The 135,857-nt window shown below is 36.1% G+C and overlaps 14 protein-coding genes, 1 long non-coding RNA gene, 1 other non-coding gene and 1 pseudogene across 31 annotated transcripts in view; 8 read left to right on the forward strand and 9 right to left on the reverse strand.

Moving 5' to 3' along the window:
* The window catches only part of LOC127811503 (probable serine/threonine-protein kinase PBL28), a 3,757-nt gene extending 3,682 nt beyond the window's left edge, over positions 1-75 (reverse strand). For 2 of the 4 annotated variants that reach the window (XR_008025702.1, XM_052351426.1), the window contains exon 1: positions 1-73. This exon is cut by the window's left edge and continues 783 nt beyond it. The gene's annotated coding sequence lies outside the window, so the exon portion shown is untranslated. The other 2 variants (XR_008025703.1, XM_052351427.1) reach the window with 2 other exon arrangements.
* A 1,860-nt stretch (positions 76-1,935) lies between these two features.
* Positions 1,936-6,113, forward strand: LOC127811505 (uncharacterized). The gene is made up of 3 exons (XR_008025704.1): positions 1,936-2,287; positions 4,179-5,147; positions 5,458-6,113. It is a non-coding gene; the product is annotated as an uncharacterized LOC127811505 (long non-coding RNA).
* On the forward strand, positions 4,758-4,873 carry LOC127812359 (small nucleolar RNA snoR104). Its single transcript, XR_008025865.1, has one exon. It is a non-coding gene; the product is annotated as a small nucleolar RNA snoR104 (small nucleolar RNA).
* A 316-nt stretch (positions 6,114-6,429) lies between the features above and the next one.
* On the reverse strand, positions 6,430-7,070 carry LOC127811504 (monothiol glutaredoxin-S2-like). Its single transcript, XM_052351428.1, has one exon. It carries the CDS (start codon positions 6,941-6,943, stop codon positions 6,635-6,637), a length of 309 nt encoding a protein of 102 aa, XP_052207388.1. The 5' UTR covers positions 6,944-7,070; the 3' UTR covers positions 6,430-6,634.
* A 10,087-nt stretch (positions 7,071-17,157) lies between these two features.
* LOC127811230 (uncharacterized) lies at positions 17,158-18,600 on the reverse strand (annotated as a pseudogene).
* Positions 18,601-23,871: 5,271 nt separating this feature from the next.
* LOC127811541 (serine/threonine-protein kinase PBL27) lies at positions 23,872-40,324 on the forward strand. Its single transcript, XM_052351497.1, has 5 exons — positions 23,872-24,335; positions 25,084-25,295; positions 25,524-25,713; positions 38,543-38,934; positions 39,098-40,324. Exons 1-5 carry the CDS (start codon positions 24,206-24,208, stop codon positions 39,707-39,709), a joined length of 1,536 nt encoding a protein of 511 aa, XP_052207457.1. The 5' UTR covers positions 23,872-24,205; the 3' UTR covers positions 39,710-40,324.
* On the forward strand, positions 28,297-32,416 carry LOC127811542 (uncharacterized). Its single transcript, XM_052351498.1, has 2 exons — positions 28,297-30,435; positions 30,735-32,416. Exons 1-2 carry the CDS (start codon positions 29,814-29,816, stop codon positions 30,767-30,769), a joined length of 657 nt encoding a protein of 218 aa, XP_052207458.1. The 5' UTR covers positions 28,297-29,813; the 3' UTR covers positions 30,770-32,416.
* A 735-nt stretch (positions 40,325-41,059) lies between the features above and the next one.
* Positions 41,060-54,591, reverse strand: LOC127811683 (ISWI chromatin-remodeling complex ATPase CHR11-like). The gene is made up of 25 exons (XM_052351774.1): positions 54,275-54,591; positions 53,079-53,210; positions 52,873-52,979; positions 50,673-50,779; positions 49,831-49,928; positions 49,472-49,651; positions 49,143-49,364; positions 45,755-45,889; positions 45,385-45,667; positions 45,223-45,296; positions 44,805-45,025; positions 44,635-44,722; positions 44,453-44,546; positions 44,162-44,350; positions 44,034-44,065; positions 43,780-43,856; positions 43,594-43,683; positions 43,442-43,511; positions 43,276-43,330; positions 43,132-43,190; positions 42,886-43,051; positions 42,154-42,332; positions 41,838-42,053; positions 41,621-41,725; positions 41,060-41,507 (listed from the first exon to the last, which is right to left on the reverse strand). The coding sequence occupies exons 1-25, from the start codon at positions 54,497-54,499 to the stop codon at positions 41,490-41,492; spliced, it is 3,222 nt and encodes a 1,073-aa protein (XP_052207734.1). The 5' UTR covers positions 54,500-54,591; the 3' UTR covers positions 41,060-41,489.
* A 1,462-nt stretch (positions 54,592-56,053) lies between these two features.
* Positions 56,054-76,089, forward strand: LOC127810996 (lipase-like). 9 transcript variants are annotated; one of them, XM_052350652.1, is made up of 11 exons: positions 56,054-56,240; positions 56,380-56,465; positions 57,867-57,949; positions 62,155-62,220; positions 62,365-62,412; positions 62,529-62,596; positions 68,615-68,687; positions 68,829-68,990; positions 69,779-69,973; positions 70,115-70,203; positions 75,597-76,089. In XM_052350652.1, the coding sequence occupies exons 1-11, from the start codon at positions 56,221-56,223 to the stop codon at positions 75,826-75,828; spliced, it is 1,122 nt and encodes a 373-aa protein (XP_052206612.1). In that variant the 5' UTR covers positions 56,054-56,220; the 3' UTR covers positions 75,829-76,089. The 9 variants fall into 9 exon arrangements, with proteins under 9 accessions (XP_052206612.1, XP_052206613.1, XP_052206614.1 ...); XM_052350653.1 differs by having other exon boundaries at positions 56,055-56,240; positions 57,870-57,949; XM_052350654.1 differs by having other exon boundaries at positions 56,069-56,236.
* A 1,514-nt stretch (positions 76,090-77,603) lies between these two features.
* Positions 77,604-78,245, reverse strand: LOC127811000 (uncharacterized). Its single transcript, XM_052350667.1, has 2 exons — positions 77,831-78,245; positions 77,604-77,749 (listed from the first exon to the last, which is right to left on the reverse strand). The coding sequence occupies exons 1-2, from the start codon at positions 78,243-78,245 to the stop codon at positions 77,703-77,705; spliced, it is 462 nt and encodes a 153-aa protein (XP_052206627.1). The 3' UTR covers positions 77,604-77,702.
* Positions 78,246-80,537: 2,292 nt separating this feature from the next.
* Positions 80,538-90,979, reverse strand: LOC127811001 (uncharacterized). Its single transcript, XM_052350668.1, has 2 exons — positions 90,315-90,979; positions 80,538-80,980 (listed from the first exon to the last, which is right to left on the reverse strand). The coding sequence occupies exons 1-2, from the start codon at positions 90,421-90,423 to the stop codon at positions 80,649-80,651; spliced, it is 441 nt and encodes a 146-aa protein (XP_052206628.1). The 5' UTR covers positions 90,424-90,979; the 3' UTR covers positions 80,538-80,648.
* Positions 86,585-91,473, forward strand: LOC127810997 (E3 ubiquitin-protein ligase MIEL1-like). 3 transcript variants are annotated; one of them, XM_052350662.1, is made up of 12 exons: positions 86,593-86,860; positions 86,953-87,040; positions 87,168-87,224; positions 87,331-87,363; positions 87,441-87,518; positions 87,725-87,768; positions 87,878-87,918; positions 90,017-90,099; positions 90,192-90,283; positions 90,385-90,454; positions 90,725-90,766; positions 90,975-91,473. In XM_052350662.1, exons 1-12 carry the CDS (start codon positions 86,811-86,813, stop codon positions 91,098-91,100), a joined length of 804 nt encoding a protein of 267 aa, XP_052206622.1. In that variant the 5' UTR covers positions 86,593-86,810; the 3' UTR covers positions 91,101-91,473. The 3 variants fall into 3 exon arrangements, with proteins under 3 accessions (XP_052206624.1, XP_052206623.1, XP_052206622.1); XM_052350664.1 differs by lacking the exon at positions 90,975-91,473 and having other exon boundaries at positions 86,585-86,860; positions 90,634-90,768; XM_052350663.1 differs by lacking the exon at positions 87,168-87,224 and having other exon boundaries at positions 86,591-86,860.
* Positions 91,116-92,042, reverse strand: LOC127810998 (uncharacterized). 2 transcript variants are annotated; one of them, XM_052350665.1, is made up of 2 exons: positions 91,612-92,042; positions 91,116-91,262 (listed from the first exon to the last, which is right to left on the reverse strand). In XM_052350665.1, the coding sequence occupies exons 1-2, from the start codon at positions 92,011-92,013 to the stop codon at positions 91,182-91,184; spliced, it is 483 nt and encodes a 160-aa protein (XP_052206625.1). In that variant the 5' UTR covers positions 92,014-92,042; the 3' UTR covers positions 91,116-91,181. The 2 variants fall into 2 exon arrangements, with proteins under 2 accessions (XP_052206625.1, XP_052206626.1); XM_052350666.1 differs by lacking the exon at positions 91,116-91,262 and adding an exon at positions 91,357-91,447.
* An 11,122-nt stretch (positions 92,043-103,164) lies between these two features.
* On the reverse strand, positions 103,165-104,123 carry LOC127811876 (CASP-like protein 1E1). Its single transcript, XM_052352066.1, has 2 exons — positions 103,835-104,123; positions 103,165-103,695 (listed from the first exon to the last, which is right to left on the reverse strand). The coding sequence occupies exons 1-2, from the start codon at positions 104,065-104,067 to the stop codon at positions 103,356-103,358; spliced, it is 573 nt and encodes a 190-aa protein (XP_052208026.1). The 5' UTR covers positions 104,068-104,123; the 3' UTR covers positions 103,165-103,355.
* Positions 104,124-109,326: 5,203 nt separating this feature from the next.
* LOC127811050 (CASP-like protein 1) lies at positions 109,327-110,653 on the forward strand. The gene is made up of 3 exons (XM_052350763.1): positions 109,327-109,590; positions 109,962-110,088; positions 110,190-110,653. The coding sequence occupies exons 1-3, from the start codon at positions 109,373-109,375 to the stop codon at positions 110,412-110,414; spliced, it is 570 nt and encodes a 189-aa protein (XP_052206723.1). The 5' UTR covers positions 109,327-109,372; the 3' UTR covers positions 110,415-110,653.
* A 655-nt stretch (positions 110,654-111,308) lies between these two features.
* Positions 111,309-115,166, forward strand: LOC127810850 (uncharacterized). The gene is made up of 4 exons (XM_052350419.1): positions 111,309-111,524; positions 111,627-111,794; positions 113,257-113,505; positions 114,680-115,166. Exons 1-4 carry the CDS (start codon positions 111,447-111,449, stop codon positions 114,956-114,958), a joined length of 774 nt encoding a protein of 257 aa, XP_052206379.1. The 5' UTR covers positions 111,309-111,446; the 3' UTR covers positions 114,959-115,166.
* A 4,703-nt stretch (positions 115,167-119,869) lies between these two features.
* On the reverse strand, positions 119,870-126,510 carry LOC127812339 (uncharacterized). Of its 2 annotated transcripts, none has more exons than XM_052352775.1 (9): positions 126,127-126,510; positions 122,519-122,631; positions 121,940-122,112; positions 121,533-121,626; positions 121,202-121,313; positions 121,021-121,109; positions 120,820-120,905; positions 120,557-120,621; positions 119,870-120,199 (listed from the first exon to the last, which is right to left on the reverse strand). In XM_052352775.1, the coding sequence occupies exons 1-9, from the start codon at positions 126,161-126,163 to the stop codon at positions 120,090-120,092; spliced, it is 879 nt and encodes a 292-aa protein (XP_052208735.1). In that variant the 5' UTR covers positions 126,164-126,510; the 3' UTR covers positions 119,870-120,089. The 2 variants fall into 2 exon arrangements, with proteins under 2 accessions (XP_052208735.1, XP_052208734.1); XM_052352774.1 differs by having other exon boundaries at positions 122,519-122,634; positions 126,127-126,508.
* Positions 126,511-135,857: the final 9,347 nt, after the last annotated feature.

Here is a 135,857-nt window from a genome sequence, read left to right on the forward strand (position 1 = left end):
GCAACCCTTTTCAATCCACAGGCGGCGGTAGGCGTGCAGCAGGAATTTCTATCAGGTATAAGAGGTGATTACATATACACAGTTGTACTATATGTTTTACATTTTACACACAGATTACGGCAGTTGATCTAATCATATTAAGGAATCTTTGAAAAGGAATCGGTGTTCATTTTAGTTTGCTGTTACTGAACAGTAAAAATGTGTGCCTTTTAACTACGAGGACGTGGACGCAGATGAAAATGACTTCAATTGGACTGGTACTGGTAGAAATGAGTGGGAAAGAGGGTTAAAAGAGAAAGGTATACATCAATTTCAAGTTATTTCACTTTAAGTTAGGGATAATACTATTGATAGTTTATGGGTTAGACTATGAGCTACATAATATATCATAAATGATAAAAATATTCCTCACGCCTCACCATCTCGTCTCACAGTCTTGTGTTGTCTTATCATCTTGAGTGAGAAATATTTTAGTCATGAGTCTCATTATTTCATGTCGCTCACCATCTCATTTCATCACTTTAGATAAAGAATATTTTGAATATTTTAGCTAGATTGCGTAGCTTATGACGTAACTCATGATATACACAATATTTTTCTTAATTTACTCTGTATTGCCTTTTTTTTGCCTCTTTATTGTCATCTGACCTGGAAAGAAAGAGGGTGAGTCCCTATATTTACTTAAGAGAGAAAATACTCTTCCTCGTGAACAATCTATCAGGACAGCTGATCCGACAAAACATTGCCACAGCAATTGATGCAGAGCAGAGGTCCAGCTTCTATAGCTGGATGTTCCTGGTTTTCTTGCCTTGCAAAGAAGATTATTCGTTCTTTAATGGTGGGTTCCTTCTTCTTTTTCATTTTCTTGCAATTTTCCTCAACTTTTCTCACTTTTCTTATCAAGTTCCTTATTCTACGCAACTGGTCTATCTGTAATGTAGAAGGGGTAGTGTGAAAGGTTCTTGAGTTGTATGGCCCTCCTCTCTCTCTCTCATATTTATTTATTTTGTGAAAGGTCCTTGAGCTGTATGTTTTGTTTGTTTTTGGGAAAAGTGGATTTTCTCAAACAGGATGATGTTTGTTTCTAGCTGTACTGTACTCTGATCTTTGGCTGCTAGCGAGGATGTTTTTCATGGCCTGGTTACAAAGATTGTTGTTTTCTTTCAAATTCATTAGTCTCTTTCTTCTGTTTCTTGGGCTGAATTTTGAGTAATTGAAAGCACATTATATATAATTTGGTTTTTCCCTTTCTAGCCAGAGTAACTCAGGTGGTCCTGGTACCACCTACTCTCATTAAAGCCACCCATCCAGCCCCCTTCTTCTTCACCTTCAATGTTCTCAATTTGAAGAATCCTGGCTTTGTTTTGTGTCTTTTTGGCCATTGCCTCAACTTTCTAGGAAAATGGTATCTTTTTCTAGGAAACATTCACCATCTGAGAAAATTATGCAAAGATGAACGCATATTTGAACAAAAGTGGGTTTTATGGATCCCATGGATTACGTATCCTTGACTTTCACTTTATCCCATAAATAGAAACTAATGTTATCCAAGCCTACGTTATCATTAGCTCATTTTCTTATTTATTTACTTTTTATTTTATTTATAAGACCTAATAACTACTAATTTAAGTGTACAATAAGTAAACTCCCAATGAACACGCCTAATATATAACTCACAAACTTGACGCATCAAATAAATAAATAGAAATTTGTGTGTTAATTAATTTTTTTTAAAAAATTAAACTTTATTCCTAAAGAATATCATTATAAACTCTTCTGGTAAAATAATAAATAAAATTTTAAAAAAGGATTAGGCCAATTTTTTATATTATAAATTCTATTCAACATTTTACGTTTTTGTATTAATCAATATTATTTAGTGACCGAAGAAAAAAAGTGTGTAGAATTGTTTTGTTATCATCTGAAAATTTGATCCATAATATATTAAATTAAAACAAAAACATCAAAACAATTAAAATATTATAAAAATTAATTTTAATTAAATAAGATTTGAAGTGAGCTTGCGTTGTCTCAAATTTGTCAGCCGGGCTGGGCCGGCCTGGCCCGGCAATCTCTACCCGATAATCTCGCAATGGCAAACGGTAAGGTCTAGGGTTTTGAACCAGTGAGCAATGCCCCTGGTCCTAGGGTTTTTCGAGCCCAGACTCTGGCCGGAATCGACCCGAGTTCGAAGCTTGGCTTGTACGATTCGGATCAAAGACGAAGACTGCACGCGAGTCTCCGCCGGTTCATCGGAGCCGGGGCCCGTCTCGGCTCCGAAGCCTTGGTCTGTAACTTCTCTCAGTTTCTTCCCTAAGAATTGGAATGACGACATTTCTTGTCTTGCTCAATAATGGCGGATTTCCTGCTATCCGATTGCTGTAACTTGCTTGCTTTTGAAGTTAATGATTTGGCATGTCTGATCTAGTTTCCAAAGTAATTTAGCGTTGCTGTGGTACAATTATTCTCTTCCTTTTTTATGTATAAAAGGCCATGATGGTTGCAGCTACAGTATATGTACGGGGTCTTTCATGATGTTAAAACATGTCTTGTTTCACATCTTTTTAGATAAATCATAAATTATGAGCACTTTTGCCATATTGCCCCTGTATGTACAGAACAAATTGGCCCCTGACGTTGTCTAAAAATTTCGTGAAATTTGAGAAAGCTTAGCCGGGAAGGATTGCCCTTCTGCCTTTCTACCTTTACGTGATTCGTGCAGTGGGTCTTGCTGCTCAACAATCCATTGTGTCTTTCTAAGCCCTTTCTTATATTCTTTGAGAAGGTCAAGATTGTATGTCCTGTGCGAGTTTGCATTCCCCTCATATGCTGATTGAACTGTTGCTGTCTGTGGTGTTTTTACTTTCTTATTCTTATCTAGATGCGCCCTACAAATTTTGTTTGATATAATGGAATAAGTCACGTCGATACCTAGCTGCCTTCTTGCAAGTTGTTATTGTTATAGATTTCTCCTTGATGATTAAGAAGATACAATAATGGCAGAAACGGTAAGCTTCATACAAGTAATATAATGCTACTTGTTATGTAATAATAACAATAAAGTTATGTCTTGCTATATACTGCTGTTCAAACTGGTATTAGGTTTGAACAATATAAAGAAGGCATGACACCTTCATGGTTCCTTGAATTATGATGGGTTGATTTTGAGGTTTGAGCAGTATAAGGAGGGCATAGTTTGTGCTAATTGCACACGTACATAGTTCATATATGTGGTGGTTACTTTGAATATTAAACCTGTTGAACACAATCTGCACATGATAATCCTGCTGTATGCCAACACTAAATGGCCGACCCCTTGAAATTGGTTTGTATCATATGAAACTGTTGAACACAATGGTGATGGTGGAATTGCAAAATGGAATTTGAAAATCACATTCTGACTCCATTATTTCAAAAATATTGGTAAGATATACATCCATAATTGGAATGGCCAATTGTTACCATCTCCATTTGTTAGTATTTTGTAGATGATAGGATCTTAACCATCTGGTTTTTTCCATCTGAAGTACGTTTATGGAGTGTATGTGGGAAAGATAATTCCAATATAAGGGGCAATGAGTTATCACCATATATTATCTTTTCCTTTTAATGTTCCTAGCTTCCCCAGTTTTATAACGGTTTCCTCCATCTGTGATTTGTTAGGGAGTAAGAGAAGAATAGTTATTGATTCTTAAGTTATTGACGTCTGCTATTATGTATTTACATATTCCTAACTGAATTTCTATTACCAACATGCTATGGACACCTGAATTCTTCCGCAAACCAAGCCAGCATTGGACTCGTGACTTATCCACAGGTGGACTGTGTTGTTTCATTTATACTGTGTCTTCCATCATTTAGCAACGCTGTTACACCTCATTGGCCTCTTCCATCCTTTAGCAACCTTGTTACCCCTCTCAAAAGAGGGGCGGGGGGTGCATAGCAGGCTGAATGGGGTGTACTACCGGCCCCTAAGGTCACTCCTTGACAGGTTGAGTCAGGTGTCTTTACTGTTGTCAATTATTTTTGTTAATGGAGCCTGTATTTTGCCATTCATTTAGGTTGTCTGTTGGAGCTTGTAACTAAGGAAATAGTTCAAACAGTTCTAGTGTGTTAAGTAGCTTGTAACTGCTATCATCATTATAGTTGTAGCTAAGTGATTAGTTTTAGTTCTGCAGATGTGTTTCTCGCCTTTGATAAAGACATCAATGCAACATGAACAAGCAGGGACTTCGAGAACATGGATATGGGACTCGGACAGATTATAATTTGGGAGGGGTAGGAAACTGTGCTGTTTGTTCCGTAATGGTACTTTCTATTTATGTTACAGTAATCGAATTTTATTAACATTCAGTTTCTTCATTTGCTTGTGTTGTGTCCTTGCTTTGGCTGTCAACACTCTACATTATGTGATGAGCATGTCCATTGCTGCCAAAGTGGGGAGAGAAGGCAAGGGAGACTGACCTTGAAAGTTTTCTCGGCTTTCATCAAGCCCTAGAAAGAAAAGATGCTCCAGAGGGATTACCTTCTTTGTTTCAGTGTCTTGATCTCCAACGAAGAGGATTTGTCACAAACCACTGATTTTATAACACACTTTTCTGCTGAAAACTCCTTCCTCCGTGTACTACTTATGTTTTCAGAGAGAATTTTCTTTTTTGTTTCCCTGTTATCTTCCCTGCTTAAATCGGTTGCTTGAAAGAATTTCAAAATACCCTTGTTGACCAAGCAGAATGAAATTGTTGAATGGAAGAAAAGAAGGGGAGCATCCACAAATTGAGATGTTGCCTGATACAAACTTCCTACAGAAACCTCTGTAGTTTCCTGCTTGTGGTACTTGAGTAGGTTCCTCAAGTCTCAAATTACAGATACATGAACCAAAATAAAATTTTAGAAATGCAAAGCTACTTGCTCACGAACACTTTCTACAATCCCATTTCATTCCCACATTAGCTGACATAATTTTCTTCTTTTCAGATCTGGAACAGATACGGCCATCAGATGTAAACTGCGGGATTCAACTATGAACTCGTTACCCAGGTTGTAATAAATGAAGATTGGAATATGGTGAAGCCAGCTGACTTCCTGAGGGTCATCCTGGCATGCAAACAGCTTGGAACTCTTTGCCAGCATGCTGCTTATCAAAAAAGGTAATAAAAACTGTCCCCGGCGTCCGTGTACATTAATGTTGTTTCTGGACTCCCGAGAACTCAGAATCTTCAACCCCCCCCCCCCACCCAAAAAAAAAGCATCATGTTACTTGTACGCATAGAACTACAAAAAGCACTACACACGTTAAAATGACGGGAATACCCCTCTCCTCTTTGCAAATTTACTTCCCCTCACCCAGCGACCCATGGTCATCTCTTCTCTCCCCTCACCTCCCCTTTCCATGGCCACCTCCAACAACCATCCATTGCTACCTTGCCTCTCACGCACTGACCACTGCTATGGATGTAGCGACGGTTGCTCGCAAGGTGAAGGCAGCCTCGCCTCTTGCACACTGACCGCCGCTGTGGATGTAGCGACGGTTGCTCACAAGGTGAAGGCGGCGGCAGCAGCAGCAGCAGCAGCGACGGGCGGTTGCTGGAGGTGGTCATGGGAAGTGGGGAGAGAGGCAGCGACTATGGGGTCACTAGGTGAGGGGGGAGAGAGGAGAGAGAGAAAGAACAGGGAATGGGCTTTTATAATTTTGCAATTTAAGTGAGGGTATTTTTATCATTTGAGCTGTTTTTTGTAGCCCAAAGAGTACAAATAGTATTTTAAAAAAAAAAAAGAATAGCGAGATGAAGAACAACATATGCATGGAATTGATGAAAGCCTCTTCAGTGACCAAGGATCTGTGACTTGCGAACTGAGCCAGCTGCGTCAATCTTGCTTGTTAAATCTGTAAAATACTGGTAGTGGGAGTGCTAGATTGGAATTATGAGCACAAATGTTGTAGTATTTTTTAAACCATGATAGTACAGCCTGAGGCTACGATTGACAATCTTTTGAAATCCTGTACCCGATGATTAAAAATGAATAGAATGTAACTGAAGAATGGGTTCCCTCCCCTTATTTTAACATGGGTGCCCTTTGTTGCATTAATTTTATATGTGCGAGAATACAGACAAGTTACCATTCTATTGTATAATTGAGGACATACAAATTTTTGTGTGTTGCCTGATAGACATGGTTTGTTTGTGGGCTTGTTGCCTCTACTCAATGAGTTTACTAGTGCACACTCAAAGAATAGTTATTACAGGTTCTCATTGATAGTACATTAATATCCTGTGATTATTTTTTGTAAAGTTAAATCCTATGAGTAACCTACAACAAACATAAAAATCATTATATATTTTAACATAAATGTTAGGTAACGATTGGAGAGTTAAGAGTTATGTAACCAACTCTAGCTAACGGGATAGAATAAATGAATAAGACTTGTGATGATGATGATAAATTTAAGACTTATCATAAACTCAGCTTTATTAGCAAAAACTCCGATTGATTCATTACAAGAAGGCAGTAGTAATTACCCATTATTTAGCTGTGTCATTATGGCTAAGCAGCCCCAGGACGCTACTAAAAACCAAACCCCAGTAACACTTTATGCAAGTAAGACGCATTCGTTAGCAGAATCCATGGCTTGACATTAGACCCATAAAGCTCCAGCTTGCTGAAGCATGGGTTTCAAGGTTCTGTTGAGGTGAAGACTCATGACCTCATTAGCTCCTCCCACCAGCTGACCGCCGATGAACACCGTGGGAACCGGTGGCTGGCAACCGCGCCTCATCAGAGCCTGCTCAATTTCCCGGCCACGGTGCATCTGATCAAGCTCATGAACAATGGGGTTGACACCAAATTCAAATAACAGAGCCTTAATGGTGTGGCACATGCAACAAGTGCTCCTACTGAAGATCACCACTGGCTTTCCAAACACCAGTTCTTCCAATCTCGCCATTGTAGCAATCAAAAAGCAGCTAAAAAGGAGCTTTTCTAGTATTGGATTCAGATAGATGGCAGTGCCCTATATATATGCTTGTCAAGATAGAGGAATTGTATGAGAAGACTGGTTTTGATGTGCAGAATTTGAGCTCACTTCGCACCATTTATATAGGAAAGGTGAGGAAGGGGGAAAAGGCAGCAATCGGTGAGATATTCTCTTCCTGAGCAGATCATATCATTCGATGGCTACTAGGCAGCCATCGATAGCGCGATGTGTTACTTTTGCACAAAGCGATAAAATTTGCACGATAACGAATCCCTGCATATGAAAAAAGGCGGGGTTGGAGGGTACACCTTCATATTGCATGTTGAAAACAAGACATCTATCATCTAATTATGTGATTCTCTTTGTTATCAAATGATTATCCTAAGGTCTGTTTCAGTGGCCCTATTGATTCGACAAATTTAACACGTACTGTGTCAGTTTCACTACTTTGTATAAATATTCTGAAAGAATAGCATTTTCTGCTCCATACTAATCTTGTTGAAGGAAACTGAAAACCAAAACGCAAAACCCAGATTATCGTGGTAATTGCTAGGGGTATGTATGCTGTTAATTAGCCTAATGAATCAGCTGGTCCATTGGTTTGGTTGTGGGAACCTTGAGCTGTATCAATCTGTCTAGGAGGAAGCATCTGGCTGAGATGGAAAAAGAAGTTGGATATATCCAATTGGGACCTCCTTTTTTGTCCGTAGCAAAGGATGGCATCCAATTCATAGAAGAAAATTGGAAAGATGAAAACGAAAGAGAATGTGGGCAAGCTTTTTCTGGGTACTGAAAGAACACATCCTTGTACTGTTCAAGAATGTGGATTGCTGCATCTGGTTGCAGATGGGAGAGAGAGAGCTTTTTCTGGGTACTGAAAGAACACATCCTTGTACTGTTCAAGAAAGTGGATTGCTGCATCTGGTTGCAGAAGAGAGAGAGAGAGAGAGCTATAGATTCATACTTGGGTCGACATGGTCGATGTTTATAGACCCAGGCTACTCTTAATTTCAGAATGAACTTACATATCCATGAATCAACATGAAATGAACAAAACAAACACCACCACAAGTGGTTTGTTGTTCAAGCAAAGGCATACAAGCCCAAAACAAGAACTCAATCCCACAACTCAAATGGGGCATATCACCAACTCCAACCCAATCTAATGAACTTTCAATCTCCCTGCTTTTCACATTTGTAGAGGAAATAATTTATGAAACGGTGATAGTATGATGATAAGATTAAAACAAGAAGAAGCACAAGTTGAATCCCACAAGGTGGAGAGATCATAGAATAAGATTAATATAATAATGTTTTGTATTGGATGGAAGGAAAGAAAATGAAGGAAAAATGGAAGCAAATAAAAAAAAAAGTATGCTTTCGGAACAGATTTTGAAGATTAAAACATGCAGCCAGTTGATTCCTGATTAGAGTGTAAAATAATTCCTGACATTGCTGATAAATTTCAATCCACCAACAATATGAAGCCTTCCTCTTTCTTCTACATAACAAAAACAGCTCTTTGTTAATTGTCCATTCAATATCTCAGCATAAAGAGTTTTGGTGGTGAAATAAAAACGTACATGAGAAAATCAAAATCAAGAGAGCTTGCTAGATGACTTCACATACATGCTGCAACAAACAAAACCTAAAGAGGTATACTTTGGCAAAAAAGAAAAAGACGAAGCAGCAATGAAGGCATCGGTGAGAGGAGGTCAAAACCTAATGAAGGTTTGTAATGCCAACCTGACACAAAAGGCAAAAAAAAGAAAGATATATTTATATATGTATGCATGCATGTATTTACATAACCTAGCTAAAATAAAGAAATGGAGAAACGAGGAATTTGAGCCAAATAAAGTGCATAAAAGACGAAAAACAAAAAATATTGGTAAATAGTGGGCATTCAAAGAGAGATGGAGAGATAATTTCTCAAAGTTATTCAATGAACATATAGAAATGAATATCATATTGAAACATCTTAGCAAAGCAAATTACATGTTCTACATACATCTTTGTCCAAACAAAGTAAAGCAAGCTGCGAAAATGATGAAAAATGAAAACGTAGCTAAACCAAACAAAAGCATGAAAATGCATGGGATGAGGGTGCTTTATGATTAACAAAACTGGTAAACATGATCCTTAAATAAAAGAATATGTTTGGAAAAAGTAAAGAAAAAAAAAGTTTGGAAAGTGAAGAAAAAGCAACAATGCTATGATTCCTATGAAACTTTAAGAGAGACGATTAGGCAAAGGTTAAGCAGAGAAACTATAATCTCTAAAAATTATTTTGATTTCATGCCCAGTAAGTAGGAAAAAAATAAGTTACAGAAAAAAAAAAAAAAAGTAGGTCAATAATAGAAGCTATTTACTTACTAAGGCATTTAATTCAAAGGTCTAGGGAAAAACCAAAGGATTTGAGTATAGTATTCATTAACATTAGAAGGAATATATATATATATATATAATAGAGTGCTTAAAGAAGTCTTGTGGATGGTTTTGGGGAAAAAAAGAGTCTGGATTGCTTATTATGTATCATCAAGTAGAAATGTGAGTTAAGACTCTGCAAAAAATAATGTCTTCTCAATTCCATATCAAGAATTTTTACCAAGGTTTTACCTCTTTGCCCTTGATAGATGAATTCACAAAGTTTATCCAAGAAAATATGCCTTAAAGTCCAATATAATATTATACTGTCTTAGTGGATGAAATAAAAAATCTGTGGATGCTAAACTTGAATTCTGGAAACCCACTTCAAAATTCAAAGATTTTCAATTGAGCAAGTTAAAACCAAATATATGAAATATAAGTTTAGTAAAAAAAAGAAATGTGGATGAGGTTGCAGAGAGATTTAAATCAAGTCAAACTTAGAAAGGTTGAGCTTAGATGTCCCAAACCAATTGTTCAAATTTGATTTTTTGGTGATAATGCATTGGCCACTTGTACTAGTTAGTTACTGCTATGATAGTTATACCCCTTCGATTATGCTGTCAGCTGAAGGGAAGAGCCTATATAAGGCTTCAATGTATGAGGATGGGGATTCATGTTTTGAGTAATAACAGAATTCTTTCCCTCCTAATTCTCTTTCCCTCTCACATTTCCCCTCCCATCTTTCAAACTCTCCCCCCAAAACTCTCTTCTCCTCTTCTGCTACTCTATAATTCCAGAATTGTTCAAGTCTCACATTCGAGGCTTGACAGTCACTCAGAAATCAAGGTATGATAGTTAAACTGGGGAAGTGTATCCAACATTTTATGTGATCATAAATTCTCTTTAAAGCTAAAATGAAAGTTTTATCATACAAACTATAAGAACATCTTTGTAACATAAAGAGCAGTTAAGCACCAATACATGCAAAATATGAAAATACAGTGTAATCGAAATAAGAATGTTACCATAAATTTGTAGGCAATACAAGAAAAGACAAAATCAGAAACAAAACTATGCATGATAAGGTTGGAGTGAAGTCTATTAAAGATAAAATGAAGGAGACACAATTAAAATAGTTTGGACATGTTAAAAAAAAAAAAAAAAAAGATCAATGGACACACTTAAAAGACAAATGGATGACATGAAACAAGTTTCTAGTAAAACAGATAGAGAAAGACAAAAAAGGGTAGAAAATCCTTAAACATGGATAGGACATAATGCTCAAGGATATTTGGTTGAAAAGTTAGAATTCATATGCCAACCCCACCTAATAGGAATTAAGGTTTATGATTGTTGCTATTGTTATATTATCGTACCATTTTCAGCATCTATTCCTATGTTGGCTTACTGATTGACCAACCAAAGAAGGCAAAATTACAAGAGGGTTACTAATTGACCAACTAAAGAAGGCAAAATTACAAGAGATTTACTAATTGACCAACCAAAAAGGGGTAGAAAATCCTTAAACATGGGATAGAACATAATGGTTAGAATTCATATGGCCACCCCACCTAGTAGGGATTAAGGTTTATGGTCGTTGTTATTGCTGTTGTATCTTACCATTTTCAGCATCTATTCCTGTGTTGTCTTACTGATTGACCAACCAAAGAAGGCAAAATTACAAGAGGCTTACTAATTGACCAACCAAAAAAGGGTAGAAAATCCTTAAACATGGCATAGGATATAATGGTTAGAATTCATTTGGCTGCCCCACCTAGCAGGGATTACGGTTTATGATTGTTGTTATTGTTGTAGTATCTTACCATTTTCAGCATCTATTCCTATGTTGGCTTTCTGATTGACCAACCAAAGAAGGCAGAATTACTATAGTGTCATGGAAACAGGATTGAGCATTGAACTTGGCAGGAAAGTTAGTTAGGCAGTTGCAGCCTGTTTTCAAATTTATGTACTGTTTGAATTTTGGCAGCCAATTGGCATTTTTTTTTTCCAAGCTTGGATCAGTAAAAATAGTAACTGATCCCGCTCCAATTGATCATTCTGGAATATATTGATCTCGATTCTCTCTCTCTCATTTCTCTGTTACTCTCCCTCCATCTTCCTCAATTCTCCATGCCATAAAGGAGAATTTCCCATTATTAGACCCAACTTTGACAATTTTGGTATCAGAGCACAATCTCAGGTGAGGGAATTCAACACTCAATACGATGGCCGATGATACTCGCATGAAACAGATAGAAGTGCAACTGCAACAAGTAACTGCAGCGGTTGCAAATATGCAAGTAAGGATTGGAGGACTGGAATCAACAATGGAATCCGTGGTAGAAAGGAGGATTGATGGGGCGATAGAGAGGTGGCGTGAAGAGAGTTGTGAACAGAAAAATCAATTGAGGGATCAAATGCAACAGTTCATGCAGATGTTCACGAGACATAACCAGGTAAGACTCTCCCTTGAATTTCTTCCCAGGGAGAGATCAGACCTGATCTTACCAGGGCATGGTATGACCCACTGGATGGAAGGATCCTCGGAATTCGAGGCTGATCCGGTAGTTGTAGGGGAGAATGTAATGGAGAGGAGGCAAGGAACTCAAGCTATTAATAATTAGCCTAGCTTTCCAATGTCGAAGTTGGAAATTCCATTATTCGATGGATTGAATCCACGGTGGTGGGTGCGCTGGTGCGAGTGGATGTTTAACATATACTACATATCGAAACAACAGAGGGTTACCCTTGCTGCTGTTTATCTCAATGATGCCAGAGATGGGTGGTTCCAAGGATGGATCGAAGATGGAGAATTGTCGTTGGTTTGAATTTGTGAAGGATCTATTCGAACGGTTTGGGGATCGGAATATGATGGATGTCATGGAAGAGTTCAATATAGGAGGGGACAGTCCAATCCTATCAATTAAGGTTTGAGGAACTTAAGTCACTCATGTTGATATTGAATCCACACTTAACGGAGGGGTACTTCATCTCTAGCTTCGTGAGTGGCTTGAGCGAAGAACTGAGACTCACCATGAAGATGCTACAACCTAAGACTATAAAACAAGCGGTCAAATAGGCAAGATTGCATGAGTTGTCGGTGGAGGCCTTGATGAGAAAACAAAGATGGCAGATGAAGGGAATGAATTATGGGGCCACTCAATCGAGCAACAAAGGATTCAACAGGGAGGGTGGAAAGAATACCTTGGGCACGAAAAGAATAAACAACTTGACCGCTATCATCCCTACACCAATATAATGGGAGAATCATGGAGCAAAGGAGGTAGGAAGGCCTGCGCTTTAGATGTGGGGGCAAATATGCTCTGGGACATCAATGCCGGAGACAACTTCTGTTATTGGAAGGAGAAGAAGCAAAAGCAATGGATGAAGGAGCTATATATTGTTCCAGTAGAATTGGAAGGGGATGAGAATGTGGAGATTTCATTCCATGCTCCGAGGGGACTAGCCAATAACAAGATCATTAAAGTAGAGGGAAAGGCACAAGATTGTAGACTGATGGTATTAATCGACAGTGGGAGTACTCATAACTTCCTAGATGAAGTCACTGCTAAGAAGCTAAACTGTGAGTTAACTAGAACTCAACGACTATCAGTTACAATAGCAAATGGCCACAAGGTGATATGTAAATTGGCATGTGTGGGTTTTGTTGGGAAATGCATGGGGAAGCCTTCAAAGCTGACTTAAGATTACTCAAACTTGGAGGATGTGATATTGTGCTAGGGGTGGACTGGATGAAAGGGGTGAGTCCCATCAATTTTACCTTTAACAAGATGGAAGTAACTTTCGAAAAAGAAGGAAGGAGGATGACACTTACCGGTAGCATAGAAACTGGAGTGTGTAAGATGATTTCAAGAAAGAGGCTACAAAAGATATTCAAGAGCAAGTGGGCACAGGTGGCCCAACTATTCTCAATCCACGCAATGGAACAAAAGGAAGAGGATCAGGGGCAGGAAGGGGAATTGAGGCTAACTATTGGCAGCCAACCTCAAATTCAATGGAAGGTACACCAACTTGATTCCTTAAATAAACTGTTGGATACAAGGACTTATTTGTGGAACCTAATTGCCTTCCTCCCAATAGACCCCTTGATCACTCAATCACCCTTAAACCCAACACTGAACCTAGTCAACATAAGGGCTTACCATTATCCTCCTAAACAAAAGGCATAAATTGAAAAGATGACTAAGGACATGCTTCAAAAGTCCATCATTAGACCTAGCCAAAGCCCCTATGCCTCTCCAATCCTACTTGTTAGGAAAAAAGATGGTAGTTGGCATTTTTGTATCGACTACCGACAGCTCAATACCCTTACGGTTAAAAACAAATTTCCCATCCCAATCATAGAAGACCTCCTAGATGAACTGAAACATGTCGTTGTCTTCACCAAATTGGACCTACGATCGAGCTATCATCAAATTCGCATGAACCCTAATGACATCCCTAAGATCGCCTTCACCACTCACATGGGCATTATGAATTTTTTGCGATACCTTTGGGGCTCACCAATGCTCCAGCTACATTTCAAGCCCTCATGAACCAAATATTCGAGCCCTATCTAAGGAAATTTATCTTGGTCTTCTTTGATGATATTCTAGTATACAGTCATTCATTCCAGCAACACCTAGAGCACCTGAGGACTGCATTAAGAGTCCTTAGATTCAACCAATTGTTTATTAAGAAATTAAAGTGTGCCTTTGCACAATAGTAAGTGGAGTACTTGGGGCATGTGATATCAAGTGCTGGTGTGAGCACTGATTCGAAAAAGGTGGCTGCCATGACAGCATGGCCAAGACCAATGAATGTGAAGCATTAAGGGGGTTCCTGGGATTGACAGGATACTATCGAAGATTTGTGCAGGACTATGAAGTGATTAGTAAGCCCCTTACGGATCTACTAAGAATGATGGATTTCATTGGAGTGATAAGGCAAATGAGGCCTTTGAAAGGCTTAAAAAAGCAATGAGTGAAGTGCTTACCCTTGGCTTGCCCGATTTCACTAAACCCTTCGTGTTAGAGACTAGTGCAAGTAGCCCAGGAGTAAGGGCAATGCTCACACAAGAAGGGAGACCCATAGCATTTATCAACCAAGCCTTAGCTCCTAGACATCAAGGCTTAAGTGTTTATGATAAGGAATTACTAGCGGTTCTAATTGCAGTGGACAAGTGGAGACATTATCTGCAATGGGATCAGTTCATCATTAAAACTAACCGCGAAAGCTTAAAATTTCTACTACAACAAATGTTGCATACCTAACTACAAAAGAAGGGAATGACAAAGCTTATGGGACTGGATTATGTGATACAATATAGAAAGGGGAAGGAAAACACGATTGTTGATGCGCTATCCAAGTGTGTAAAAGAAGGGACGATGGCCTCAATTACTTCAGTTGTTCCTAAATTGTGTCAAGACATTACAACCAACTATGGGAAAGATGGTTGGTCAAAAGAACTACTAGAACAGCTCATCCTAGACCCTAATAGTAGGGAGGATATATTCTAAGTAATGGGATAATCAAGTACCAAGGAAGATTGGTGATTGGAGACAATGAACAGCTCAAGGATAAAATCCTCCAAGCCCTGCATGGGTCCCCCTTAGGTGGCCACTTAGGTATCCAAAATACCTACCACCTAATTAAGCAACTCTTTTATTAGCCAAGGCTAAAGAAATGGGTAATGGAGTATGTTATGAAATGTGATACATGCAAGAGATGTAAGCATGAGATCATGGCCACTCCTGGGTTATTACAACCCCTGACCACTCGAGAGCAAGCATGGAGTAGTATGTCTATGGATTTTATAGAAGGACTGCTCAGGTCAGAAGGAAGGGACTGTGTATTTGTAATAGTAGATAGTCTTACTAAGTTTGCCCACTTCATTAGGCTATCTCATCCGTTTACAACATAGGAGTTGTCTCAAATCTTTCTGGATCAAGTAGTTAAGCTCCATGGGGTCCCTAAATCCATCATATATGATCGAGACAAGGTGTTTACCAACCTATTTTGGACAGAGTTGTTGAGATGTTTGGGGACCAAATTGCATATGTTGTCAGCCTACCATTTGGAGATAAATGGCCAAACCGAGAGAGTTAATCAATGCCTTGAGACATATTTGAGATGCCTCTGTTTCTTACAACCCAAAGTATGGCACAAGTGGTTGTCTTTAGCTCAATGGTGGTACAACTCTTGCCACTATAGTTCCATCAAGATGACTCTATTTGAAGCTCTTTACGGGTATAAACCACCCTTACTACCACCCATTCCATCAAGATGACTCCATTTAAAGCTCTTTATGGGTATAAACCACCCTTACTACCACCCATTCCAGAGCCTACTACAGTGGCAGTGGTGGATTCCTACCTACAACAGAGGCAAAATATATCGAAATTGCTACAAAAGAAGTTGGTCAGTGCTAAGAATAGCGCTAAGCAATTTGCCAATTGAAAGAGGAGTGATAGAGAATTTTTAGTGGGAGACAACGTCTATTTGAAGCTGAGACATTCCCATTTTAAGTCTCCAGCACAAGGCAAAATCACCAAGCTCAATCCAAAATACTATCGCCCCTATCCAATTGTGGCAAGGGTGGGAAAGGTCGCCTATAAGCTCCAATTACCTAAAGATTCTCATATTCATCTGGTGTTCCACATTTCCCTCCTCAAGAGGTCAACCAGAACAAGCACAATGAGTACAACTTTACCCATCGTGCTCACCGAAGCCCATGAGGAGTCAAAACCCTTGGCCATCCTAGATAAGAGGGTTATCTACAGATATGGAGCGTCGTTAACACAAGTGCTGGTGCGTTGGTCCAACCTACATCCCGAAAACAACACATGGGAGTATCTTCTAGACCACCTCTCCCAATTTCCCAAGGTTGTGGGGCTGCTCTGAATTTCTCAAGGACAAGAAATGTCCTAAGGGGGAGGGAATTGTCATGGAAACGGGATTGATCATTGAACTCGGCGGGAAAGTTAGTTAGGCAGTTGCAGCCTGTTTTCAAATTTATGTACTGTTTGAATTTTGGCAACCAATTGGCACTTTTTTTCTGAGCTTGGATCAGTATAAATAGTAACTGATCCTGCTCCAATTGATCATTCTGGAATATATTGATCTCGATTCTCCCACCTACTTCTCTCTCTCTCTCTCTCTCTCTCTCTCTCTCTCTTTTCCCCCTCATTTCTTTGTTACTATCCCTCTATCTTCCTCAATTCTCCCTGTTACAAAGGAGAATTTCCCATTGTCAGATCCAACTCTGACAAAGAGGTTCTCACAGTCTTGTGTCATCAGTGAACTATTCAAATATAGATTGCAATCAGCATATGTTCATTTTTGCAAGAAAATATCATAAGCTTGTGGCAATACTTTCTTACCCAAATACCATGTGAGAGGGCATCTAAGTCACTTGTATCCCTCAACTGGGGTCAGGTGTACCACTAGACCTCATCCAGGTCTCCCTGCCAAGCAAGAATAGCACAAGAATACAGTGCTACTATTTTTTTTAATGCCCACACCGAGACTGCATCCAAATGAGTTGCATTTCTTAGCCCTAAAAGTATGAAATAAATAGAAGGAAAAAAGAAAATCTATTTAAGGAAAAGAATAGGCTATAAAACTGAAATCATTAAACATAAGTTGAAGATGACATCAAGAAATGCAACCACAGTTTATAATATCAAATTGTAAGGCTGTGGCTAACAAACTAAAACTTGATTTTCTCCGCAACCTTGCAATTGCACAAAAATAATGGTAGTGTCGTGTAAAAAAAGACAAAGAATCTACACTCCATTTGCTGAACATACAAATGAATTAGGCAAAAATGCATGAGCTGTTAGAATGAAAATATATTTCAACATCATTAGCAAAAAACTGAACTACTACATACCTGTAAGTTAGAAAATCAATGTAGCCAAAAACTTAGATCATTCTAAGTAGAAAAGTTAACGAGTGATTAGAAAATAAAGAAAGAGACAGCGACCACTATATTGAGATGACAGAGAAATAAATGCACCACCTTGTGTAGCTTCAACTCCCATTTGTGAGATTGAAAATAGATGACTCCGGTTAGCTTTCTAAAATGACAAATTTGGATACATTTCTTGGTTATATTGGCAATAACAAGGCTCCATACCCTAGAAAGAAAAGCTATGGAAACAAAAAAAAAAATAGTATGGTTACTTTGCAAGATCGAGCTTTTCTTTATAAAAGTTCAATAGCTGCGGAGCTTCTCTCGCATGAGGCTTCACAAGTCTATGTAGAAATGTTCTGTCAGAAATCCACAGCAGTGTTGTCAAGCTAATATCTCGGTTTCTGATTAAACCTTTCGACACCAAAAATTGGTACACGACACACCTTGGAATAATCCTCTTCATGATACTAAAGTTAATAAGCATGGGCCTTTCTACAGTCAAAGAGGATTTGCATCCCATTTTGTTCACAAAAAAAAATCCATCATTCTCGTGATTTTATCCTCTGATGCCATCATACACTGCGAATTCTTTCAAAAAGCCACAAGAACCTCATTATCAGACCAACCCCACTTCTTATAAACCTCAACCTTCTTCGTCCACGTAGATTTACTCATTGCCCTCAATGCATGAACTGCTAACGTGAAATTGAATTCCGTAGGATAAAACCCATTTTCTTTACCTCATCTACAACCTGTCAAAACCAATCGGTGTTTGATACCAAAACTCTAGGTTGGTTGCTCATAATTTTCTTATTAAGCACACAGCATGTTGTAAATCTCAATATTGGGTTGAAAATGATTTCGGAAAACTAAAATAAGAAGCTTACCAGAACGTTTAATGGCAGTTATAACTTTATCTTCAGATCCCAGACAACTGGTAAAGAAACCGAAATATAGGATTATTTTTTACTCTCCAAACTTCTTTTCAAAATATAGGGGCGTTCTACGCAATATTTTAGCAACATCTGTCTGTGACATGCCTTTAGACTTGAGAAATTCAAATTTGGGCAGAAGGGTCTCGTCGGGATTGCACAAGAGGACTTGAGGGCACTTCTCAATGCAGGTCGTGATGTGGGTTTTGGTTAATCCGTAGTTCTCCAAGAATGCCAGAACAGAACCTGGATTGGTCGGGGACCGCCGGTGAAGAACTTTGTAAAAATAGTACTCTTAATTTTTTTTTTTTTGCAAAACTAAGACTTTTGAGAGTTGAATGGACTAAAATGTCCCCGATTTAAATAAGATTACGATCCCCTTCATCTTCTTCCTCTCGCACGCACATCCCCAATCGCCCCGCCGATCAGAACATCTCTCTCGCTCGTCCTCTGTTCTAAGCATCTAAGGTTGCTGCTTTTTCGTCGATTTTCGCCTTCAAAGCCATTGCAAGTAATTTAAGAATATCTTATATTTGTTAAAAATATCTGTTAAGGATATCGGTTAACAGATACCGATATCGATATCTGTTAACCGATATCCATTACCGATATCTATTAACTGATATCTGTTAAGGATATCCTTAACAGATATTGGTTACCGATATCGATATCTATTACCGATATCCTTAACAGATATCTTTAACAAATATCAGATATTCTTAACACTTATCTGTTAAAGATATCTGTTATGACCACGACAAAAAACTAAAACAGTCGCAGTGAATATATCAGTCGCGACCGCAATCAACGATGCCATGGCCCTACTGCAATCGTTTTTCTGATTTTCTTGTACATGGCCGCCATTTGTCTCTTTTCCTCTCCCATCAACGCAAATACACACAGTATATGTATAATATATGATACATAATGGAGAGAGAATGAGAGAGACCCACATCTCTTAAATCATAAACAATATATACACATATATTTAGGTTACAAAGAATGGTAAAAGAACAAAAAAAATGATAGATATATATATATGTACCTTATATATAGAGTAATAGAGAGAGAAGGAAAAAGATCTATTGAAAAAGAAGAAAACGAAGGGGGTCGTAGGCTGATTTAAATCGAGGGTATTTTAGTCAATTCAACTCTCAAAAGTCCTAGTTTTGCAAAAAAAAAAATTAAGAGTCCTATTTTTGAAAAGTTCTTCATCGGCCGTCCTATTTTTGCAAATTTTCCCTTCAAATTTGACATGCTTCGAAGCTGGGATAGCCCGTTTCGGATCCAACCCACGTGTTAACGAGGTAATTAGGGGGTGTTTGGCTTGCTTTTTTTTTTTATTGCTTTTAAATTAAAAATTAAGTAGTATTTAAGTTAATAATGTGTTTGAATAAATATGTTTTTAAGTTATCAATTAATAATTATGTGTTTGATTTGAAAAAATTAATAATCTATCAAAAATTGATAAAAAGACTAAAATAGACATAATATTAAATTATGTAAAATTTTATCATTAAATATTAATAAATTATACATAATTATTAAAAATATATTAATATAATGTTATTATATATAACAATAATATATATTATTATGTATTATATATACATATAATTGTTGTTTTATATATATATATATACATACATACACGCAGCGGGCGATGGGGGCACAAACAAAGGAGATGAGGATACGGACAATAGCAAGCAGCTACGAATGGGGCGATGGATGGCTTGTGATGGAGGAGAAATTAAAGCAGATAGGGGGCAGCGGGCCATGGGGGTGATGGCCAATGAGGGCAGCAACTAGTAAGGGCAATGACTAATAGGAAGCGGCTTGTGGGGTCGACGGTGATAGCTGACGATGGCGACTAGAAGAGCTAGGGCTACAGGCCGCGAAAAAGCATAGGTTGAAGAATAATGGCATGGCTAGAGATTATAAAAAATGATGAGGGTAAAATGATAAATTTATCAATCAATGCAACTTATGTAAGTAGTGTTTAAGCTACCAAACTTAAACAATGATGAGGTGCTCCAATTTTTTCTTAATATCTTATAAGTTTTTTCTTAATAGCTTTTTCAACAGTTTATAAGCGATCAAATTGATAAGCCAAACATCCTCTTAATTGTGAATGAGGGATGGATAACAAAGAAGAGGGGCAAATTTCAATAAATAGAAGAATCTGGGATGGATACCTTAAGAGGCACAGGATAGCGGTCTAAGACGAGCACAAGAGATTTTTTGTCCTCACATTTGCGGTGTGTTCGTGTTCGACTCTTGGGCTCTACGAACTCCCTGATTTACCTCATCTACCATCCCTTGGAGTTGGACGATAGGGACACTCGCAAGATTATAACAATGATTGATATTTCTATATTACTATAGATTAATATCATCTAATAAGTTGTTAATATTTTACTTTTAATATACACTACTAGCTTGAGGGATCATTGTAAAATATTATTGGAATTAATGATAATTATTTACTTTTAAAATTTTATAATATTGATGTTGTCATGATTAACATTTTGGCCGTTGGTTAATTTTTAAAATTTATTCATGTGAATAATATTTTATTAATATTTCATATTATTAATTTTATAATATTATTTATTATTAGTACATTTAATGGTCCAGGCCCGGTGCAATACCTTTATTTCAAACTTAAAATTTAGTAAGTAATTATGTTATATGATATGTTCTGGCCCTCGTTTTTATAAAATAAAATTATGAATTTAAATTATATAATACGTTGAATCGAGGATTGTAATATTAGCAATATTTCTTCAGTTATCTAATAATTAAAAATCACCATATATAAAAACTTAAAATCTCGACGCATGTCATCATTTAAAGTTAATTTTTTTTCTCAATAATTCATCATAACAAAACAAAATCTAAAATCTTGATTGATATCATCATTTTGGGGGCGTTTGGTATGGGAAAAGTTTTTAAATTTCTGGAATTCATAATTTTTGAAAATGTTCTTAGAAATCTTTGATTCTCATAATTTATGTAATTCTATCTTTGGTTAGATTTAAGTATTCTTAGAAATGTTAAGTATTATTTTATTGGAATCTTACATGTTCGGTTTAAATATAACAATTTGAAAATTCATGTTCTTTTTAAAAAATCACCCTTATTTGATTTTTTATTTAAAAATAATAAATTCCTTCTATTATGTAAAATATTAGGACCCATAATATCTTTAGGAAGTAAAAAAAAAATGTCATTTTTTTATACATTATGTATATATATACATGTGTATATATAATATTTTATAATAAATAATATAAATATATTATAATATATATTTATATTTTATATATAATATATTTGTATGGGGTTATAAAAGGATAAAGGGTGTTTTAGTCATTTTTTTTATTAAAAATATTCTCAAATTCATGAAAAATTTGAATTCACAGCCCCTACTAATTTTTTTTGGAAAAATTATCTAAAAATTATTTTCAAAAATTCTATTTTTTAGAATTTTTTTTATAAAAAAATTATACCAAATATAGAAATATAAATTCTCAACTTAACATCTTCAAAAATTTTAAAATTTCTCTAATATGAAATGCCTGTTTATAGTCATCTTTTTTGGCAATGGTTCGTAATAGCAAAACATTTTTATCAGAATCTGACGGTCCAGATTCACAATAACAAAAAATCTAGAAATGTGGACCATCTATCATCATCAATTCCCCAAATTTTTTATTTTTTATTAAAAATTATTTATTTGTTATTAAATTTTTAGAACATGTGTTAAGAGTGCCCTCGCTTTTGTGGGAGTAGGACCCATTCTCCAACAGCGACTGATGATGAGTCTAATCAAAATAATAATTTGGTTGTATTTTAGAGGCTAAAAGGTTTGGGAATTCCCAAAATACAGTAGCATTATGTAGATTCCAAGAAGGGTGCGTTGCGTTTGATTAGGTGAGTGAAATTTGAGTGAAAAGACAATTAATTTTAAGAAATTAATTTTTTAAAAATTAAAATTTTAAGTTATTTGATTGGTATAAATTTTTACTTGAAAAATAATGTTATTTTCCATGTAATATTTTTCACATAATTTGATCATTTTCCTGATATTTAAGGTGTGTTTGATATCATTTAGGTGAAAAGAAAAATATTTTTTAACTTACGTAGAAAATAAAAATCATCTCCCCTAATAGAATTTTTCATAAAAATAGTTAAAAACATATTTTAATAATTGTATCATGGAATTGAATTCCATATAAAATATAGTGTGTTAAACATCAAATATGAAATTTAATTTATTGGATGAGATATTTTTCATATATTTTTTATGCTATCAAACACATTCTAAGATTACGCAAGCTAATTCACCTAATCAGCTTTTACCAAAAACTCTTATCGTTATTTCACTTTTAGCCCTAAAAATTATCTATATTCCCATTCAGATACTAATTAATCAGTGCCTCTATTTAGAAAATAGCATAAGTTCTATTTAATCAATTGATTGAACTTATCACTTTGGTTTGGTTATTTTATTGCAATAATTCGATTTTGTTATATTTTATATAAAATTTAATTTTTGATTTTTTGTTTCACTTTTTTTTTTGTTGGAATAACCAAATTATAAAATAACATCATTTTAATGTTTATAAAAATAATGATATATTTTGACCAATTGCTTATAATTGAAAAAGAAAATACTCATATCAAAATAAAGGGAAATTGAGACTCCAAAATAAAAAGAGACCCACAAACCCTAAATTGAAATTAAAACCTTACTACTAATCTCTTTGATATCAGTCATCAACTAATTATTATTATTTGATCTTCTTTTGCTCGTCGTTTTTGAGTTTTTGCTTTTTGATCGCACTTTTATATTTTTTGTTATTTTTTCCTTGTTCATTTTTTTCGACGACTAATTGTTGTCTTTGTCTCATCAATTGTTGTGCCCTTCATTGTTAGTTGTCGATTGACAACCATTCCTTATTTATTTCATTTCATTTTGGCGTTCCTTATTTATCATTTTCTTATGCTTCCACAACCAGCCCACACTGACGATCGACAAATGTTAGTTTCGAAATGTTTATCATTAGTTCAATTTTTTGTGTTAGTTTAATTTTTGGTTCGATTTCTATGATTTACTTTTACTTTTTAATTTGATTAATATGGTTTATTTTTTATTTTTCAATTATCAGTTAATTTGGTTATTTGGGGTTAATCGGTTAGTAGGGTTCAATTTTGTCACTTAGTTTGGTTAATTTCATTAGTAATTTTCAGTTGGTTCGATAATCAAATCGATTATTTACTCACTCCTACCTCTTTTAATTTCTAATCAATTTGTAATATCGTATTAAGCCAAGTTGTATCAAATTTTTTAAACTTAACTTAAATTCGATAAATTAATCAAGTTAAGATAATTTTTAATCATAATTATTTAATAAAATATTTACTTATCTCCAATATAAAAATATTTAAATTAAGCAAATATAAATTGAATGCTAAATAAAATGCGATACAATTATTATTTACTATAAGTCTACAACTTCAATAATAATAATAAATAAAAACTTCAATAAAAATAAAAAAAAATGGTAAAATTCGTAAAGAGGCCAAAAACTTTACCGTGCCGGTTGGGTTGTGTGTGCTGTGCGTGTGTGGATATTTATTTATTGTTCATATTATATTCGTAATTTTATTTTCCTTGTTTCTTTGCGTTCTCTTCTCTCTTCAACCATTAGTTTCTTCGATTTGGTGATCTGCTTTTTCACACAAAGGAGAGTTGATCTTTGTTCTAGAGGGAATTGGGGGTCACTATTAAGCGGCTAATGGCTGAAAATTTTTGCGAGAGGATTCTAGAGAGAGATAGTGGAGAGAGAAAGGAGTGATTGATTGGATTTTCTGGAGGCGGGTTTGTGAGGCGATGGCGATGGCGATGGCGATGATGAAAGGCGACTATTGAAGGATTGAAGTGTATGTTTGTGTAGATATAAATATTCAGGGCCAAGGGTTTTTCTTGATTTGGGGGGATTTGATATGGGTGGGTGTTTTCCATGCTTTGGATCATCAAACAAGGACAGTAATGGCGTGAAAGAAGTGGCGAAGAAGGACTCTGTGAAGGAACCTTCAACTGCTCCGTCTCATCATGTCACTAGAGTTAGCTCAGGTGAAGCGTTTTCCCAAAAATGCTCCATTGGGAATGTTTACTTGACAGTATTAGTTGTGTCCCGTGTTTTTGTGCTTTAAGTTTGTTGAATTTTGTGATGTTTTGAGTTCATTTGATTGTTATAATTGCGGGCGGATGATAGAATTTTCTGTTAGTTTTGATCCGATTCATCCGCAAGAGTACGTTTGATTTCGGTGCTTGCAAATAGGGTTTTTGAGATTGCTTTGCGTGACATTTCATTGACGCGTTATTAATTTGTGGATTTGTTCATCGTTTATGCTGTTTGAGTTCGCCCTAGTACTGCTCAAGGGAAGGGTTTCCGCGATCTGCTTTTCTACTCTTAATTCTTGGGATTCCGAAAATTTTGGTTTCAAATGTTTTTCTTTTTTTTTTCATTTTATCTGTTGATTGTTTACACCAAAAATAGGGGCGTATCAATGCCTACCAGTTGGACAATCGGGATCTAGTGCCTTTTCCATCAACTACTCTGTGCAGCAATTGTAATTTGGCACGTGGCTATGTTTAAATGTAGACAAATGCAAAATTGTACCTAAAAATATAAAGTTCTAGTAACTTTTCATGAAATGACCATCCAGCATAGTAGACTATGTGTTCTAAGTACGAATCACGTACCTTATACTAAATTAAGCTATGACCCGAAACTTGTGCTAGCATCTAGTACGGTCATATTTTATTATCTTTTTTTGTCCCCCCTGTATGTTGTAATCTAATTTTCATATTCTTCTAGACAAATCCAAGTCCCGTGGAGGTTCTGATTCTAAGAAGGATCCAAGAAAAGATTTATCAGTTCGGAAAGATGGAACAACAGCACATATCGCTGCACAGACCTTTACATTTCGTGAGCTTGCTACTGCAACAAAGAACTTTAAGCCGGAGTGTCTTCTAGGTGAAGGTGGGTTTGGACGTGTTTACAAGGGGCTGTTGGAAAGCACAGGACAGGTCAGTTTTGATCGGTCAAACATTAATTTCATAACCACTAAAAGTGATCATATTTAGTTGCATGGTTTGGTTTTGCCATAAATGTTATAGGATTTCTATTCAAAGATTCAAGGAGCTACCACACTTTTGTAGATTTTGCTTTGAACTTTTTCATTTGTGAAATATATGCACATTGCCGAACACCTGCACTTAATGACATCTCTTTGGTTGAGACAATATATTTTGCAGGTAGTTGCAGTGAAACAGCTCGATCGCAATGGCTTACAAGGAAATAGAGAATTTTTGGTTGAGGTTCTCATGCTAAGTCTCTTGCACCATCCGAACCTTGTCAATTTGATAGGTTATTGTGCAGATGGAGATCAACGGCTCCTGGTTTATGAGTTTATGCCATTGGGATCTTTAGAGGACCATTTACACGGTTAGATTGCATGCATTCATAAGTTACTCATTTTCCTTTATGCATGTTGCTTACTTGTGCTAACATATTATTTACACGAAACTGAAAGTGCATACATAGGAAAGCTTGTTTTTAGGTTTCTATTATCCTTGTCATTTTCTTTTTTACGCTATGACATGAGCCCATCACTAGTTAGTTAAATAACTTAAATTAATGTTTTAGGACTTCAATATCCTATATATTAAACTTGGTTTTGAGTTCTTCTTCTTTATATGAATGACACCATCATTTATGTAAATGACGGTAAAACTATTAAATTAAGTGAAGCCTTTAAGGTTGTAAGGATGCATTATTTGGTTAATGTACTTGCTTCCAGGACTCATCATTTACTTAAACAATTGAGTCATAGAGTTCTAGAAGTCCAAGTGAGTGTGCATCATAAAATTGTGATGCAGTCTAATGTCTATAATTTTATCTTGCTAAGTTCTTTTTCTTTTGAAATGTGTTTCCTTGTTTCTCAGTATGTGTCATTTTCAAGCTACATCACCCATGATCGTTGGTGTAATTAAATGCAACTCTAAAGGGGCGCAGCTTCCTCTCATAAGCCATCGTTTATTGTTGTATTATAGGAAAGACTTGGCTGATTGGAATCTTACATTGTTGTTTTTTGATTAAATTTTAGAGACACATCCATCTAAGCTTTACACATCTGTTCAAAATTCTGATTATCTTTTGTTTGTAGCTGACAAATCTGTAAAATGATAAGCAAAAAAAAAAACATTTCTACTTCCCTCTCGGGGCTTTCTAAAGTTCTTTTTAATATTTGCATTTCCAAGCTACATTTTCTCATTGATTGTTGGCGATATCAATTGTAAACCTGAAGGGCTTGATGTTTGAGGTTACTTGATTGCCTAGGAATGCACGAACCACATAATGAGCTTAGATCACTGAATGCATTAACTAGATTGGGATTAAGGATGGCAATTTAACCTGAGAGTGGATTTTCAATTGGATTTCAACCGTAATAGGGTTGGTATTTGAATGTATATTACATAAAAGTTAGATGAATTGATGCTCAATGCCATGAATAATCTCTTAAGTTTCACCTGAATCCTAAACCTCCAACACACCCACCTTCTTTTTGGACTAGAGGTCAAATGCAAGATGGTTTGGACAAGTGAGAAGAAAACTGATAGAAACACCTGTGAGGTGAGTGGATGCAATGGAGGAGAGGTTTGTAGCAAAAGAAAGAGAGGAAGATTAAAGAAAATTCAGTGGGAAATCCTTAGATGTGATATATAGGATATGGTAGCTTTATAAAGGTTGTGACCATCGATAGAGATGGACGGAGGTTTATAATTCATGTAACGAGTCACATTTAGTGGGATTGAAGCTTGTGATTGTTGCTGTAATTAGGACTAGAGGTCTAACATGAACTAAGCTAATCGAGTTTGACTTATATTTGGCTCATTAAAATCTCATTCAAGCTCATCTTGCTATCTTGAACTCATTTTTTAGCTCATTAATTTTCTGGACTCTTCTCGAACTTGGTGTAATAATGCTTAAATATATAAACAACCAAACTACCCAAGCGCAGCTTCTGATTGGTCTGGTTAAATCTGTTTATAGATCAGCTTGTAGAGTAAACAAATTAAGCTTAAACACATTTTTAAAGCTTGTTTGTTGAAACCTCCCCACCTTAGTGAGGTTAAGGCTTGTGTTGCTGTTGTATGTAAGTGTTGAAACTTGAAGCCCACTGCCTGACTCATTTTGCAGCCCGAGTTAGGAACAAGAGTGATTATCTTAATTTTGTTTTTATGCTTATTGATAATAATGCTAAATTTCTTTTCTTCCAATATTTTTTATTCATCTACTATATTGGAGTTCTTTTTTTTTTGTGTGATTCTTATTGACTGCTGTCTTTTGTTATGAAAATATCCTTTTTGATTATGATAATGTTTACATGGTACATTATACTTCCTGGTTGGGCCAAAATTTCATTTCCTTTTATATAGCCTTTAGCTCATTCTAATTAGCTTCTCTACTTACATGGCCTTCTAATTTATCCAAGGGAATCACACTCTTGATTTTCTTAAACTATTTCAGTAGTATATTTACGTTTTTAGAGCCAACAGATTTGGAAGTGTTGATTAAAGTATTTAGTGACAAGATTAGATTTATTATATGGTATAGAATGTTAGGCAGTTAAGCACTAACGTGTGAAAAATATTATTAACTAAGATAAGGGAGCTATACTAAATATGTGGCCATATAAGAAAAGACAGAACTAGAAACGTGATTATTTGTAATAAGGTTGTGAAGCCTATGTAGGATAAAATGTGCAAGATGCAACTAAAATAATTTGGGGGTGTGAAAAGAAGATGAATAGACACAGTTGTGACGAGAGTGGATGGAATGAAAAAGTTTGTAACAAAAAGAGGTATAAGAAGACCAAAGAAAATTTAGCGGGAAACTCTTAGCCAAGACGTGGGGTAATGTGTTAGTATTACAGTATGGATAGAATTAATTGGTAGGCTATAATTCATGTATCTAGCCCCCCTCCCCCCCCCCTTCCCCTCAAACACACACACAAACCCACCCACTCACACACACACAAACCCACCCACTCACACACACACCCACACCCACCTAGTGGGATTAAGACTTGCTACTTTATTTGTTGATAAATTAGTAGTTGATTATATTGGGGCAATAATTATTTCATACTAGATGAGATGTTATACTGTAAAAAGAACTTGAATGATTTAGTTTTAGTTGAGCCAGACTATGTCTTGTCATCTTTTAGGTTTTAAGGAACAAGATGATATTGTCCTATTGTACATGAGTCTACCTTTCCATATGGATTCAAACTAATGCCTCCTAAATATCTCTATTGCATTTTGTTGTTGGGCTCTCCATCATGTAAATCTTTTGGGATGACATGTGGATCACTTATACACTCCCACATTTTGGTTTCTCCCCTCATGTTTTTGTCTCTGTAGAAAATCAGGTGATTATAATTTTGTATTTAGGTGTACAATTATTTTTTTATCTCTAGGTGACAACTTTTCTTTCCTTAACTTAATCAGTTTTTCCCTTAACCGACTCTATATGGGCGATTTCTCCCTTGTATTTTCTATATATATGTATGTCCTATCTATCACGACCCTAGGCTAGGAGATGGGTAATTGTGTATGTTGGACGAGAAAAAGTTTCCAAGTGGAAGGAGAAGTCTAAGTTAAAGAGGAGTGTGGAAGCTTTGCAAAGAGATTAAATCAGATTATCTTAAGTTATTTAAATTATGTTTTTAGTTGTTGTAAATTTGTATTTTATATTTGTTTTATCTCCTAAACTTTAGGAGAAAGTTATTCCTAGTTTTTAGTAGATTACTAAAATCCTTTCCTACTTTATAGGAAAGAGATTAAGTTGTAACTTGTATATATTTTCAAAGCCATCTCAATATCAATCTAAGCAAGCATTCTCGATTTCCTAAGACTTGTTTGATGGTATCAGAGCTGCTGGTTCGATCAGAAGTAGCAGTGATTTTCTTTTAGTTTCGATCATGGCCGAAACAAACCCAAATCCAACCCTAATCGAAGCCTCGGCCACTAGTTCTCCGAGAACCTTTCCCCCACTTCCGTCTTCATCAAATTTTTTTACAACACCTATTGATAACTAACCCAAATCCAACCTTAACTGAAGCCTCAGCCACTAGTTCTCCGAGAACCTTTCCCCTACTTCCATCTTCATCAAATTTCTCTACAACACCTATTGATAACTACCCTCTACAAATTACTCAGCACAAGCTAAATGAGAGCAATTTTAGAGAGTGATCTCAATCGATAATGCTAGTGATCAAGGGCAAGGGCAAATCCGGTTATCTAATCGAATCTATCCTCACTCCACCATCAACGGCAGCCACCTATGGTCTTTGGGAGGCAAAGAATTCCACTATCATGGCTTGGTTGATCAACTCTATGGAGTTTAAAATTGGGAGAAGATACCTATTCTACAAAACAACAAAAGAGATTTGGGAATCAATCCAAGAGATATACTCGGACTTGGAGAATTCCTCTTAATGATTTGAAATCCAATCTGCCATTAGGACAACCAAACAAGGTATGAGCAATGTTATTGAATATTTTAATGTTTTGGTGGAATTGTGGCATGAAATGGATATGTTTTATACCATCAGTTGGGAATCTCCAACTGATAGCAACAAATACAATAAGATGATAGAAAAAGATCGAATTTTTGACTTCCTACATGGCCTTAATCCCGACTTGGATGAACTTCGAGGGAGAATCTTGGGCACAAAGCCCTTACCATCTCTTAAGGAAGTATTTGCAGAAGTACGAAGGGAGGAAAGCAGACATAAGGTGATGCTTCAACACCAAATTGACCCTGTTTTGCCACACCAAAACTCGGCCCTTGCCTCTATCAAACAGGGAGATCTTCTTCCCAAGACTCAAGGAAGAGAAAAAATATGGCGTGATCATTGCAAGAAACCCTATCACACTAAGGCGACATGCTGGAAGATCCATGGCAAACTAGCAAATTGGAAGCCACGACCCAGGAAGGAGAGCTCCAGATTTGCATATAATGTAGAAGTTTCAGCAGAAACTAAACCTAGTTTGAACCTTTTCGAAGATCAGATACAAGCCTTGTACAGACTCCTCAATCAAGGTACAATCCAATCAAGCTCTAATAATCCACAGTCCACTGCATCAATGGCCTTGCAAGGTGATTCCCAACGCTACTCCTTAGCTTCTAAAAGGTTTTCTAAGAACATATGGGTAGTTAATACTGGTGCATTAGATCATATGAAAAATTATACCCTATGTAACTCCTCCCTCAATATATCTATGGCTGATGGAACCACCTCACCTGGTGTGGGAATTGGAACAGTATGTATATATAAACTAAGGCTCAATTCTGTACTACATGTTCCTGATTTGCAACATAACTTACTATCAGTTAGTCGAATCACCAAGGTTATGAATTGCAATGTAATCTTCTACCCTTCCTATTGTGTGTTTCAGGACCAAGTATCGGTGAGAATGATTGGCAATGCTAAGGCGTTGGACGGCCTTTACTGTCTTGCAGGAGATTTCCCTAATTCTTCTTCAAATAAAGTTGTCCTAAGTGTGACCACCAATGCAAAAGTCTTGTTATGGCATAAACACTTAGGACATCCTAGCTTCCCTTATCTCAAATCTTTGTATCCCAATATTTTCAGCAATAAAGAGCAGATTCTTTTATGTGAACAATGCACTCTTGTTAAACAGCCTAGATCACATCATCCTATTCAATTGTATAAGCCTTCTAAACATTTCCATTTGATCCATAGTGATATTTGGGGTCCCTCTAAATGTCCGAATATCACTGGTTCTAGGTGGTTTATTATCTTCATCGATGATCATTCTAGGGCTTGTTGAGTGTATTTAATGAGGGAAAAATTAGAAGCTAGTAATATATTCAAAATATTTCATAAGTTTATTATGAATATATTCCAAACCTCTATTAAAATCCTTCGAATCGACAATAGCCGAGAGTATTTTTTCAATGATTTCACAAACTACTTGGCCAAGCATGGTATCTTTCACCAAAGCTCGTGTCCATATACACCCCAACAAAATGGGGTAGTTGAAAGAAAAAATTAGTATCTCCTAGAGGTGGTTAGAGCTATGATGTTTACCACTAATGTCCCTCACTCCTATTGGGGAGAAGCTGTCCTCACAACCGCTTATTTAATCAACCATTTACCTTTCAAAACTTTGCAATTCCAAACCCCCCCTTAGCATTCATTGCACTCTGTATCCGAATGCCTCTATCATTTTTTCCATTGATCCTAAAGTCTTTGGTTGCATTGTGTATGTTCATAACAATGCTCTATCTCAAACCAAATTGGACCCGAAAGCTCACAAATACATGATGCATCTTTATTGGGTATTCATCTTCTCAAAAGGGATACAAGTGCTAGTCTTATCAATCACAGATTTTTTGTGTCTACCGATGTTACCTTCTACGAGGATATTCCCTTTTATCCCATCACAGGTACAAAACCAGTCCCTACTGACCCTCTTCCCTCTTTTTTCCCCATTGATCCAATCCTACTTGTGTGTTCTCAAGGGGGAGCATCCTCAGCACCTTGTGATAACACACTGGCAGAACCAGTTGTTTCCCCTATTGAGCCTGCACATGTTGTTCCCTCCTTTACAGTTACAAACCCCCTCTCTACCTGCCACTCTAGAATCTACATCAGTAGCTGCAGTTGACTTACATTAACAGCAATGACAAGAAATTCTACAGGTGCTGTGCAAGGAATTAGCAACTGCTCGAAACAGAATGAAACAGTTTGCTGACAGAAAAAGAAATGAATGGAGCACAATCATGGCTAAATACTATGGGCAATTTATGATTGTGGCTAAGTTTGGGACTGTGGCTTATAAGCTCCAGCTGCCTCCTACTACTCAGATTCACACGTTTCAATGCTTAAGAAATCAGTGGGAGCACAGTCGGTTAGTTCTTCCGTGTGTACTTTTAATTGTGATACTTCACCTCCAGTGGAACTGGCTCTTATTTTGGATAGGAGGGTCATCTATAAGCATGGAGCCCCTTTGACACAAGTGCTGGTGCAGTGGATGCGCCTCCATCCGAATAACGATATGTGGGAATGCCTACCTGACTTGCTGAATCATTTCTTGCAGGCTGCTGTCCATTTCTTGAGGACAAGAAATTCTAAGGGGGGGGGGGGGGGGGGGGTTGATTGTTAGGAACCTTAATGTTCTATAAAGGGACTCATCCTCCTCTTTCCTTTTTTTTTTTTCTTTATATGGCAGTAGTGGGTGATTGCACTTTTAGGTAGCTGTTTGGGTTGTACTCTGTAAATTGGCTTGGCGCCAACCAAACACTGCCTTAGGACTTATATATAAGCAACTAACTGTCACGAACCTAGGGTTCATAACGGGCTGAAATTGACAATCGGAAGGATCCGATTGAATTAAGGTCAAGAACATAATGTATAGAGGGAAAATTGAAGAAGAATGGGGAAGAAATTAGAGAGAATTGAGGGAGACCAGAAGAGAGAAATGAGAGGGAGATTTGAGATAATTGTGGAGAGAGAGAATCAGATTTTCTTTCATTCATTCAAGCATATTCATCTCCTCCTACAATGGGCCTTTTTATAGGCATAAGTAGCTCCTTAACTAATTTCTAATAGTACCCATGTGCTCTTAATAAACAACCAAATATCTCCTAACAAACTAATATAAGCCTATTACAATATTACTTCTATATTATATCCCTATCCAATATTATCCTTCTAATTCTCCTAGGGACATGACACTAACAGCCTAATGAGAAGTATCGAGAATTTCTTTCCAATTTTTTATCTCTCTCTCTCTCTCTCACACACACACACTTTCTCTCCCTCCCAAACCTTCTTTCTCTCTCACTCTCTCCATTCTTCTCTCATTTATCACCCAAATTCTGTTATGATTCTCATCAATAGAAGAGAATTGGTTTGTCAGGTTCAAGACCCAGACACTCTCGTCTTAATGGCACTTCACCTTTCTCCCCTTTCTCCAAGCCCAACTACTAGGCATCCACTATGATGAGATTAAGAGTTTCATTTAGCTTAGAACTTTAATTAATGCTTTATTTACTAGAACTTTAGAGGATTAAGATTCTTAGATTTTATTTTCATGTATTTTAGTTCTATTAAGACTTAAAATATATTTTATGGTATAATTTAAGTGGTACTAGTTATCAAATAAGTTACAATTAGTTTTGAAGAGTTCTAGGTGTTTTTGGAGTTCTACTAATGACCTATTGATGTAATTAGGAATGATGACTTTTTGGCTATAAAGAATGGGCACTTCCTAGGGGTTGTCATACTGGTGTTGTTGGCATGTCAAAACACTTCTACACTCCAACATGCCTTTGACACGTATTGGACATGGGTGTGTTTGCATTTTGTTAAAAATTTTTGAAAGGATATGGGAGGGGACACGCTTAGGATGCGTGTCCCCTATGAGGACACTTGTAGGACATGCATGTCTCCTATGCGGACAATTAAAGACTAAAAAGTAAGGGTTTTCTTTTTTACTATTATGTTTTATAACTTGGTTATTGCATGATTATTTTATTTTTCATGTTTGATTGTATGACTGTTCAGTTTTCATACTTTTCACGCTTCTATTCTCTATCTTTTTAAACATCGACTGGATTATGAGCGACGAATATGACTAGATTGTGAGTTGATTGCTAATTAGATTAGAGTTATTTATTTGGAATTTTAGCTTATGAATTTTAAATGAATATTTATGAATTTGGAATGTAGTTTCGAATCTTTTGATATTTTATTATGCTTTAAACATAAAATAATTTTTAAAATATAAAAAAAATAATTTATTAATTAAGGTATCTGGATCGTGTCATGTCCTACTTTTTTATCACGTCCCCATGTCTGTGTTTGTGCTTCGAAGCTTTTTGGGAAATAACAAAAGTTGAATGTTTTAAGCATTTGGAGCTCTCTCTCTCTCTCAGCACCCCCTCCCCCTTTCTTTCTTGCCCCTTTGCTGTTCTTTTTGTTGTGACCACTATTGCAAATCCGTCTTTTGCATTTGCTCTTCTCCTTGTCCTTCGGTATTTGCTTCTTCTCTCTGAAATCCGCATTAAATTTGATATTAAAGCATTTTTATTCCCATCTTACTGGCTGTGTTTTATAGTTAGCCAGCAACAACTAGTAGACAGCCTTGCAACAAGCTAAAAACATTTCCGTCCTCCGCACCTACTTTTTGCTGGCTAAAAACATTCAACTTTTGTTATTTCCGTCCTACTTTTTTATCACGTCCCCGTGTCTGTGTTTGTGCTTCGTAGCTTTTTGGGAAATAACAAAAGTTGAATGTTTTAAGCATTTGGAGCTCTCTCTCTCTCTCAGCACCCCCTCCCCCTTTCTTTCTTGCCCCTTTGCTGTTCTTTTTGTTGTGACCACTATTGCAAATCCATCTTTTGCATTTGCTCTTCTCCTTGTCCTTCGGTATTTGCTTCTTCTCTCTGAAATCTGCATTAAATTTGATATTAAAGCATTTTTATTCCCATCTTACTGGCTGTGTTTTATAGTTAGCCAGCAACAACTAGTAGACAGCCTTGCAACAAGCTAAAAACATTTCCGTCCTCCGCACCTACCCTTAAATGGTGTATTCATTGCAATCCTTATCCGGCATCAGTTATTTTGCCTCTAGATTTTGTACCGTCAACAACCACTACTCAAGGACCAAGTTCGGTTGTATTTGAGAAAGCTTGAATCTTGCATTTTAGATGATCTATTTGTTTTAGCTACGTGCATTCGTGTTTTTCATTTTCCTTCTGTTAAAGCAAAATGCGTGCTTTCTTCCCAATCTGATGTCATACTACAGAATGGTGGTGGTGTGAAGAACAGAGTGCACAACAATATTGAAATGCCATTGTTTGTCTGTTACTTTTTGCCTCTCCATTGACGAGATTGGGTTGCACATTAGGGGAGGGTTAAAAGGTTCTTTACGCCTAAACTTGGGAATAATTGGTTGCCTAGCATGGCCATCTGACCTGTGATGCCATAGTATTGCAGCTTTTGGACAATTGGGGATCTATCAGCTTATAACATGTGAATTTGTTTGAGCAAATCTGCTTTGAAATAATTGTTTGGGTAACATGGCATTTAACCTCCATTAAATAGTATCTTAGCTTTTTGCATGATTGAATTATTAGTTTTATGCCATATGAGCCCATTTAAGCAAAGCCTTCACTGTATTCATTGCTTAAAAAAAAACACGATAAAGATGTTTTTGAAAATCTGTCATTGCGGTGAGGTCTTGGAACTACCTGAATTCCTAGGTGGAAGTGGAAATATGATCAAGTGTTCTTGAAAAATGTTGGAAGACGACAACTTTTTTTCCAACTTGGGATAGTGGAGGCAAACCCCTTGAGATTTGTTCTCAGTTTCATATCTCGCTTTCTTCTACCAACAACATATCCAGTCTTTATCCCACTAGTTGGGGTTGACTGCATGAATTCTAGACTTTCATATATTTCTGTCTTTTGTCATATCTTCATTTAGGCCCATACACTTTATATCAAACTTTAATGTCTCTCCCAAAGTTTTATTGGATCTGCCTCTACCTCTTTTTTTGACTAATTGTTCCATTTCATCAACTCTCCTCACATGAGCGTCTCCTGGTCTTCTTCTCACATAACCAAATCATCTTAGTCTAGTCTCTCATTTTCTTCTCGATTGGCACTACTCCTACCTTATTACGAATAATCTCATTTCTAATTTTAACTTTTCTTGTATGGCTGCACATCCATCTTAGCATCCTCATCTCCGCTACGCTCGTCTTTTGCTCATGTTGATATTTGACTGCCCAACATTTTGAGGCATACAACAAAACTGGTCTTATAGAATTTTTTTTTTAGTTTTAATGGGATTTTACCATCACATAACACCCCCAATGCATTTCTCTATTTTAGCTGACCTGCCTTAATTCTATGCGTGACATCATTGTGAATTTCTCCATGTTTTTGAATCACTGATCCCAAATATCGAAAATGGTCTTTTCTTTGTATGATTTGGTCTTCTAATTTTATTATAACATCATTCGCTGTTGCATTCTTACTAAATTTACATTCCATATATTTTGTTTTCCTTTTACTTAATTTAAATCTCTTAGATTCTAAATTGTTTCTCCATAATTCAAACTTAGTGTTCACTCCCTCTTTTGTTTCATCCATCAATTCTCTGTCATCTGCAATCAGCATACACCATGGCACCTCTGTCTAAATGTGTTTAGTGAGCTCATCCATTACTAGAGCAAATAAGTATGAACTTAGTGCAGAATCTTGATGCAATCCCATTATAATTTTAAACAGTTAAGTATCCCCTCCGCATGTTTTGACCCTAGTTTATGCACCGTGATACATGTCCTTAAGGGTTTGTATATAGGCTATTCAGACTCCTTTCTTCTCTAAAACCCTCCATAATACTTCTCTAGGGACCCTATCATAGGCCTTTTCTAGATCTATAAACACCATATGTAGGTCATTCTGATGATCCCGATACCTTTCTTTTAGGCGCCCCAACAGGTGTATAGCTTCCATTGTTGACCTATTAGGCATAAAACCAAACTGATTTTTCGAGACGTCTGTTTCTTTTTTGAACCTCTGCTCTATTATTCTCTCCCAGAGTTTCATGGTTTGGCTCATTAACTTAATTCCTCTATAATTTTCACAGTTTTGAACATCTCCTTTGTTCTTGTATATAGGAACCAAAGTACTCTTCTTTCACTCATCTAACATCTTTTTTGATTTAAGGATCGCATTAAATAATTTCGTTAGCTAGGAGATGTCCTCTTCTCCTATGCAATTCCATGCTTCTATTGGTATATTATCCGGTCCCATTGCCTTATGATTTTTCATCTTTTTTAATGCTTGCTTTAGGTATGACTTTCTTCTACCAAGTATGACTTTTTCCCCCCCCTCCCTGCTTCAGGTATCATAATCATCTTGTGACCTAAAAGATAGCAAATTGAGATCCCCCCCCCCCCCCCTCCCCTTCTGACAACTTTTGTTCCTTCACAGTTTTGAAAAGAGAATGACAACTGATTGTTAGAGCCCATAGAAACAACATATCAAGCCTTACCTCTAAGTGGGGGGGTTAGAGAGCCCATATCATTCCAAAATATAGCAAGAATATATCTGGTTTTTACTTACCTTCTGGGAATTGGGATGAGAGAATCCTTGATCTGGATGGCTGGGTTCCATCAAGTTGCTTGCTGATGGTACAATCTCAAAAGTCAATAACGTGTTTGTTGCATCCATAATTGTTCAAACATTATCAAAAGCAGTTGATTTATGTTCTTTGCTTGTCTTACAGTTCTAGTGACGCAAGGAAGTACCCTATAGATCCTTGGAACTTTTCAACCACTGACCATCTGCTGAAAGCAATTTCATTCAGTTCCTATGTCCCTAGAGTTGACGAAACCTTGGAAGATAAACATGATATCAGGAAGAACTATTCAGTTTGAACGTGTGTTTGGGTGTTTGTTTAGGAAGGCGTGGCAGGAAAAAATTAAACTTACTCTGTAGATTCTATGCACTCTTGGCAAATCATCCGATGATGTGTGTCAGTTTTGTTACCAATTTTTTAGGACCATGCTATTTGTACATCAAGGGCTACACCTTGGGCTACACATACGCGCACAAATGACTAAAATACCCCTCCCGCCTCACGTCACTGCTTTGGATGAAGGGTATTTTAGTCACGTGCTTCACTGCCTTGAATGAGGGATATTTTTGTCATTTTAATTGCATTGTGTAGCCCAAGAAGTATAAATAGCATTTTCCAATTTTTTAAATGGAATGTTTGTCGTGTCAATTGGAATGCACATCTTTTGAAATTTCTACATCACAAGAAAGTGAAAGTGGACTTGACTCGTAATCTTTCTTTAGGAGATAATTATGCAAGAATTTGATTGCTTTGTGAAAATAATGAAATGTTGATACTTAACATGGTTCACCCGTCTAATGTAGTTCTTTTGTTCAATATACTTGTTTTTAGGTGCATTTGTTTATTTATAAAAAAAAGAAAAGATTAAACCGTACAATGTATTTTTTCTGACAAACTTGAGCATAAAGAAGTAGACATTAATCTAGTCTATCCAATAAATGACTGAAGTAAAATGTTGGATACTACCAATATTTTATGTATCTCAGTGGTATTAATTTTAAAAAGATTTTGGAACTTGGTGACGGATAGTTTCACAAATAGCTTCTGTGGACCTACCTTATTACTTCATTTCATGCTTTCCAGATCTTCCGCCTGATAAAGAGCCTTTGGACTGGAACACAAGGATGAAGATTGCAGCAGGTGCAGCAAAGGGCCTGGAGTATTTGCATGACAAGGCAAACCCTCCAGTCATATACAGAGACTTAAAATCATCAAACATCCTTTTGGATGAGGGTTATCATCCCAAGTTATCAGATTTTGGGCTTGCAAAACTTGGTCCTGTTGGTGATAAAACACATGTTTCCACCCGGGTTATGGGAACATATGGTTACTGTGCTCCTGAATATGCTATGACTGGCCAGCTCACACTCAAGTCTGATGTTTATAGTTTTGGAGTTGTCTTTCTTGAGATCATTACAGGACGCAAGGCTATTGACAACACCAGGGCAACAGGGGAGCATAATCTTGTTGCATGGGTAAGTGATTCTCTTTATTTTCTTTTGTATCAGTTCTGTTTCAGGTGATCACTTTAGCAATTAACAGAGTCTAATCATTACAGGACGCAGCTGATTTCTGTCTTTTTTTCTTTTTTTTTCTTTTCTGCTTTTCATTGTTGTTGGGCATGGATTTGATTTGTAGGCAAGACCACTTTTCAAGGATCGAAGGAAGTTCCCCAAAATGGCTGATCCACTGTTACAAGGTCGTTACCCAATGCGAGGACTTTACCAAGCACTTGCTGTTGCAGCCATGTGTCTGCAAGAACAAGCTGCTACAAGGCCTTTAATAGGGGATGTAGTAACTGCCTTAACATATTTAGCGTCCCAAACTTATGATCCTAATGGACCAACTGCTCAAAGTAATAGAGTTGGTCCATCTACTCCTAGGCACAAGGATGAGAGAAGGGGCATGGGTGATGGGCTAGATAGTCCAGGCCATCATGGCTCGCCTTCCACCCATAGGAATTCTCCTGATTTCAGGAAGAGAGAGTCTGCAAGGGAATTGAGTACGGGTTCAGAGTTGAGAAGGATTGAAACTGGGGGTGGCTCTGGGAGGAAATGGGCCGTGGATGAACTGGAACGCCAGGAATCTCAAAGAAGCAGCCCTGCTAGTGTTGGAAGGGCTAGAGAAACACCAAGGAATCGAGATCTAGATAGAGAACGTGCAGTGGCTGAGGCAAAAGTATGGGGTGAGAATTGGAGAGAGAAGAAAAGAGCAAATGCAGTGGGCAGTTTTGATGGTACAAATGATTAAATTGCATCGGATTTGGAGCCCTGGACATGTTACTCCAGTCTCGAGAAGAAAAGAAGTTGATTGTACGATTCTGAGGATCATCCCGAGAATATGCAGAGCTGTCATCATCCTTTACTGCCATGGTGTCCATATTTGGCACGGGAATAACGATTATGTCCAACTTTTCGACTGTTGTTGGTTGTCCTGTTATCGTTATTGTAGTTCAGTACGGAAACTGAATGCTCCAATTATGTGGTAAAGGGTAGGAGACGCAGTTAAGAAAAGGAGGAAATTAATGGGGGTTGGTGTTTGTAATTTTGGGCATATTTACTGGTAAGACCACTGCAGAACGTTATATGCTACGAGTTAATTTATGTATTTAGGGTTTTTCTTTTTCTTTTCCTTTAGTTTTTTGGGTTCAAGTTCATGATGAAACGGGAGAGAAGCTTGGGAGATGTTTTCGTTTTGACAGGTATATTGTATGTAGTGGTTGTGTGGGAATTTAGTGGGTTTGTCTTGGGTGTCTCAAATGTTTCGTTCCGATACCATTTGTTTACTCTACATCTGTAGAAACGTTGAGATGATCATGTTTTTGGGTTTTTATATACGAAGATGGTCCATCGCCATGCCATTCTTCATCGATTTCTCATGTGCTCCGCAAAGAATCTCAAAATTTCATTCAAAACTACCCTTTATGTGGTGTGATTCCTTTCGTTAGTACGCTTTTGGGTGCTGACAACGAAAAATTGCACCCTAGGCTTTTTACCGAAACAAGCGTAATAGTTGATAAATTTAACATCGAGGAAGGAAAAAAAAAAAATTATAAATTCATTCAAGAAATGTTTATCTTAGTCGTAAAAGGCACCCACTATAGGTCCTAGTCCTGGAGAAGCTTTTAGATGTGATCTTAACCAACGAGGGTAGGCTTGTTTCAAACTAATCTTGTACGGAATTTCTACTGTGGTATCTCACCATCGGTGCCAATCCGAAGTAGGTTTTCCACTTGCTTGGCCGTATTGTATGCCGGTTAAAAGATGTTTTTCAAGTAAAAAAATTACTTCTTTATATCACAATTTGCTCGGAGGCCTTTTTGCAAAAACTTATTGTCCTACCAGCAGAATATTTCACGACACCGACGAGGCAATCCTCTAGTACCATGCCGAAGCACATGGGCGTCCCAGTCACATTACTAACATTAATAAATGCCGGGAAACATTGGGCGAGTTATAGCGCTAATTTTACAATACAACGAAACGGCTTGCAATATTAGCTCAAGTTTCGTAGTTGATGGATTCGTATGTCCAATTTAGGTCAATGATAGAGGCACAACGAACAAAAGACAATTAACAGACGCAGTTCAGATTCGGAGCCTGAAGGTCCAGGGAGGATAAGAGTACCAAACAAATTGGTTTCACTTTCACGCTTCTGTTCTCAAGAAGAAACAAGATTAGCACAACTCCATTTTGAAGGTTAGGCCACTGCATAATTAATTCCTCAATGTTCTCATCTCAAGAACTAAATAGAGACGAGTCAAAGCAGAATATTCACCAAAAACGGCCCGCCAGGCCATCCATGTCCCCGAAGACGGTTTCCCAAAAGTCCTACTCATTTATACAACTTCCCCAAAAATCTATACCCACATTGTAATAATCTACATACATATTTCCTTTTCTGCAATAAAAGCAAAAAACCAACTGGCATTAGCATATTACCCCAACATCGTACCAAACAAAGATCAAATCCTTGCCCATAACAATTCTTGATCAACCACAACCAGCACGTTAGCTTTTATATTTCCACATCATTTCTTCCTTTTCCCCTACAAAAAGACCACCATCAGAGATCAGCTTTCTAATTTGGCGAGGCAAACAAACAACCATGTTAAAGAAATGATAGATCTTCAACAGTTTCAGGGGTCAACAAAGTACGTACTGAGCTGACGTAATCATCCATCAACAACTGTTTCTTCTTCTTTAATGTTGGAGGTGGGCTCTCCGCTGCCTGCCTTGCTAGCGCCCGCTTCGACGGAGTCATGTTCTGGGATGGAAAAGAAATAGCTCAGCTCATAACATTCAAGTTACACTGATGGATCAAGTAAAGGCAACAAATTTACAACTAAGGTGGGACAGGAGAAGAGGCAAAATTGAACCTTTGCAAGCTTCTTCTCTTTACGGGCCTGTCTCTCTCTTTCATCATATTCTTGGTTTTCCCTCTCCACCAATCGAATGAGGGTGTCACATCTCCTTGCAAGCTCTTGAGTTGTTCGAGACTTCACAAACCAATCAAAACGGAACAAAGGTGATGTTCGGAATGCAGCCTTCAGCTCATCCCAGTTCCCATAGCCAAGCTTATGAACCATGCAAATCTATATGGTGTTACATAACCGTGCTAATTAGTATCATATAACCATGGAAAACATAATGAAACCTATCTCAAGGGGATTCGAGTTCTTTAGAAGACCTCACCATGAACCGATCACATTCTTCATTATATAGCTTCCCTTTGTTCTGACCATACTGTATCTTCAATTCAAGCCATGGGTTCTTGTATCTATCCAATTTCTTCCCAATTGCTTTCATGATCTCATCCTTGCGAGAAATTCTAGCCTCCCCTCTTTCAATGTTCTTGATGATCCTGTCATAATCTGGATGCACCATGTTTGTATTTATAAAAACTAAAATTCAAGGTTTCAAGTGAAGATGAGACGAGAATTTTCACCTTATATAAAAAATAGGGCACACAGAACAGTAGTAGAGCACCAAAAAATTAGCTAATCTTTTTTTTCCTTTTTTTTTTCTTTGCTTGGTAGCTAAACTTTAATTTTTGTTTGTACAAAACCAACCATACGAGGGGCAAGCCTTCATAGCAAGGGTAAGGCTTCTTCTTTGTGACTGGAGGATTATGGGTAGGTTGGAAACAGCTTCTTTGCAAAGTAAAGACAAGGCTGTGTACCCTCACAAAGTGCAGAGCCTCATGCACTGCAAATGCTCTTTTTATCAGAAAACCATAGAAGGGGTAGAAAGTGACATATTTTCAATGGCAAAGATAATTTCATAACCTTGGTATCACAGAAATGCTAAAATGGGGCAAGTTTTTTTTTCCCAAGCATGATTGGAGAGATCAAAATTCATCTTATAACTGTAGTGGAATGGATTTTACAGCAAACTGCATTTTGCATGGGATAAAATTTCACTCACCGTTTAACTCTTTGTATCTTTCTTTGAAAACTTTGGCATATCTTTCGACTTCCTCCTCTGTTTTACCTTCCATTTCAGAAGCTATACTTTTTACATCACTACGACCGTATTTCTCACAGGCCCTAATGAAAGTATTAAAATCTCTTCTAGTCCATGAAGAGAATCCCTGCAACAAATAAAATATCAACTTTAGGTAAAGGACAGAACAGATAATAAAAACCTATATCACCATAGCCTACCACTCACCTCTTCTAACAACTGCTCCTTTTCGTCCTGCTCTTCTGCAGTTAATGGGTCTCCCAACTCTAGAGAGTAAAACTTGATCATAAGTAGGTTCAGTTGAGAAATGCTGTTTGGAAAATCAATCATCAAGAAGAAAATAAAACATACCTTCTGGCTCATCCACATCTATGGTATCCTTTAACTGGTTCTTCTGATGTGTTTGCTGAAAATTGTAAAAAATAAAAAGCAAATAACAAAGACTCCAAGAACATCAGATATGGCAGTGAATCAATGCAGAAACAGAAGAACTGGAATCATGGAAAACATTACCCACCATGAGAAAGCGTACTTCTTTTTCATAAAGTTCATTTAGCCTCTGTGTATTGAAAAACTGGAAATCATGCCTGAAAAAGGAGGGCAGAATATGCAAATCAGTTTCGGACCCAAACTCCAGACTAAGAAAGAATTAAGTTCAGAGATCCGTACAACTGGGGCATGCGTGGAATTCGAGGCTCTCTTGGTCTGGCTGGACCACTTTGGCGCATTGTTTGCTTGAAGTATTCAGATTCTGAGTAACTAAAAAAAGGGAAAAGAGGTATAATGTATCAACAAATGATAGAACTTAAGAGAGGGATAAAGACACTCAGGAAAGAGATGAAAAATCATGATTACTTGCGCTTCCTCTCTCTTTTTGGTGGTTCAATCCAATTCTCACTGACAATTTTCTTGAAGTCTAACTTGTTCTCATCCTGCATAAAATTAAGGACAGAAAATTTGAAAGAATAAAAAAACAAATAAACAAGAAAAACATAGTACTAATGGTCAAGCAAATTAATCCCAAAAAAAAAGCAATAGATCACAAAGCAATCCAGGGAACCAGTTGAACATATTAGTTCCCTGTTGAACATATTAGAGATGGATTATACCTTTTCATCATCAAAATCATACAGATCAGCAGCTGCATAAACCCAAATAAGTTGCAAGTTACATTAGCCACAAAAAGCATGTGGTAAGGACATGTTTGAGAAATAACTCTTCATAAAAATGAGCTTACTGTCATCCATTTTGAATTTGATTGCATCTTCTGTGAATTTCTTCATCTTAGCATCAAGCTCAGCTGTTGCCTCTTCTCCTTTGGCAATAATCCGATCTATATCCTCATCAGTAATTGTGCTATCCTTGGAACTGAAAACCATTTCAGCACCAAATCTCACCATTTGAAGGAGCTCATCTTTGTTAACAGCTGGAAAAGAAAAATACAATTAATTATCAAAGTGTTTCACTTGCATTAATTTAAAGGTTCATGTGTGCAACAGTAAAAAGCATGTACACAAAAACCACTTACTCTTCTGCTCTGCTAATCGCCCTTGTTGGATCACCAAAGCATCAAGAGCAAGCTTTTTATAAGCTCTCTCAATCACTTTTTCCTCAATTGTGTACTGGTTGACAATTAGAGAAGCAATATATTAATTATTAATTATTTCAAACAGATTATAAGGTGATAGTTTATGAATAAAAAGAATAAACCTCAGTACAAAAACGGAACACTTGAACTTCTTTCTTTTGCCCAATCCTATGAGCACGATCCTGAGCCTGCAAATCAACTTGTGGATTCCTAAAATGAAGAGTAGGGATCCATCAGATCAAGAGATTATAGTGCAATAGGCGTAACACATCAAGACACAGCAGGTTCTGACCAATCACTGTCATAAAGAATGACAATATCCGCAGTAGCAAGATTGATCCCAAGACCTCCAGCCCTGGTCGATAATAAGAAGACAAATTTCTCACTTCCTGGCTTATTGAAGGCATCAATTGAAGCATCACGATCTTCTCCACCAGTATTGCCATCAATCCGACAGTACTGGTACCCACAAAACATTAAATAATCTTCCAGGATGTCTAGCAGCCTTGTCATCTGAGTACAACCAACATGAGTCCACATCCATAATACTAACATTGAATACAGAAAGAATTATACATAGAAAGACCCATTTATTGAATCTACTCAATTGATATTTGCAAGGATGCAACAAAGAATATATAGCATCTTAATGACCTGAGCCAATAATAACCATTCGAAAATGCACAGTGGTTAAAGAGGTGAAAAGAAACCTGTGAGAATATTAGCACCCTTGAGTCACGCTCTTTGAGTTTCCGGAGCAACTTATCAAGAAGAACCATTTTTCCTGCAATCAATTTATTAGAAAAAAACATGCATGAGTACTAAAAAAGGTCAACTCAAAAACTGATCTTGATAGAAAAGGATAATCTTACCTGAATTAGTAATGAGATGCTCTCCAGTAGTATATGGAGGACCAGGTTCAGCACCTTGAAAAAGATATGGGTGATTACAACATTTACGCAGCTGCATTGCTATGTTCAGAAGACGCTTGCGCTCACCACCAGCATTTATAACCTCAAGATCTTTTTGCAATAATGCCTTATAATACTGTTTCTGCATTTGGGACATACCAACTTTAAGTATTGTTTCCTTCTTGGGAGGCAAACCTTTCTCAACATCTGATTTCAACCTTCGGAGAAGGAATGGTCGGAGAACCTTATATAGGAATAAAGACAGAAATCAACACCATTAGATAGAACACAACAAATTAGCACTCAAAATCTGTAGGGCTTGTCAGCTCACCTTATGAAGTTGTTGAACAACCTCCTGCTGGTCATTATCACCAGATATTTGGAACCATTGATCAAAAGTCTCAGATGAGCTGAATATCTCTGGCAGAAGAAAATTGAGAAGAGACCATAGTTCATGAAGATTATTCTGCACATAGAAGAGATGCAAAAAATATTAACCTGCAATGTAACTAGAACAAGAGACTGGACAAACTAAAATTTTTGAACAAAAACAACAAACTTCAGAATTAAAAAGCCAATGAACAGCCCGAATTGGCAGTGATACTGGAGAAAGATTTCAAGAAAATGATTAATTTGCTCATAGACCTTTGGCACAACCCATTTCCTAAACTTTTCCAGCTCAAAAGAAAAAACGAAGTAGCTATGGCCAAGTAAGTATTCTCATGGGGATGCCATAACTGTTTCTGCAGTAAAGGGATAATCTATATTGGCTGTGAAATTAACTTCTTGACTTGATTCTTCCTTGCTCCAACACCGAGGAAATTCGCAGAACTAAAAACCAATGAACAGCCCAAATTGGGAGTGATACTAGAGATAGATTTCAAGAATATGGTTAATTTGCTCAAAAACCTTTGCACAATGTGTTTCCTAAGCTTTTCCAGCTCAAAAGAAACAAAGAAATAGCTATGGGCAAGTATTCTCATTCTATTGGGATGCCATAACTGGTTCTGCAGTAAAGGAATAATCTATATGGCTGTGAAATTAACATCTTGACTTGATTCTTCCTTGATCCAACACTGAGGAGATTCAATTAGCCATTCATACAGAGATGATCATTACTATCCTCATCTTATGGTGCCCCTTTCAACAAAGGGGAAGTTTCCCCCTTTCAAGGGCAACATGGAGATCTAGATAGCCTCCTAGGTCAGCGTGCTCGGTTTAGCCTGCTTCTCATGAATACCTCATAAGAATTCGCATGGGGAGCAACCAAGAAACATAAAACATTTCACATTAGGTGCCATACCTAGAACTGTTAAAAGCATGCTTGAGTGAGCTTAAACACCAATAAAGCCCAATGGCAGTTCTAGTGTTTTTTCTTGTCAAAGCAAAGTGCAAATGAGCAAGCCTAACTTAAGCACTAGAAACGTGTGCTTTTTTGTTAAGCTCAAGGAATGCTTAATTTTTTACCGTTCTATAGGAAAAAAAGAGTTGTAGTATGTACCTTATATAAATATCTATTATATATATCTTGGAGTGTTGTAGAAGATAATATTTCAATATTTAGTCGTGATTTTTGATATGAGGTGTTGTTGCTAATATAGCCAGAGTTGAAGAGTTTAGTTTAATATTGGAAGCCAAGGAGGCAATGCAACAACTAGAACACCAGCTTCAACTTCTAGTTCACAGCCAGTTTTGGTTGAAAAAGTCAATTAGAAGGCATTATTGAGGAAGATAATGAAAAATATAACTCCAATGATGAAGAGTACTTTCTTAATCTAGACTAAATCACTGAAAATGAATTAAAAGACCTTTTGCTCTCTTTTAGCATGAATTTTTATCTTGAGTACTATCTAGAAATTCAGTTGCAGTTATTATTTTATCTCTTTATTTTCCTTAACATTTGGGCTTTGCTCCAATTGGGCGCATGCTTGCACTTTGCACTTCATGCTTAAGCTCCAGAAGGCTACTTGAGTGTGCTTAGAGCCTTTAAAAATTGTGTCATACCAATGTCCAACATTTATTGGACATGGATGCTAGGACACTGAGACATAAGTTGTACAAGCCGAATGGTCTGTCCTAATTTTGATACACCAGTAAGGTTGCTCCAACATTTATCTTTTTAATTTTTTTTCTTGAATTAATGAGGGGAGCCCTGGTAACAATGATAATGCCACTCTTTTGTTACAAGAAGGTCACATGTTTGATTAAGGTTACTCCAAATATGATAATTTTGGGGTAAAGAATAAAAAACATTACAAGTACTCACAACTTTGAAAAAAATAGTTGACTCTCTTTTGGCATGTTGATGGAAGTGTATTGTTATTATTGTAAAATTTATGCAATCTTTTACATTCAATTGGTGGCATCTTTTCAATGTTTTTAGTTATTATCATTATTATGGATTAATGTTATCTTTGTATTAGAGTAGTGGTATTATTCAGTATTTTCTGTGCTTCTTTCTTCTATTATAATGTACAGGAACACTAATAATAAAAAATATTATTTTTTGCTATATCCCACTATATTGTATCCTGTTTTACTTTTCCAATTATCGTCTCTGTGTGTGTGTAAAAAGATGCACTAGATTATAACCCTCTTGACTAGTCAATTAAACTTCTTATAGACATAACCAAAAATTCGTATAAAAATATACATAATGTAAAATTCTTGTGTTTTATCATCACCATATCCATATCTTCAATTCTTCAACTTGTTTTATCTGGTAACACATCCATGTTCCCAACTCTTACAAAGACATTGGTGCCTCAATAGGAAAAGTAGCACCATCCACGTTGTGGGCAATGCTAGGGAAATGGAACCAAAATTGACATGAATAGATATAATAAAAAAATCGATCTGATACATTCTAGTCTAAATAAAACTAGGCCCATGTGGGCAAGCAAGTAGTTGAGGAAAGGGATTATTTAAGCAGGCAAGTTAGTTTGGAAATAAGGCATTATATTCTTTCCTACAAGGATTCATCAATTGCAGGGTTGAGGGAGGATGCTCGCAAGGTTTTTAATTTCCTAGACACTACATTTTCTAAATGAGGTCTACCTATCTCTAGATGTATAGGCTCTTTTGCTTACTCCTATAATGTTTGTGTGTTTTGGAATTTTTGCTCTGGTATTTTTACTTGTAAATGAAAAAATCCTAGAATCACTCTCCCTTCCCAAAATGCCAAAAGACAGATAACTAAGTGCCTATATGGCATTGCTGCAAAATTTTTGCGGGAGAATCAGATTTGTTAAAAACGGTTTTGCATGAATCACTTTCAAGAAGAACCAATTTAGCACTTGGATAGATCATTTAATGAATGCTTTTAGTATTGTTATTCGTCTGGTCAGTGATGGAAAAAATGTTTTTAACAATCAAATTACCATAAAGGGCATTATAAAAATGTTATTTTTGCAGTTAGTAGTATCGGGATGTAATGCTTTCAACATTTTATTTTTTATTTTTGTAAATAATATTAGAGATCACCAAAAAAATTCAAGTAATAAATGGTCTTAAATCAATAAAAATATCCTAATCAAAATTATAATGAAATGAACATTTTTTTACTTCAATTAGTAAATTCATAACATTATGTCCAGATAAGTTATGGAACACCTGATTGTCACTAGTAAGTTACTGTCATAATGCCAATATAGAGGGAAAAATAAAACAGCTAGTCTACAATTCTACACACCAATAAGAAAATCAAATGTGGTAGGTACCTGCAGCGGAGTACCCGTAATAAGGAGGCGATAATTAGTCTTGTATAGTCTCATTGTCTTTGAAAGAAGTGAATTCTCATTCTTGATTCGATGAGCTTCATCAATTATAATATAGCGCCAACTAAACTGGCGCAGGGCAGATTTCTCTTTAATTGCCATTTCAAAACTGGTGACACAAACATCAAACTTTCCAGCAACCAGCAGATTTTCCCGTATATGCTTCTGCAAAATTACATCATTGGCAGAATTATTAATTTTATGATCCAACAACTAAAATACAAAGACATAGAATCTAATAATTGTATTAGAAAAAGGATGTGACAATTAACCCTTTCATCAGGATTTCCAAGAAACTTTATGGCTCGCAGAACTGGACAAAAACGTTTTATTTCATTCATCCAGTTGCCAAGTGTAGATTTTGGAGCAACAACCATGTGAGGACCAGTTATTCCTCTGAATTCATGCAGGTAGCCCAACAAAGAGATAGTTTGCAATGTTTTACCAAGACCCTACACATCACAACACAAAAACATGTAAAATAACCCAATTAACAGAAAATGAACTGCTTCATTATAACTCATCCATTAAAATGAATATGAACCATATATCTAATACAATGACATTCAAAATCAGGGGAGGGAGAATACGATGACCCAATTAGATGCCATTCACCAGGCAACAACTTTACCATTTCATCTGCAAGAATTCCATTTATGCCATTTTCGTACAATCGGATGAGCCAGTTTAATCCAGCAAGTTGGTAATCCCTCATCTTTCCTTGAATACCTAGAGTCAAAAGTATGTAAAGAACAAACTCATCAATTTGATACTAGAACTTGTTCCAAACTAGAAAAAAGTTTATTAGCTTCAAAGCTTTTTTGACAAGAAAGGCACAAGATAAACCATGACATTTCAATTCAAGGCAGGTTTTCAGCCAGTAAACCAGGCCGCATGCTGCCCAACATTTAGAAATTATTAATGGATGAAGAGCTAAATGGTGCCTTCAGCTATTATCAGATCTGGACAACATGACACATAAGAATGCTAAAAGAACGTAAAATCCAAGTAATGCAATATGGACAAGTCAAAGGCTTTTCAAGTTGCAACTTTAATTCACTGAAATAATTCTACATGTAACGATCATTGATAAGATATTAATTTGGAGAACACAATGAATAGCAAAGGCAAAGCAAGGACGTGCTGCTATTCAATCTATTTAATTACAAAAAAGTACACAAGTCCCCAGTATGTATTGTCATGTTTTATGGGCTATAGTCAGATAAGGAAAATATAATGTACACAAGCTGAGATACTAATAGGCAACAAAGAAAAATCTTGGATCAACATAAAAAAATAACAAAGCTCATAGAGCAGGCCCAACAAGTATGCTCAAAATTTCCAAAACGACGCTTCATTTATCTGCATGAGATTCCTACTGAACAAACAATCTTGAGTTAAAGAAGCTTAAAATACATCGCTAAGCCTTACTGGTCCTGTTACATGTACATAAATATGTAGAGAGAGTCATACAAGAGGGTTGAGCCACCAGCCGTGTGTTTCCAGAGAGACCATCTTCTTCCTCCTTGAGATATTCTTCATCTTCTTCCTCTTCAGTAATCTTTGAAGCATGACGGCCCCTAAATTATCAGTAGCAACACAGAAATTGTCATGCCCATGATAAGATATTGAAATGCGTACCATATTGGAGCTGCATCTAGAAGAACTATGCCAATAGCCCTAACTGCAGAAACAAGACCTTGTAAAAACATTCCCACCATAGAACAAACAAACACAAAAGAAAGCACAGCCAACATCACAGTTCAACAAATTTTTTCTCTTTTCCAATAGAAATTCCCAACTACTTCAAAAAAAAAAAAATCTCAACTATATTGGGCACTTCAAAATACTTGTGATAAAGAGACTATAACAAATCTGCTATGTTTGAAAACAGCAAACAAACAATTTAGGGCCTGTTTGAAAATGTTATCGTTTTGAAAGTTCCCATTCCATTTTTAACAGTGTTCGATTTTATGTTTCCATTTCAGAATTTTGGCAATAGATTTTGAAAATAAATGGAAATTAAGGCAAGGGTTTAAAACCCTTTTTACTTCCAACATTTCCTTTTCATTTCAGCAACTTAGAGCCCCAACGTCCTTATCTTCTCTAACAGACCTCCCCTTTCACTCCTTGCAACATAGACAGTGTCAGGCAACTCAGACCCCTGTATGTCCAGCGATCCTATGCGAAAGGTGAGCCACAATATCCGACAAATGGCAGCAATTGCATACCACAACATCCAGCAAACCACCAGACCAGGCAATCCCCCGGCTTCTGGAGAGATCAAACAACCAAAACCATTGACCCCAGCTTCCAGCAAGGTTGAACCACCAAATCCAACAACCCCCCAGCTTCTGATGGTGGAAAACCATCAGATCCAGCGAACCACCAGCTTCCAGCAAGATCAGACCACCAGATCTGGCCATCCCCCCAACTTCCAGAGAGGTCAAACCACCAGATGTAGAGAACCCCCAGCTTTCGACAAGGCTGAACCACCACATCCGGTGACCTCCCATCTTCCAGCAAGGTTGAACCACTATATCAGTAAACCCCCAGCATCCGCCGAACGACAAGGTTGAATTCCTACGCCCAGCAAATCCAGAAGGTGTCGAGCCCCAACCATTCACTTAGGTAATTTTTGCTCATCTAAGTGAATTATTTTAGGTCTACCAATAATTCTTTTACCCCCTGCATTTTATTTGACAATCTAATGTAGAAAACAGATTCAGAAAATCAAACACCATTTTCAGATTTCATTTCCATTTTCTTCACAGCTCACAACAAAATCAAACAACATTTTCAGTTTCCATTTTCCTCAGCTGAAATGGGAATTAACGAGCTGGAATGGGACGGACAGGATGAAACATAATAGAAATTTTGGACACCGTTTTCAAACAGCCCCTTAATCATATTTCAAATGTGCAAACGCTCTCACAACATAACTTCAACCTCTATCACCATGTCTATCTGATTGAACTTTCTCTCTTTTTCAAAACATTAGAATTGGTTTGCTATAGATTGCAAATGTTGTGTTACCAAATATTTAGCATCTTCCAAATTTCTATCCAAGAAATTGGTGACTCCAATAAATAGGCAATGACATTTTTTATCTCCAATTCTATGACAAGTTGACAACAAGAATAGAAAAGGTGGGACAAAAAAACCTGCTAAGTGATAATAAATGTTATGATATTATTCTTCAATACCCAAAAATAAAATAAAAAATTCACCATTGTTTCAGAAGACTATTTAAAAAGAAATGCCAACTTCTTTTAGACTTCCAAGAAAAGTATATCCTAGAAAGGAACTAAAAACACCAAACATTTTTTTCTTCCAGTAAAACATTGAAATCAAATTACAAAGATGAGAATTTTCACTATCATTAAAATGATGTTACATCTAGAAGTGGCATAAGCATGCCACTTTAACTGCCAATAAGCAACATAAACTTCACCACATAGCAGGGAAAGGCATTGAATACTGCTCACAAGGAACTCTATTTTGCCTGCAAGCCAGCAAGCAGCAACTTTCTTCTAAATGCTAGATATACTAAATTTGAAATTATATGAATAGGAAGTGTTTGTTTACTTCATATGGCCAGAGAAACAGAAAAAGAAATAATATAAATGAAAGAAAAGGGGATAATTAAATAGTCAGAGCACATTAATAATACCTCCCCTTGGTCTTATTCTTAGATGCAGACTGGTCACCCTTAGCAAAATGAGCAAATATCTCTGTCTGCTGCAGGAGATACTTCAGCCGCCCCTTTCCCTTGTTGTTCTGCCATGAAAAGAGAGATCATAGTCTCAGCCAGCACATTACCAGAACACTCAAAATAGATATAGTCTAGAGAAAATATGATGTTCCTGGATATCACACCATATCAGCATCAATGGCAGCATTTTGAGCTTCAAGAATTTCTTGAATCTTCTGTTTCTTTAACCTCTGCATTTCTTTTAGTCTAGCCTTCTCACGCTTTCCAATTTCACTACTAATCACCACCTTCTCATCCTGAAAGTAAACCATTCAGGAAAAGAAAAGCCAAAAAAGAGAAATAGACAAACAAATTACTATGTGTTCAAAACGACGATTTAGAGAAGGTGAGTTGATTGCATAAATATGAAAGGAAATTGTCACCATATAATTTTTATAGTAATTGGAAAAACGTGCTTGATTGCTTGTATAACTTTAGAAATACTTTTTATCTAAATTATTTAATCATTGTCCACTTGTTCAATTAAAGCATTGAATTCGGCTAGGCTAAATCATCACCTAACTCCACACGAGAAAAGCTTGGAAAAATCAAGGATGTTAATAAGTGGTCAAGAGCCTAGATGAAAGCGTGTACGCTACAATTTATCTTTTTTTTTTACATTCAGGTAAAATTTCCTGTCAACTAAGTCCAAAACAATAACAGATAGAATTCCATTTTTTTTCCTCTTTCAGTCCAAAACAGCCCATGAGACGGACTAAATCATTCCCATCATATTTCCACCAACCAATTATAAAAGCCTCAAACTTCATAACTAACAAAAGCATCAATGCACGCATGAATCGCTCAGGGTAGTGCTGTAGTTGGAACTAGGATCCAATAAGGGTAATGAAAATAAGAGGAAAGTGACGATTTATACCTGAGCATTTTTACACAAACATATATCTTTTACAAAACATGCATTCATTCCCTTCTCAATTTCTAATCCAACAGAGAGATAAGCTTCCATCCTCATTTTCTTCTCCCATCTATGTCTTTTACTTTCTATTCCCTCCAAGACTCCTAGTTCCAAGACATTGTTTAAATTACCATAAGGAATACTTCAAACTTTAAACATTAGCCGAACATCAACACATCCAACATTAGCGCCAACTGGATCCACACTATAAATCAATTACTACAGAATTCTTAAGCCCGAAACTCTTTACCAGTAAATGAAAATAACGCATAACCTAGTATCTCAACAGTCCACACACTTCAACGATGGAAGTTTTACTTAAACTACGAAAACCCTAACGCAAACAAAACCCTAACAAGTACACCAGTACAAGAACCGAGCAACTAAAATCCAAACCGAACTTGCCTCGTCGTCTTCTTCTTCCTCCTGGTCGTCGTCTCCGTCGGCGTCGTCATCGGCGTCCTCGTCGTTGTCCACGTCTTCGGCCGTCGTCCTGGCCACAGCCTCGATCTCCTCCTCGTCGTCGTCCTCTGCGTTGAACTGGCCGTTGATTTGCTCTTCCTCGGACGAATTTGAGCCGTTGGACAGAGATTCCTCCGTCGATTCCTCATATTTCGAGGACTTAGCCATGGATTCCAACTTCGAGGGTCTGGCTCCAGACAGAAATGCGGTAAATGTTCTGTTGAGAGCGAAAAGAAACTACCCTACTCGAGGTCGTATTTATATTATTGCGTTGCCCCCTTTTGTTTCATGGAAAGGGCGAGTTTTGAGTTTATATATAATTTTGGGCCTTTTGGGTAAAACCCTAAAAGCGAAAATTTCCCGCCAGTTCTGGGACCCAAATGCAATCTCCCACAAACTTCGATCCCCAGCAGGAAATAAACAATTATTTCCTTATATTATATGATAATGACAATTACATAATATGCAGCAAAATTTACTTAATTTTTATAAATATGTTATATAAAAATCATGTATACCTAAGTGTAACCATTGGATAATTATATCTAATGGGCTATTTTTCCTTTTCTATAATTATTAAATTAATTAATTATTGACTCATATTTGTATTTTAAGAATAATAATAACTATGATATAGAAAATATTAAAGACATCTAATGTATTTAATACTCAAATTAGTAAATTAACTTGCATTATATATAGTTGCAAATAGAAAAGTAATTAAAGAATTAATCTATTTTGCTTGACAGATACATAGAGAGACTTACCGAAAGAAGTTAAAAAGATCAAAATGCCCTCACTCAAAATACAAATTTATAAAAGATGCCACGGTTGGCGAGATGATGACAGCAAGGCGACGATGGTGAAGCGACAAGGCGAAATAGCAACGAACGGCAACGAGACGACCATGGGAATGGAGAGAGGAGAGAGCAGTGACTAGTGGCATTTTTTGCAAATTTGTATTTTGAGTAAGGGCATTTTGATTTTTTTAATCACATTTGGTAAGCTCTTCTATAAATCTATTGAGTAAAGTAGCACGCCTCGTAATTAAAAGTTTAAGAATTTATATCATATAATTATAATATTAATTATGACAAGAGAGTTTAAATTTTTTATTATTACGTGATTTTAAAAGATATCATTCATAATTCTTAAGAATATCCAACATTATGAGAAATTTTTCATTATTAATGAGACGAGTAAAGTAGATGGACTGAACATTTCTTATAATTTTTTAAGATACTTTGAATGACTATTACTTTAATGGGATTTGTTTGGGATAAAGTTATAATGTGGTGAAAAATACTAAACAGGCTTCATTTAACAATGCACCGCGGGTAAATTACGTTAGTGGATAATTGGATGACTTGAATATACCAGAAAGGATGAGTCATTTTACTTATTTTCATTTTCACCCCCAAAATTCTTCAAATATGTCTAGAAACCCAGAAAAGTAAAAGTGTAATAGTCTAAACATAGTTTTTCTAAAACATGAAAAAGCGCAATATGTCACGTGCACGTTGCGTGCGCAGGCTGACAAAAAGCGTCAGCTCAGCAGGGGCAAGAAAACTTGAAACCCTGTACGAATTCCACGTCATCGTCATCCTCGACTCCTGACGATGTCTCAGTTTATTTACCATAACACCCCGACTGCAAGGACTAAAAGACCACAAGGAAAATACGCAACAGGACGTAAATAAAGCAAACACAAGGGTGAGTTCGTACATTGCCGCATAGTTAGTCCTTCAATTCAAGTCATCAATATCAGTCGATTCGAGAGAATTCATTGCGTTTCCTTCGAATACGCTGTCGTTTATCCTTATCCTCACGGCGGCCCAAGCGAGCACCAGTGGAGCGATCGCCGGAATATCTTGCAGTCCGGCCGGTACATGCGCTCGTTGATATGTATGTATGTGTGTATATAACAAGTACTTTCATAGAGCGGTTCATGGTCTCTGCATGATGTTCTTTGAATTGTTGTTTAAGATATGATTTTTTGGATTGTACTTACAGATTTGTTGATTTTTTTATATAATTGTTGTCTCTAGGTTTTGTTTTGTGCAGACCATGGAGGGAAGAAAGTGGCTGAAGGTTGTAATTTTGATGAGTTCGATTGTTTTATGTGGTGCTAGAGGTACTTTTTCAGTGCATTTATCAAATTGATCTCAGTTAAAAAAATTATCAGTTTGTTGATTGGTTAGTTTTACTTCAAATTTAGCTAAAAAGGGTGCAGAATTTTCCGTGTTAAATATATGGGGCTCCATCATTAGGGTTTGTTGGGAAAAGGAAGAAAGAATTTTACTCTACTAGTTGGAAGGTTAAATGCGGGTTAGGTCTGGATGTTCATACTTTTGACTTTCTAGAAGGAGGAGCAACTTGGGAGGATATGGGCTGACCAGTTCTGTAAAACATGATTCATTATATTTTGGGTGCCGGGAAGACAGGCATCCGATGCCTACATAGATTTGGCTTTTACCTATGGTCTCTTCCGATGGGAGTGCATTTGGTTGTTCTGAAAATGTTTCTAGATCTGGAAAATTCTGGAGAACTTGTTTATACAAACGTACTGGATGCTGTTTTCTCTGGGAGCCAAAATAAGATGCCTGAAGTCTTTTTCCTTGTGAAAACTATATATAGATTATGGGTCTGGTTTTGACGTGACTCTTGAGTGTGTGTTTTTGATGAGGTCCATTATTTTGAAATTGGGGAAAACATTAAGATCACATTGTTCTCATATAGCTTTCATTTTCGTACAAGACTATTGGTCAAACCAGTGACAACAAATTTGTCTTGTACTCTTAAATTGTTTTGTTTTAAAAGAAGTTTTTCTAAATGGTTTTCAGAACATTTTTTGGAACCAACAGACCCATTGTGTGTCCCAAGTCTCCATTGTCCCCTGAACACCCAAGTTGAAACAATTTCAGTTTTCTTTTTTCTTTTTTTATTTTAAAGCTTATTTAGTAATGGTTATGAGTTTTTTCTATAGCAGCCCTTTAAATGGGGGGCTTCCACATAACTCCTATTCACCACATTCCACGATGTCACTTGGAGAACCATGTTACGCATGGTTGCAGTTATCTTCATCAGTTCTTCTGGAACTTATGGTTATAACCATTACATATTATCCTAATCTTTAATAGCCATAACTGTTATATTGTCTCTCTTTGAGATGGATCCAGTGATTGTTTCACTTTCATATATGAATTGAATATCTCCCCCCCCCCCCCCAACCCCCCTGGGACCCCTGGAGGGCACAGGGAAATTAAAAAGTTTGTGCCTCTTATCCTATGAATATTTGCGTGCATCTTTTGCCGGAAAAGATTTCAAATCTCTCTCTTTTTATCTTTATCTTTAAAAAAAAAAAATATTTGTAGACTAGGTTTTCTTTTGGCCTACTGGGTTTTCTACTTTTTGTTGTCAGCTATATATATACTGTTCTCTGCATGATATGAGTGGTTATAGCAATACATATTGTTGAGCTTATCATTGTGCAAGATTATAGAACAAAATTCTTACTTATTACAGTGTTGTACAGCAGAACTCAGAGTCAAGCACAAAGATCATTTGTCCAACTACAATCACACACTCGCGACAATATTAGTGGAGTATGCTTCTGCAGTAAGTATCTTACTGCATAACAAGGATATGGACTTGATGTGTTAATGGCATGCATATATTTCACTCAATTAATCTATTTAAATGATCTGAAATGAATGATCCCAGATAAAATTCTTCTCACTCAATTAATCTGTTTGACCACTTTCAAGTTTCAATTTTGACAAATGATAAAAAAAAACCTTTGTTTTTGTTCTTTACAATGCCATTATAACACTCCTCTTTGCAATGATCTCATTATATTGTTTATAAGAAGAGGTTGGATTTTGAGTGATTGGGGGACTAGGACCCTCTGGAAGTTGATAGTGTGCACCATGATGAAATGAATACCATTAGAGACGAAGATGGATAGAGCAAGAGAAAGCTTTGCGGTATAAACACTAGGACCCTCTGGGAGTTGATAGTGTGCACCATGATGAAATGAATACCATTAGAGACGAAGATGGATAGAGCAAGAGAAAGCTTTGTGGTATAAAGCCCTTGATAGAGGATGGTTGAAATGAATTAGTCTGTCCCTCCAATGGCAACATGCTTTTTGTTAGTGCAGTTAGGCCTTGAGAGCCAAATTTAGAATGAACATTGCCCAAATCTATGGTAGTTATGTGTATATCTAACTTGTCCTTTAGACATTGCAAGTGGAAGGTCTCTGTTTGTCTTTTTTGATTTTGTGTTGGGTCTCTCTTTATTTCTCTTACTAGAAAAGTGTAATACGTGAAAATTTTTATGGGCTTAAGTGAAATTTTTATGGGGGTAAAAGTGTAAATTTTCAAAGTTATGGGGTTAAAGTATAATTTTTGGAAACTCAAGGACTTGAGGGCAAGGAGCCAAAGTGAAAGAAGGAAGAACTAGAGGGACCAAATAGCAAAAATGTAGTGTGAACATTGCAACAGCCGGCGACTGCACTGTGGCCACCTGCCATCAGCATCAAATTGTCGTTTCAGGTAGAGTTTAGGGCCATCATAATGATGTGAACCCCACGAAGGAAGGTGAGACCCGACGATAAAAAATGGTTCATTTGCCAATGATTGTTCTAAAACAGATTCGTGATAAACAAAAACAAAGTACCTTGACCTGTTATCTATAAAGAGATAAAAACCAAAGGTATAAGAAGGTTAGGGTTGACGCCACACTCAAGATAGACAAGAAGAGTTGTGAGTGATAAGTCAAGGATGAACGCCACAAGATGAAATCTTGATAAGTTCAAAGTAGTTCATTGAAGAACCAAAGAGAAAACTCTCACTAATAATATTGTCCAAAAACTAAATTCCTCTCGGGTTACATTGGCTTATATAACCGAACACCAATCCTAAACTAGAAGGAAATAAATCAAATCCTAGGCATAGTAGGAATTGATTACAAGAAAGAAATAACATAATCTGATAATAAAGAAACAAGAATTATCTAAAATAGAAAAGATTTAAAAACAAAGTAGGAAATAAGGGAAGTGGTCAAATATTCAACCATTCCTTTTTATGCGCCTGGATCTTATTAATCAATCATCCCCAAATCTTGCAAATTTTGTCAATCAATCAACCCCAAATCTTGCAATCTTGCAAATCTTCTCAATCAATCATTCATTCTATCAACCCCAAATCTTGTAATCTTGAAAATCTTATCAATTAGTTACTCATTCAATCTATCAATCCCAAATCTTGTAATCTTGCAAATCTTGTTATTGGACCTCCATGAATGCTCAACAGATCTTGTGAGACTTTAGCAACCTGATTCACATCAATCATGGTCTAGGGTATGATCACCGGTGCAGGGAAGTGCCCTGATTGGCCAAAGGAACAGCCGGAAAAAGGCTATAAATAGCCAGATTTTGGCCGAGGGTTTCATCAAAATTTCAGTTGAAAATCTGAGCATTTGGGAAGAAATTTAGGGAAATGGATAGAGGGCTTTTGTTCTCTAAGTGAGGGAGAAAATTTCTGGAGAGTTTTGAGGGATTTTGGTGTGGTTTTGAAGCTTCATTGGAAAATTGGGTATCGCCGGAGTCGAGGATTAATCAGCCAAATCGAGGGAGTTTTGGCCGAATTTTCGAGTTAAGGGTTGGTCCATCGTGTTCAGAAGGAAGAATAGAGCAAGATAGAGGAAGAAAAACAAAGAAAACAAGCAAAACCAGTAGCTGACGGTAAGAGGATCATTAGAGAAGACAACTGGAGAAGGCGCGTGGGTGCGGGTGTGTGATGTAAGAGAAAAATAGGAAAAAAATATAAAAAAAGGGAAAAACAGTGAAAAAATGGAAAAAAAAAAAAGGGGAAAAAATATGGAAACGTTCTGAAAAATTAGGGAATTTAATTTCATTATTTTTTTTGAAATTTGGTTAGGAAAAATATCAAGGCACGAGTTTCGAGAAAGCTTAAACAATTAGATCAAAGTGAGTGGTTTATCTCGAGAATTTACACGTGAAATGGTTTACCTAAATTGAGCGTGATATTCACGAGGGTTGCTAAAATATTTGCGATTTATGTGCTTCTTGTGATATCTGTGCATGTTATATTGCCTCGGTAATTGTGATATTGTATTTGACATGATATTATTTGTGTCATCCATGTTAACCATGACGGGGTAGGATGTTGCCCTAGTTGTTTGACCTGCATTTCCTCAAGTGTGGTTGACGGTATGACCATAGGGATATCCTGTGCCGTGTGTGCTTGCCAGGATGATTGCCTAGGGTTTCGTGCTGGGACTAGAATGCTAACGAAAGCTACTCAAGGGTGTCGGTTGATTCATGTCTATGCATAATTTATTCATGAAAATTATTTTAACCCTCACTTAGAAGATTTATCTTCTAATTTGGACTTTATCTCTGGAATATTCAACATTCCAAGTAGGTCGAGCAGTAGAAAGAGAAAGGAGATTGTCGAGACATGATTTCAATTGTATTTTTGTCCTATATTCATAGTAGGACGAGTTGTGGGATTTTTGATGATATTAGGCATATTATATTATAGGTTGTTTTTCTGTCAGATATTGTAATTTTTATGGTTATTGAGAACAATATTATATGGTTTGAATTCATTTGCAATTACAATATTCCTGTAGGTTTTGATTTTGCATTCGCAAATATTTAATTTACCATTCCTTAGCTTATTATTTGGAATGCTAAATATATATGTTTAGGAATTTTTAAATATGGTATTTTGAGAATTTTGAGATCGTATTGTGAGAAAAAATATATATTTAAAAAAAAATCCGAGAATAGTGACATGCCTTGAGGGGGCAGGTTGTTACACAAAATGTCAGGATCCTGTCCTGACTTAGGGTTTGATGAAGAACAAAGTGTAAAACGAGAGAGGGAAAGAGAAAGAAGACGGAGAAAACAGGGAGAAATTAGGGAGAATTGAAGAGAGAAAAGAATTCAGATTTCTTATTTCTCAACCACCTTCTCGAGTAGCTTTATATAGCTACTCCTTATAACAGTTTTTCTGTTAGAACAAGAATAACTACCAACTGTTATTCCCTTGAGAACTAATCTGCTACTACCACTGCTCTCTTGCGAGTATACTCCCAAGGTCTTGATACAAAGCTAAAGTTTTCTTAAAGGAGACATGGCTGAACATCTTGATACTGCTATGAAAGCTACCCACTAATGTGCTAGACTGTCATGACAAGTACCCAGGCCTCATCTCAATCTAGGTTGCAATGGGAATATCTCACCAATATAAGGGTGAGAGTGCAATGATACAAGGTCCGGCGTGGTTGATGAAAGTGAGGCCTCAAGTGGAGTCAATGTATGGGTCAAATGCTGACTTGTTCTCAAGAAGAAATGAAAACAAAGATCGAGTGCTTTGGCAAAGGCAACTTGTTCATGGTGCTTGACCAAAGATTCCTTTTGTGATCATGTGTGTTTGTCAGGGTTCTCCTTGAGCTGGTGATGGCAATAGCGGTATATGTGTCATCTTACAGTACTAACACATGGCTCAATAAAGTGTATTGGGCATTTCCATGTGGCACTCTAGGTAGTAAACACAGCAATTTGTTTTATGGCCCCCCCACCCCCCAATTGACCCTGTCCCTAAACACAACATTTCCTTTTTACTTGAACACTTAAGTGTGGTTTGATGAATTAATTCTTATTCTTCTAATCCAGCAATAGTGAATATTCTCTGGTGGTTGCTTAAGATTATTTCACATTGCTATCCTTTGCAGTCAGCCTTGAATCTAGAAATGTGGACAAGAGATCTTTCTAACAGTTACCCTTGCAGGTATACTTGTCAGATATGACAGAATTATTTACTTGGACTTGCTCAAGATGTGATGGTCTGACTAAGGTACAATATTGTCATCATGCATGCAGCTTTCAATTAATTGATCTATCTCTTTATGTAGCTAAATATAACTATTATGGTGTTTCATTTGCAGCTGCTTTTCTTTCCCGAGCGAGTATTCTGATGGTTTGTTTTTGTTGGAAGCAGGGATTTGAGGTGATAGAACTGATTGTGGATGTTCAGCACTGCTTACAGGTGCATTTCTCGCAGCATGATAGCATGTGGAAATGAAGCATTCATTTCCCTTGCATTATTGATGTTAGTCCTCTATTATTTTAACTTAGGATATTAATTATGGATATTGATAGCAGGGATTTGTTGGGGTGGCAAAGGATCTTAATGCTATTGTGATTGCATTCCGAGGAACTCAGGAACGCAGGTTAAAAGATCATCACGGTCTTGATTACTTATTATATATTTTTTAGCAGCATTATTGCTTGCAACATGTTTGATAAGATGTTAAAGGGCCTGTGTGCAACTTGAGTGGTCTGATTTAGTGAGTGATCCACCTCTGTATGTTGACCAGAGTAATAACACATTATCTGTCTTTTCTTGAGTAGTAGGAAACCCACTGACATTTGACAGTTATGGTTCTCAAATCTTAAGGGTTTTCTAGTTCAGATTGAATACATATTTTTTGAGGAGACATTAATAACCTTTCTCAGTTCTGTTATTTTTTCTTTGACAAAACTGTCAGTTGTTGTATTGAAGATATCGTAGGCAATGAAATAGAATCATGTATAGAACTGCTGTTTCAACATCATTCTTTTTATAGTTAAAATCTGAATGTATATGCATGGTCAGTATCTTTCCATGGTAGTATTATGTAGTTGGATCTTATTGTTGCTCTATTTTGAACTATGTGATTGTGTCTTCCATAGAGAAATACAGAAAAGATGTACGAACTATCAGTAGTAACTACTCCATATATGTAATTGTACATATATGTGTGTATATATATGTATTCTTTGTTGCGGTACCACCAGTATGCATGAAGATAGTACAGATTATATAAAGAATTAAAGATTACATAAATGGAATGAGTGAGAAAAGTGGTAAGTGTACTGTTGGAACAGATTAAACAATTCAGTAATCTATCTTTCAGGGTCTCCTTTTCACAATTATTATTTTCCAATTAGTATATGAGCTGATTTAGAATCTTCACAGCATACTATGTGATGTAAAAGTTGATATCCTATGTTGTCTGAAACATTATTTGGGATTTGGATAAGTCTTGTTCTATAGATACCGTATAGAAGTTACAAAATGAAGAGATAAAGTTAGTTTTATGTCACGTGGACCTCCGCTTTTCCTCAAAGCCTATGCCTCCATGTAGATGTCCGGATTCCGCAAATCATCTATTTTAGGTTATGTTCAGTTAGGATACCCAATTAGGGGATCACAGCTAGGAGGAGAATTTTCTGCTTTTAAATTGTTTCTTTTTTATTTGATTGATGATTCTTAGGATAATCACAATCTGTTAAGAGATGTGATTGAGGATCCCCTTGTGTATATAAATATATCAGTTATGTACAGCAAGTGATGGGGATAAGATTTCAATTTTTCCACATGGAATTAGAGCCATAATCATCGGTCCTTTACATCTTTGTCTTCTCCAGCCATAATGGCTGGTGGCCCATCTGTCACCTACCAAGATTGAGCAGCTGCTCAGTCGCAAAGTACCCCCTACTCCTTTGTAACGTTAGTTGCGACGTCTTCGTTGTCATCCCTTGTCGCTGTCCCTGTCGTCCATCACCAAGATCATCCTCATTTGAACCTGAGCCTTGTTCATGCCAACCTAGCCTTCGTTCACAACAGTTATGGCTATCGAGAAGGGTTCCTCATTGGTGGATGTCATCTCGAGTCATATAGGAGCCGCTGATAGCTCCTCATTCACCATCACCAACCATAAGTTGAATGGTCACAATTACCTCCAGTGGTTGCAGTCAGTCTGATCTTCATCTCCGAGAAAGGGCAAGATGAATACTGGACCGGCGAAGCTGTGCAACCCAAGGAGGATCCAAAATATCGATCATGGAAGACTGAGAACAACCTAGTTATGTCTTGGCTTCTTAACTCCATGACAAACAAAATTGGCGAAAACTTCCTCCTGTATGACATGGCTGCAGAAATCCGAATTGCTGTAAAGGAGGCCGCTTCTCACGTGGAAAACACATCAGAATTTCTCGAGATAGAGTGCATCCTCCATGATCAGCGGCAAGGAGATCTGACCGTTACTCAGTACTTTAGCACTTTGGATCGTCACTGGCAGCAGTTGGACATGTTCAAGTCACACCAGTGGAAGTGCCCAAAAGATGATCAATACTACAGGAAGATTATTGAACAGCAGTGGCTGTACAAATTCTTGATTGATTTAAACAAGAACTGGGATGATGTTCGGAGCAGAATCTTATCTACAAGATCCACTCCAAGTCTCCGAGAAGCCTTTGCTGAAGTGAGACGTGAAGAAAGTAGAAAGAATGTTATGCTGGGAACTCAGAATCCTTCTCCTGAAGCTGCTGCACTTGCTGCCTGTGGGAACCACCCCTCATCAAATCACAGAAAACAGAAGCAGGAGCGGCCAAAATGTGAGTTCTGTCACAAACTTGGTCATACCAAGGATAAATGCTGGGATTTACATGGGAAACCAGCAGACATGAAACCTCCAAACTGAATAGAAAGTAGAGGGAGCATGGTCAATTCAGAGGAACGGAATACCTCCCCTGAAATTGCACTTTAGCAAAAAACAAATGAAGTTCTTGCAGCAGATTTTGGGGCAGTCCCAAAGCAGTCCTTCCTCCTTAGTCATTGCAGCTGGCACAATAGCTCACAAAGGTAATATCCTTCATCCTTTCAGTGTTAAAATCAACCTTTCAAATGTATGGATTGTAGACTTCGGGGTCTTAGATCATATGACCGGAAACTCACGGCTATTCTCTCATATCTACCCTTGTAAAGAAATGTGGACTGTTCGGATTGCCAATGGCACTCAATCCCAAGTAGTCGGTGTGGGAATAGTGAAGTCAACTGAGACTTTTCTTCTTCGCTCCGTGTTATTTGTTCCCGATTTGGATGGCAACTTATTATCTATCAGCAAAATCACTCAGGATTATAACTGCATCACTAAGTTTTCCAAAAATCAGTGTGAATTTCAGGATTTGGATATAGGGAGGACGATTAGCAGTGCGAGGTAGTACTCGGGTTATACCTTCTCTCGAACACTTCCTCTCCTCATGACCGAAATCTGCACATTGGCAATTTAAGTTGTAGTAGTACCTCTTTTAATGTTTCTATTCCCAGCTCTAATAAACCGGCCATGCTTTGGCATTTTCAATTAGGCCATCTGAATTTCACATATCTTGAGAAGTTGTTCCCATTGTTATTTGAGAGTAAAAATTAAAGTTTACTCCAATGTGAGGTGTGTCAATTATCAAAACATACTCGTCGTTCTTTTTGACCTCAACCATATAAACCATCTCGTCCATTTGCCATGTTTGATAGTGACATATGGGGACCTTCTCGCACAAGACATGTTTTGGGATTTCGTTGGTTTGTGTCTTTAATTGATAACCACACTCGCTTAACTTGGGTATTCCTTCTAAAAGAAAAATCTGAGGTTGCTCAAGTTTTCAGAAATTTCAACACCATGATTCAAACTTAGTTTTATACCAAAATCCAAGTTTTGAGAACTAACAATGCCAAAGAGTACTTCAGCTCTGTCCTGGGTGGTTATCTTTTACAACAAGGGATTATTCGTCAAACTTCTTGTGTCGATACTCAGCACAATGCTATTGTTGAACGGGAAAATTGTCACCTCCTTGAAATTGTCGCCTATCTCTCATGTTTTCCACTAATGTTCCAGCACATTTTTGGGGGGATGCTATTCTCACAGCAATCTACCTCATTAATTAGATGCCTTCTTGGGTCCTTTTAGTTCCAAACTCCTTTCCAAGCCCTCCTCATGACCTATCCCCCACTCTCGATTTGTGTCCACCATTCCTTTTAAAGTGTTCGGATGCTTAGTCTTTGTCCATCTTCATCCACATAATCGTGGCAAGTTTGATCCCTGGGCCATCAAGTGTATTTTCTTGGGATACTCTCCTAACTAGAAAGGGTATAAGTGTTTTTCTCCTTCCATGTGAAAGTGCTATCACTCAATGGATGTCACTTTCTTTGAACATCAGCCATTTTATCCCAATCCTACCATTCAGGGGGAGAGTGACTTCACCAAGGAATGTTCTTGGGATGCTCTGAATCTTTTTGCTCCTCCTCCTTTGTTGTCTCTCAACTCTACCAATACTGCTCAATTTGAGCCTCATTCTCCATCTAATCCTACTGATGGTCACTTACCAACAAATACAGAACTTCGTGTCTACTCCAGGATAGGAAGTGCTCGAGATCAAGAAGAACATTGATCACTAACCGAACTTGATCAATCGTCCAATCCGGATTCAATGAATAAAGGTAACACTATTCTGACAATACACCTAGTGAGGCACTTGAGAATGATCTAGATTGGCCTATTGCCCTCAGGAAGGGATTAAAATCATGCCCAAAACACCCTCTTCGTAATTGCATTTCGTATAAGGGTCTCTCATCAAAATTCCGAGCATTTGTTACCAGTTTGGATACAATCCAGGTTCCCACCAGCATCCAAGAGGCCTTGGTAGATCCCTCATGGAAGGTTGCAGTTTTAGATGAGATGCGTGTCTTAGAGAAGAACCAGACATGGGAAATCACTAATCTGCCTTTAGGGAAAAATCTGGTTCGATGCAAATGGATCTTTACTTTGAAGTATAAGGAAGATGGGAGTATTGGCAGGTACAAAGGTCGCCTCGTTGCAAAAAGTTTTACCCAGTCTTATGGTGTTGATTACCAAGAAACTTTTGCATCAATTGTCAAACTCAATACCATTCGGGTTCTCCTATCTCTAGCAACAAACTTAGATTGGCCACTGCTTCAACTTCATGTGAAGAATGCGTTTCTAAATAGTGACTTAGAAGAAGAGGTATACATGAAGATTCCCTCGGGGTTTGAGACTTAGACTATGAAGAATCAGGTATGCAAGTTGAAAATATCTCTATATGGTCTTAAGTAGTCACCAAGAGCATGGTTCGATAGGTTCACAAGAGTGGTCAAGTCTCATGGTTACTCTCAATGTCAAGCTGATCATACTCTATTTTTGAAGAGGTTGTCGGAAGGTAAAATATCCATCTTGATTGTAAATGTAGATGATATCATTATCCCAAGTGATTTCATAGAGGAAATGGATGGTCTAAAGAAAATCCTTGCCAAAGAGTTTGAGATCAAAGATTTAGGAAATCTCTGATATTTCCTAGGAATGGAGGTGTTAAGATCTAGCAATGGAATCTCTATGTCTCAGAGAAAATACATTATGGACCTACTAAAGGAATGTGGGATGCTCAGGTGTAAACCTACTAATACTCCAATGGAAGCCACCGCCAAGCTCAGAAGGGGAGAGAAAGGTGCTCCAGTTGATAAGGGTTAGTATTAAAAGTTAGTTGGAAAACTCATACATCTTTCTCACACTAGACCGGATATTGGTTTCGTAGTCAATGTCGTGAGCCAATTCATGAGTGATCCAAGGGAAGAACATATGGAGGCAATCTATAGAGTCTTGAGATATTCGAAAACTAACTCTAGGGAAAGGTCTCTTCTTCAAGAAAAGTTCAAATCAAGGGGTGGAAATGTCTACCTCTAGATACTGCACCTATGTGTGAGACAACCTTGTTACTTGGAGAAACAAGAAACAATCAGTGGTCTCCAGGAGTAGTGTAGAAGCAGAATTCCATGCCATGGTTCATGGTATTTGTGAAGAGATGTGGATAAAGAGATTACTCAAAGAACTTGGAGTCAAGATCGAGGGCCCTATGAAACTCTTTTGTGACAATCAATTTGCCATCGGCATTGCCGAGAATCCTATACATCATGACATGACTAAGCATATGGAAATTGGCTGTCACTTCATCAAGGAGAAAATTGAAGGGAATGTTATCAATTTAGTCTATACTCCAACACGCTTGCAAGTTGCCGATATCCTAACTAAAGATTTGTCTCGAAAATGCTTTGAAGACTTAAGTTCCAAGCTTGGGATGATTAATATCTTCACCCTAGCTTGAGGGGGAGTGTAGATGTCAGATTCCGCAAATCATCTATTTTAGGTTATGTTTTATTAGGATACTCAATTAGGGGATCACAGCTAGGAGGATAATTTTCTGCTTTTAAGTTGTTTCCTTTTTATTTAATTGATGATTCTTAGGATAATCACAATCAGTTAGAGATTGTGTATATAAATATATCAGTTATGTACAGCAAGTGATGGGAATAAGATTTCAATTTTACACCACTCCATTAATAATAAACTATGTATCTGCAGTTTACAGAATTGGATTGAAGACCTGTACTGGAAGCAGCTCGACTTAAATTACCCTGGCATGCCTAATGCAATGGTACGTCTTGCAGTATAAGTTTCTATGTGTGTTGGTGAGAATGATGGTGTTTCTAGGAAGGCCACGTTTGGAAAAAAAAAAGGGGGGGGGGGGGTGCTTCCAAGTGGCCATTGTTTACTAATGCAGCTTGTGTTATTTTAGGTGCACCATGGATTTTATTCTTCATACCATAACACAACCATACGTCCTGGAATTGTAAATGCTGTTAAACAAGCAAAGGAAATGTATGGGGAGATTAATGTTATGGTTACAGGTCACTCAATGGGAGGGGCTATGGCTGCCTTTTGTGGATTGGATCTCATGGTAACCATAATGACCTCTTTCTTCATTTGTTTAGATCTATTTTCTGTGAACATTGTGGCTTAGGGGGATTTATCATGCACTGGTTCCGATTATAGTATAAAAAATTTATCATTTTTAAGCCATATATTTGAACAGACCATGAGCTATGTGGTGTGCTGGATTAGATAAAACATTTATAGATAATGCTACACATATTGGCCATCAGTGTTTTTGAGCCCAGTTGCTTGTTTGTGTACTCTGGAAATTGACATGTCTGGTTATGAAAGTTTAAATATAGATAGTTATGAAAGAAAGTTTATATACAAGAAGTTTTTTTTTTTTTTATATGGTTATGTACTGAAAGATTGTGCACAGATATTTGACAGACCCATCAGGTCCAAAGACCATGGTGAACTATTGGTTTCACATTTTCTGGTAGATTTAGCAAGAAGCATATCTGGCCTCAAGTCAGTGAAAGTTCTAATTTCTTCATGGCTCTTGTGGCATCCACTTATTGCAGTTTCCATCTTGGAGCATTTGCACCTATATTGGTGTTTCATGTTGGAAAGCTTGCTATACTGTCAGTTTTAGTTCTTTTTGTGCTTTCAATTACATGGTAGTGTTTATTTTATTTTATTTTATTTCCCTCATCATTAGGCAAGTATACATTAAGTTCCAACTCCATTCTTGATCAATCCTTTCTGGGTTGATTCTTTCCTTTATGACTAGCATTTGTTCTACAGGTGTTGCTTCAGTCTTAGGTGCACCATAAACATACATTTTACACTAAAGGATTTTCTTATTCCCAGGTCAACATTGAAGCCAAAAATGTTCATGTTGTGACGTTTGGACAACCTCGTATTGGTAACGCTGCTTTTGCATCTTACTATAGCCAACTTGTACCAAACACAGTTCGAGTCACAAATGACCATGATATAGTTCCTCATTTGCCACCTTATTATTCTCATTTTGCCCAAAAGACATACCATCACTTCCCAAGAGAGGTAATCTTCTGAGTACAAACTTACAAATTACGGTAGAATTTGAAGTCCTTTCATCAAATGGCATTTGCCCAATGGATGTATGAATTATATTTGTGTTGACATTAACAGCTCTCTCATGTGTGCTCCTTTTCTAAACTGCAGGTATGGCTTTATAAGATTGGATTTGGTAGTTTAGTTTATCGAGCTGAGAAGGTCTGTGATGGTTCTGGCGAAGACCCATCTTGTAGTAGGTAAGTGTTTCCTTTATATGATCTTCTATTACCATTCTTGAATGAGCATTAATGTAGGTTTTGATACAAACAATGTGAATGGATGATGAAAATATTATTACTACTCAAGGATTACATGACCAGACCCTTCTCTTATAGGGCTGGGAAATCTGTACATTTAGGACCATGCAAAAAGTAAATAGATTATACAATCAAAAATATTTACAAGAGACAATAGGATCTTTCTAAAAATGAGGATATGATTGTGGATTGAGGATATGATCAGATCCTGCAAGATATGGAAGCTTTATGGATTTAGGAAGATTTGTAGGATTGCATAGTACTTGATTATTCAACACTCCCCCTCAAGATGGCTTGTGAATATCTTTCATGCCTATCTTGGCAATAATCCCATGGAAAGTTGTGCTGGTTAGGGCTTTGGTAAAGACATCCACAAGCTGATTCTTGGATTGAACAGAAGGGATGCATAGCTGCCCTGTAGTGAGTTTCTCCTTGATGAAATGTCTATCTATATCAATTCGTTTGGTCCTATCATGTTGAACATGATTGTTGGTAGTGCTTATTGCTGCTTTGTTGTCACTATGCAGCATGATAGGCTTGTCATTGGTCAGTCCAAGTTCTTCCAGTGCTTTCCTTATCCATAAGAGTTCACACATGCTCCTAGGGCCATGGCTCTATATTCAACTTCTACACTTGATCTGGTTACTACATTCTGTTGCTTACATTTCCATGTGACTAGATTTCCTCCAATGAAGGTGCCATATCCTAATGTAAACCGCCTATTAGCAAGGGATTCGGCCCAATCAGTATTAGTAAAACCTTCAATGTTAGAAGCCCTTTATTTGAGAGCAATATGCCTTTCCCCGATGTGGTTTTCAGGTACCTTGGGATCCTATAGACTCCTTCCATGTGAATATCCTTAGATTTATGCATAAATTAGCTCAGAACTCTGACGGCATAGGCAATGTCTGGTTTGGTGTGAGATAGATAAGTTTTCTCACTAATTTGTATTATCCACCTTGATCCACTTCATCTCCTCCTCCTGTTTTCAGTCTATGATTTAACTCAATTGGAGTGTCAACAAGTTTACATCCTATGTTTCCTTTAGCAAGTCTAAGATGTACTTCCTTTGGGATAAGAAGATTCCTTTATTTGATCTTGCAACCTTTATACCAAGAAAGTATTTTAATTTCCCAAGGTCCTTAATCTCAAATTCTGTTCTTAGACATGCTTTCAACCTTTCAACGTTGTCTAGATTATTTCCAGTTACAACTATGTCATCCACATAAACAATAAGGACTGTTGCCTTACCTCCTTTGTTTTTGAGGAACATGGTGTGATCTGCATTGCTGTGATGGAAACTAAGTGTCTGCATTGCTGTGATGGAAACTAAGTGTTGTAACAACCTTGCTGAATCTCTCGAACCAGGATTTGGGAGACTGTTTGAGACCATATAAGGCATTTGGGAGTTTACATACCTTTCCTGTGGTTGGAATCCTGAAGGGATCTCCTTGTTTCTTCTTCCAAGCCTCCATTTAGGAAAACATTCTTGGCATCCAGCTAATGTAACTCCTAGTCCAAGGTAGCTGCACATGATAAAGTATTTGGATAGTGTTCATCTTTGTCACTGGGGCAAATGTTTCCTCATAATTAGTGCCGTAAGTTTGGGTAAATCCCTTTACAACCAATCTTGCCTTTAATCTTTCTACCTGCCCATCTGCATTATATTTAATAGTGAAAACCCACTTACAACTAATAGTCTTCTTTCCTTCTGGTAGAGTGGTCAACTCCCAGGTTTGGTTCTTTTCGAGAGTAGTAATCTCTTCCAGCATTGCTTGTTTCCATTGTGGATCTTCAATTGCTTGTCTCCAGCTAGATGGAACCACTGCAGAATCTATACGAGATAGGAAGGTTTTATCTGGGGTGGACATAAAATCATAGGCAACATGATTGGATATAAGATGTTGTGTGCATTTTCTAATTCCTTTCCTATAGTTTATAAGGAGATGTAAGTTAGAATCAATATTTGAAGTAGGCAACAATGAGTTACTTGTGTTGCTATCAAGATTTGTTGAAGCCAAGATGTCCTCTTGGCTAGGTAGATCGTCGAGATTGGCCTTACATTTGCCGGAGTAAGTCCTCAAGTTACTAGACTTTGTTGTTGCAGGTACTCAAGTACTCACCTCCTCAATCAGTCAAATATCTTTTGGCAATAATGAGTATCTTCTTCTGGTGGTCGAGTATCTTCTTTTGGTACCCGAGCACCAACCTCTAGTAGTTGGGTATTGCCCTCTATTAGTCAAGCATCTTCTTCTGATGATAGCCGAGTATTACTTGTAGTGCTGCCTGTAACGTTTATTTTTGTTCCAATGGAAAAAACATCTTTTAGTTTTGTCTCCCCCTCAGCTGCTTGTCTCACACAGGTATCACGAGAAGGAAAAAGGTGGAGAGCCAAAGTAAGGAGTAGTCTCATGAAAGGAAACATTGAGACTGACAAAGGTCTGGTGAGTGGGGGGCATGGTGGCATTTGTAACCCTTCTGGGTGGCAAAGTAACCAATGAAAACACACTGCAAAGCGCGAGGGTCTAATTTGGTGAGATGGGGAGAATGGTTGCGAACAAAACAAGTACAACCAAATACTTATAGGTGGAATGGGTTAGGATGAGGAACTAAGAAGAAGGTCTACAGGGGCTTTAAAATTAAGTGTCTACGGGGGCATCTTATTGATGAGATAAGCAGTTGTTATAACATCTCCCCAATAGGGATTGGGTACCAACATGGTAAATAGGAGGGAGCGAGCAACTTCTAGCATATGTCGTTTTTTCCTCTTGGCCACTCCATTCTAAGCTGGGGTATCCACACAACTAGTCTTATGAATGATGCCTTTGTCCCTTAAGAAATCTTGAAAACCTCTTTCCTTGTATTCCAACCCATTGTCACTCCTTAATACTTGGATTGTGGCATTAAACTAAGTAGACACCATGTGATAGAATGTTTGAAAATAGGTGCTGATTTCATTCTTAGATGTCATTAAGTATAGCCACGTTGTCTGACTATAGCAATCAATGAAAGTGATGAACCATCTATATCCCGAAAGAGAAGTTACCCTGCTCGGTCCCCACACATTAGAATGCACTATTGAATGGAGTGCTACTTTTATTATCTCTTCAAGGATAATTTGTTCTAATGCGTTTGGCAAATTCACAAGGTTCACAAATAAAATCCTTGCCTTGAGGCTACACACTTTAGCTAAATCGGGAAATAATCTTTCAAGAACCATAAAAGAAGGATGCCCCAACTGATGATGCCATTGAATGATTTCTCGATGGACAGTGCTAGTAAATGCTGTAGGCATGGCTTGAGCAGTTGCTTGGGGAACTTTCTCCAGCATTTATAGGCCATCTCTCAGTCTACCATAGCCAACCGTTCTCCCGATGTTCAAGTCCTGGAAAACACAGTAGGTTAGGAAGAAAATGGCTTTACAGTTAAGATCATGAGTGATAAAACCAACTGAAATTAGGTTGTTGGTAAAGTTAGGAACATGTAAAATCGAGGAAAGCTTAAGTTAAGGAGTGCAATGTATAGACCCTCTGCCAGCCATAGGAGAGAGTGTGTCATCTGCTATTTTAACTTTATCCTTAACGGAACAAGGGTAGTAGGATGTATAGAGTGAGGCTAAACCTGTCATGTGTGCAGATGCACCTGAATATATGATCTAGGTGCATTGTCCATGTTCAACAACAGTGAGTGTAGATGGGAGAGCCTTACCAGGTTTGGCAAAATGAGAGGAGTGCATGGTAGGGGTCGATGAGGCAGCAGATGGTTCCACCTTCACCTTAGACATAAGCTGTTGAAGAAAGGCCACTTCTTCATGAGTTAAAGTGGCTGCCCCTGATTCACCTTTTGAGTCAACCTCTTCAGGAACAACTTCTGATATGTGAGCCTGCGCACGTCCATCATTCCTTTTACCCTTTCCTTCAGTTGGTTTTCCATGCAGAAACCAACAGGTCTCCTTGGTATGCCTGGGTTTACTGCAATACTCACACCTCACTTGTTCCTTAGTAGAACCAGAGAATCTTTCACTGGATGATTTACAGTCATGGCTGACCTACTGTTTGTAGCAGTAGGTGCAAGCATGACATGTTTGCAGCTTTCTTCTTGCTGAATGTAGGAGTAAGACTGCTTCAAGGAAGGGAATGGATCTTTACCAAGGATTTGAACCCTTACTTGATCATATTCCACATTAAGTTCGGCCAAGAAATCAAGGACTCTCTCCTTCTCCATCAACTTCTGGATCTTTGCAGCATCACTGGGGCACTCAGCCTGGAAATCTTGGTAGTAATCAAGCTCCTACCACCGTTAATTCTCCATGTTTGATCTTGTGAATCTTCTTCTGGATTTCATAGATCTGGGCATCGTTTCCGACTTGTGAGTATGTTTGGGCTACTGCACTCCCAATTTTCCAGGCCGTGTTAATAGTAAATACCCTTTTGCTATCCTTGGCTACCTAGAGTTTAGCAGCCAAGACATGACCAGGGAATTCTCCAGTCCCCATTGTCGTCTGAATTCAAATGCACCGGGTTTTGGTTTTGTACCTTTGACTCCAGTGATATATTCCTCCAGCACTCTGGCTTTGATGAACAACTTGCAAGAGCAGGACCAAGCAAGATAGTTGCTTCCATCAAGCCTAACGGGACTAATTAACAGGGAAGGATTCAGCAGGTGTGGCAGTCTGGGTTTCGGCTCTGGCTGAGCGTTCTGTCACTCCGGATGACCTGGTTTCCTCTGTCTGCGACATCTTGCTGCTGTTTGTCTGTCGGATTCAACCTTGCTCCGATACCATGTAGGTTTTGATATGAACAATGTAAATGGAAGATGAAAATATTATTACTACTCAAGGATTACATGACCAGACCCTTGGCTAGGAAATCTGTACATTTAGGAATATGCAAAAAGTAAACAGATTATACAATCAAGAATATTTACAAGATACAATAGGATCTTTCCAAAAATGAGGATATGATTGTGGATTGAGGATATGATCAGATCCTGCAAGATATGGAAGCTTTCTGGATTTAGGAAGATTTGTAGGATTGCATTGTACTCAATTATTTAACAATTAACAATTTTGTACTTAATGGATCTGTGTGGATATAATACAGTCACATTTATTTCAACTATCATTATTCTGTAAATTAATCAACTAATATGGTTTGAGGTGACAATTAAGAACTCTGTTCTTTTATTTCATATCTATTCTTAAGTGCCATATGGAACATTGCATTGACCACGTTGGTGCAAAAGTGGCTTCAATTTGCCATCTTGAAAATTTAATACTCATCATCTAAAGTGCAAAAGTTGCTAAAGACCTTTTAATTGGAAAAATTATGCAGGTCAGTGCGTGGGAACAGCATTTCAGACCATTTAGAGTATTATGGAGTTAAACTAGGGGGCGAGTCAACTGGAACATGCAGAATTGTGACGGATCCTAGTTTTGCTGCATACAGCACGCGAGATATTGGGGGAAATTTCATCTTGTCCAGAGATCCTCCTGCTTCCTTCGTGAAAATGAAGATTGAATCAAGCAACTCAAGCAACTTCAGTTGGAATTTGTTTGATCAATAGAGGGGTTTCTCCCAGGATTAACCAGGAAGGCCATTCCTTTCCATTCTTCTTTAGAGTCCCTGTAGAACTGTGAGTGATGAGTATCCCTCATGGGCTAGCAGGGGAGGATGTGTATATATACTAAATTGTAGATATAACTTGTGTCAATATTTATATTGCATATTGAAGATCTGATTCAAAAGGAAAAAATAAATTTCATCTTTGTTTATACATATATTGCATGCTAATGATTTCATACGAAATTTATTCTAGAATATTCTTCATCTTGTTGTTCTGCCTTATCTCTTTTAAGTTGTTATGATCTTCCATATATAGACTCAACATGATTTCATGTTTTGGGTGGTAGTTGTTAATTCTGTTATTGATTGGCAAACAAGTTTTACTTGCTCCCATTAAGGGCCTGTTTGGACCTTGAGAAAAGGTTTTTTTTTTGTCATTTGATATTATGCTTGTGCATAATATTTCTTGGGGCATCAGTTAACCATGCTCTGGGTTTCTTAAGAAGCAAAATGATTCCTTGATCATGAATTATGATGCATCTGTAAAATATATTTTTGTTATGTGGCCCGATTAGTGGGATAGTGGGGGAAGTGGAAGGTGGCGGTTATCTTGATGGGAGAAACTGTCTGCAATCGCTACATTGGGCAGTTATCTGTCCTCTCTCTTCCTATAGATTGTCAGAAAGTCACAATCCATTATGAATTTTTTTTTCTAACTAAGGTCAAGAGAGGGAAACTGATAAATCAAATTCACGTTACGTTCCAAGAAGATTATGGCATTCTCATCATCGGTCAATTCGGGTACGCAATTTTATTTTGCAGTATATAATCTAGCATGAAAATGTCAATTTCATGATCCTGTTTATGCATTTAATGTTTATGAAACATACAAATTACGATTACAGCATGCTTATCCAGATTCTTATAGTTTTTTTTTTTTTCGGTTGCAATCAAAATTTATGATCACGTGGAATGATTAGCAAGCTACGTTTCCCTGTGAAATAAAATTTTCTCTCTATATATGAAGTCTCTGAGTTTTTGCCTGGACAGGCCTTTTGATGTGCTACAATTGTGGAGGAGGACATTACAACACCGGTAACATGAACTGGAGACACAATACAATATCTAATTTGTCTGTAGGTAGGCAGTGTTGACAGTCTCTATTGCTTCAATTTCTCCTTCAACTTGCTTTTGGTCCTTCCGCTGGAGAATCAGTCACCGGTTCCTGCACAAAGAAATTCATCATATTGGATTTTCTTTGGTAGCAATGGCATCTGGGAATTGAAGTTGGAGATCATTCTATTACATTGCTATGGTTTGGATCCTTTAAAAGGGTAATTGATCTATAACCCATTCGATCTGTTTCTTACTTTTATGAGAAGATTAATGTTTCTTGAGCCTTGCTATGAACTTATATATTTCATCTTATAAATTCGTTGATCACAGGTTTTGGCTGCTTCTTCTTGGTGGGCATGCAAGGGCTTGGAAATGGCAACTCAAAGGTAAACTAGTCTTAGCAGTTTGATGTGTGAAAAAATTGTACCTGCTTGGCATCTGGAGTCTTCTCTTCTTCAGTGGGGGTGGTAGCTTTTTTCTCTCCTTCAATGGTTGGAACAACTACTTCTGCTTTCTCTTCCTTGACGTCCACAGTCTCAGTGGTCGTAGTAGCTTTTTCTTCTGCTTCAATGGTTGGGACGACCGCTTCTTCTTCCTTCTCGTCCTTCAGGTCCACGGACATAGTTGTGGTGGCAGGTCTTTCCTCTGCTTCAATGGTTGGAACCACCACTTCTGCTATCTTCTCTTCTTCCTTCACGTCCACGGACTTGGTGGTGGCGGTACCTTTTTCCTCCGCCTCAATGGTTGGAACCACCGCTTCTACTTCCTTCTCATCCTTCTCTTCTCTTCCTTCACCTCCACAGACTCTGCGTATCCACAGGTCAGATCAACAAACAAACCATAGCGGTAAGATAAGAATTTAGCAAACTTGGCACAAAGTCACAAACCAGTCTTTGTCTCTGTAGTTGATTCTTCAACCGGTGCTTTCTCCTCCACTGCATTGTCCGGCTTGTCACCAGCCTGGGTCTTCCCAGGGATTCCTTCCGAAATGGCAGCCTCAGCAGTATCATCACTAATCTTCCCTTCTCCTTTAGCCTCCTCCACTACTTCCTCACCAGCCCCTTCCTTCAAGTCCACAGGCGCTTCGTTCTTTGTCTCGGGCAAGGCCACCTCCCCCACACCGGCACCACCCTGTTCCTCCACCGCCTTGGACTTGGCGTTTTGACCCTCTGTCTCCTTCACCTTCTGGGGGATGTTCTCTGCATCTCTGTTCTTGGTCGAAGCGGCCTTTGAAGCCTTGCTCTTAGATTTGGCAATGGCGCTGGCTGCGGCCACCGCCTGCTTTGATCCCCCACACCCCATCTTCCGGAGAGATACGACAAAAGGAGGAAGATGGAGGGAGGAGGAAGAGGAAGATGGGGCTTTCCTCTCCTTGTTGAAGAAGACAAAGAGAGGAGGAAAGGAAAGAGCCTTACTTTGTTATATATTGGAGGTGGGATAGGGAATAGAAAAAGCAGTTGTTTTCATTCGGTTTTGAAGGTTGCCATGTGGCTGCTTGCCTTGTTAAATAGGAGTGGATGGGGTGTATTTTTAGGCAACTGAAATGGCTCTTCTTGTTGCTGCCATATCCTATCACCGACTATTCTAAGACACTTCTCATTTCTTCCAACCTGTCTCCTCTTCCAACTGCTTTGCACGATGGTTGAAATTTTCAATCCTAAACAAAGATCTATACCTTAACAAAGAAAAAAAAAAATGAAGAGATACATGATGATGTGACAAGTGTCATTTTTCATGATGGGTTTCTTCCTTTTTTTAGTACATTTGATTACCCTCAAAACATTTTATTCAATTATAATGCATATCCTCCTATTATAAATCCTACTCGTCCCTCCTTGACTAAATCTTTATTAATAAATAAACAACACGTTAAGTTCTCCTTTCTATTTAGATAGCATTAACTTAGTTGATGAATTGAATTAAAACTAAAAAAGCTAGGTGTCGGCCTCCTTGGAGAAGAACACAAAGATGAGATTATAATAGACAAGGGTATATATATATATATATATATATACATATATATCATGTCTCTCTCAGTCTCTTGGTTTAATAAAAAGGAAGAGAAAACATTAACAAAGGACATACCATAAACCGAGATTTCGCCGGCAGCTGTGGCAGAGATGGAAGAGTCCCTTTCTTCTGCATTTGGTGATGGCTTTCTGATTGTTTTTTTTCTTGTTGTTTTCTGTTTGGTTTGAGTTTTTGGTGTGAATGGCCTCTCTCAAATCCTCTGCTATAACTTCTAAGTAAACTTCAATCTAACATTAAAAAAAAAAAAAATCACATATATGTGCTATATTACTTACACTACGCAACTTTGTGTGACGTGAGTTTGTTTTAAGATAAGTTTAAACTTTTAGTGACAGAGAATAATATTATAGACTTTTATTGTTTGATGAGTTATTAGGGATTATTAATAAAATTTCATATGACAATCACAAAAAGTAAAGAGAATGATACTTTTGCATATATATATATATATATATATTTCTTTCTTTGGGTAGGCCTAAGGATGTCAACAAAACAGTCCAAAGTAATACCAACCCAACTGTGGTATGGTTCAACCTCATGTGACAGGTCCAAGATGCCAGCCCAAGCTTGCAATTGTTCAGTTTGGCTTTCAGAAACCAAGCCAAAATTTTAAGATTTCCCCTTTTTGTCTATAGGATAACCAATTTATTATACATTAATTTGTCATATCGTATTTTAATGGGAGAATAGACAATTTATAATTAAAATTAAATTAAAAAAAACCCTAATGAAATTTTTTGAAAGATCGATCTAAAATTGAAAATTTAGATAAAGTTTAGCTTTATTTTTTTGGGGTAATAAACTCTAAATTTTGACTTTCAAGGTTAATTTGATGGTGAAAGGTTATAGTAATCCAAAAGAGGAAAAAAAAAAAATTATACTACTATTATTTACAAAATTGATATGTTGTTTGCGTCAAATAAAAATTATCTTGTTCAATACTGACGTAGCAACAACTCATTTGGGGGATGGGTGTAAGACCTCTCATAATTGAGATTCACACCCCCTAAATGATATGTTAGCACGTTAGCATCAGGTAACATGCGCAAACAATAGATCGGGGCTCATTTTATTTGTGGCTATAGGTTGAATCTCTTTATGACAAGGTTAATGTTTAATAAAAGATTAAATTAGGTTGTATTATACTTTTAAGCATGACGAGTAGCTTAATTTTGTCATAATGCTGCATGATAAATGTTCTCTTATATTTAAATTCAAAAGTTTTAATTTCTATTTGAATTCTCACTAAACTATATATCACTTTATAGTTGTTATATAATTTTTTTTGTGCGTTATGCATTGTATGTAATTTGCGTGCCATTATATTCACACTGAAAATATCGTGACAATCTTAGGGGAAAGAAAATACAATTTGTCTAGCTAGTTGTAGGAAGAGGAATAAAATATTAAAATCCATGGACATACAATGAACCTAGGTTGCACGGAAACGGAAACGGGAGACGTTTCCGATAGGAAACGGAAACGTGAAAACGGCATTTTTCTAAAAAGGTAGGAAACGGAAACGCAAGGTAAACTGTAAATTTAAAAACTATAGGAGTTTTTTTACAAATATAATTTTTAATATAAAAAAATAAAAAAAATCAAATATAAACAATAAACATACAACACTGTAATTGCATACAACACGTTAATTGGATACAAAACTCACTTAAATTAAATACATACAACTATACAAGCCAACATTGTGCAACGAAGCTGATGGCGATGAGGGTGATGAAGCAGAAGACGACACGACGGCACGACGACGAGGTCACGAAGTGAGGTGCTGGAAGCAGACGGGGAGGTGCTGGAAGCAGACGAGGAGGAGCACCGAAACGAAGCTAACGGCGAGTGCGACGAAGCTGATGGCGAGTGCGACGAACCAGACGGCGACAAGTGCGACGAACCAGACGGTGGCGAGAACGACGAACCAGACGGCGGCGAGAGTGACGAAGCAACCGGACCGGAAGCAGATGGCGGCAAGGGCGAGGGCGATCGAACTCGAACTGGAAGAAGATGAAGAAGAAGAGGAGGAAAGGAAAAAATTAGGGGGTTAGGGCTTTTTTTCAAGCCATTGGAAGCGGCTGAAAGTCTGGAAACGCGTTTCCAGCAAAACTCATTAATTGCTGAGACGGCCCAGAAGTTTATGAAAATTACACAAACGGCCCGAAAACGTTTCGGGCCGTTTTTTCCCGTTTCCAAAACGGGAAACGGTTCGGAAACACCGAAACGGCGCCTCCGAGCCGTTTCCGTGCATCATAGCAATGAACTGTCCTCTTGGACTGTCAAGCATTATCCGTCGCTGTCTACCCAACAAATAATGCTTGACAATAATTTTGGGCTTGTTAAGTGGAATGAAAATTAGGGCGAGAGCGAAGGAAAGATAAAAAGAAAGTTAATCTACTCTTAAAAAGTCACGTGTTGCTTATATATTCAAAATTTGGTTTTACATAGATTTGTTGATTCAACTTCATTCGGATCTATTGTTACGAAAAATGGGAGTAGACTTAATCTACTTTTGTGGACTCAACCAACTAAAAATTTCTTTAATCACTCGAGACTTTCATCCCAACGGGCAAACTCTATTTCTAATATTACTCTCAAGTTATTTATAAATACAAGTGAACTCCTAAAAATATCATCACACTAGAAGAAACTTACTTTACATTAGCCTATCTTCTTTTTATTGATTTGAGTGTTGGAATTCTTTTTAAAAACAAAAGCTTTGTCTTTTGTAGGTATTTAATTAAAGGCAAAATCTCGATAATTGGTCTAACATCATCACTATATATTATAACTATTGTATAAGGTGCTAACTAAAGTGATATGATAATTAATTTATTTGAGAAAATATTGTTTCAAATTCAAAAATTTCCTTAACTAGTCTTTCTCAACCATCATGGCATGCTTGATTAATTATTGATCATAGGGTTATTATGATGAGTTCAAGTGTGGATTGGCTAATTATGTTGTCCTTAACTGTTCCTTCTCAAGTATTGACATAACACAGGTGAGGAGAAAGGCTACTTGTAGTGATGGGCCTACTTGTAGGGTATTGCTTGGGCGATGCCTCAACTTTCAGACAAATAAAAGAGGTGGAATCCACCTTATTTTTAAGATAACAAACACTAATAATACTATGTATGAAACATCAAAAAGCACGCATAAAGCCAATACATGAATAATAATCTAGAAAAAAAAAAGAAACATAAATATTGCCCTTAAGTGTGAAATTAACTCTTGCATTGGAGAGTGTTCCATACCAATTAGATATCCCTCCAAAGTTTACATAAGTTGCATTAATCACTCTTGTATTTTTATGAAAGACAATGACATCTCTCCAGATTAATTACTGCATAATACATATCTCTTGTTATTAATTAATGATAATTAATTTTGTAAAAATTCTTAAAATACCTTCTCATCTCTCTTTTTTTTTTTATTTTATAAAATGACACAAAATAAAAATAAAAAAATTATAGAATAACACTTGACAATAGGCTTTGTAGAGAAAGAGAGATTACCCAATCAATAGTAGGTTCCAACCACTCAGATCACCCAAATTTCAAATCCAAAAGTTTTTGGAACCGAGCTTTGAGGTGTTCATTTCACTAAAGAAATTTAATTCACAGTAGTGTTCAAAAGGGGATGGGATCATTGATCAACACACGGCTCTATGTTCTATGTTTGATTGAACTCAAAAAAATTTGGGTTGTTCAAGGAGAGATAGAGTTATAGGTTACATCAATTTCTTCATCCTTCATAACCTTTGGTTTTGTTGCTAATCCCCTCTATTATAGCTTCATCCTTTAGTCTCGTTGATTTTTTTTTTTTTTATGACTCAAGTGTCTAACCTTGTCTTCTTAGTCTTGGTGGAGATTAGCCTTCCTCCTTGATTCGATGTTTGAATAAATCAGATGTAGTCACAAATTTATATACTTTCAAGCAAACACACGGTTAGTCTCCACTAAATAAAGCATTTATGGTTCCACTAAGAGTTGATCCCCCATTATTTTTAAAAAGACTTGAGAGTTTTATCACTTGTGCCATGCTTTAAGGGTGTCTCATTGATCTTCTTCATTCTTGAATCTCATGGTTAGTGATGTAATGGATTAAAGAGAAAAAGATAAAAAAACATTTTGAGAGAGAGACTCACTGTTCTCATTTGTTAACCTTTAATGTTGTCCCTTGTGTTATAGATTATGTAACACCCGAGAATAATTTGAGGATAAAAACGGTATTTAATGAAGGGCATAAATGGAATTTGTGAAAAAATAAGACTATATGGCACACTAATACAGCTTTAGACGACCAAATTAGTCGGAAGGAGTACCCCGGACCCTAGATAGCCAAGGAAAATGGTATAGTAACTACAAGTGATTTAAATTATAATTTTTAATGATAAAAGAAATGAGACCGGGAACAGCTTTCGGTACAGCGAAAATACAGCTGCCAATTAGGTCATATTACCGAATTGTTGTAAACGATGTCCAAAAAGTCAACAGAGAGTTTCAAGGACTAGAATTCGATGTGTAGAATAACCCTTAAGTGGTTTCAGGTTGAATCAAATGGATTTGAGATCAAATCAATCAGTCGGGCCTAAGTGTAATTTTCTAAATTTACCCGAGGGAGGTCAAAACAGTAAATTTTTGAAAGTTTCAAGGGAGAAATGAGAAGTACTAATCTTGAGGGTCTTAGTGGTGGTGCTAGAAAGATCAGGGGCTTGAGGTTAAGGGCCAAAATGCAAAAGAAAAATTTCAGGGGGCCAAACTGTAATTTTCAAAAAATTGCTCAGAGAGGCAGATTTGGCCGCGATTTGTGGCAGGAAAATCTGGCCATTTGGCAGCCTAGGACCGTCAGGGAGTGGCCTAGGGATGTCTAGGAGGCGTGGGGAAGAAGCTTTGGCCGGAAATCGGCCACGTGTGGGTCAGATTTTGGCTATAAATAGCCAAGGGCTTCGGCCGAATTTGAAGCACCAAATAGCTCGGGTTTGAGGGCAAATCGAGGGAAGCCAATAAGGGGCTTTTCATCCTTGAGGCAAGAGGAGCATTTCTGGAGAATTTGGTGAATTTTCGAGGCATTTTGAGGGTGTTTCGAGGGTGGCCGGAAAAGCCCTAGGCGGACCGCCACCGAGACCTTCAACTCGAGTTTTAAAGCACTTTTCGGCGTCCTTTCGACTTGAAATCGGTGGGGCTAGGATCGATTCTTCATGGGCTTTCAGGAGGTACCCGTTTCGTGGTGATCAGAGCAACCGCCGGCGACCGGCTAGAGGTTGAAAACGGTGGCGCGTGACTGCCACGCGCCAGTCCAAATTGTCCAGCCACTCGCCCGCGCGTGAGGGCGCGTGAGGGCTCAGGTAATTTTGAATTTTTTTTATTATTTTAAGAAAAATAAATTAGGAATTATGGTGGAAGAAAATTTTGAAAAATGTTGGAGAAAATGGACATTTTGTAAATTTCAAAGTAAATAAGGCTTATGAAAAATATGAGGAGGTATTGGAAAACCTTTAGAAAATTCTGGAAGTTAGGAAATATTTATTTATGAATTGTTATTAAGAGAAATCGAGGAAAAATCTTGAGTAAGCATTTATTAGAATTTTTGAGGAAAAATATAGAGGAAATAGGAAGAAATTATGAAAAGATTGGAAAAATAGATATTGATATGAAATTGAACAAATGTGATGTCTAGGGTATCGTTGAAGCTCGAGGTTGAATTATAAGAGCGTCGAGCACGAGAATCGAGGTCGATCGGGCACGCATTTCGAGGAATCTTAAAGGCGAGTGTTCGCCCCCAATTTTGTTTTGACTTGTGAGTGGTTCTACCTGAAAAGACTTTAAGTGACATGTGAATGGTTACTGTGAATGTTCATCCCTATAGCTTGATTTATTATGGTTGTCCAAACAGTTATTTACACATGCATTGAATTTCGTACGGTAAATTGCATACATTGAGATGTTGATTTTTATGCATGTTATGATTTTTCGGCATTGGCTTGTTTGTGTCGTCCATGTGGGACGTGGGTTGGTAACCTGTGACGTAGCCCAGAGTGACAACACTCGGGATGCGTACTTAGGATTAATGCTAGGTGACCCACTTGGGACGGGGCTGAGACGGACTTCACCCTACGGGACCCAAGTGGCGGGGCTGAGAGTAGACACCACCCCGGTTGTTGGCTCAAATGGCGGGGCTGCGAGTGGACACCACCCTAGGTTCCTTTGAGCAATAACATTAATGCCGAGGTGACGTCGATTCCGAGGATAGTGCTGATGTGACACTCTTGGGGCTAGGGTTGCGTTGGGTTTTGGAATGCTTTTGAGTAGGAGCGTAAAGCCTAACAATGACAATAGAGTGATTCCCAGGTTCATATGTCGAGGTTGTCCTTCTTAAGCAGGATTGTTTTGCCAATGAGCCGAAGTGGTCGTGTCGCCTTTAGAGAGATTGCATTTTCCCCGGTTAGGGTTAAGTGCTATGTGTGATTCTCTTAGGCTGGTGCATGTCAGGATTGATCGATTTTATATATGATTTTGCATATCTGCATGAAAATGTTTTTGAACTCTCACTTAGATGATTCAGCATCTAATTTGGACTATGTTCCTGGAATATTCAAACGTTCCAGGAGAAAGCAGTGGCACCAAGGGAAAGAATGTCATCGAGATGTAGCTGCTATGTTTAGTTTTCGTAGATTACGATGTTTAGAGGTTATGTAATATTTTGATATTTTCATGTGAAACATAGATTTGGTTATTATAAAGGAATTGTCGGTTATATATCATTGAGATTTCGATTTTACTTCCGCTGATGTGATTGTTAATACCTGTCTTAGTTTATTCATTATTAAATTTTGATATGCTAAGAAGATACGATCGGGATTGACGGGAAATGATTATGATGAAGGTATATGTATCGAGAGACTTATGTTGTGTGTTTGATGTTGAAAAAAAAAAATATTTCTGAAATCTCGAGTTAACGCTTGCTTGGAAAAAATGGGACGTTACACATTATCTTTTGTTTTTGTTACCTTAAAATTGTTACGTTATTTATATTGAATAACATAACGTTTGTTTGTTGTGGACAAAATCAGAGAATGGTGTGGGCTCCACCTCTTTTATATGCTCGTATTGGACAAACTCGAGGCAGGCATGAGAACATTTCTCTTTATTATTAATCTTTTTTATCTTTCAATTTAATAATTAAAGACTGAGGAGCTAAAGCGAAAGAGATAAAAGAAAGAAAGAAAATAATATTTTAAATATAAAAATAAAATAATCATTTGATTTGAAATGTTCACAGCAAAAAAGATATATGTTATTTTTAAAATAACAAAAATGATCAATGTAATTTAAATAAAACTCATAAATAAAGAAATTATGATATTTAATGTTGGGACTAATCGTTTGTCCATCTACCTGTTTACATACTCTTATTTAATAAGTATTCAAAATATGTCTTATATTTATATTATTATTTAAAATAAAAAAATCAAATATAATATATAACTTTAAATGATAATTAAAGATTATGTTTTTAATAAGTTTTGTCTCTATACTTTACAATATAAATTTATCACCCATTTAGAATTTAGCCATTGCCATCCCTTCACTCAAAATCCAACATTACAATTCGCCAATGGCTCGGCGCATGTCGATTTCCTCCAATTCTTCCTCATTTTCTGCCACCCGCCTTATCCCTCCCTTCCTCCCTCCGTCTCTCTGTTCCACTTGACACTTCGATTTGACGCTTTGGACACCCATCCCATCTTTCTCTCTGGCTTCTCCCTCCCTTGCATTTCGGGGCATCAACACACAAAAAAGAAAAAAAAAATCTTTCCACTTCCAAATGGAAGCCTCTGCCAACGAACGTCCTGATTTTGGCAAGATGGGCTATGGGTACGTCTCCATCTACCTCTATGTTTATTCATTCTGCTCCTCGAATTTCGTTCGATTATTCAGTCTCTCTGATTTCTGGCAATTTTTTCAAGGTGCAAACATTATAAACGAAGATGCAAGATCAGAGCTCCTTGCTGCAACGAGGTCTTCGATTGCCGCCATTGCCACAATGAAGCTACGGTATTCTCATAGATTTACGTTCCCTCTTTGTTTCTTGATCTGGGTATTTGTTCAATGATTATATATATATATATTTATATAGCTATTGATCTGCCTTTGATTTGGGTACTTTTTGATGATTCTTAAGAACTTGTTGAGCAACCACTTTGATAGACATGAGCTCGTTCGGTTTGAGGTCAAGCAAGTATGTTTGATAATGGATCTCTGTGTTTGACTTTTTTCTGATTTATTCTTCCAATTATTTTCCTTTGTTTTCATCAAATTTGTGACAAAGATGATTGATTTTTCAGGTTATTTGCTCAGTTTGTGACACGGAGCAGCCAGTATGCCCCTCTTCGATTTAGATTTGTGCTTCTCTGCTCTGTTTTGATGATTGTGACTATAACATTCTTGTAACCAGGTTGCTCGAGTCTGTACGAATTGTGGAGTCAATATGGGAGAATACTTCTGTGAAGTGTGCAAATTCTACGATGACGATGTAGGCTAATTGTTGAGACTCAACTGCAATTAGTGATTAGAATTGAAACGAGTTCCATTTATTTCGTCCATTGTGTTGATCTTTTAGCCGGTCTGCTTCCCAGCTCGGGAAGTGTGAAGATCGTACATAAACTTGTTAGTTGACTCGGGTTTTTATTGTTGCTTGTTTTCTCTTTCAAAATGCTAATGACTTAACGCGCTTTGCAGATTGACAAAGGGCAGTTTCATTGCAGTGATTGTGGCATCTGCAGGTGCAAAGTTTGTGCATTCTTTTCTGGTTCTTATCCACTGAACAATAATGAACAAGTTTTTGTCATATTTGAAATTGATCTGATCTAAATTGTGTTACATTCTGTTCAGGGTTGGTGGCCGCGAGAATTATTTTCACTGCAAGAAGTGCGGTATGCACTTGCTCCCATAATGCGTTTTCTTTTAAGAATAATTGAATGGTGGTTAATCCTCCTTTCCTCCTCGTACTTAATAAATTTCTAAGTCTTTTGAGTAATGAATGAACAAATCCCTTGAAATCAATTCCAAAACCTCACAAGTTCTTTTGTTTCTACTGGGGATGGATACCTAGACTGAATAGAATCCAAATCCTTTACGGCATGCTAAAATATGTGTGGGACTGTTTAGTGGATGCATTTAATTTGGTGGTTGTTTGTTCCTTCGTCTCCATGCTTGTTTAGGTCATCATTTAAGCTCTGGTTCTACATTGAGAGCGGCTTCTGGACCTAAAGGCACGAGCAAGGGTAGTTTTGAGTTAAGGGTAATGTTTGAAACTGGGATTTTTTATTGGGAAGGGAAATGAAAAGAAAATGAAGTCACTTATATATATAGATGCACTTTAATGTACTGAGTAGTGTTAACCATTATCTGTTTTTCCTTTTCTTTTCCTTCCACAAGCCCAAGTACCGAACATAGGATTAGTGTTTAAATTGATGGAAAATGGGTACAGCTCTTGTAATCGATGCTATGTTTGGTGGAGTTCTTTGCAGCTCACTACTATTCACTATGAACCCTATTTTGGGCTTTCTTTCTTTTTTCTTACTTCTTTCATCAAAATTCATTATAATTTGTTGTTCTTAATTTCTGGAAAAAGAGTATTGTTAATTCCTCTGGGTTGTTTCAGTTCCGTACATAAAATGGTATAAACTCAACATAAAAGGGAGGGGAAAAAAGTATGGCTCATGTGGGCTCCATGTATGTTGGATTGCAGTGCAATCCAGCCAAATAATTACTGCTGGCTGGCACAAGAATATCAAGTAAAGTACATGCTTTCTTAATAGATAGATAGCTTTGATAGGAAGGAAGGTATATATCCCTTGTGGTTCCTTTTCCTAGTAGACCTTTTAGTTATTCATTCTTCCTGTTCTATCTTCTGGAATTTTAATTCCTTTAGCACGTTCTTTTTGGGTGTTAAAGGCCGCCCTCCGTACGTAAATCGATGTTCTTAACTACCCTATTCTTTTGTTAGTCCATGATAATGCCATCTTATTAAGTAACTAAGAATATATTAAGGATTTGGCATACATTTCTCCTTGGTAGGCTTGTTAGTGTTTTGGGTCTGAGCCAAATTCTCTTGGATCTGATCAAATCCGTATTCAGGAAGGTGATGATGTATATATATCTGGATTAGATTTAACAGATCTGGGTCTAGTCTCACAGATCCAATAACAAATACCAAACCCGTCGACCCATAATCCCTTTTTTTGGTCTAACTAGACATCCTAAAAAGAAATTTTGTATAGAAATTTCATATCTTATTATCTAGATTTTTAACTTTTATTCTTTATTGCTATAGTATCATGTTCCTTAGAAATATGTCCGGGTTTTGGAGGTGGTGTTCGTAGCAGGGTATTTATATGATGGATCCAGTTTAATACCCATATCCGGTATGGGAGTTGTTGTGTCTTAGATTGGTTCTGTATGCAAATAATTAAGCCCCCCAATTTTGCAAGTCTGATATAGATCAGATCAGATTTAATCCATTGACATCCCTACTCCTTGGTACGTGTATTTGAGAAAATATTATATTTTACATTTTACTGGCTTCCCAAAGGGACAATAATGTTCAATTTGCAAGTTATTAGCAACTTAATTACAAAAACTGCGGTTGTTATCCCTGTGATCACCAAATTTTCGGGTACTTAAAACTTCCTGCTTCCATGTGCATTCAGTAGGATTTGGACATGTCAATTATATTAACTTGCAGAACTAATCACATTCAACAATCAATTGGGTTAAGAGTTGCTTACTCTTGTTCAACAGGGAATGCTAGTCTAATACGGTACTTTTTTCTTGGGGGCAACTCTTACCAATCTCATTACTTACTCTCATCTTCATTTCAAGAATTATAATTAACTTTGGATTCTTTATTTCCTGTTCTTGTTTTAATGCATTCTATTTACTACTTAGAATCCTTCATCTCTTCCCTCTTTTGTTTTGTTTTTTGTTTCCCCCTTTGTCCCTACTCCACTGATGTTGCTAAGCATACAGGTTCATGCTATGCGTTAGGTCTTCGCAATAATCACACGTGTGTAGAAAACTCCATGAGGCACCACTGCCCCATATGTTATGAGGTTGGCTTTCTGAATTGTGTGTTTGACCGTTTGGTCATTCCTCAAATGCTCCACTGTTTTTAAATTGGTAGTTTTTGTTTTTTATTTTACAGTATCTCTTCGACTCCCTGAAAGAGACGGCGGTTATGAAATGTGGGCATACAATGCATTATGAATGTTATTACGAGATGATAAAGCGTGAAAAGTAAGCAATTTTTGTCTTCACAAACTCTCACCTTTTTGTTTGCCATGGACAAGTAGCTGAAGACACATTTTCCTCTGACTTCCTTTAATTCTGGTGCCCAGATATTGCTGTCCCATATGCTCCAAGTCAGTTACTGACATGTCTAGAACCTGGAAGAGAATAGATCAGGAGGTAGGTCTTCGTATTAGATGCTTGTTGATCAGTTAGGGTCATTTTTTATATGGCCATGGATTAGGATGGCTGGAGCTATAGAATTCACGTAACTGATTTTAAGGCTTGCAATTATTGTTGCCGCTATTCTTTGTGATTCTTTTTGGTAAACAAGTTATTCTTATGTTTTCATATGCTAGAACACTCCCTCCCTTATATGCAAGTGAACATATTCGTTATGAAGAACTGGCAGCAAACTTTTGCTCACTGTATATGTTGTCTAACTGTCAGATTGAAGCAACCATCATGCCTGAAGATTACCGGCACAGAAAGGTAATTCAACTTCCTAGTTATATCTGATAATTCAGTGATGGCGGGGTTAATATTATATGTGTATGGAAGACAAGTGCAGCTTGGGGAAGATAAGATGTTTGTTCATAAACACAGATCATTAACGATCCCCAGCAGCAGTACATGTCATGCATACTCACGTTCTTTGGGTAAATCGAACAGGATATAATGTGGATGCCTGATTTTGCAGGTTTGGATCTTATGTAATGACTGCAATGACACCACCGAAGTTTTCTTCCACATAATTGGGCAGAAATGCAGTCACTGCAATTCATACAATACCAGGACGATTGCGCCTCCAGTTCTTCCCCAATGACAAAGCTTCTGATGCAATTAATGTTCCTAACCGCCGCTTCTTCAACCAGTTTCTTGTTTCCATTCTTTATACGCGAATCCATCATTTGCCAGCCATTCTGCTTCCAATTCTTTGGAGTTCATATATACCCATCTGATTGAATATGGCATGGCTGCCTGTACACTGATCATACGCCAATATCAAAGTTCGAGTTGTATATGTTTCTATTGAGCTTACTTGGAACAGTAATCTTATCAGATAATTAAGGTAGTGTTGATGCCTTGAAATTGAAAGAACATATTCAATCACCCTTTGTTCGTGATGTGTAGCAATCTATAGTCACGTGGTTCCAAATTTATGATCGTATGCTGCACTCAAAGCAGCTGGGGATAAAGTATTTTGCCTATCAGATATATCATATTAATGTGCCGTAATCCAATTACATAATGTCTCGGAGAGATAAAAAAAAAAAAAAATTATAGTGTGGTCGATAAATGAAAAATGATATTATTTATAGGTTCAGTATATCCACCTTGATCCTCTCGCCCTTGTCTGCATCGCCGCCGAGCACCGCCGTGACAGTCAACTCCAACCGCCGTTGCTGCTGCCCTTCGTCGCGGCTTGAAACCGCGGCCGCTAACACCTCGGCCTCGTGCTTCCCGAACACTCTGAGGATTTCGGACACCACACGCCGGCGAGCGGCCACCTGAATGCCGAAGAACGCCACGCTTCTTCCGCCGGAAAATGTGACGTTGACGGAGGAGCTCCGATTGGCGTAATGAGTTAACGCGGGTCTCGCTGGGCATGGTGATTGCGGCGGAGGCGAAGGCGAATTCTTCAGGCTCTCCAATCTCTCAATCTCTTTCTCAAGGCTCTTAATGTACTGAATCGTATTCGTCACGATGTTCTCCCTTGTGGCCTGCCATTTTTGCATAATCTCAGCACAACAGCCAGAGCTAATCATTGCTTAATATATACGCAGATATATATATATATATATAAAAGCAGGGCGGGGGGGGGGGGGGGTGATAATTGATATGCTGGTCCACGTGGGTGGGGTAGCAAGGGGTGATGCGCGGGCCTTATCACTCTCATAGAGTTCATGTCTATCTCTGGTCAGATAATTATTATGTTATTTGATATAAATAACATAATAATTTTTATAAAAGCAAGTAAATGATAAATTATATATATTTTTTAAACTCATCTTACATTTATTTTTGTTATCAAAATCACTTTAACTTTAATTTTTATTAAAATTAAATTTGTTAAACATTTGTATAAAATTTTATTAACAAAAACAAACCTAATATATATTAATATAAATTCTAAAATCACTTAATGTTAAAATTAATTTAAATCTCAAAATGAAATGTTTTAGAGGTTATATTAATAATCTTAATATATATCAAATCAATTTTCTTTAATAAATTAAAAGATAGACTAAATTTTAATAAATAAAAAAAAACAACATTTAGTAATTATAGCAATCAAAATTAAAATATAATGGCCAATTTATTACAAAATATAAAACTTATGAACTAATAATATAATTTTGAAAAATGAAAAATGGATGTGGTGAAAGAATTTTTGCAGAGTGAAGACATGTCACAACGATCAAGTAAAGAATAAATAATTAACTTCATAACGAATAAATAAATTACAAATAAACTATCTCCTAACATCACAAATTTAGGGGTTGCACAGATATGTTCTTAATAGTATTAATTAGCGATAAATCTTTACATAATTCTCGTGTGTTTAATGCATTAATCAATAAAATCATTCACTACGCTGCTGTGCTGACTGAATCTAGGTTGAATTTTAAAATCAGGATTAATAAGAATAATTTTCTTCGTAAAATTTTTGGAAAACTTATGATCCACAGACATGCGTATGCAGGTTCGTGCACTAGTGTGAATTGAAATGCAGCTCATTGAACATGTATGCGAAACTGCGAGCTCATTGAAGATCCCTTTACACATACATGCATTCATACATAGATGCATACGTTTTACATAATACTGATCAAAATGCAGAGGAAACATATATACATATTTCTCCAGATTGAATTGAAATGGATTGCGCAGAAGCCAATGATCGATGAAGACATGTATATTACATACACACGAATATGTAGAAATAAACTAATCATACATACATATATGTATATGTAGATGTAAGAGACGAAAATGAATTTGGAACGGAAATGACCTTGGGAAGGAGATTGGGAACGATAGTCTGGAGCACAGAGAATTTCTCCGACATTTTCTCTCTTCTGAAACGTTCCTTGTCGACGTTCACCGCCGGCATGGCCGCAACCTCGGCTGCCTTTTCTGGTCTCCCTGGTCTCTTCCGAGGGCTCGGATCTGTCTCCTCAATGGCGGCCTCCGGCGAGAACTCCAACAACGGCAGAATTACAGAGTCACTGTATCCTTCCATTCTATTGAATTGCAGTTCGCTTATTGCTCTTTCCATATCAAAGCAAACTGCATATATATATATATATATACACGCGTGCGCGCGCGCACCTACAGAGAGAGAGAGAGAGAGAGAGAGGTGCTTTGGGCGGGGGCTTGTTTCTCCAGGGGAATTTCTAGATCTTAACCGTCAAATTAGAGGACTGGCTAAGAAATCCGACGGTATTGATCTATTAACAAAGATTATACACCGTAAGGTTGGGGAAGGGCCGTACCTGATTGGAGACCCCTCAAACAACCCCCACGTGAGCAACATGAACTCAGGCTCCACCATGAACCTGGAGAATTGCATTTTCCATTTGGGAGAGATCTTAACTCTTCACGGTTTCCACATTTAATTTTTATTATTATTTTAATTACTCTTTTAAATTATGTAATTTTGAGTTAATTACAGATTTCTACGATTAGTTTAGCACGTGCAATATAAGTGTGCTAAAATATCCAAATTACCTTTCACACAACAAATTGATCACCATATCTACTATAACTTCTTCTTTTAGTGATTAGTGACGAGACAAGTGCAGGCCGTTAAGAGAATGCAAGCAAAGGCATTGATGGCACTTGAAGTTAGAAGGCAAAGAGGCAAAGTCACCTCTTCGCCTGTCATCTTCCTCGACTATTGGCGCCTTGCACTTGGAACCTTCACCTTCATCTTTGTTTGCCACCTCTCAAAATTGTATAGTTCAAAGGTGTAATTGAAATAATAAAAAGTTCGAATATTTAAACAAAAAAAATATAAAAGTATAGGGGTTAAAATATGTATTTAACCATTTTTTTTTTTAGAAGTCATTAAGAGTGTTATTATGATATATTATTATTTCTTATGCATAGTTTTATTAACAATATAATCTATAGGGGTGTGGCGATGGTCGATTTGGTTATTGAATCAATTAAAATTCAATAACTAAAAAAATCAAATCGTTGTACAAAATTAAACTGAACCAATCGAGCAAGCCCGAAAACCAAATTAACCAAAAACTGAAAAAATTGAACAAAATTTATAAAATCGAATTGACCAAACAAACCCAAAAATAATCGAACAGATTGAACTAATTTTCGGTCTTACTATTGCCACCAACAGGTGATTCCAATGATCGGAAGGCGGAAGGCAAAGTTGCCTCTTCACCTTCTATCTTCCCCAATCAATGACAATCTACACCTGTAACTTTTACTTTTAAGCCTTCGCCTGCTGTTTCTTGGCGGCCTGTACCTACCTTGTCATCAATTGTATTTTAGTTCATGTGCATTGTATGTAGATCAATTGTGGCGAGATATGTAATTGATTCGAAATTATATAGTTTAGGGGTATAATTAAAACAACAAATAATTCAACTATGTAAACAAAAAAATGTACAAATATAAGGGGTAAAATATGTATTTGACTAATTTTTCATTTTTTTTAAAAGAAGTAATTAAGCTGTTATTATGATATATTATTGTTATACATATTTTTCGTACCACTTCTTATGGGCTAGACCCAGTTCAGTAGGTTGGTCCAATCGCCTAAAGCCTAGAAGGCCCAAACGAGCTGGTCAAGGCAAGCTCATACATCCCTGAAATCCGAGCTCATACCGCGGAACCAAGCGAGCTTCAAGCAAGGTTTTCAGCGAGCTCTCAATGAAATACCCAACGAGCTCCCAACAATACTTCTAGCTCGCTGGCCTAACCGTTCAGCTCACTTGCCTAAATTCTTCAGCTTGCATAGACAACAAAGCTGCTGAACAACCGGAGGTAGGGACCCATTCACTTTATCTGAGGCAAGCCATATCCCACATAATGAGGGCAGATAACAAGGATTGCTTGTCCCCCATTATACTATCTTTATATTTTTATATCTCATGCAATTGTAAACACCTCTCATTATAAATAGGGGTCAAAAATATCATTGAAATGGGAGAAAATGGACAACAAGAATAATCACATACTGTCATTCTACTGGAATACCCAGAGTACAGTCGTAGAATAAGCATCATTCTGGCCAAACCACGTAAAAATTCCTTGTGTTCTTTATATTTTATTCTTCTTCTTTGCATTTGGGCTTATTGATTCACTGCGGGCCTACGAATCACGGTTAGTTAAATTTGAACGTCGACAATTATTATTTCTTATGCATAGTTTATATTAACAATATAATCTATAGGAGATGTGCAAACAATTACCAAACCGTGCTAAATTCAATAATAAAAAAAATTAAACCGTACAAAATTGAACCAAATTGACCAATTAAACCCAAAACTTGAACTAATAAAAAATCGAACAAAATTCATAAAAATTGATTTGACTGAACAAGCCCAAAAATAACCAAATAGATTGAACTAATTTTCGACCTTACTGTTGTCATCGGCCACCTAGCTGATCGGTGATTCCAATGATCAGAACCGATCATTGGATTCCCTAAAAAATGAGTTTGATCAAATGGTTAATTTTTTGTAGATCTCAAAATTAACTTTATTGTTAAAAGATTCAAAACTCATTTTCAAAAAAACGTCGCTGGTCACCATCCAAGGTTGATTTCGAAGATTGGAATTGACTATCCGATTAGGCTTGGCTCAATTACCTACATACCCAAAAATCAAAAGGATTTAATTGTTAGAATACTCACACCCACAAGAAGGTCGCCATAAAACTTACCTAAGTTGCCCAATCCCATATGTCATGAGTCGTTGAAGTAAACTGAGGCAATGTTTGAGGCGATGGTGGCTATCGAGGTTGTGTGGATGGGTGAGCATAATGGTGCGAAAACGTGCAATAAAGCCAATGGCTTGCAATGGGAGGAAATAGTCGGAAGGAGAGAGGTAGATGCTAGTAACGATGGCCGATGGGAACGGAGCTTGCCGTCGTCGACGTCGGAGGTAAGAAGAAGGGTTGGCGTCAGATTCAGTATTGGAGGGAGCGATGGGATAGATCGCAGACAGTAATAAAAGACAAAGAGAAACGAAAAGGGCCAAGTGCATGGGAAGGTGGAAGGATCAAAGCATCAATTCAGTCTTTCTGTCATTCTCTATGTTCTTCTTTTATGATGGGCCTAAAACGACGTCATTTTATAATTTTGGTCAATTCGATTAGTTTGATTATTTTCAACTCAAAAATCGAACTGAAATCAAAAAATCGAAAAAAAAAAAAATCAAACCAAACCAAAATTTTCACAAAAACTAACGTTGATTCAATTTGATTATTTCGATTAAGCCAAAGTTTTGCAGACCCTTAATAATCTATAAGTTTTGACATCGCATTTGCTACTTTCCAATATTAAATGGAAAATTTTTTAGAGCCAGACAGATTGATAGACAGGCTTATAGAATGGGGACTAAAAGATTAAAATGCCATCACACATATTGTATTGTACTTTTTCCAATGCAATGTAGGTGATGACATTTTAGTCTTTTAGCTTTCATTCTGTAAGCCTATCTGTCAATCTATCTGACCCTATAGAAAAACTCCTGACATATTTATCTAAAATATGATATTAATTTAATATGAGCAATTTTACACTGCCTGAATGTCTCATTCTGACGTCTTATCGAAACAAATTTGTGCAATATTTTTACGGTCAATATCGCCATTTTAATTCATTTTGGCAATGACCAGGGTTTTATCAAAAGAAGCGCCAAGCCCCCTTCTCCTTCCTCCTTGAAGCACAACTTCCAGCCTCCTTCACACAGCCTTCTTCCTCCTTCCTCCTCGTCGATAGCACAACAAGCCCCCTCTTTCCTTCTTCCTCATTTCTCCTTTCGGCCTCCTTCTTTTTTCTTTTAGTTTATATCTTGATTAAGAATCACTGCTAATTATCCAAACACATTGAGAGACGCTTCCACCTCATTCGAGAGATTGTTGGCAGAAGAGATGTTAATGTGCAGAGAGTAGATACATCAGAGAATGCAGTAGATCCACTGACTAAGACCATGAACCAGAAGCAATTAGATTCTCATCTAGACAGATGGGGTATGAGATACCATTTAGAATGGTCTTAGGGCTAGTGGGAGATTGTTAGATATAAGCCCTTAAGACCAGTTCTAGTGACACAATATGGCTTAATCTTGTAATTCTTTAAAACCTTATTTAATGGCAAGTTTTATGTTTAATTTAATTTGCAATATGATTTGAATTGAACATATAAATATCCTTTAGTATAATAAGGAGTGGATACCATTCTTAATTGTTAAGAATAATCGAGACGGATAATCCACAATACGTTATACTATAAATATGTTCCTGGCCATAGAGTTCCTAACTTGGATAATTAGTAACTCGCAAAGGCCGGCACATCATCTTCCTCCTTGTTCGGTATAAGATACCGAAAGACAAGATTGGTGGGTCTCGTACCACTTTGTATAAGATACAGAAGAAAGACGAGTAGGTGCTCGTCATAGGAACGAGTTCACTGAACGGGACTATTAATATTGAATCACATGGGTTTTATCTCACGGGTCAATGATTCAATATTAACTATGGATTGCATTAGTCCTTAGACCTGAGATGACATGGATATCTGTGTGTTAGTGGATTAGGATATCAACAATATTATATAGCTGTCCTAATCAGGGATAGTCGTACGTATATATGTGCCTAGTTCAGTGACACACGAGGTATGTGTGCATCAGACATGGAATCTATTATCTCGAGATATACGAGGAGGATATCCTATGTGATCCAATAGTTACTTGACGATAAATCCTTGGCCAAGGTAATATGATGACGGAATTTGGATTCCGTAGAGATTGTGTCATATTAGTCAAGTGTGATTATTGGATTTGGTTATACGACGAGATCGAGATATTTGACTTGCTGACAGTGATCTCATATCTCGTCGGGATATAGTATGATAGAGGGATTGTATTGCAGGGCACCATAGTGTAAGGTTCACATTCCCGCTTCATATTAAATTGGGTAATCATGACATATTGCTAGATGTTACTCGTGATTTACGAGAATTAATAATTGATTAATTCTCGTTGCCAATTTAATTGTAAACCCAGAAAGTCTCACCCAATAGAAATCGTTTTAAAAGAAAAGGGGGGCAAATTTAGTAATTATAGAATTACTAAATTATAAGTGCAATTATTTAAGAAATAAGAACAATTAAATAAGTAATATGATTATTTATTTAATTATTTTGGATTGGGCTTTTTGCTAGCACCTAAAGTCCGGCCCAATTAGCACTTAGGGTTTTAGGGTTTCTTGTCTATAAATATAACATTAAACCCAGAATCCGATCAATCAATTCGTTGGATCAAAAACGAAAATTTTAGAGAAAATTTCCATGTCCCTTTTTCTCTCAAGTCTATTGAAGTCTTAACGGTTTTGGGTGGACCAACTCGGCATCTCACACGTGGGAGATATTAGGCGGGTTATCAACTACAAAATCAGATTTCGTTTGGAGGTAACTTTTCGTTTTTGTGTCTTTGATTTAATCGTAAGATTTAAAAAACGTTATACCAATAAAATCAGATTTTATTTTTCGCTGCGTATAATCAGATCATGTTTTCTAACAGACTTTGGGATTGCGACATCATTCACCTTCCCAATGTTGTTCGGCTTGAAAATAACAACAATTTGAATGCTTAAATGGGTGGGTTAAGTAAATAAACGAGTGGTGGCACTGCTAGTGCTAGCCAGTAGCCATGGGAAAAGATGTGGTTGAGACATCTCTCCCATCTCAAAGTGGTAGGGGGCAATGCCCATTTTCTCCATGATTTGTTCGGCAGCTAAATGGAAATGTAATGTTATTAATTATGACAGCTTTGAGTGTATATGTTACACAAATATATATATATTATAATAACAACATAGTCAACGGGATTCTTCAGATTTTGCTGCTTATTCTTAGAATTTCTCTAGGTTGGAGCCTCTATTTAGTTTAAAGAATCTCTCATATCTCATGCTTATTTTTGAGATCATAAAATATTATATTCTTTTATCTAAGTTTCAGTCAGTTCTCCAAAAACATGGCCGTCTTTTTTTCTCAAAAAAAATTATCTGATAAGGGCCAATGCTGTACGTGTAGTCACAAAGCGATGAAAAATGAGCTTCATTTTACAGATGGCCGGCAACATTGAAAATGGCGATGGCATTTGGCTTTCTAATTAAACAAAAACAGAAGCTTTAAACTAGAAGGAGAAAGAGAGAGAGAGAGACAGTGGACAGAGGGAGAATGAGGAAGAACTCGCCAACAGCCTTCAATGGCAGATTTGTAATATTGTTGGGGGGTGAGGGGTAATTTTGTCAGAACAAGTTGGCTGGGTAAGGCTCCGGTACGGGATATTCCGACGGGAAATTCTATTCGCAGCAAGCTTTTTACTCTTCACAATTATTTTTTAATATACCTAAAATACCCTTAAATAAAAATTCAATTTTACCCTTATCTTCGATACTCAACCACCACTTGACATGCCGTCTTTCGCCGGTGAAATTCTGTAATTTCTTCTTGATACAGTAGCTCATATCTCAAGTAAACCTATTTTCTCCTCAAATCTCTCATCCTTTTTATTTCAGACTCACACCCATATTAATCCATTTTCTCTCAAATCTATTTTTTCTCAAATCTTTCTCGTCGACGCAGCAAGACGCTCTTGAGACGAAGAAAGCTAGCAAGATGGAGAAGCTTAACTTCTTCTACCACGTACCATACCTATAAAATAACACAAAAATATTAACAAAAATTATGAACATTACAATAAAAACAAATTATTAACATTACAATAAAAAAAATTATTAAACAAAAATTATGAAGAAGTTATCAAACCATCACGCCTCCGAACTCTAGAGTTCGGAGGCATGGGATGCCTCTGAAACCCAGGTTTCGGAGGCATGCGCTGCCTCCGAACTCTAGAGTTCGGAGGCAACCAATGCCTCCGAACCCTGGAGTTCGGAGGCAGCGCATGCCTCCGAACTCTAGAGTTCGGAGGCAACCAATGCCTCCGAACCCTGGAGTTCGGAGGCAGTGCATGCCTCCGAACTCTAGAGTTCGGAGGCGGCCAGTGCCTCCGAATCCTAAAATTCGGAGGGTTTATCTTTCTTTTTTTTTTTAATTTTATGTATTATACAAATACACACACAGACATCATCACTTACAACTTCCACAAGTGGTTCTCCTACACACCATTCCTACTGCCACATCACTTCTATTGCACTCTCCCACTAGAATTCCTGATAACTTTCAAGGAAAAGAAATACTTTTCCACCATTATTTTCTGTGATGCCATTCTTGACAATCTTTCACAAGTAATTACTTAGTCAAGAATGAATCTAAACTCCTCGACCTTAGACTCAAATATTCAAATAATGTATGGACATTGTAAGCCCAATTAAGCAGTTGATCTTGTGTACCCATCTTATTAGTTCAACTACATATTTATATATTTACATATATATTAATACTGATCGAGATCTCTTTTAAGTAAAGACTCTTTTGATAGCATTTATTTATTATAATTTAAGTATGATAAAAAATCATATAAATTTAAAACTTTATATATAGTTTTTATCTGATTAATGTCTCTTGCTATTCAAGTTCATGCCTGTGACATCACTCAATCATCATTTTTATGAATAAGCTTTTTGTAAATATATTAATTTTCTTTCATTACTTCAGAGAGTGAGGTATAAAAAAAAACTAATATACTTACTAAACAAATGGATGAAATGAATAAAATTTATAAAAACTAAAAATAAAAAGACCACAGAAAACTTAACATGAGATATGATTATCTTCAAAAGAAAACAAAATTATAAATAAAAATAATTAAAAATCTAAAATTTATATGTAATTGATTGTATGCAGTGAAACTAAAATTAATGAATGTGGTGGTAGCCATGAGAGTGACGGAAACTGGACTTGTGTATTGGTTGTTGCCACTTGAAGTTTTGAAGTTGAGGTTAAAGTTGCTGGTTGAATTATTTTAATATTGTGTTTGGATGGACTTATATAATACAGTGACCCAACCCTCCGAACTCTAGAGTTAGGAGGTGCTGGGTGCCTCCGAAACTCAGGTTTCGGAGGCACGGGCCTGTTTCCGAAACTTAGAGTTCGGAGGTGTTGGGCGTTTCCAAAACCCAAGTTTCGGAGGCACGAGCCGCTTCCGAAACCTAGAGTTCGGAAGTGCTGGGCGTCTCGAAAACCCAAGTTTCGGAAGTAGCCCAAGCCTCCGAAACCTAGGTTTCGGAGGCGTTGGGTGCCTCCGAACCCAGTTTGGAAACGCAGGCTGCCTCCCATTGCCTCCCTTCGATGGTGGTGACCGATCCGAACCCAGGGTTCGAAGGCCGTCGCCACCATATTCGAACTCAGGCGGCCATCACCTTCGCCCATCCAACCTCTCCCAAGTTAAAATCTTCTAACCAAAAAATGTAAGTAAAAATTACCTCACCAAGCACACAACAGAGAGACGCAGCTGTAGGAAAGACGACGACACCAAGTTACGATAGAGAAGGGGACGACGCAATGTATGGATATATGAGGGTAATTTTGGCATATAGGTGGCTGCAACAAATAATAATTATGAGTGTGAAGAGTAATTATTAAATTTATTTTAATTATGATTATGAAAAGTAAAAAGCTCGGTGCTAATAGAATTTCCCTATTCCGGCAGTGCAGAATTGCTCTGTTTGCCAGGAGAATGTCTTTTGATGGCCTTCTCTTTTATAGGATTTTAATAACTTTGAGACAATTCTTCAATAATTAAATTTATTATTATATATATATATATATTTTATGTTAAACTACAATAATTGAATTTGCTTATGAAAAAAACTTTGACAAACACTCAATAGGACCAAATGAGATAGGTGAATAATAACTTGCTAGATGAGGTCAAAAAGTATAAGACTCGAGGCACAAGGACACAACCCAATAATTCTGTAGAATCACGTGGGGATTTATTTCATTATGGTTTGAGTCATTATTTCGAGATTGAAACCGAACATCTCTGAATTTCTTGATTTACCGTCTACACTTTTCATTGAGACTCGGGTGTGTGAGGCGCCCACAAAAGAGCATAATCCCAAGAGAAATTTCATGGCGGGCCTCTTCCGTCAAAGATTATTAAATAAATAAATAGGCACAACTCAAACCCTAAACACCTTTGTAATAATAAGTAATTATGGTTTAAGATTCTTAACAAACGAGATAGTATTCCATACTGTACTAATTAAATTAGGGATTAGGCAAGCTAAATCACAAATAATTATATATGGTTTAATTAATGATTCTCACAACTGAGATATGATGAGAGATTAACAATTATATATATATATATATATATTTGAACCCTCAAATGGTGAAATTAAGCTTAAAGTATTCTGTCTTGTATATTTACTAGGGACAGGGAATGCCCGTGTCTATCTACAGACACGGTATAAATAGTATAAGAGTAAATAATATTAATATTAAATAAAAATTAAAATTAAAATTTCTGGAACCCCAAAAGAACTTTCCCGAAAACTCTACAAACAGTCTTCAACTACGGTTGCTAAAAAAGCACGACCCTGTTGATTGAGCAATCAGTTCACTTGTTGGCAAAGACACCACTAGATCGATCGATTAGCTCTAATTAAGTGACAAATTTCCCAAGACGCTTCAATAATAATCTTCTGAACTATAAAGTGACAAATTAAAACCAATAATTATCGTACTGGAAGTGGAAATTAAAGAACTTCCCAAATTCTGGGAAAGAATTATACAACATGTCCAACCAAATGCAAATCTGGATCTAGTTTACTACAACATTAATATTTCCTGAAACTGATAAAGACTTCATCAGAAGAACAGCTTAGGAGAAGGGGCGGGTCTGGTCTTAATTAATTAGGTCTTCTTCTCCAAGGCAGAGATCACCGGCAGCAAGAGAAACGCGACGGAGCCAAGGAGTGAAAGAACGATGCCGGCGGCGACCTGGTGGCAGAACTTTCCGAACGCGTTGCAGACCTTCTCCCACCGCACGTGCGAGTTGCCCTTGTAGCCCATGACGCCGATTGCCGCGGCGGCTCCGTTGCCGGAGAAGAGCAGGGCCACCATCACCACGTCAAGGAGCGCGATCGCCACCGCCATGATGCCCCTCCTATTTCCACCGCCCCTCCTGCCCAGTGCCACCACCAATGAGATCGCGCCGTACGCGCATGCCGCCGCGTTTACCACCACGAAGTACCTATATTTATTTAAGATATTTCCAATATTTATGAGTACACTGCATTTGAAATCTTTTAATTGGCGATAGCAAATGATTGATTGGTAATATACACGAGGGAACGGGAGAGAGAGAGAGAGAGAGAGAGAGAGAGACTAACACAAAGGCCGATAAGTAATGCCACTTAGCGGTGACGGGAACATTCAAGGGGGGCAAAGTGGAGACGACGGATACAGGAATCACCTTGGTCTGCTTGTCAACCCCAAGGACCACAGCCGCCACCAGTGTCAGCACCATTCCGGCCACCCTCAGCCCCACCTCCGACCGGCTCCGTCCTGTTCCTCCCATGGCCGCCACCTTCTCCGACGCTCCGTTGCCATTGTGGTTCTCCATCCCCAAACTAAATATTGCACTTGCCAGTTGCCACACAGGAAACCCGAGCCACCGCAACGCCCTTTTATAGAAAGACATGAAGCCATCAATGTTAGGCCTCCTGATTAATTTTGATATAATTTTGTAGATTTTATAAAATGAAATATAATATTTTGTATATAGAAAGAATGACATTCGGGGAGTTGAATTATGAGTGTGGTGGATGGCACTGACATGAATGCTACGCGGGTGGTGGGTTCAGATATGGTTGGGTAGGTGTCAGAGTTCATATATCATATTATTATTAATTAATAAAAATAATATAATAACTTTATTAATTTAGAGTATCTCAGTTGGGTTCCCATGGCCTTTCTGAAAATTGGTGCCATCTTTATCCTTTTCCCATTCGATAATGCCACTTGTCTAGAATCATTTACAAAATGATATTCTTCCTATAAATTGGGAATTTATCGTGATAAATTCACGATATTATCTTTTTTTTTTTTTTTTTTTTTAGCACTACCTCTCACAATCTTTATCTTATTATTGTCTTTGCCTCACTCTCGTTGTCGGTCACTCGACGCCTGTCACTATCTCGCCTAGCTGATGATTGACGTCTCACCTCTCATCTGACTGACTGCCACCTACTGCATCCTCGCCTCTCGCGACGATAGTCAACCAGACAAGAGGTGAGGCAGTTATCGGCCAGGTGAGAGGCCGAGGCAACGATGGGCAGCACTAAATGGGGAAGAGAGGAGAGGAATGGGGGAGAGATGAGAGAAAGGAGTAAAATGGTAATTGAGATAAAAGAGAAATGGGTAAAATAGTCTTTTTCAGGTTACCTATAAACCTACCTATAAGAGGCCTTTTGTACAAATATATTTATCTATGTTAAGATGAGTACATCTTGAATCTTACAAATTAAAAAAAAAATAACGCATGTGTCTTCTAATATATTTTAAAAAATTTAACAAAGAATTTAATAATTTTTTTAAAATATTTCATACTCTTATCTTGATTTAAAAAGTATTCTAAACTTATCTTAATATAATTTTATGTTACTTATTTTAACAAACATTGTCCTAATAAGACAGAATGTTAAACATGATTTAAGTTAACTACTTAATGAAGGATGGGTGCCACAAAATAGGGATTCAGGAAGGACGCAACTTAGAACAATCCTGTGATTGGTTGTCCCCAAAATGGCAAAAGATAGAGCTATAGTCTAAATAAGAAGCGTAGTTTGGTCTGGTCTTTGTCTTGAACCAACCAATTTATAGGGACGCAACGTAGAATTAGACTATTGCGTGTAAGCGGATTTGATTTCATTTAATAGCAAATCGTTATTGCTTTTGTATTAATTGTCTTTGCCTGGCCTATGTTTGTTGATTTTTTTTTTTTAACTCTTATTATTCAAACACAATAATAAAATTTATAATTAAAAAATTCATAAAGCGAAAATCCCTATCTGTAGTAGGCCGATCGCCCTATCTAAATCAATCATCATATCGGTCCTTTTTTTCAAGTTCACTTGGATTCTAATTAGTTGAAACTTTCAATTATTATTATGATAGAAATTTGATATTTTTCTTTTCATCTCAACAAGTGTTTTTTTTTTTTCACAAGGACTTATAATATTTTTCTATGGAATCGTATGTAGCCCATATAAATGAAGAGAAGAAAAGACAGGCCATATCGATCAAGCAGTCAAAACGTAATAATCATAGGTGGAAAATTCATATTCTCCAGTAATTGATAAACAATTTATTGGGAATCATACATGATCTATTTGTTCTTTTCTCTCTGACAAATGGTCAAAATTTCATTCGGGTTCAAATTATACTGAAAGTGCATTCATATTAGAATAAATTTTAGGATCTTAAGATAATATTGGGTATGTATGATGATTAGGAGGCGTTAGGCGTAGGATAGTTTGAGCTGAGAAGGAAGTACTGTAGAAAAGGATGAGCTGCGTCTCTTCGTCATCCACTGCTATATATTTGCTTTTTTTTTTAAATAATTAATTACACACATTTCAATTTCCAAGACCCACCCGAATATTGGGTCAGCCAACGAACTCCGATTACGAGACCCGCCCGAATTTTTGGGTCAGCCAACGAACTCGGATTACGAGGGTTGCCTCTGATTCTTTTTTTTTTTTAAATCTCCAAATCTTAAGATTTTGCATTTTCTGTATTATATTATATTCTGATTTATTACATAAAAATAATTTACTTTGTGATTCAAAATAAACAAAGGGTTTGTTGGACGTGTCCTCTCTTTTAGAGGAAAGCATTAAATTTCAGAATTTAAATAATTAAATATTGTTATCTATAACTTAATTTAATTAACCAGTTTAATTGTCAAATTTCTTCATAATTAAATACTCACTAATTGGTCACTGAGTTTTAATTTTTGGTAAAAGTATTTTTTTATTTTTATCAAATTTTAACATATAATTCAAGAATTGGATTAAATTATAAAATTTTAATATATATATATTTTTAAAACTAATAAATATATAAAATTTAAGCATAAATCTCATATTACTCAACAGAAAATTAATAAATATTTATATAAAATATCTAGTATTCTCCTAAGTATAAATTAATTTAACCTTTTCACTTTCAATAGCTTGATAGTTTAATTTTTTTTTATTAATCCTTAAGTTTTTTATTTATTTATAATGGGTTTTCAAATTGTTTTGATTTTATTTTTAAATTTCAGTTTAATAAAAATCTATCAATTCAATATTCATTTTTGATTTATTAGAACAGTTTACTTTCGATTCATTTCAAATTTTGATTCTATTATTGCGTGGATACAACAATGAATTTATTTGACTGAAAACGTTATCATCAAATCGCCTGAATCTACAAAAGTAGAAAAATAATCATAAAGCATCGATACTTAAGCCAGACATTGAGTATGATAAAAGAAACTGTATTAAAATCAATATTAGAGACATCATCATCCCTTTTTAAGAATGAGTGTTTGCTTATTTATAGAAAAATATGAAGTGATGTAAAGTATAGCAAAATTAGAATTATTGTAAACAACGCTTATCTTGATTAATTCTAATTCAACTGAGACTATAATTGTTATAGATAACATTAATCTTTTATAAATGATATTTATTTTAATTAATCTTAATCTGATCGAAACTAAGATTATTATAGATGGCGTCTATGTTTTATAGGCGACATTTATCTCAATATTCTAAAATTAATTCAGAATTAGAATTCTTTATAGATAATTGATTATTTTCTTGAAGAAATTTTTGAATGTTGAAATTATCTAATTTGCGCGTTTGTGTGACTCTTGGCGCATATGAAAAATTTATATTTTTTAGCTCAAAATATGATTTTGGGTCTTAGATTTTTAATAGACATTTACTTATGACACAACGGATACTCATTATATAGTTTAAAATTATAGATTCTCATGTATATAGTTCAAAATTGTATCAAATTGCAGGAACCAAATCGTACGATTTGATAATTTCTTATTTTACTTCAAACTAATGCAGCTAATACTTTTAGGTTTAAAATTTTGGGAATTATTGTGAATTAAATTATTTTAATAATATTTTATGTAATAGAAAGTTTGGAAGAATAATACATAGGAGTTTGTTCTTAAAATGTCGCCATCAATAGGACAAAGCAAGTGGGAACAAAGGAGGACTAGACTTTGTTGTCAAAAAGTGAGAGAGAGAGGGAGCAGGGAGACGCGCATTAGGCAGCTGCTGCTGCAATTGCCAAAGGAGAACGTCCTCACGTTTTCCCACCTATTTTCTCGGGATCCAATCACCCATTTGCCAAGGAAAATATTTATGTTTTGGTATGGTGGGAAAGCAATTCAGACCCATATTATTATATATATATTATAAAAGTAAAAGTGGACTTTTGACGAACATAACATAACGTAACATTTGTGTTGGATAAGCGATTGCTTTCACACATGACACGAGATTTTCCTTCTAACTTAAGAAATCTTGAATTTTCCCGAAGATTCCGCAATGGCTTTCTTCCTTCCTTTGCTTTCCAACGTATACTGATTTTGCAAAAATAAGAATTAAATAGGATTCTTAAAGTGTAATATTCATAATTTTCGATACTATAATATAATATAGGCTAATTTTGACTACAAATAAATTTATCTTTTCTCTTATTTTTGTAAAATTCAAATAAAAATAAATTTCAATTTTGGCCAAAATGTTTAGTCTGATCTTATCTCCCTCTCTCACACATACAAACAAAAACATGTTAAGATAACTCTTAATCAATATATAATATTTCACCAAATCTTATATTTGTCAAATTAAATAGATATTTAAATAAAATATAATTTATTTTAAATCAAACCAAACAGTACAAGTAAGTAAATGAATTATCTCTTATAAGATGCGTCGATTGAGAGTTATTATAAACTTTGACTTTTTTTTAAGATACTAATGTTAATACTTTTAAGGGAAAAATCACTCTCTTAACATGCTTTGAGGATTTGGGTCATGTGAAGTGTTAGCGCAGTTAACTCAAGAGAGTGATGGGATCGTGATGGCCGGACAGATAGGGTGGCATTTCATTCCACCATGCATGTAGTAATAGTAACCATAGAAAAAGGTCACTCTCAAGCACGTAGTAATTTGGAGGATGCGATGTGGGTTCCTGTCAACACGCCGAAGCAAATCTCTATCCCAATCAAACGACGTTTGATGACGAGAGGGAAACAGCCTGGGTTGAGGCCTACTTAGAGCCCTCTTGAATTAATAATTAATGTGACAAAACAGCTAAGATTTCAAGACACCTCCAGCCGGTCACAGTCTGTTCAAGTCGGTCATGAATTGGGCCCAAACACTCCCCCCCCCCCCCCCCCAAGACAACATTTTCACATAAAAAAATTATTCATTTTAGTTGTTAAGTATGAGGGATAAGTTTGAATTGCAAGTGACACCGATGCACATCGTATAAGTCTAAAAATTCATTAGACTTCCCAAGCATGTGAACAAAAACTACTGACGAAAAGACTTTAACCAATCATTCACTCACTCGTTAGTTTACTATTTCATCACAGGAACAAAATGGACACAATAAGCCGAGTCCACAAGCAACTTAATTTGTTGGTCTAGCATTAATGTTGTCGATTCACTAACGCCACTCGGACAAAAATTTTATCTCCGAATTTGTCTGTAATCATATCGTCCTTTCCGCGTAGAAAAATCCCTCGACTCTGCTGCTTTCACACCCCAAAAAGGCGAAATCTCTCTATTTATACCCTCCTCCCCGCCCACGACTCTCTCGTCCAGACAAAATTTTTGGTCTCCTCCATGGCTTCATCGGAAAAGTCTCTGCCGCCGCCGGAAGCCTCTTACCACAGCCGGTTGGTGGCGGCCGATCTGGCTCTCCGGCTACTGCTATTCGCGTCGGCGGTGGTGGCCGTGGTGGTGATGGTCACCAGCAAACAAACTGAGATGGTCCGTTGGCCGGTTGCTCCCTTCCCTTTGCTGCCCAGAGCTGCTAAATTCAACCATTCTCCGGCCTTAATGTGAGTATTTATTTGTTTCCACTCAATTTTCAATCTCATATATTAACATTTGGGAAATTTTCTAAACGTTTTATGTCATGTCAAACGTAGTTAAATTCCAGATTTTAAACAGTATATAGTATGAATTTTGGAGCCATACAATGGATGAACTTGCAGGGCTAGAGTGGAATAAAATGATTTTTGTTTTTTTCTTTTTGATTAATTAATGAAGGAGTAGAAATAAGTAAAGTTTGTAAGATTGTTTTATTAAAGAGGCCAATGATGCTCATTAAAGTAGGGACGATTCTTGCAACTTGGCCAATAATTGCAACGAATAATTTATAATGAAGTTGGCTGAGTGTATAATTATTAACTATGAATTTACGATGCAGATATTTGGTAGCTGCACTATCAGTTGCTGGGCTTTATAGCATCATCACTGGGCTGGTTTCCTTCTTAGCACTCTCCAAGCCGGGCGCCTCAGCAAAGATACTGGCCCATTTCGTGATCCTTGATGTGGTAAAGCTCTTGCATGTAACTTTTGATTTGATTTCATGGGACAATGGAATTAATTAAGATTTGATATAATGTTATTGTTGTTGTTGGTGGTGGTGGTGCAGCTGATGCTGGGCATCGTGTCTGCGGCGACCGGAGCTGCCGGAGGAGTGGCTTACATCGGGCTGAAAGGGAACTCTCACGTGGGCTGGAACAAGATTTGCAGCCTCTACGACAAGTTCTGCCGGCATGTCGGAGGATCCGTCGCCGTCTCCCTCTTCGCCTCCGTTGTTCTGGCGCTGCTTGTCATCCTCTCCGCTTACTCCCTCTCCAAGAAGATCCCCAAGTGAAGTCTCCGGCCACCGGAAACAACCAAAACCTTAACTAAGTAGTTGTTTGGTGCTGAATTGGAACTAGAAAATGTTGTTTCATTGTGCAGTGTTTAATTTTGAGTTGATTTTTTCTTTTTGGGTATTAATTTTCTGATGTGTAGTGTATATGTTGATGTAAAATAAGCTCTGTGATTACCAATTATGGCAATTTCAAGATTGATTCAAAATAGAAAGAAAGATGGATTGTTTTTGGCAAAGAGAGATTTAATGTGGTTGACCGTTGACCAAGCTTTCTCTTCTTGAATCCCAAGAGGATAAGAATGAATGGATGAAGTCAGAAACTGATACCATCTGCTCCCTTATTTTGCGTTTTGACCAAGTTTTCTTGTACCTCAAGTAGATAAGAATTTGCTCAAATTAATTCAATTAAAGTTTGGTTTTTTTTACATTTACATTAATTAATATTAATATAAGAAACCATATAATTAATTCATATTAATATATGAATTTTATATTGATAGTTGATTAAGAAATACAATTATCATTTTTTTTAATCTAAATTTAGGATCAATTATAAACAAAACATTGGCAAAATCAATTAAATAATTGATGATCCTGACTGACCCATATATAAAAACCTAATTTTGGGAAAAGGATAAACTTTTTTATAAAACTAAATAAGGTAGAGAAATAAGATGTAAAGGTGTGGTGATTTGGTGGTAGCAATAACTGCTTTTATAGTTATTATAAATATTATTCTATATTAATATTTTATAGTCTTATCTTATCTCACTTTAATAATTATAAAAATAGCAATAAAATTATCATTTATTATTCCCAGCGGAAGCGATAGGATTAGGGGGAGACTCCTTTAATTTGATTCCGATTACAGAACGACGTCGTTCCAGGACGTTCGACGTTAATTGACAGTTTCCCCCAATTTTCTCTCCCTTTCCCGGCGGCTTTCTTCCCCGAGAAAATGCAGTACCCAAATAGCGGAATGCTCTCGAACCTTTGCCGAAAGAAAAACTAAACAAAACAAAGAAAAGAATGAAGGCGTCCAGCTCCAAGCACATAGAAGCCTCCCTGCCGGAAGATATTGCCCTGAAAATCGTCTCATCACTTCCGGTACACGAACATTTCATTTGTGCATATTAAAATTCATGTAATTTTGTTTTTGTTACTTGAATTTGATCATTCTATTCTCGTGGAACGATTTGATCGTTCAAGGTACTCGATGTGTGTTCGTTGGGCAGTTGCTCGCGGTTTTGGCGCGAGCTTTGTGGGTCTGATTCTGTGTGGGCGTTTCTTTGCAAAGACAGATGGCCTGCTCTCAAAGATTCTTCGGCTTCTGAGATCAAAGCCCATGAGCTTCACCCACAGATTGACTCCTTGAAGGTCCTGATTGTTTCTCTCTGTTTTCGTGTTTGGCTTTAGTTTGGGGAAAAAAGAACAGAGAAAAGCTTAAAGTTTGTGCTGTGATTTGGTTTGGTTGAGTTTGTTGCTCTGATTTTGTTTCTGACTCTTGCCTTTGTAATGGGATGAAATGGCTAAGGCAACATGAAATTGGCAATTTGGATGATCTCAGTCATGAAGTTTAAATGGTTTGATGCCTTTGATTGTAGATGTTACAATTTTTTGAGGTCGATGTGAAGTCCTCCTAGTAGGCAGGACTCTTCTAGCTGTAACTGTTGTTCCATGATGTAGATGCCTGAAAATATGACAAAACAGTGATCCCAGGTTTGCCTGGGAAAAATATTCCGATTCCTAAGTTAATCCAAAGGAAAATAATATATTGAAAAGTTTCTTGAAGAAGAATGAAGGACCAAATTGTTCCATTTCATTTAAGTATGTTAAACTAGGAGCACTGATAGTCTAATTACAATCGCCAAAACTCACACAAGCAATCACTAAATACATACACAACAGAAAATGTAAAAGACATAATTGAAAAGATGAGTTAAGAAAGATCAAACTATACAAGAAACACACGGTATATCTTGGTTCAGATTGATGGAAATCGGCCCTATATCCAGCTTACTCCAATCCAGAGAGCAATCCACTAGAACAGGAAATCAGTACATAAAGAGTCCCTCTCTTCTCACACCCACGAGTACAATCCTCTCTCACGAGATTACAAAAGCTATTCTACTCACAGCCTTTCCTCTCCTTCACTGCACTTGTTCAACAACATGAGAATAGAATGATTGATGCCAAGCGACTGCCCTATGCCCTCATATTTATAGACATTTTGGGCGGACTAACCTAAGAGTACATAAGACATCATAATCTCCAATATACCCCTAATACATTAGTTACCGTTAGACAAAACCCTAATTAACTAATCTGCCACTCGTATATCATAACCGACTCCACTGATTTCTTCTAAGTCTCCAAAGCTAAAACTCGGGCAAAACCGTAACAAAGTACCTGTTCTCTTTTTACTTTTCCCATCGCAATCAGTTAGGACTAGTTATCTCTGTCACTTATTATGTAACCAACTGAAGTGATAGGATAATAAATCAATAATTGACTCATTAATTGGCTTCCATATTGCCAAATAGAACAACTGAGAATTCAACAAAATTTACCTTTTTTTTCTTCCCCACAAGAGTATAAGTTAATTTGTTATGTGAAAGAGTACAATAACTCATTTTGCAAGATTCAATTAAGTGATATGAATTGCAGCCAAATAGGCCTTTCGTGTATGTGTTTGTCCATTTCCAGTAAAGGTTATTGGATTTCAAATTTAATGGATATGAAAATTGTGTGAAAGCAGTCCCTTCATGTCCCAACTTGATGTAATGTCCCCACATTGTTGTGAGTGAAAATTAATGATTCTGTTTGTATAAAACTATAGGGATGGAAGGGGTTGTACATCAGCAAGCACAATGAGATGGCTGCTAGATCAACAATTGTGGTCAATTTTGTTAAACAATGTTCCCCCACCGAATCAATTGAGGTCGGGCACTACCTGGCAGCAATTGAAATCCTTTGGTCAATGCAGTTTGGATTCAAGGACGTGCAGATGTTCCTTCTCAAACCAAATCTCGATGTGCTTCTTAATTTGGTTGGATTGCACTACTGCATTAATTGGCTCGAAGTTCCGGTAATTATAGCTATAACCTGCCTTATTTTCTTGTTCTTATTAGGTTGGATGCATTACTGCATTAATTGGCTTGAAGTTCTGCTGAGTACTCCTATCAGTATATACTGTTCTCCATCACTATTCTCTTCTATTTTCTTCCATAGACCATGGTCTAGTAACTATAAAGCTTTGTTAAATGAAAGCAATTGAATAGGATCTCAACTTTCTTTTAGTTTCAGAATTGTGAATTGTATAGTGGGATATGCATACTGTTCTAGGGGGTTGGATAAGTGATGGATTAACAGACTGGGAAGGCTCATCGTACTGATGAGTACCCCTTAAATAGGTGAAATTTCACAATTTGTTGTGTTCGAGGCAGAGGGACAATTTCAGTTTTCTTCCCTTGAAAAGTGTGACAAAACATTTGTTAATGAATTTTGAGATAAGTGCAAAATTTGCATGTGCAGTTAGGGACACAAGCTTATGACTTAGGTGCATCTGTATTAATTTCCTACCCCACCAGGGCTACTATTTGTAGTAAAGATGGAAGGGGGCATGGTTATCACACACAGTTTTTATTTGCAGTGAGATATGGATATAGATGTTTTGATACATGTATGGACAGGTTGCTTAAACTTCAGAATTAGCTTGTCCTCACCTAGTTTTTGTTGAGTCAAGCATTACAGAAACTAGTTTGAAATATGACCTAACCAATTGAAGTATGGTGCTCTGGAGTAGTGGTCTTTTTGGCTCAGCTGTGCCCCTACTCTGAATAGTCAAACAAAGGGTGGCAAAGTGGATCATGATTATGGAAACCACCAAAACAAACAAACGAAAAACAGAAACAATTCCTGGTGCTTTTCTTGCTTACACTTATTGTCAAGTGTGTGGGAGCCTGCTTTTTTTATCCTTGTATAAGAATTGATTAGAAAACTTCTCACAATCTATAGAGTTCAATGGTATACAGAACTTTTGATATTGATGATCGTATGATTACCACTAGGGAAGGATTTTATATTTTTTTGGGGTTGGGTTTGCACTTTTGCTACCAATGCATTCACTTTGGGGTGCATTAGCTATGAGGAAGCGTGGATAATATTGGTATGTGCCTTCCACTTTTGCTTTCTGTGGACAAGCAACAACCCTGCATTTGAGCTGTTAAGAGAATGTTAAACATATATGTTTTTCCTTGCAGGCCGAATGCCTTATCGAAGCGCTCAATAGCTGCAAGATTGAAGGACGGAAAGTGCGTGTTCAATGGTGGAAGTTAGGGCGGTGGTCTTATGGCTTCCGCTTGCAGGACGAGACTCATTCCCGTAACATCTCGTTGGAAGATTTTGCCATGGCTAAAGAAGAGGAAGTTCTAGGAGTGCTTCGCCGGGGTGCGATTTACGAGGTGCGTCGTGTGCAGATTTCCGTTGCTAAACCCACACGCACTCTTTGGTCATGCCAAACCTCACAAGCTCCAACCTAAAGAGGTTGTTGTCTGTTTGACAAGACTAGTGTGGCTGATAACCTCCCTCTCTGCTGGGTTTGGCTTTTGTACATTGGTGTCTATATATAATATATTTATATATGTATGCATGTGTTTATATGGTCCATTTGCATCTGTACATCCAACTATCCAACAGATTTACCTTTTTCATCCAATTTAGTTGCTCCTCAAAAAGTTCTTAGTGCCATCCTATTTTCCTGTAGAAATGTTGGTTGTTTGGTAATGCGATTGAAACAGGTATAGGTTTTGTTATTGACAGTGGTTTTTGGTTTAATTAGGAAACCTACATCTTGGGCAAGTTTGATAACTTGTCTTTCATGACTAGTTCTAGGAAGTGGAATAAAGGGCTTCTCTTCACAGGTCGGAGGAGGAGGTTCATTTTTTGTATACAGTCTTATCCTTGTTTTACAGAACAGATAGGTTATTTCCAGTCTTAGAGCATCTCAAATAGAGCACCAAATTGGTGTCCAGCCATTTTGGTGTTAAAATGCTATCTGGTGTTGGGCACAAACTCCAATCTCCAAATTTGGTGTTGAGTGAATACTATAACACCAAATTGATGTTATATTATTCACCAACACCAAATTTCTTTTTTAATTTTATTTCTAATTTTGCCCCTTTTGCTATAATTTCAAAACAAATTATTCTTTTTATATCTTTTATTACTTTTATTATATTTGTATATTTTAATTAACAATTAGAAATGTAAATTAAATTATTATAAAAAATATATACCGATATAAATATTTTATTAAGATCTATAAAATGAGTATAATATTGAATATATTTTAATATATCTAATATATTTTATAAATATCATGTTAATATAAAATAAACTAATTTTGTTTATGCATATGAAAGTTTTTTATTTCAATAATTATTTGAGATAAAAAAAATATTCTTAATGTAAAAATTTAATAATATAATAAAAAATAATAACATTTTCATTAACTTAAATTAAAAATACAATATGAAAGTAGAAAAAAAAATTAAAATAAAAAAATAATAACGTGGCTTAAAAGTTAGGTAGTGTTATGTAGTAAAATTAGTTGTGAAATAAGTGGGGGAAAAAAATGTGGATAAAAGAAGGTGAAAAAATTAGTTGAAATTTTAAGTGAGAAAAACATTTATGGGAAAAAATAGTTTGTTTGATTTAAAATATTAGTTGAAAAAATGAGATGGATAAATAATTAGGTGGATGTTTATTAGTTTGATAAAAGTTAGGTGAAAATAATTAATTAAAAAATTAGTTAGAAAATTAATTAGGATAACATATTTTGTAAAAAATTTAAAAAAAAATGAGATTAATTATTAATTTTTTATAAAATGTGACTAATTATTTTTAATAATATTAAGCAAAATTAAATAAATTAATTAAACAATTATTTATAAAATATTCTTTAAAGATGCTTTTTACACCAATTTAGTGTTGAGAAGGTTGGAGACAACACAAAATTGATATTAAAAAATTTGGAGTAAACCACTGATTGACACTAACATAGAGTATCATCAAATTTGGTGTTAACATTAGAGATGCTGTTGATCTTCAATCACAAATGAGCAACATTACTATTGCCATCATATCAAAGCTCACAAAAAGGTAAAAAAAACGAAGAAGATCAGCTGAGTTGTTCAAGAAGAGCTATTCAACACAAAATATGAATCTTGGAATTAGGAAGTAGTCAATGGTTGGATTGTAATCTTAAAACCATAACTACGTACATAAAAAAAATGGGCATCCGAGTATTTTTGGCTCTCCTTGCATTATTGTGAGGTTAGGTTAGGGGTTCGACGTCTCTGTACAGACACTAGTCATGTCATTATTTTTGGGAAAAGAGGGGTCTCAACTCAATACTAGAAGGAAGGACCCCATAACCTTTCAATCACGATAACTACATAATAAAACTTCCAAACAAAAATCATTCATTTCCCCCAGAAGAAAATAAAATAGGTGTTATTGGCCAAACCATGCAGATCGAGATGAAAAAGATAGGAAGGAGCACATGCACTTGTTGCAGCGGCGACAGCTCCGGCTCCGGCTCCGGTTAATGGCACCTGTAGACGTAGAGTTTCCGGTACCTGGGAGTGGGTGAAGTGCAGAGCATTAGGATGACAAGAGCTAGAACAATCAGCAAGAGGATGCCCTTCACATCAAAACCTTCATCATCTTCTGTGGAGCAACACGTCTTCCCCATGGCCAAAGCTCTAATTGTCTCTGTTTAATTTCTCTGCAAACTCGGGATGATGATGATGATGGTGATATATAGAGAGAGAGAGAGAGATGTAAATTATTAAGGAGATTTGGGTTGTGGGTTGTCTTTTGCTAAGCAGTGATTGGTCTGTGGTTAATTGGGTATGTCTTGTTTTAGAGTCTAGCTGACTTATTTGTTTGGTTTCTTGCAGTAGTTGGGCATCTTCCTTTGATTTATTTCCACCATCATTATTGAAGTAATTTTCCATCGTTCGGACCTGAAAGTCTGCATCAAAATTATTGGTTCATGTATCTTGCGTTGATTTTTAATTGATTCCACACCGCCATGGTTGTTGAAGTTCTTAAAAAAGTAGATGGAATACTACTAATTCATCTCACCTTCTTCTAGCTTTTGAATGCGCTAAATTAGTGTGGGGTAGTATAGGTTGGTAAAGGTATCGATTTTGTTAAAAGCATCAATTTTGGGCTAGCTAGGGTTCAGTTTACCTTTCTCATTTGTTTTGCTACTCTAGCCTTTTGCAACAATTTCTTTGAATCTTTTTCTTCTTGGTTCCATTGTTATCGTCACACTTCATCGCACTCCTTCTCTCATCATCGTACCTTGCCACCACACTCTTTCTCTTCCTGTCGTACCCTACCATTACTCGGACCATTTCGATTCATCCAATCAAACCAACTAACTCGTGACCCAGTGACCCAATTAATAAACCAGTTTGTTGTCCGATCCAATTTTTAAAATATTGATAATAACAAAGTTAAAGTAATTTAATACAATATCTAAAACATTATTAAGAGATCTTGTTTACAAAATTTATAAAAATTTCTACGAGAAAAGTAGATGGAAGAATTTTGAGTAAAAAAAGACTAAAAAATTTGATAAAAAAACCTTTAGAAATGATATAAATTATAAAATTATACACAAACTCAAACCGAGTCTACGGTATTCATTCACACATTTCACGAGTCGTTGGCATTTTGGAAAGGTCTTTCTTTACTATTTATTTAATCTCTTGAGTTTGAGACCAGAGACCAGCTCTTGGTCTTGGTCTACGGGCACTTTTTTCCTTCTTTTTTTATTTTTTATTTGTTATCGTTTTATAAAAGAATAGTGTATAATTACTTTGTACATCTTAAGCTACATAAAGAGGTATTATAACCAAAATATTCTACGCCTCTATGCTCCTCATGATGGGCTTTTTTATCATTAATAGACCTTTATATAACTCAAGAAGTATACAAAGATATACCAATAATATTTTTCTTTATAAAATTATTCTGGGTCTGGGCTGGCCGCGCAAGAAGAAATAAAGTATAAGGTAGGGCTTCACTAATCACTGTGTTTAAGAACTTCGAATGCTGTGTTCTTATGTTATAATAATTTATATGCTTGAAAACTTATTATGCTGATTTGAAAACATAAATATTATATTGTTATATTGTTGCGTCGTGTTAAATTATTTATTTAGAGGGTATTTATTAACTAAGATATAAGATGAAAAATATCATATATAAAAAGTTTTTTGTATGTATATACTTTTTAATGTGTTTGTTAAACTTATTTAATTTTTTTTAAAAAATTCTCACGTGAGTTTTTATAGATAAATTTATTTGTCTCTCGTAAATAAATTTATATAATATTTTATAGATAAGTCTAAATTATACGTGTACCCTTTTATAGGATAATTAATGTCATTTAATATATTTTTAAATTTTAAATTTCTCTCTCTTTCTCTATATATATTTTATTATCTAATACAAATTTATTTTATTGATTTTCTAAATTATTTAATTTAATTTTATATTTAATAAGAATATTTTAATAAAAAACTTTTATCTCGATACTTATTGTATATATTTAACAAACATATAAAAAAATATATAATTCTCAATGAATTTTAAAAAATTTAACAAATAATCTGATAAAAATTTTAAAATACTTCCAATCTTATCTTAATCGTTTAATATCTTGATTCAAAAAACATTCTAACCTTATCTTGGGATTATAGCCCTTATGGTCTCCCGTCGCTCATACTCTCGATTTCGACATATAAAGTAAATTACAAGTGAAAACTTTACTTCACTAAGCAGAGCAAAGAATCGAACCCACTATCGATTGGTACGAATCGCAACTTATCATGACAAAACCACTTGCCCTATGCTCTGAAGGCAACATTCTAACTTTATCTTAATACTCCCTTATCTTGCTCATTTTAATAAATACTATCTTAGAATATACTCTTGGCAATAATGATTTTTCTATTTTTATATTTCTATAATAATTATTATTTTTGTCTAAACCAAATTATTATATTTGTGTATTTTTTTTTTTTTAATGAGCAATGTACCGAATCTTAATCTAACTACGTGAAATTATTCTATTTTTACAATATATATATATATATTATAGATTACGTATATATCCAAAATAATATTCAATAACAAAATCTAATTCTTTATTTAAAACAATATTGCTACAACGATAGTTGAATACAATTCTCATCCCAACTAGCCTTAACTTGTATAAAAAAAATTGTCACATTAATTAAGCAGCCAACAGCTTAAAAATTGACTTTTTCATCATAAATAAATTGGAATATCAAATGAATCTCACCTCATGAGATCACCACTTAAAAGTATGATGATAATGAAAAGGGTAAATTACCAACAGATTTAGAATATTTGATAAAAATTAAAATTTATTATATAATAGATATATCAGATAGATAAAATTCAAAAATAAAAAATGATAATTTATCCTAATGAAAATCCATTTGAATAACATCGATTCATGCAACCATATACATAAAAGTTAAGGATCAATCAATGTGATGAATATCATGTGAGCAGAGCCAACCAAATCTTTCCTTTGCTTCTTCCCCAATTAGATTGAAGCAGCATTTATTCAGATACTCCCAGAAACTGAGCAAAGCTTTGGTACTTTGGCTCCCATCCTAATTCCTTCTGAGTTTTTGCATTATTTAGTTTCTTACCCAAAGGACCACTTGTGCCTGCAAAATAGAAACATTTTGTTAAAAGTTTAAGAAAGAATTTTTTTCTAAAATGGTTGCAAGACAAGCTTCGTGTATGGTACTAAATGTTAGGTAGTAAAGCATCATTTATAAAATATGATCGTAATAAAGATGATAATGGAAATAAAGATGATAATGTTAAGATAGATATCCGATCATTAAAATAAAAAAAAAAAAAGTAAAGTGAATTATTTGAATAAGGTCAGAATAACTCACATTAAAGAAAAATTATACAAGAAAAACTTAACGACAAATTCTTAAATATGACACAAATTATAGTAGGTGTGATGTCAATAATTGGAAAATATTCAACTTTTTTAACTTTTAGGATCTAACCTGTAAAACCCTGGAACTTCTTGCTAAATTTTCCACTCTTGCTGACTAGGTCCATTACATCCTGCCTGAAAATGCAATTCATTTATCCTTTTATCAGATTGATTAAAAATGGCATACATTTGAAATAACTCCATATATGTACCAGTTGCGTTGCAAAGTTTATGTAAGGTCCAACATGCATTCAAATAAGAACATCAAGGGAAATGGGACCGCGCAAGGGCGATAATCCCAAAAACATTAAGGGAAACATGAAGGAAAGAAACCTGGACACAGGATGATTGTCAGTGCCCAGGAAAATCTTGTTTCTAAGTTTCTTCTTCAAGATTGTTACTGAAAGCGAAGCAGCATCCTTTCGTTGAGACCACACAAGAAAGGCAGATTGCACAGATTACCACTTAGGAACAGAATTGTAATGGCAGAAATTCATGAAAGAGTAGAAAATAAACTAAGACAAAATACCCGACCTCGTAGTGTATAAGATTGAGAATGTGATCTGGACGAGCATCGACGATCCCTTTCTCCAACCAATACATATGTGCTCCTCTGTTTGCATTGTATTGACAGTTAAGGGACATGCTTTACAATGAATCCCCAAATTTCACCTACCCTACAGTTTTAAGGGACACGTTTGTTTCACAAAGGATATGTAAAGCCCTGCTAGTCTTACGACACATCCGCCAGACTCTAGCACTGCTTTTTCGGCTTTTAAGAGGACGTCTGTTCTAGGGCTTCTCCCGATGGCTACTACTGGACTGTCCTGTTTATGGTGATGCAGAAGAAGTCGAAATTTTAGTTGCAAGAGAATGCATTTAATATCCAAAGGCTTGGCAGATCGTTAGTCCTACAACCATTCTCAGAAACAAGATTTCTCGCCAACTAGACACAGAATAGATTGATTGTTATCCAAACTAAGAGCAACTCGACTCAGACTCAAGACTCTTGGATCGTCAGATGATATGAGGTTTAATAAATATACCTCATCACAGGGTCCATTGTCAAAGCAATCGTATGGTGCAGAGCTTGAAGTAAATAGGAAACAACCATCCCCGCTCCACCGCAATGCAGCTTCCCTGGTTGTTTTACATTCCAACCAGCAATTGGGTCGAATAAATCAAATGCCTTTAATTTGCTAGAATTAAAAAGACTTGATAATTTCGGGTCGAATAAATGTGATGCAAACAGAAGGCAATTGGGCCACTGCATATAAAATCGAAACAGGTGAAATCAAACACATAAAGGCCTTATTTTTTGTCGTGATTGAATCATTAGCGTCGCTAAAGCCATGTCAAGTCAAGCAAATTAAAAATTTTAACACTAGATATCATACAGCCAACTCAAATTGTGATTTGTGAAGTTTGAGATTGGATTGATCCTCATGCATACCTGACATCACCGGGATAGTCTGGCGTACGGGATGGGGGGGCACAAAAGATCACATTTGGGAACTTATGGGTTGCTGTTGTGCCCTTCAGTGATGGGTTGATTCCCATTTTGATCAACTCATCGTGGTGATCCATAGTCACAGTCAGCCCAGAAATCCGGCACCCTGGGTGATCCTGCCCAAAACAACCACCTTAAAGTTCGATTATTTTCTCCCTAATAGAATGACAGGGAAATGAAACACACATGCACGTGCTTGCTGAACGGACGAGAGAAAGGGGGGAATCCTTTTTGAAAATTCTGTATCATATGATGAAATGATACATTCAAACTCGGAGCTATGATTTCAGTGTGGATTTGGCCGTTTCCTCCCATTCACCTACCTCATTTAACGCTAAAACAAGCGTAAAAACGAGAATATAATTGCAAGTTTTTTTTAAAAAAAAGTTCACTAAAACAATTATATAAATGGGTCAACGGGTCCCATTTACATTTACATTTCTATTCTCAGGGGAATGTATCGCATTTCCATTCAAGTGAGAGATAAACTTTATTCAGATAGTTCAAGAAACTGAACTACACCTGCTGCCATTTTTCAGCCACTAAACGCCCTAGAACGCCCGGTCCAACAATCAGCAGATCATCAGTTCCCACCATGCTAGAAGAGGAAGCATTAGACTCTTTATTCACTGCACCTTCTGCGTCCAAAATTGAAATTACTTTTCTTAGGATGAACGATAAATAAAAATTAAATAAGAAAATAATGATACTTAAAAGCTTAATGTAGTTCGATTCAATTCAATAATCTACGTTTACTATATCAGGGGATAATTCATTAGTTAAAATAAATTAACCTCACAGTTTCGGGTAATTGGTTAAATCACGTACCAAAATTAAGAGTTATTAAAGTTAGAATAACGAGACATATAATCACAAAAATCTAGATCTATCACTCCTCAATTTATTAAGAGTAATTCATCAAACACTAAATCAATGTTGCCTATTTATAAGCATCAAATCACAATCATAATCTATAATTATTCCTTAACTAAAATCATCGTTTGATAAAAATTACGTAAGAGATGTTTCTTCCGTCAAATTAATCTTATAATTTTATAAGATAACCATCCTAATCAACTAGAATATGAGTTATCCCAACGATTACTCCCACTCAAATTCCCATACATATCCACAATTGAATCCGGAACACAAATCGCATGTCAAAAACAATGCAAGTCCAAACAAGTTTGGGACACACATTCCCAAACATGCAGAGTACCAACCTCCAACCAAGGCATCCATTCATCAAGCTCTCCGACAAATATCTTTAACAACAACTCTTCAACGGATGTTTGCATCCTCCTTTCTACTACAATCTTCTCTCACAACAACGATAATCCCTGCGACAGAAGTAGCAGAACCCTTTTTTGCTTTAAGGCAGCAAGCAACAACGATCTTTAGTGGGTATCACGACACTGCCCGGCGACGGCAACACAGTAGCTTTCTCTCCTCTGGGCCTTATCCAGCAATCAGTCACAACTGACAACACAGAAGGCAAGGAACCATGACCTTCTTCTCCATCTATGGTAACAACGGATAGCTGACTGGTAATCATCTTCCAACAGTGAACCTCTCTTTAACGGTCACAGCGGCTAGCGATCCTCCTTCCTCATGAGTGGGTCGCAACAGTTGTTCGTCTTTGACAGCACAACAGTGTTACCCTCTGATGTCGCACGCTATTCTTGGTACAACCCCACACACAACAACACTTTTGGGTTTTTCTGTAATTTTCTACCTCTCAATTTTTCTCTCACAAGGGATTTTTGATAAATAAATTGTGATCTAATGACCAACTCCAACCAAGACTCCACTACTACTTGTTGGGGTTGAATTGCGCAAACTAAGAATGATAAATAAAAATACCAACAGTTAAAAAATTAACGTAATTTTATTCAATAGTCTATCTCCACTACCCCACCACAAAGAGATAATTCATTAAGATAGTGTTTATTAAAATGAAAAAGATAAGAGAATGTCAAGATAAGATTAGAATGATTTTTAGACCAAAATATAGAATGATCAAGATAAAATTGAAAAGTATTGTAAGATTTCTATTAAACTGTTTGTTAAATGTTTTAAAATTTATTGAGAATTTTATTTTTTCTTTTCATATGTTTGTTAAATACATATGATAAATACCAGGGTTTTTTAACAAAATATCTCTATTACCAAATTCATTCAAAATTGTATGTTAACATCAATAACAAATTTATGATTAAAATAATATTTTATAATTAATGTAAATTGTCAAAAAATAAAAATTAAAAATAGTATTTTATTTTCTAAATCCATATTCAAAAATAGATTCTAAAAAGACTCAGAAAATAGAAATAATTATTAGTGGAATTACAATAATTCCACTTGAATAATTAAAAATTGCTAAAACAAATTTTCATTTTAGATAATAAAATATAAAATTAAATGAAATAATTTTAAAAATTGGTTTAGGGTATCTACGACGAAGATCGAAGGTTGGAGGAGATCTGGAAGATCAGTGGCCAGACGGCGAAGCCAAGGGGGAAGACCAACAATCATCGAACGGTGAAGCAAAGGGGAAATGGAGACCAACGATGGCCGAACGATTAGGTGGCAAGAAAGATCGGTGAGCAAGGATTGCCGAATAATAGACCAAGGGGGAAAAAATAGACCAACGATCACCAAAAAGTGAAGCAAAGGGGAAAAGGAGACCAACGGTGGCCAGACAATTTAGTGGCGAGAAAGATCGATGAGTAGGGGTTGCCAAACGATTCGGTGGCAAGGAAGAAGATGAGAGCGAGGAAGACAGTGGTCGGACAGACGGTGGCGAGGAAGAAGATTAACAGGTGAGAAAAAAAATGAGTAAGGTTTTTATACAATGGGCATATGGGTAATTTATGCTTATCTATAAAATCTCAAATAAATTTATCTGTAAAAAGTCATATAAAAAGTTACGTAAATGTTTTTTTAGAGATTGTTAATAAATTTAACAAACATGTTCAAAAGCACAAAAGTCCAAAATGCTTCCAATATCTTATATTTTCCATTCCATATCTTGGTTAACAAACATTACCTAACCAAATAAACTAGCACGATTTTAGACAACTAGTCGCTCCATATACAGAGACTTTAGTTATCAAGTTATAAAATACACGAAACACACAACCATAATAATTTAGATATATCTCTATAAATTATTGGTAGTAATCTATAGAATGAATCAGGACTGTTAATTTATAAACACAAATCACGGTCATAATGAATTAGATTTTCTAAACATATCCTAAACCCTTAACTAAAATGATTGTGTGATAAAAATTATCAAATTAATCAATTGTCTGATAAAAAATATCAAATTAATCTTATCACAAATTAATCTTATCAAATAAGATAATAATTCTAATTAAATTAGAATTTAAAAAGTTATCCGACAACTTTTTTTTTCCCAAAAATTTTAGCAAAGTTGTACCAATGATAAAAAAATCTTTCATGAGACTCATAGAGACAAGTGATATTTTGGTCATAATATTCATTTGTGTAGTTCAAGATGTACAAATAGCATAGTTCGAAATTTATATGCTATGGGCAAAAGAAGAAAAGGAATATCTAAATCTCTACGTGGATCAGTTTAGCTATGAACTTTATTGAGTTGGGTGAACCAGCTTTACTAGTATCTCATTCAGTTTTTAGCTTTTCTAGTCAAAATTGCTTCTTTTTTTTAAAAAAAAAAATTTAATGTTCACCAACCTTTAGTTAATGTTTCCCGAAGTTCTTACATATAGATACAACTCTTTCATGATAAGTCGTCCGTGAACCCCTTTTTAGTTATGACCAAGAAGTAAAATATTAGGAGGACCAGACCAATGCACTAAACTCTTTCAGCTCACCAGTTCAAAGATTAGCCCTACCAACAATAAATTAATCTTTTCTTTTTGTCTTTTGGTTTATCGGTAAGTAAGAATAAATTAAACTTCTCACCAAGAAGTCAACAGCATATGAACAAACAGACCAGAAAGGAAAACGAAGAATAAGAAGAATGCTAACTGCATAAGCTGCAAACGAAAGAGCAGGATCGGAACAGAGCTCAAGCGCAATCCGGGTAGGCAATAATTATATATGCTTATTCTATTATGTGTATATGCAGAGAGAGAGACCTGTCGAGGATGCTGCGACTTGCAGAGGCGTAGCCATTGACGATGACGAGTGTTTGGCGGTGAAATTAGGGTTTCGGGAGCGGGGGAGCAGCGAAATCGAGGCTTTGGAGACAACTTCCCGGGACAGAAATGATGAAGGGAGCGTTCTGGGGTTGTTAGTGGTCGTCGTTGTGATAAAGCCAAGTGTGGAAATGAGGTGGAACCCATCACAGATATGTAATAATTTATCTACAGAGAGAGAGAGAGAGAGAGAGAGAGAGAGAGAGATTTTGATTTTGAATTTGAATTTATCGAGACGGGAGAATTTAATTGATTTGCAGAGCAGATGGAGCGGATTGCAGAGAGCCAGAGGCAGAGCTTGTGTTTGTTCGTAGGCCAATGCCCAATGGTAGATGGCCACCGCCACGCCATCAATTTATATTGGCCTATTATTATTATCAATAAATCTATTTGGATACAACTTATCTATTAATATTAAAATAATTATATTATTTATCATTTTATTTACTAACAATACCCTTTCGATCACAATTCAAAATTTTATTTTTTCTCTTCTTAATTAATTTAAAATTTAAATTTTAATCTCTCACCTTATTTAATCAATTTTTAAAATTCAAGAATCACAATAACTTTTTTCAATAAGCTATTATGTACTTCTTTTTCGTTCAAGTCAAAATTTCATTCTCTCTCTTCCTTGTTAATTTAAAAATTAAATTTTAGTTACTCACTTTATTTAATAAATTTTTAGAATATCAATATTAACAATAATCTTCTCCAAGAAGTTATTCTATGCTTTTTCTTCGTCCAACTCCAACCTATTTGCATCAAAGAAAAAAGAGTATTGTTGGGTTAAACTATGATTTTGTACAATTTTACAAAAGCATATTGTTTCTACAACAACATATAAAACAACATATTCAACATGTATCTCACTAAATATATTTTTTTAAAATTAAAAATATATTATACAAAATCATCTAAAACAGAATGAACTCATTTTGTAACTTTGAAAAATTTTGGCGAGCTTTGTCTTTCTATTTTTTTTAAAAAAAATCATTTTGTAGTTTTGTTTCAATTTTTAAGTTATGAAATGAAAATCAAATTATAAATCATAATATTATAATATTTATTTTTAATAAAAAATATATTCATATATCCATCATAATATAATTATATTTCTTTTCTTTTATCATTCATACAAAACATAAAATTGTATGTATTTTATAATTATCTTATGTATAAATAATTATATATATTTTTATGTTATTTTTTATTTATATTATGTTATTCACCAAACTTAACATAACATTTTATGTATTTTATGCTTTACTTTAAATTCATAAGCAACCAATATATATCAATTCTTACTCCTAATAAATTACATTATAGTAAGTTACATTTTAGGGGTATACTTGTCTCTAAAATGTTATTTGTTACTAGTATGCTGTTACGAAATGCTGTTATAACTTATGATTTAGTTATTAATTTGTTGTTTTAAACAATTGGGCTACTTTGAGATATATTTTTTTGAGTATTTTAAATTATTTAATTAATATTTTGATTTATTTATATATTAAAAATATAATTATATTATTTTTTGTAGTCGTAAAATAATCTATGAATTGTTCTTTATCTAGATGTATCAAGTAGTTATTACATATAATTATGTTGAATCAGAGAGGGTGTAGTATTGATTTGATCAAATTTATAGATTTTTTTGCATGATCAAGTAGTAATTATATAGAATTATGTCTAATTAACAATGATCTAGCACTTATTATATAGATTTATGTGAAATTACAAAGGAACAAGTAGTAGTATTATTGAATTTATGCATATTTGATAATTTATTCAATCTATGTGTTGTTCGTATCTAGATGATTGTTGCGGAAATATCTCTTCAAAACAGAAAATGTTAGTGTAATAGAACGAATCAAATATAGAGCAAAATAAGAACGTAAAGTAAACAAAATACAAACTCTTTGTTTTAACCGTTCAAGGTTCAGATCTGAAAGACCAGTTACCACTCTTATTAACACCAACGAATATAAACCACAAGCCATAAACGAAGCTCTCAAACTGTAAGCCCAGAAAAGCCCCAACACCTCTCGACCAAACCAGCAAAGTAAAACCCTCTCTCCCTCAAACGATCGCTGCCACACAAAGTAGATAAATCGGTCACAAAGACAGCAAGATCAATGCACAAAAGCAAGGAGAAAAGCTTACCCCAAAAAGAGAATCCAGATCTGAATAAATAAGGTGCTTCCAACGACATCAGAGGGACCGCCTTTCTCACATAAGAAAGGCGGCTAAATACATGAAAGGAAACAACATCCACAAAAGGCAAGAGTGCCCTCATCGCTATCGGATGAATAAGACTGAGGCGATGAAGCAATCGGCCACGAAAGGAAACACGAGAGAGAGGGAGAAAAAACTAGGGTTCGACCAAAAATGGATAGAGACACCAATATGAGAGCCAAAAGGCCCTTTTATATGAGGGCTAAAAATGGGCTAAGAGTGAGTGGGCTCCACCCCCATTTGAGCAAATGGGCTGAGGCCTCATTTCTCTTCTAAAATAGGGAGTGGACTTATGGCCCGACTTCTAAAATGGACTGCCAAAAGAAAATGGTTACGGTCTTGGGTCCTTCAATCCGGGCCGAACCCTATGAAAACCCACCCGAAAAAATCGTCATTGCCTTAGGTCTTATTAGGGAACAAAAACCAACAATGATTTATGTGTTATTTTCTACCTAGACAATCGATGTTGTTCACCAAACTTAAAGTTTATATTTATTACAAATTTTATACTTTAATTTATATTCATAAGAAACCAAAATATATCAATTATATACAAACAACCAATATATATCAATTCTTATTCTTAATGGATTACATTATAAGTTTGATATGTTATATAATATGGATAGTATTAATTAATTATAAATAATATACATTAGTAAATTTATCATTTTTGGCCTAACCGAACCCAAAACTTAAAAGTCTCTCCTAACCCAATTGCATGCAATGGAAATCGAATGATGGTCGACAGACAATATTCAAGTGATACTTATCACCAAACACGAGCCTTATTATTGTCATTTTTATTAATTATTTATAATAATAATTTGTTCCATTTTTCACTATACAACTCATTATTTTATCGTTAATCAATTTTCATAACTAATTTTTTGTTTTAGAAATGTACAGCTTTAATGTGTTGAGCAATAATTTTAAGGAGCGTTTGTTAAAATGAGCAAGATAAGAGGCATCAAGATAAGATTGAAATGCATTCCGGATCAAGATATGAAATGATCAAGATAACACTGAAAAGCATTCCAAGATTTTTATCAAACTGTTTGTTAAATTTTTTAAATGCACTAGATGACACAAATGTCTTTTTTTTTCTTATCTATAAAGACCAAGATATGCTTATCTTAAGGGGGAAGAGATAAGCATATTTTAAAAGGTTAAGATAAGGAATCATTAGTGATTTTTTCAAAAAATTTCAGATAAGCTTAACAAACATATTAGAGAGAATAAAAATTCAAGTGCATTCCATATTTTGGCTTTTCCATCTCATATCTTCATTAACAAACGCCCCCTTAGGCAAGAGTTTTAAGCGGGAAGCATATGAGTGAAAAATGTTTAGGATGTGTTTTAGATTTTTTATTAGGTTAAAATTGTCTTTTTATTTTGTTAAATATTATAAAATAAAATAATATAAAAGAAGCATTAAATGACTTTCTATTTGAATAGATTCTAGCCATTTTAATGACATTTAACAAAATAAAAAAATAATTTTAACCTTATAAAAAATCTAAAAATTGTGACTAGAAAGAGTATTGTTAGTAAATAAAATGACAAATGACATAACTATTCTAACATCAATAATTGAAATGATAAAAAAAAAATAATTTTATCTAAATAGATTCTATACAAATAGATTTATTGTTTCCCAAAACTAATGGACGCCTCCGAGATATCATGGGAACATTTGTTAGTTAAATTATTCAAATCAACTTGCTAGTAATTAGTTGGTCTAGCTATACAATTTGTTATGCTTATTAATTGTATATAAATAGAAGGTTAGAGTTACTTTGTAAGGTGATTAATACTAATAATACCTTTCTTTCTCTCTCCCTCTCATGTTTGATAATTGATCAATACAGTATCAGAAGCATTGATCATGGGGTTTGGTTACTTTGAGAGTTGATTTTTTTTTTTCTTTCGTAGCTCTTGTTTTCTTGATGTCAGTTAGGAATCTCTTTTTTTTTTTTTTTTCTGGCGAAACGAACTATTTCACGACTTCAATAGAAATATTGTTTCAACATGAATGGAGAATAGAAACCTTAACATCACAGTAAGGGATCCTTTACAGCTTTACGCCTCAATCATCCAAGCATGATCTTGGCCTTAGCTCTGTTAATTGGTGCCAATTATAGACAATAAAACATGGCAATGCAAATCCCCCTTAGAGCTAAGAATAAATTAGATTTCATTTATGGAATAGTGTTGTTCCTACCTAACAAAAGGGATTGCCAGAGGCAAACTTGCAACGGTGAGAAACGGTCCCATGTGATCGATTAGACGGGGTGATTGGCACCTGCAAGTACTCCAAAACTCGAGTAAGTATAGAGAGTAGAAAGTGACAGAATATCAGTAAGTCAACGAGAAGAACATATCTTGATTTTGAAAAGAGCGAGTTCATATAAAAAGAGAAGGAGTCCTTTTGCATACATGCGTCGTGCGTGTTTTGCAGGTAATGGGATTGAATATCCGACGCCAATGAAGGTTCCTAGGTGGTAGGGTGGTGTCGATTGGACCCTTATTAATATAGATAGGATCCGCCATTAATGAGAATGAGATCTGAACAGATGCATGGATACCCAATATAAGGGCTGTAATGATGTTGTTGCAGACTAGCGCAAAACTATGACTAAACTGAGATCGATCCTTGGGAATTGGGCCAAGATTTGGCCGAGACGGTCCAAGTACAAATTCTAGAGGATGAGAAAGAAGAATTTGAACTTTGGTTGACGTATAATTACATGGTCACTTCTTTATTTTTGAATTTGATATCAAAAGATTTGGTTGATGCCTTCATCTACACAACAAATGCCAAACAATTTTGGGATGAAATCGGCGAAAGATTTGGAGAGAGCAATGGCCCTCTTGTGTGTCAACTTCAATGAAAAATTGCATTTATCACTCGAGATAATTTCTTAATTTTAATTTATTATATTTAATTAAAAAAACTCTAAGATGTTTAAAAGTTATCACTAAAATCACAAACAAATTAGAACAAACTGATGCAATTCCTTATGGGACTAAGGGTGTGTTTAATAGGGGTGAAAAACGATGATGAAATTCATTTTCCATTCAAATTCTATGAAATTTCATCAAACAGGTTTTATTTTTCATGGAATTCGAATTCCATTCTAGTTCAAAAAGTAGAGATTTTCTTTGAAATCGAGGAATTGGAATTCCTACGAAGTGGGGTGAGAATTGAAATTTTACCCCACTTTCTAATCTCCAATCAAACGCACCCTAAATAATAGTTATGATCGGGTTAGGAACCAAATCGTGTTACTTGATCATTTGCCAAATGTTAATTATAAAGCGTACTCCATGGTATTGAAGGGGGAATCTCAATGCCAAGTAATTTTTTTTTTTTTTTTACTTATATTAGTAAATGATCAGTTTTCCTAACCAAACAGTACTCAGGCACCAAGGGAAACTAAAAGAAATTTAAGAATAAAGGGTTTTGTGAGTCACCATGGGCACACAAGGGAAACTTGCATCAAACTGGTTGGTTATTTGGATTGGTATAAGGAATATAAGAACAAAGAATTTTCACAAAAAAATGATTACTAATGTGACTAACAGAATAGACCTGAAACTTGATACACCTCTAAATACCGTGTCCCCAAACAATGAGAAAGTTGGAATTTAATTGTTAAGATTACAATCAAATTAAGTCAAGCTAAATTTTATTGAGCTTAGGCTTGGCTCTTCAATTAATTTCTAGATTCGAGCTTGAGGCTGATTCATGTGAACCGAGCTTAAGCTTAGTTTGTTAAAAGGTTGATAAGCAAGTGCAAACTCAAACTTAATGCGAGCACCTACTAGCGAGCTCAAGTTAGGGCCGGCCAAAATATGTTATTTTGTTTAAATTTAATTTTTTATTATATTATGTTAAATGATTAAATTAATATATATATATATAATAATTTTAAATATATTTAATTTAATTATATTATTATAATATTTTAAATTTTTATAACTTTATGTTAAATAATATATTTATAAAATTATATATAAATATATTAATATATTTATTAACGAATTTATTTACGAACTATTCATAAACTTCTAATTAAATATGTTTACAAGTTCTTAATTGAGATTATTAGTATTTGCGAGTTTTTAATTAAATATATTCAAAGATTTAATGAGTAGAGTTTAACTGAACAATCTCACCTCGTTTATAAATCGAACTTCAAAGTTATACTTAATCTTAATTCATTTATCTCAACGAATAGATTCAAACGAGATTTTATTAAGTTTCAATGACTCACTACTATGGCTCTTTCTCAAGATACTTAAAAGACTAGAAACTCCTTTGACCAACATTGGTGGGTAACTTGAAATTAATGAAATTGTGTTGCCTTGGTATGGAATATTTGATGATGACTCATGGATTCTAGATAGTGGTGCTCTTGACCACATCACATATCACAAAAACAATTAAGACCACATGCACTTCTATCCATTTGCCTAATCACACCACCACGGATGTGACATAAGGAGGATAGATTCAATTAAGGCCCAACTGTTACACTTCATAATGTTCTATATATCATTATTTCATTCTAACCTTTTGTCTGTCAGTCAACATCTACCTTTCTTAGTCAACTTCTTTTTAAAATGTTTCGTTTTCAGAATTTTTATTTTATTTTTTAATTTTAAAATAAAAATAGTGAAAGTAGTGTTTACTCTTAAAATTATTTTCAAAATTTTAAAATGAATTTGTAAATTGGAATGGGTTCACCTTTCATTTATTCCATTCCTTCTCTTTTCACCTTTTCGGCACCGTCCCCATTGTTGGCCAGCGCCGACTGAAGCTGTCCTTCTGGCATCCTCGCCTGCCTGCCTTCCGGCATCCCCATCGTCCTTCCCACAACGTCTTGCAGATCCGTGAGATTCCGGCGAACATAACCAGATCCAACCGAGTTTTTGGTGAACCAGACCAGATCCAACTGTCTACTGGCGATATCAACTAGCTCCGGCCAATTTCTGGCGAAGTCCACTAGATCTGGCTGAAAAAATTGGCCATTTCGACCAGATCGACCAGTTCCAGGCTCTGGTTCCGGCGAATTCCTCTAGGTCCGGTCGTCCGACAAGCGAACACCACCAGAGGGGGTGTTTGGCTTACTAGTTTGAGCGCTTATAAGATGTTAAATTAGCTACGCGGATTATTTTTTCGCGCGTTTGACAACATACATTTAACTATTTAAACGATCTGTAACTTATAAACTCTTCAACAGTATTTGAGAAAAACCGTCCTCGACTTTTTTTAAATAAGCTCCTAGAATTTTTTTTGACCAAAGAAATGTCTAATTTACTATTAAATAAAATATATATTTTCAACATCTACTATTCTTTATCTCTCTGCCTATCTTCTCAGTCATCGTCGTCTCCATCTTCGGCTATCGTCTTCAACCAAACCTATCTTCGTCATCATTGTCATTTGTCGTCGTCCATCTACTTGCATCGTAGTCGTCCTCCATCACCCCAACTTGTCGACTCCAACCTCTCGCTGTCACCTTCATCTTCTCCTCAGTTGTCTTCATCGCTGCCTCTTCTCACCATTGCCGTCACAGTCATTATCTTCGTCACCTCTTCTATTCACTATATATATATATATTGTATATTGAATTAATATATTTAAAATTTTTATTAAAAATTTATATTTTTATAAATTTTATTTACATTATTTAACAGGTCTATTTTCATTTTTCTGGGTCAAATTTTGATAATTTATCAACTTTTTCAAATCAAATACATAACTATATAATTATTTATCAGCTTAAACATTATTTAATTTTTAAATATTATATAATTTAAAACCTAAATAACTTAAAAGTTACTGGAAAAAAAAGGCAAGCCAAATACTCCATGACACGGTATGACCTTATGGCTCTTCAAAGATGATCTCACGGACTAATGACTTAACTTCAATTAGAGGCTGTTCGGCTTATCATTTTTTTAAGAGCTTGTAAGCCTTTTACTTATAAGTTAAGTTATGTAATCTTTAAAAGTTGATTTACTATTTAAGTTGAAAATGTATTTCGATAAATGTGTGTATTTTTAAATGTGTTGAATTTAAAAAAAAATTAATAAATTATCAAAACTTGAAAAAAATAAAAAAAAAAACATGTTGCTTAATAATACAAATAAAATTCATAAAAGTACTAATTTTTAATAAAAAAATTATAAATTGATGTCGAACTGATAAAATTTTTACATTAAATGTTGATAAATTATATATAATTATTTAAAAATATATTAATATAATATTTTATGTTAAAATTTAAGTTTAATTCATAAAAATGTTAAATATATATATATTGAGATATTAAAATATGTAGAGTTTTGATCTCCTAACTAAGGTTGCTTAGTTTCTAAATATAATGATGTGGGTCTACCCTATCAAGTTGTTTTATTGAAAGAATTAAATAAGAATGAGCCTCACGTAATCATTATATTTGAGTTATTATACCAACATTACAATATTATTTTAGATATCAAAACTCAATATATATATATATATATTTAACATATTTATATTAACAATCTCATCCAAGTTACCAAAAGAAGCAATTTCAACCTCCATCACAAGCCCATAACCGTAAAATATTATGCCCGATACAAACATATCATATTAGATCCAAGTGCAAGCAGCAAATCAGATCTACAATTCAAGAAGAAAAAACACGCTCTTGCTTAAGAACCTAAAAAAAAAAAAAAAAAAAAACATACAATTCCAAACTTACAAATTCGAACACAGAAACGACGTAATGAATGTTGAGGACAAAGTTTTTTGTAACTAATTTGGAATTGGAGAAATAGGACCTTGGAGGATCGATTGGCAAAAGTGGTTGGTGCTTAAGGTTTAAATGTGAAAATGGGTGAATCATCAGACAAAATTGATTAGTGAAAGTGGGTATGTGATGGAGGCAACAATAGACAACGAGAGGAGGTAACTAGAGAAAGAGATGAGAGAGAATAGAGAGTTGTAAATATTTGAATTGTTTAAGGGAAAATTCGTAATCAATTTGGTTAACGAAATAAGCTACTAATAGCTTATTTGAAAAAGTTAAGGGAGTAGTTTATTCAAAACACTGTTAAAATAATTTATAAATTTGACATTGTTAAAATCTTTAATTTTTAACAAATGCATAATAAAATAAGTTATACAACATTTAAATTTCAGTGAAAATTTATAAGCGGTCAAAATGGACTACCAAACACCGCCTTCACATGGTCATAATGTCATTTAACACATCAATAACACAAATAGATAAGACCTATATTTCTTTATATATATATTGATGTTTTATGTGATATCTTAAATTTATTTATAATTTTGGTTAGAGTGACCCCTCCAACATCTTACATTATGAAAAAAAATAAATAAATGCAGCAGTCCTGTAAAAATTTTAAAAAGG

This window comes from Diospyros lotus, chromosome 10 (assembly GCF_014633365.1).
Source record: "Diospyros lotus cultivar Yz01 chromosome 10, ASM1463336v1, whole genome shotgun sequence".
In the NCBI taxonomy this organism is placed as follows: Eukaryota; Viridiplantae; Streptophyta; class Magnoliopsida; order Ericales; family Ebenaceae; genus Diospyros; species Diospyros lotus.

What these genes read in the sequence shown, in the direction of transcription:
- LOC127811876 (XM_052352066.1), bottom strand. Translation starts at nt 104,067, where the DNA reads ATGGAGAACCACAATGGCAACGGAGCGTCGGAGAAGGTGGCGGCCATG. An exon ending in CATTACTTATCGGCCTTTGT is followed by an intron (nt 103,696 to 103,834) that starts GTTAGTCTCTCT and finishes AAATAAATATAG; the next exon opens with GTACTTCGTGGTGGTAAACG.
- LOC127811504 (XM_052351428.1), bottom strand. Translation starts at nt 6,943, where the DNA reads ATGGCGAGATTGGAAGAACTGGTGTTTGGAAAGCCAGTGGTGATCTTC.
- LOC127811001 (XM_052350668.1), bottom strand. Translation starts at nt 90,423, where the DNA reads ATGTCAGTAACTGACTTGGAGCATATGGGACAGCAATATCTGGGCACC. An exon ending in TGTCCATGGCAAACAAAAAG is followed by an intron (nt 80,981 to 90,314) that starts GTGAGAGTTTGT and finishes ATCTTCTTCCAG; the next exon opens with TTCGAGTTCGATCGCCCTCG.
- LOC127811542 (XM_052351498.1), top strand. Translation starts at nt 29,814, where the DNA reads ATGAGCAATGTTATTGAATATTTTAATGTTTTGGTGGAATTGTGGCAT. An exon ending in TGCATCAATGGCCTTGCAAG is followed by an intron (nt 30,436 to 30,734) that starts GTGATTCCCAAC and finishes TGTGTGTTTCAG; the next exon opens with GACCAAGTATCGGTGAGAAT.
- LOC127810996 (XM_052350652.1), top strand. Translation starts at nt 56,221, where the DNA reads ATGCGCTCGTTGATATGTAT. An exon ending in ATGCGCTCGTTGATATGTAT is followed by an intron (nt 56,241 to 56,379) that starts GTATGTGTGTAT and finishes TGTTGTCTCTAG; the next exon opens with GTTTTGTTTTGTGCAGACCA. An exon ending in TGTTTTATGTGGTGCTAGAG is followed by an intron (nt 56,466 to 57,866) that starts GTACTTTTTCAG and finishes AGTGTTGTACAG; the next exon opens with CAGAACTCAGAGTCAAGCAC.
- LOC127810997 (XM_052350662.1), top strand. Translation starts at nt 86,811, where the DNA reads ATGGAAGCCTCTGCCAACGAACGTCCTGATTTTGGCAAGATGGGCTAT. An exon ending in TTTGGCAAGATGGGCTATGG is followed by an intron (nt 86,861 to 86,952) that starts GTACGTCTCCAT and finishes AATTTTTTCAAG; the next exon opens with GTGCAAACATTATAAACGAA. An exon ending in ACTGCCCCATATGTTATGAG is followed by an intron (nt 90,100 to 90,191) that starts GTTGGCTTTCTG and finishes TTTATTTTACAG; the next exon opens with TATCTCTTCGACTCCCTGAA.
- LOC127810850 (XM_052350419.1), top strand. Translation starts at nt 111,447, where the DNA reads ATGAAGGCGTCCAGCTCCAAGCACATAGAAGCCTCCCTGCCGGAAGAT. An exon ending in AAATCGTCTCATCACTTCCG is followed by an intron (nt 111,525 to 111,626) that starts GTACACGAACAT and finishes TGATCGTTCAAG; the next exon opens with GTACTCGATGTGTGTTCGTT. An exon ending in CACAGATTGACTCCTTGAAG is followed by an intron (nt 111,795 to 113,256) that starts GTCCTGATTGTT and finishes ATAAAACTATAG; the next exon opens with GGATGGAAGGGGTTGTACAT.
- LOC127811683 (XM_052351774.1), bottom strand. Translation starts at nt 54,499, where the DNA reads ATGGCTAAGTCCTCGAAATATGAGGAATCGACGGAGGAATCTCTGTCC. An exon ending in GAATTCTTGCAGATGAAATG is followed by an intron (nt 49,652 to 49,830) that starts GTAAAGTTGTTG and finishes TGTGATGTGTAG; the next exon opens with GGTCTTGGTAAAACATTGCA. An exon ending in CAAATTCAAAATGGATGACA is followed by an intron (nt 44,066 to 44,161) that starts GTAAGCTCATTT and finishes GGGTTTATGCAG; the next exon opens with CTGCTGATCTGTATGATTTT.
- LOC127812339 (XM_052352774.1), bottom strand. Translation starts at nt 126,163, where the DNA reads ATGGCTACGCCTCTGCAAGTCGCAGCATCCTCGACAG. An exon ending in GACTATCCCGGTGATGTCAG is followed by an intron (nt 121,627 to 121,939) that starts GTATGCATGAGG and finishes TAAAACAACCAG; the next exon opens with GGAAGCTGCATTGCGGTGGA. An exon ending in ACAATGGACCCTGTGATGAG is followed by an intron (nt 121,314 to 121,532) that starts GTATATTTATTA and finishes CACCATAAACAG; the next exon opens with GACAGTCCAGTAGTAGCCAT.
- LOC127810998 (XM_052350665.1), bottom strand. Translation starts at nt 92,013, where the DNA reads ATGCAAAAATGGCAGGCCACAAGGGAGAACATCGTGACGAATACGATT. An exon ending in ACAAGGGCGAGAGGATCAAG is followed by an intron (nt 91,263 to 91,611) that starts GTGGATATACTG and finishes GCGTATGATCAG; the next exon opens with TGTACAGGCAGCCATGCCAT.
- LOC127811541 (XM_052351497.1), top strand. Translation starts at nt 24,206, where the DNA reads ATGGGTGGGTGTTTTCCATGCTTTGGATCATCAAACAAGGACAGTAAT. An exon ending in TGTCACTAGAGTTAGCTCAG is followed by an intron (nt 24,336 to 25,083) that starts GTGAAGCGTTTT and finishes ATATTCTTCTAG; the next exon opens with ACAAATCCAAGTCCCGTGGA. An exon ending in TTTAGAGGACCATTTACACG is followed by an intron (nt 25,714 to 38,542) that starts GTTAGATTGCAT and finishes CATGCTTTCCAG; the next exon opens with ATCTTCCGCCTGATAAAGAG.
- LOC127811000 (XM_052350667.1), bottom strand. Translation starts at nt 78,245, where the DNA reads ATGGGGTGTGGGGGATCAAAGCAGGCGGTGGCCGCAGCCAGCGCCATT. An exon ending in AACTACAGAGACAAAGACTG is followed by an intron (nt 77,750 to 77,830) that starts GTTTGTGACTTT and finishes GTGGATACGCAG; the next exon opens with AGTCTGTGGAGGTGAAGGAA.
- LOC127811050 (XM_052350763.1), top strand. Translation starts at nt 109,373, where the DNA reads ATGGCTTCATCGGAAAAGTCTCTGCCGCCGCCGGAAGCCTCTTACCAC. An exon ending in AACCATTCTCCGGCCTTAAT is followed by an intron (nt 109,591 to 109,961) that starts GTGAGTATTTAT and finishes TTTACGATGCAG; the next exon opens with ATATTTGGTAGCTGCACTAT. An exon ending in ATTTCGTGATCCTTGATGTG is followed by an intron (nt 110,089 to 110,189) that starts GTAAAGCTCTTG and finishes GTGGTGGTGCAG; the next exon opens with CTGATGCTGGGCATCGTGTC.